This window comes from Stigmatopora nigra, chromosome 15 (genome assembly GCF_051989575.1).
Source record: "Stigmatopora nigra isolate UIUO_SnigA chromosome 15, RoL_Snig_1.1, whole genome shotgun sequence".
NCBI classification, from domain to species: domain Eukaryota; kingdom Metazoa; phylum Chordata; class Actinopteri; order Syngnathiformes; family Syngnathidae; genus Stigmatopora; species Stigmatopora nigra.
The window spans coordinates 807,160-918,839 of record NC_135522.1 but is presented as its reverse complement, the minus strand read 5'-3'; the positions used below and the strand labels follow the sequence as shown (position 1 = coordinate 918,839).

The 111,680-nt window shown below is 39.8% G+C and overlaps 7 protein-coding genes across 14 annotated transcripts; 3 read left to right on the top strand and 4 right to left on the bottom strand.

The window, feature by feature from the left end:
* Window positions 1-824: 824 nt before the first annotated feature.
* Window positions 825-7,908, bottom strand: hs3st3b1a (heparan sulfate (glucosamine) 3-O-sulfotransferase 3B1a). The gene is made up of 2 exons (XM_077735149.1): window positions 7,300-7,908; window positions 825-2,327 (listed from the first exon to the last, which is right to left on the bottom strand). Exons 1-2 carry the CDS (start codon window positions 7,725-7,727, stop codon window positions 1,709-1,711), a joined length of 1,047 nt encoding a protein of 348 aa, XP_077591275.1. The 5' UTR covers window positions 7,728-7,908; the 3' UTR covers window positions 825-1,708.
* A 6,742-nt stretch (window positions 7,909-14,650) lies between these two features.
* arhgap44a (Rho GTPase activating protein 44a) lies at window positions 14,651-33,573 on the top strand. 6 transcript variants are annotated; one of them, XM_077734271.1, is made up of 22 exons: window positions 14,651-14,964; window positions 20,076-20,115; window positions 20,179-20,298; window positions 20,390-20,469; window positions 21,188-21,299; window positions 21,373-21,449; window positions 21,615-21,729; window positions 21,803-21,871; window positions 21,946-22,027; window positions 22,802-22,929; window positions 23,390-23,501; window positions 23,994-24,075; window positions 24,144-24,224; window positions 24,299-24,412; window positions 24,486-24,577; window positions 24,971-25,157; window positions 26,010-26,027; window positions 26,132-26,317; window positions 27,055-27,561; window positions 28,068-28,222; window positions 28,747-29,109; window positions 33,438-33,573. In XM_077734271.1, the coding sequence occupies exons 1-22, from the start codon at window positions 14,912-14,914 to the stop codon at window positions 33,518-33,520; spliced, it is 2,856 nt and encodes a 951-aa protein (XP_077590397.1). In that variant the 5' UTR covers window positions 14,651-14,911; the 3' UTR covers window positions 33,521-33,573. The 6 variants fall into 6 exon arrangements, with proteins under 6 accessions (XP_077590397.1, XP_077590394.1, XP_077590393.1 ...); XM_077734268.1 differs by lacking the exon at window positions 33,438-33,573 and adding an exon at window positions 29,925-30,808 and having other exon boundaries at window positions 20,393-20,469; XM_077734267.1 differs by lacking the exon at window positions 33,438-33,573 and adding an exon at window positions 29,925-30,808.
* Window positions 33,574-34,459: 886 nt separating this feature from the next.
* Window positions 34,460-35,531, bottom strand: LOC144208435 (RING finger protein 222). Its single transcript, XM_077734274.1, has one exon. It carries the CDS (start codon window positions 35,446-35,448, stop codon window positions 34,801-34,803), a length of 648 nt encoding a protein of 215 aa, XP_077590400.1. The 5' UTR covers window positions 35,449-35,531; the 3' UTR covers window positions 34,460-34,800.
* A 464-nt stretch (window positions 35,532-35,995) lies between these two features.
* On the top strand, window positions 35,996-42,525 carry LOC144208449 (nuclear distribution protein nudE-like 1-B). Of its 2 annotated transcripts, none has more exons than XM_077734301.1 (9): window positions 35,996-36,159; window positions 37,061-37,157; window positions 38,683-38,836; window positions 39,547-39,695; window positions 39,777-39,913; window positions 39,987-40,154; window positions 41,389-41,480; window positions 41,544-41,665; window positions 41,740-42,525. In XM_077734301.1, exons 2-9 carry the CDS (start codon window positions 37,072-37,074, stop codon window positions 41,819-41,821), a joined length of 990 nt encoding a protein of 329 aa, XP_077590427.1. In that variant the 5' UTR covers window positions 35,996-36,159; window positions 37,061-37,071; the 3' UTR covers window positions 41,822-42,525. The 2 variants fall into 2 exon arrangements, with proteins under 2 accessions (XP_077590427.1, XP_077590426.1); XM_077734300.1 differs by having other exon boundaries at window positions 41,386-41,480.
* Window positions 41,340-57,329, bottom strand: LOC144208448 (medium-chain acyl-CoA ligase ACSF2, mitochondrial-like). Its single transcript, XM_077734299.1, has 16 exons — window positions 57,037-57,329; window positions 46,308-46,503; window positions 46,121-46,249; window positions 45,973-46,026; window positions 45,778-45,896; window positions 45,280-45,442; window positions 45,117-45,212; window positions 44,891-45,042; window positions 44,254-44,345; window positions 44,111-44,187; window positions 43,949-44,056; window positions 43,735-43,886; window positions 43,045-43,186; window positions 42,878-42,988; window positions 42,738-42,806; window positions 41,340-42,619 (listed from the first exon to the last, which is right to left on the bottom strand). Exons 1-16 carry the CDS (start codon window positions 57,141-57,143, stop codon window positions 42,569-42,571), a joined length of 1,818 nt encoding a protein of 605 aa, XP_077590425.1. The 5' UTR covers window positions 57,144-57,329; the 3' UTR covers window positions 41,340-42,568.
* A 751-nt stretch (window positions 57,330-58,080) lies between these two features.
* On the bottom strand, window positions 58,081-71,248 carry dnaaf5 (dynein axonemal assembly factor 5). Its single transcript, XM_077734298.1, has 13 exons — window positions 70,681-71,248; window positions 70,194-70,378; window positions 69,905-70,029; window positions 69,340-69,458; window positions 69,033-69,265; window positions 68,241-68,465; window positions 64,597-64,740; window positions 62,757-62,925; window positions 62,476-62,623; window positions 60,573-60,723; window positions 59,356-59,512; window positions 59,102-59,293; window positions 58,081-58,357 (listed from the first exon to the last, which is right to left on the bottom strand). Exons 1-13 carry the CDS (start codon window positions 71,216-71,218, stop codon window positions 58,224-58,226), a joined length of 2,520 nt encoding a protein of 839 aa, XP_077590424.1. The 5' UTR covers window positions 71,219-71,248; the 3' UTR covers window positions 58,081-58,223.
* Window positions 71,249-71,746: 498 nt separating this feature from the next.
* prkar1b (protein kinase, cAMP-dependent, regulatory, type I, beta) lies at window positions 71,747-103,061 on the top strand. 2 transcript variants are annotated; one of them, XM_077734969.1, is made up of 11 exons: window positions 71,747-71,929; window positions 72,795-72,991; window positions 77,294-77,464; window positions 78,350-78,441; window positions 91,460-91,521; window positions 92,334-92,380; window positions 93,501-93,659; window positions 95,603-95,663; window positions 97,506-97,627; window positions 100,338-100,419; window positions 101,616-103,061. In XM_077734969.1, exons 2-11 carry the CDS (start codon window positions 72,812-72,814, stop codon window positions 101,786-101,788), a joined length of 1,149 nt encoding a protein of 382 aa, XP_077591095.1. In that variant the 5' UTR covers window positions 71,747-71,929; window positions 72,795-72,811; the 3' UTR covers window positions 101,789-103,061. The 2 variants fall into 2 exon arrangements, with proteins under 2 accessions (XP_077591095.1, XP_077591096.1); XM_077734970.1 differs by lacking the exons at window positions 71,747-71,929; window positions 72,795-72,991 and adding an exon at window positions 75,883-76,184.
* Window positions 103,062-111,680: the final 8,619 nt, after the last annotated feature.

Here is a 111,680-nt window from a genome sequence, read left to right as displayed (position 1 = left end):
TTGTTTACATTTTTAAAACGAGAATTCTCTTGCACGTTTTATTGGAATTTGGAAACGGAATGGGGGTGACGGAGCACTAAGTAGCCCCCTGTCTTCCCCGAGAGGATTTGCCGTGGCTCTGTCAGCACATATACGTCAAGTCGGATTAATAGACAGATTAGGATTAGCGTTGGCACAATGCGGAACAAAAGACTAATAGAGGGGAATTGTTTCATCACTTGACCTGATTGTTCTCATTTTCCCTTTTTTTCGCAGGTGGAAATCTTGTGGAAACGCCAGCCAATCACAGTAGAGAATGATGGCTCCAGTTGTTCACTGATTGGTCAGAAGTTCAACATTTTGGAAGGTAAATTTCACTCTTGCTTTGATTGTGAGTTTTAAAGGTTCAATTTGAAGGACACAAATAAATAGTCAATAAATAATGATAATGAAAAAAGTAGTCAACAACACTGTAAAAAGTAGTCGACAACACTGTAAAAAGTAGTCGACAACACTGTAAAATGTAGTCAACAACACTGTAAAAAGTAGTCAACAACACTGTAAAAAGTAGTCAACAACACTGTAAAAAGTAGTCGACAACACTGTAAAATGTAGTCAACAACACTGTAAAATGTAGTCAACAACACTGTAAAAAGTAGTCAACAACACTGTAAAAAGTAGTCAACAACACTGTAAAAAGTAGTCAACAGTTCCCAAAATTGGGAATCTGGGGGCGGTTTATACGAGAGAAATTGTAAAATTCAACCAATTTTAAGGTTATGGCGCAAAAGAAATTGGTCAAATCAATCTCAAGTTTCTTTAACACAAAGACGAGATAGCAATGCTTCCACTTTTTGCAAAACATTTATTTTTTCATTAAAAAAAAAAAAAAACAACAACATCTGACCTGCTTCAATTCAGCATTCAAACAACAATTCGGAAATTGCGATTCTTTGACTCCATTTGTAGGCGTTGACTAAAACTCAACCATTTAATCACTGTCTTGTGCTCTTCCAAAACTTTATTTAAAAAAACGTTCACGTCCACTGATGTAAAATTAGCATAGGAGTGGCGCTTCAAAAATTATTTTTTTCTTTCCACACAAATGTGTTGTCTGGCCCTTTAAATCAATCCATTTTGCACTTTTCTGCCAATTTTAGAAGGCATTTCCTAACACCAAGTTCATTAAAAAGCAAAACATCCGACAAAATGAGTCAGATAATCGATCTCTTACAAAATAAGTGCCTAAAGTTAAAAAAAAAAACGAAAAGTCTGAGGTATATTAGCCAACAATTTTAAAGATTTTAGCAGACACAAACGACGACGACAGTGTGGGAATCCCTGATCTGGAGTAAACCTGCTTACACAACGTAGGACTTTCATATCATAGCAATAAATTATCATAAAATAGACATCTGTACTCTGTACACATACCTGACAAATATACTCTCCACAATTCAGGGATGTCAAACTTACACATTTGACCACGGGTGTCAAAGTGGCGGCCCGCGGGCCAAATCTGGCCTGCCGGATTATTTTGTGCGGCCCAAAAAAATTTAAAAAATTCAAATGAAGATTATAGATGTTTGTTTTTCCCCCATTTTTTAATCAATAATTGCTTCTATGCGAGTAAATCCGATCCAAAAAGTGGCCCGCGACAAAAAAATCTGAGTTGACACCCCTGGCCGGATAAACCGATATCTATAAAAAACATCTGACCATATTTTTCTCAGTCCCAGCCGAAATTCTGTCCAGTCATCTGGTAAAACTTTCTGTTAAAGGGTTGGTAGAACTCCCGGAGTCTCTGGACCACTTCCGGGTCAATGTTGGGGTGCGTTCGACCTTTAGTCTTGCCCAGGCAGTGCGGTTTTCCGTTGCCATCCGGTCTTTTTAGACAAGGGAAGCCCTTGGCCGGGTTGAAGTGGAAATGTTCACGGGTGACAACTCTCCTGAGCCCCAGGAAGTCCTGAACCCGCCCCATTTCCCCGGCGGGGTCGGAGATTAGCCGTTCGCCGCTAACGAACAACAGCTGATCCAAGGGGAAGTAGCGGAGCCAACGTTCAAGGTGTTTGGCGTACATCCCGATCTGTAAGGCGCTCCATGTTGTGTCGATGGCGCCCGACGTGGCGTTCTTGAAGGTCAGGTTCTCGAAGGGCGGGATGTCCGGTTTCTTGGAACGGGTTTGGGTGTAGTCCGAGATGGCTCGGGTCACTGGGTCTCGGACTACCACGATTAGTTTGGTGGTTTTGGACATGGCGTGGATGCGAGCTGGGACTTCCTTGGTGATGTAGTAACTGGGGGTCTTCTCCATGGTCACCTGACCTTCTGAGGATGTTGGCATCAGGTCCCTGAGAATAAGAAAAAGGGAAGGAAAGTTGATCTTTTGTCATTTTTTGAGGCAATATGTTGTATGATAAAGTATATGTGGTATTATTGGACCCAAAAAAAGCCAATTTACTCAGTAGTTGTCATATATTTTAGAGAATACGCTTTAAAATGTTTAAAAAAGGTTAAATTGGGCAAATTTGTCATTAAAAAAGTAATTATGAATAGATTTTCTTTTTTAAATGACAATACATAAGGTAATATTTCAAAGATAGTTTAGTTTAATGTGGAATCTGTAAGCAAACGGACGCCATTTTGGCTCTGTGCCCATCAAAAATGAGCTCATTTCAATGCTAATTATTGCATTTTTGCATTATTCCATTATTAGACTCAACATAGCATTGTACACAATGTACAATGTGTACTGTAAATGTTTTTTTTAATCTTATATGTCTGAACTTTAGTTCTCCAGTGTGCTAATGACCAATAAACATTTGTAAAAGGAACATATGCAATCAATAGATACGTTTTAACGAGCACATTTGCCTCTTTTTTTTATTTAAAGAAGAAAGACGGAGTGGGATGGGCCGACGAGCGGTAGCGTGCGAGCCTAAAATAAGACATTTGAGTTAGCGCCGCTGTCTTTTATCATCTTCCAGATCTCCTTTAGAAATAGCGTGCACCTTCATTACGCCGCACAATAGACAGTTTAGCTTTGAATAGCTGACATTACGCTCCTTAATGTCACGCCAAGACGGCTGACTTTTCATCTCCCGTTTCTTCGCCATTGTCCAGATTTGCCTTTCCAGACGTTTACCAACGCCGCCAAGGCGTGTTCTTCTCCACCTCGGATGACCCTCGTTGATTAGAATTGGCGTATCGGCACGGAAATAAGACGGCGTTTATTGCATTTGAAAAAGTGGGGGTCGTCTTATATTCGGGGTCAACATGTCAGACCCATTTGTTGTTTTATCACAATGGATTGGTTCATTTGGATTGGATTAGATTGGATAACTTTATTCATCGAGTATTTTAGATTATTTAAGATATTTTAGATGTAAATAGATAGTTAATAAATAAGTAAATAAATAAATACATAAATAATATCTAAACAAGTGAATAAATAAAAATAAATAAGTTAATTAATAAATGAATACATATATAAATACATTTTTAAATACAAATATAAATAAATAATCATGTTGCTGAAATATATACATATATACATATATACACACATATACATCTATACATATATAGATCTATACATATATAGATCTATACATATCTACATATCTACATATATACATATATACATATATACATATATACATATATACATATATACATATATACATATATACATATATACATATATTCACATATACCTATGTACATATATACATATAAATATACATACATTGCATTTTACACTTACAAATGTGATTTCATTTGACTTATTTAAATGTTTATATATGTGATAGACAGTTTTTTGCATTATTCGATTGAGGAAAAATAAGTTTCTGTCGGATAAAAAGTACTTTTACAAAGTTTTAAACTAGATTGATTTTACATTCCTCTTTTGTGGCCTGAAATGTGTGTACCTCGCCTTCGTTTTCGCCGTAAATCAGAGCGTTTGAAAATGTAGTGCGCCATTCCATTCCATTCCATTCCATAATGACTTTAATTGTGGCTTCTTTTGATGTTAAGTTAACGGCAAAGAAATCAAGGAGTGGGCCTGCACCATTATGGTGATTACCTGTCATTTCTGACTTTATAATTGTTTATAATGTGTCGCTACACGCTCAAGCAAAGTTCATCTCCACTCTGAAAACAACATTTTTATATCGTCTTAACTTAACGCCATCTTGGCGGTCAGTAAAAAACAAACTGACCATTTGTCAGGCCAGACGCCATAACACATTTTCAGAGGCGATATGTTGTCCGATAAAGTATATGTGGTATTATTGTCCCCTAAAAAAAGTGCATATCAGTAATAAAGTCGTGATGTATTTTAAACAACAGGCTTTTAAACGTAAAAAAAAATTGTTCCTAAGTAAATTGGGCAAATTGTCGTTAAAAAAAACTAATTTTGAATTGATTTTCTATTTCACATAACGATACATAAGGTAACATATACGTAAGCTAGTTTACGGACGCCATTTTGGCTCCTTGCCCATCGAAAATGAGCTCATTTCAATGCTATTTATTCCATTTTTGCATTATTCCACTATTAGACTCAACATAGCAATGCACACAATGTACAATGTGTACTGTAAATATGTATTCTTATCTTATATGTCTGAACTTTAGTTAACTAGTGCACTAATGACCAATAAACATCCATAAAAGGAACATATGCAATCAATAAATACATTTTAACAAGCATATTTACCTCTTTTTTTATCATACCTTGCGATAAACTGCCATTTTGATTCAGGCTTACGATTCGTTACACATCAATTTCATTTAAAAAAATAACTTTGACTACTATTTCCAGAAGGTGACATTGTATTGTAGTAGTACTTGTTAATAAGTACACTGTGATGTCTTGAGACTGGCGCATAAACATCCTCTTAACCTCTTAACGGCCTTTTAAAAGACTCGGAGATAACGGGCAGTCCAGACCACTCGTGGAATTCCAACGGGCGAGGAGTGGCTTTTGTTACGTGCCCCTGGTTGTTTAGTCTAGTGGCAGTCGGGAACGCGGGTTCAAAGGTAGGCCCGTAAAGGATCAAACGTCAGGTGGGCCTCGTGAGGAGGTCCGGGTCCACTTGGCCAATTGGGATCTCCGCACTGTAAAGTGCTTAGAACTTGAGTCTTGCAGTGTTCAGAGCCAGAGTTCAATCCCTGGTGGGTTTAGACTGTCCTGGGTGGAGTTTGTATGTTTGTGTGGGTTTTCTCAGGGTACTGCAGTTTTCTCCCACATCCATGCTAGGCTAATTATATGCTATATTGTCTTTAGGTATGAATGAATGCGAATGGTTGTCCAGCTCTGCCAAGTGATTGGCTGAATGGAGTTTGCATGGTCTTCGTTGCTTTTCTCAGGGTACTCCAGGTTCCTTCCAGATACGAAAACATTAATGCTAGGCTAGCTGATGGAATGCTAAATTGTCCCAAGCTAGATGAATGGTTGTCCATCTCTTCGAGCCATGTGATTGGCTGAATGTTTTTTTGTGGCTTTTCTCAGGGTATTCCAGTTTCTTTCCAGATACGAAAAAAGGCATGCTAGGCTAGCTGGTAGAACGCTAAATTTTTCCTAGCTAAGAATGTGAGCATGAATGGTTGTCTATCTATTTGTGGCCTGTGATTGGCTGGTCATTGATTCGGGGTGTCCCCCATCTAGTGTCTCTAGTTGGCTCCAGCCCCCTCCGCGATCTTTGTGGGGATAAATGAATGGATGAGAGAAGACACCTGAGCCCAAGTGTGTTGTTAAAGTATTTGTTTTGCGAGAGCGCAATAGCATCCCTTTCCAGCCAAAGCAAACAACGCCATCAAAGCGGACGAACAAAAAAGACGTCTGGCTTCTTAAAGTTGTTCCGATTTGCCGTCGGGAATCCCGAGAGGGCGCCAAGGAGAGAGAAAACCCGCCGCAGGAAGCGGACCGTTTGCTCTGAACAAACTACAAAAGGAGAGCGATGCGGGAATTGGTAAACAACGGCGCTTGGAGCCCACTCAACTTTGCCCAAAACGACAAAACGGCATCAAGAAGAAGAAAAAAACTGTTTTTGACAGAAGAAAGAAGCGGCGCGGGTCTTATCGTCATTGACGATCCGCCGCGTTGGATTCTGGGAAATGACAGCTCACCCACTGTCTGTTTTTGGAGGCTCCTCGGAGAAGATTCCATCCGTCAAATTGCCCCCCGTCGACCCCCCGCCGACTCTTCTCAAAGGACACTTTCGCTCCCCTGAGTCCGTGTGGAGGCCGCTAATTGTCTTCTCCCTTTATTGGGGGGGTTAATGGAGACCCCAGGGGTTCCCTGGACTTCCATTCAGCTCCTTAATGCCCTGGTGCTAAATGTACCGCCCTCTATCTGCCACTGGCTGCCAGTGAGCTTACCCCAGGGGGGGGCCAACGGGAGGATTAGCATGTCCTGCGCGAAGGACGCTTATTGTTCAACGTGTGCGTCCTCCAGGGATAAAACGCTATTGAGGGAGGAGATATCGTCGCTTGGGATTACACTGAAATGGAACTAGTTTGGAACCAGTTTTATGTGACCTGATGATGCCCAGTTTTTAATGGCCAGCAGACCGTGAGGAAAATGTAGATGAATGTGGACAATGACGGAGGTGGCGTGGTGGCGAAGTGGTTGGGGTGTTGGTGAAGTGGTTGGGGTGTGGGTGAAGTGGTTGGGGTGTGGGTGAAGTGGTTGGGGTGTGGGTGAAGTGGTTGGGGTGTGGTTATCGGCGAAGTGGTTGGAGTGTGGGTGAAGTGGTTGGGGGATATTGTTGAAGTGGTTGGGGTGGTATCGGCGAAGTGGTTGGGGGGTATCGGCGAAGTGGTTGGGGTGTGGGTGAATTTTTTGGGGTGTGGGTGAAGTGGTTGGAGTGTGGGTGAAGTGGTTGGGGTCTGGATGAAGTAGTTGGGGTATCCACTACTTCCATTTTAGCAAAAAAAAATGGAAAAATATATGTGATGGGGACCTGGCTATAAGATATTGTTAATGAATACTCTGATTTCTGGGATGGGACCGCTTGAAATGGAACACGGGTGAAGGTTGTCCAAATAGGCATGCTATCACTTTGTAAATAACCCGGATAAAGACCAGAAACATTTCAAGGGGGGTCGCGTGTTGACGCAAAAGTTGCGTACACAACTAACTACAAAGTTCTTTAGGGCAAAAAAAGGTCCCTAACATAATCCCAACTATTTCTCAACATTCCAACAACTTTTTTCCCCATTTCAAGTATCACACTAAAAACCTGAATGTTACTTTCTTAAACCAAGTGACCCCTTGACCCTGGTGATCCTGAAAATCTGTCATGACGTACATACCTGTACCAGTCGAGCCCCTTGTCGTAGTTCCGATCAAAAAAGTGCGGCTCGGCCCCCGCCGCGCTGACATCCGGATGCAGCCTCAAAAACTCCAGTAGCGCCCGCGTGCCCCCTTTCTTCACCCCGATAATGATGGCCTGGGGCAACTTTTTACTCTCCGACTCATTGAGGACATTCCAAGCGCCATCCTCGACCCCCTGGTTGTCATTGAGCAAGTCCCGGGACGAACGCGAGCCCCTCGCAGACTCCACGTCCCCTCCGCGCTCGAACCCCCGTCCGGGCAGGGTGGAGCCGTCCCCTAAACAGCAGTAGATCATGTAGACCCAGAGGGACAACATGATGCAGAAAACGAATAACTTGTTCTTCACGTGGGGTGGTGATGATGATGATGATGGTGGCACGACATGGAGAACCGGACTATATTCCATAAGAGTCGATCCGGATCCTGGTGATGATGGGCATCTTGGCAAAGTCCACTAAGGTGGGCTCGGCGGTTAAACTTGTGTGGTCATGGTGGTCTCCAACCCAATAAAGTATGGAAAGAAATGGGTGAGGAGCTGGTCAGGTGAGCGCGCGTCAATGCCAGCGCGGCTTGTGAGCGCACGCCGGCTTCGCTCTGACAAGTGACCGGCTAGTCAAGTTTGCGTTTGGGAGGGCGGGGGGGAGCTTCTTGTTTGGTCCTTTCAGAGTAAAAGCAAAGTGGAAAAGGTAGGAATGTAGTGTACTGTTAGTGAGAGTAGATGGATGGTTAAAAGAGGGAAATAAGGGGAGGTCTTATAGTCAATTTTATGTTGTTGTAGGTCATAGGTTAAAACAGAAAATGATGTAAACAAATGACATGGTTACAATTTAAGTGAATTTAATGCTTTTTAATTGCCATTGTACAAGTAGATTTAAAGCTTAGAATAACAAACAGACAAATAGATCATCGATAAACAAATTATATTTAATGATCACTAAATTATGATAATGGATAAATAAGTAGTCAACACAACAAACAAAAGACAAATAATTTAAAAATATTATAATAGATGAATAATCAAGAAATAAGTAGTCAACACAACAAACAATAGACAAAAAATTAAAAAATATATTATAATAGATAAATAATCAAGGAATAAGTAGTCAACACAACAAACAAAATACTAATAATTAAAAAAAATTATAATAGGTAAATCATCAATAAATAAGTAGTCAGTATAATGAAAAAGTAGGAGTCAACATAAGAAATACATCATCAACATGGGTAAGTAGTCAATATGAATAAGTGGTCATGTTAATAAGTACTTAAAAAGTGACTAAAGTGTTTTTTTGTTTTGTTTGTAAAACTAGTACTTAACTTTTTGAACGCCCTTTTGGCTTTGCCCTTCAATCGTTGCGCCTTCAATTATCATAATAAACATTTTATTTTGATGTCTGTTTACATGTTCCCCTCAAAACTAATAAATGTGTACTTTTGCTTTGTTATTGCAACTATATCTCACGGCCCGCCTCTCTTTTGTTTTTACACTTTCAGACATGGCGCCTTTCCCATTTTCTTCTCCGTGTTGTCTTCCGAGTCTTCCAATGAGTCAGAGGTAAGTGGCCTCATAATCGACCTCCATTACCCGTCAAAACACGTTGCAAAGGCACGCTCAAAGGCGCATATTAGCCATTCTCACGGAACCGTAAATGTTAATAGCTTATTGTGGAAGGAGGGCGTGGCCTGGCGCGGCGAGACAGGTCGGTCACGTGACTTTGGGGGTCTGAGGCGAGGGCTAGGCCAGGAAGGGGGTCCGTTGCACCCCTGAGTTTGCAGAGGATTAGCAGGATTACCCCCTAAACTGACATGTCAATCAGTGTTTTGACAAGCTCCGCCTACTTCTAAGCCCTTTATCTCATCTCTCAGACCAGTATGAGATATGAGGGTCACTATATTAGGTACGTTTGCGTAATTTAAAGAACCGGGAAGACGTGCTTTGGGATTTTAGGGTTGAATTATGCAGGGTAAGCCGTAAATATGTTTTAAGAATAAGTTGTAAGTGAATGAAAATTAAGGGGAATGGTTTTTGATAGTACATTTGTGAGGAATTTTGACATTTTGTTTATTTAAAGTAGTGTTGAACTTAGTATTTGAGTGCGCCTTATAGTCCGGAAAATACGGTACTTTGACCATCTTTAAAATGATGTTGTCGTAGTTGGAATAAGTCATTTTTATTGTAGTTTATCATTATATAAAACAAAAAAATCTGACAAATTTAAGAGATTTCTGTTAAAAAATATGTTATGCTATATTGTTTTATGACCAAAATGGGTTGATTTTTCGCCGTCTGTCACTGAAAAAATCCGTCTTCGTTTTAAATGAACTGATCGTCTTTAAAAAAATGTCACTCAAAGATCACTTTAAAATGAGGTGACTAAAAGTAAAGACGTATTATCAGTTTGTCAATAATGAAAGTCCGCCATTTATGGATTATCACCACAAAGTACGTTTGTTTTGGGCAGATACGCAAGGTCGCCACCACCTTTCCCTCAAAACCAGGAAACTAAATGAACTGTAATAACTCTTATTCGTCACCATAATTAATGAAGAGCTCCTGAATGAAATCTTTAAAAAAGGCCACACGAGTATATTTTTTGATGATGAATGCGCCCATTCGTCCTTCTTTTATCGTCAAATAGACACACGGTAACAGATCAATGCCAAAATGTCAACAAACCGTATTGTTAGCATAAAAAATAACAAAATTCAAACTTTTCAAAAGAAGAGAGGCCTGATGATCAATTAGAGACTATTCACGGCACCCCGCAGCTCCATGAGATAAACACATTAGCTTTTGTTTTTACACCCAAGAAGGACGTGGCGGCTTCCCACGCAAACGTCGCGCGGTTAATAGCGTTGTCACCTTGTTATGTTGACATGCCGGCGCTAGGCAACCGCCACGTGAATAACACGCCAATTAAATGCAAATGTAGGACGTGTTGAGGCGGTGTCGTTGAGGCTGTCGTTGAGGTTGTGTCGTTGAGGAGGTGTCTTTGAGGCGGTGTCTTTGAGGCGGTGTCTTTGAGGCGGTGTCTTTGAGGCGGTGTCTTTGAGGCGGTGTCTTTGAGGCAGTGTCTTTGAGGAGAGGTGTTTGAGGTGGGGTGTTTGAGGCAGTGTCTTTGAAGTGGTGCCGTTGAGGCGGGGTCTTTGAGGTGGCGTCTTTGAGGAGGGGTCTTTGAGGCGGGGTCTTTGAGGCGGGGTCTTTGAGGTGGGGTCTTTGAGACGGAGTCTTTGAGGCGGGGTCTTTGAGGCGGGGTCTTTGAGGCGGGGTCTTTGAGGTGGGGTCTTTGAGGCGGGGTCCTTGAGGGGGGGTCGTTGAGGCTCATTGATTAGAACAGGGCTGGAAAACATTTTATTTGAATTTAATGTGGCTTGATGAATTGTATATATTATATTTTAGTATATTTTAAGAAAGACTAAAAATAAGAGAAAAATAAAACGAGGCCAAAAAAATCCAAATTCTGATAAGAAGCAAAAAGCTGCATTCATTTTGACCAGGAGCCATACGCGGCTCGAGAGCGACGTCTTCACCATCCCTTGACATGAAAAATGTCGACACTTATTAGTAAATACAATCAAAAATGTTGACAGCTCTCTCAGTCCAAATAGTTCCCGACCCGATTCCTGAGATCTTAAAATCACGAATCGGCTTGGACCGGATGAGCTCATCTAGCTACCGAATCCTAACCAGGGCGGCCAGACCAGACCTGACCTGGTCACCTGACGACGGGTCGATCCGAGCCGAGCCAAGACGCCGCTCGGACTCTCTTAAGGTCTTTAACTGCGGCTAAGGCCCTTTCCAACATCTATAAATTCCCCATCTATCCTCTATTGAGAAGAAGCGGCGTGCATCCTGAGAGGATTTCCTCCCTTCATCCCGCACAAATGCTTTTATCCCCGAGCCGCCTCTCCTCCTGGACACGGAGGCAGGAAACCCGGTGGCAGGTTGTGAGGCTCAAAAGGAGCTTAGCGGGCCGCCATTGCTGCCAAAATCTAACGTGAGAAACCCAGGTGGGCCACAAACTGGCGTTTGGTCGTCACGGCGATGACTTTGGGAAGGTTTTCGGGGGCGACGGCGGCTTTTCTTCCCTCCGTTAAATTGCCGTGGCTAATCCAGATGAGGCACTTTAAAGGCACAAATCCATTTAGGCCAAGAGAAGCTGTAACGTGTCGTTTGATTGGCTTGAGAGGCTTTCCAATGACCTTATGTGGGCTTGGCCTATTTTAATGACCTTTCTTGTAAATAGGACTTGAGTTCGATGCCGGTTTTTGGGGTTTTGGGCTTCTATCGACGGCGATAGACGGGAATTCCATGTGTTTATAGGCAAATTGTTCTACTTGCGTGGCATTTTGATGGGTGGAAATTGTTTTTAATTGGGTATAATGGAGTTATATTCGTTTTCATGACGTGGAATTTGATTGTAGTATTTCATAATGGAACTAAATGGTTATAATGGAACTGGTTTGTATCATTTTAATGTCATTGGCGTGTACAGTGGAAGTGGCTGTTAGATTTCTCACCTGGAAATCACCTTTTGTGCTGATACTTGACGCCGTTTTTATGACTCGGAACATCTGTTTTTTTGTCAATTCAGCATTTTTGGAACAAAAATAGTGAGCGTTCTTTGTTCTAACGATATCCATGTTGCGATAGGTCTTGCTGTTTCTTTATTGGAGCATTTATGGGTAAAAGCAGACCCTAAAAACACAGTTAAGATAGAATTAAATAGGTAATAAAGGTATAAAAAAAAATCTTCCGTCACATTGCCCCTTTTCCACTACAAGATTCTGTACCAAAACATTCTAGGACATCAACAAAGGCTGCTGGCTCTAGAGGTGACTGTGTAATTCCCCTTTAAAAACAATGCTAAATTAGCAATAGCATCTTCTCTGTTCATACCAATGATAAAAAATAACAATTTTTTGGAAATACTTGATGTTACAGACCCTTTTCTATCCCAGAAAAGTACATTTTAAATTATTACGGACAATTCCGGTAGGGTAAAAATGGAAAACAAAATAACCACTTAATTCCATCGCCGTCGGCAACCACTCCGTTTTGGTTTCCTGACTGAGAGGCTTAACATCCTGGAGATAAATACTGTTTGCCGTTTTCTGCATCGACTGTAAAGTGCGTCGTCGTGTTCGCGGTGGCGTCGAAGCAGAGCCGCTTTTTTTTTTTTTTTACAAGGAGGAGACCAGAAGAAGACGGTAGACAAACACCGTAAGAGGCACCTTGCTAAAATGACAGACTGTCGTCAGCTCTTAATGGAGTTCAGCTCGGGGTTGAGCTGGGATGTCGGATCACTCAGATATCCACTTCACACATTCCTCTTCCGGGACCAGTCCGTGATTATCGCGTTGAGTTTCAACTTTAAAATAATAATTACAAGTCAGATGATAATTTGGAGGCATTTGGTAGAATGCGGCGCTATGTCAAAGTGGCGGCTCGGGGGCCAAATCTGGTCCGCCGCATCATTTTGTGTGGCCAGGGAAAGTCAATCATGAGGGCAACTTTCTGTTTTAGGATCAAATTCAAACTGATTTCCCCCTTTTAAATCAACAATTGTCATTTTTTTAATCCATTTTTTTTCTGTTTTTAGCTCAAAAATCATTATGTGAAATCTAAAAGTATGTAAAAAAAAGCTCAAATAAACATTGTTTTATATTATCATGGGCAAACTACGGCTCGCGGGCCACATGCGGCCCGATAGGCTTTTTAATCCGGCCCGCCGACGTAGTTTTTTTTAATCCCCAAGATGGCGCTCTCACGCGGAAGCCAGTAGTAGTAGCTCTGTCCACTCTTATTTGTTTTTGCATTTTACAGTCCCTCTATCATTTAATATTTCTTAATACATTCCTTTTGATTTGACTTTGTACTTAATACTTTAATGATGAGTGATGAGTATGTTAATACTTTAGTTCTTTTTTCTGTTTATGTTTCATATGTACTGTTAACGGATGCACTTTTCTATATGTATCGTATCTTGTTCTGACCCCGCCCATCTGTCACATTTTTAAAGTCAATGTGGCCTCCCCCCCGGGCCCAAAAAGTGTGCCCACCCCTGGCCTAAAGGCAACCTTTTGAGGTGAGGTCTCGTGTCAGCCTGGAGCCAGACCGCCCCTCTTAGCTAAGACTTTAAAAGGTTATCTTTGGGCATAATGAGCCTCCCACCCCAGACAGACGCGCCTAATGAAAACGCAAACTTCTGACGATTGGCGGCATTACAGGTCGGCTCCCTTTGACGCACATCAAATGACGAAGCAAATTGGACGCTAAACACAGAGCGGGCGCCAAAGTCTTTTTGTCGGGCTAAAAGGTTTCAAATTGTGGATGAGCACAATAAGCAGGCACCAGCAGACTTTTGCATCTGGACCGGATCGGCTAATGATAACAAATGTTTTGGGGAGAGGTCAAAGGGCTCAGACGGGGGTGCCGTAGGGAGATGAATTGGGGGAATAGACAACATGTCCTCTGGATGGCTTTGTCCCTAAGGTCTCCTTGGCCTTGTGGAAGTGGCCTCAAGACCACCTGTTGGTATATTACACACCACTATGTACTACTACTACTACTGTTTTCTTAAAAACGTCATGTGTGACAGATTTAAATTAAAAAAATCATCATAATCATTCTAAATTGGTATTTGAAGCTAAATTGATTCTTCAAATAATAATTCTATTCTTTTTGCAGCTCATCTCTACCCAAATAAAAAAAAAGACAATTTTCCTCGACAACACTGCCCCCGTCTGGACAGAATACTCAAGGCAGCTCTAAGTGATGTCAATCAGAGATGATCATAAGATTATGATTATTGTGTTAAGATACTGTCATCAGCAGCACGTCAAAGGTAAGCAATTGTTTTAATGTGTTATTTTTAGTACTGATTTTTAGTGGGCAATGTGAGTGTGGGTGTAATATGCGACTGAATTCAATAGGGGGCGATATTAGCCTTAGTATCACCATGAACTCTACTTGGTGTTAAAACTTTTAATTTAAAAGTAGATGTTGTTTATAATTTTTCTGAGAAAAAAATTATTCTTTATTGAACAGTTTAAAAATATATTAATTAAAATGTATAAAAATTATATTGAATGATGAGCAGCTTTTAAAATGTTCAATGAGGACCATAGATTTCATTTATGTTTATTTTAATTCCCAAACCCGGGCTTGCAATATTATAAACAAATCTAATTTACACAATAATAGAAAATTTTTTAACGATTTAAAAGGTACTCAAAGTCCAAATTTTTCAAAACACGCCCCTTTTTTTAAGTAGAAACTGATTAGCCTACTCGCTCATTCTCAGACTACATTTCCCACAATGCACTGGCTCTCGCTCGCTCCTTGGCTGTCTCGCTCTTTCTTTCTCTGTGCGGCGGTCGCTGCAGCTTCGGCATCCTCTGCATGCCTGCCTCTTGCACGGCTCCGATATGTCACCCTCGAGCGCGAGTTTAGAGCGGCGATGAGGACGCCTAACGACGTCTTTGGATTTGCGTGCCTACGCCGCCACCGTTTTTCCCCCCCGCATCCCTTTTGACGGGCTGCACTCATGCGGACTAGTGGGCGTTGACCGGGGGGGACGATTCAAGATGAAGAAGCAGTTCAATCGGATGAGGCAGCTCGCCAACCAAACGGTGGGAAGGTAAGAAGCCAGCAGGGGCGTGCGCACCTCGTCAACGCCATCCTGCAGGGGCTCCCCGCACCCCCAGCCCCCCATAAAAAAAAATCTTCCCCATCTTTGGAGAAAATGCATAGTTGTTTTTTGTTTAAATGCATTTTTTGCACGTGCTCCACCAGAATTAAACGTGCTACTGCAGCGTGTGGGAGGCGGGTTAGTCCACCCCTGCGCATCTTACCCGCGTTGAACGCCGCCTGCGTCTTATACGTTAAGGCCAATTCATGTTTTCGTGAGGCCGTCAGCTGTTTGAGAAGGGGAAACGCCGCCATCTCGCCGCCACCCCCGCGTGCGTGCGTGGGCGGGACGGCAGCGTTCCTGAAGGTCGACTTCTCCTGCGTCAGTCCAGCGCCGGTGTTCAATCGAACGCTAAAGTGGAGAACCCATAGCGACCGCTAAAAACCATAAACGCCATTCTGGGCCCCTCATTAAGATTTTTTTTAATTAGCAAGTGTGGCGCACTGTTTATGACGGTGACTTGCGCCTTTTGAAGTCATAACTCAAGGAATATACATATAGGAATAACTTAACCCTTTAATGACCTGGCATTCTCATACTTGGGTGCCCCATTTGGCATCTAGTAGGGCGCAAGATTCAAACATTTCGTCGAATAGACATTTCGTCCCCGGACATTTCGTCGACTGGACATTTCGTCGAATGGACATTTCGTCGAATGGACATTTCGTCGAATGGACATTTCGTCGAATGGACATTTCGTCCCCCGGACATTTCGTCCCTCGGACATTTCATCCCCGGACAGTTCGTCCCCGGACAGTTCGTCCCCGGACATTTCGTCCCCAGACCTAAACCCTAACCTTAACCACTATCCCTTAGTACGAGTTTACGCAGCTTTCGGTAGCACCCCCAATTGCGCTCAGTGCGCGGTCCACGATAAATTGCAAGACTCTTTCCACCAAAATGGTGCCATAGTTTAAAAAAGCTAACCAAAAAAGTCCACATAGAATAATTGAAGCCATTGAATTTTCCTTTGGAATGGCGAGTCAGTGATATGGAAGGCCCTTTTAGCGTGCCCGTCAGAAGGCATCAGGTGTGCTTCGTCAGCATCTCCGAGGCCCCAGGCAACATCCGCCGCGTCACGTGACCCTGGCTCCACGCCACGGGAGGCGCATCCACGTGTGAGAGTCGGTCCATTTCCAGCTTCTCTCCGTCTTGGCTTCCTGTCGTTAACTTTCACCAAGCTTAATTACACGTGTACCCCCATTGATCAAGTTGAATGGTTCTTGTCACCTGCCGATGAACCGTTGAGCAGAACGGGTTCTCGTCGGTTTGTCTCCCGTGGCTCCTCCTCACGCCGAGTTATTTTTGCCCTCCAACTAGGCTAGCCTAAGAGTTGACACCATTTCTGCAGTTCCAACTCGCCGCCCTACTTAAGTCTCCCATGGTATCCTCCAACCACGTCGTTAGATTGGATTTTTGCGCAGTTAAACTAACATTTGCCATGATTTGCTTCTGCATAGTTGAAACCAATAGTGCAAATTCTTGACTAAATTTGGTAACTTAGACTTTTCTTTGTAACATAAAACCCCCAAAAACCACAAAACGCAGTTTTAATTCCATTTCGTTTTGGCAAGGGAAAACCTTGACTTTTTTTGTCTTATTTTTTTTTAATCGGGAAAATTATGCAGTTACCCGAGTATTGGTCATTTATTTTTTTAATACTCTGACATGTTTCTATCTTTTAATTAGTATTTAAAATTTCCCATAGTCCAACTTTAGATCCATGTTTTGGTAGCAACATTGTGACAATTCTAGCATCTAATCTATTTTTTTACACTAAAAAGAGCCATTGAGGCCCTTCTATAAACGTTTTCAATGTCGTTTTTCCCAAGACTGATACACAAGGGGGGCCACAAAAAAGATAAAACAGATGCATTTTAAAATTCCCAGACCGTCTGTATGTGCACTCTGGGCTATTTTAATAGCATCCACAATGCGCTGTTATGTAAACTGTCCTTGCCTGCCCGCCTTCCTTCCTTCCTTCTTTCCCACCTCTCGCCATGCAAGTGTGTCACACTCCGACGAAGCATACGCTCGCCGACAGCTAACGTGAGCGTTGCTTGCATCCGCTGAGGTAGCACATATGCTGCATTGTTCTACTTTGCTTTAAAAATTTAGATATATTCCTCCTATTACTGTATTTCCTTGCATATACGCCATATTTGTTGCTAAAAAAACAATGACTGGATGGAGTGTACGGCTTATATGTGCATAAATTAGACTGGCAAATTGAGAAGAGCAGGGCAGATGGCGCCTCTCGTCGGAGCTTCTGATTTGGTCTCGGCACACAATTTAAGCCGCGCTCAAACCATGCGAGTCGCAGGTGTCGGGGCTGACTTGTTGGCGCCGAAAAACAATCCAAAGGAAGAACTTTGGCTTCAGAGTCCAATCTTTTTGGCACAGTTGTCCAATGAACGCCCACTGCCTGCTTTTAATTGGCATGGCATGACATTATCGTTCAATCTGGCCCAAGAAAGAAGCTTAAATGCAGCATGTAATTCTCGGCGTGACCACAAGAGGGAGTTAGTCACTTAAACAGTGCCTTTCTGTTATTGGAGGAAAATTTTACCATCTGCTAACTTGTCATTTTAAATAATATTTCGCGCGAGAGTGGTTAGCATGTCCGCCTTACACTTTTGAGATCGAGGGTTCAATCCCCAGCTGCAGTTTGCATGTTGCCTGTGTGGGTTTTCTCCGGGTACTCTGGTTTCCCAAAAACATTTATGCTAGGCTAATTTAGCAACGTGTCCCGGAAATAACCCAATCCACAAATGTATTTTAATGAAGTATCTTTTGTAAACACAATTTGTAATCAATTGAAAGACGACGCTAGCATGAAATTTAGCATTTAGCAGCCGAGAATGCTTGTTTTTTTTTGTTAGCATGTAGGGTTTCTATCTGGAGATCTTAATTCTGTGTAGAAAAAGAACCGTGACCTATTTTTGTAGGACAGATACGGTTAAAGTATATTTTCCTGTTTCGTGGGTGGCGAATCCTTTCTCCGTTTTTTGCATTTTTTGTTGGCGTTTCTGGCGTTCCCATCTCACGCCATTCGTCGCCCGAGGGGCTGTGGAACCCTGCTGAGGCCCAAGGCCGTCATTCTGCTCCACTGCCCCCCACTCCTCCCCTCCCCTCGAAGCCGAGGAGTAAATTGGTGGCCGCTTGGAGCCCGAACGCAAAAAAAAAAAGCGCTGACCTACATTGACAAGCTAAATTTTTTATATACTTCTTAGATAGGATTGTATTCAAAATGGCTGTATTGTCATTTCATTCCTAGTTGACAAAGAAAAGCCCGGTGGGACTATGATTGGAAAGTATTTTGAGGAAACTGGGACGCCCATTGCATTTTGACCAAAAAAAATAAAATAGGAAAAAATTTCCATGTAAAAAAAATATGACACTTTTTACAGCGTGATTGGACATTAACTCCCTATTTAAATTCGTATAAGAAATAAACATGAGTGGAAAATGTGTTCTGTAAAGCTTTATTTAAAATAAAGAATGGACGCTGAATAAAATTAACTATATATTTTACTATTAAATCTAAAAAAAATCTCATAAATCTAAAAAAAAACTTACCCATTTTAAATATTATTTATTTTCCCATCAGTGGCAATCAATGAATGAGTGGATTTATAAAATAAAATTAAAGACATTATAGCTGTTAAAATGATGTTTCTTGCCCAAGTCATTGTGCGCTTAATTTAATTTTTTCAAATGTACTAAAGCTGCATTTTTAGAGCCATTTGGGTTCATCAAGAAGTTAAAACGGGAACATAGTCGCTAGCTAACAAGCATCACTGCATGTGAATTATTATGCGCATTTTTCCAAAGTGTGAACACCCCTGCGGGGGCTGAGCACGCAGCTGACCAACTGTAATTTATAGAGAGACATTTTCTTACATAAGTGTTATAAAGCTCTGATGCTCCCTGGAGATTTCTTACAGTGACTCGGAATGCTCACACTCATAACCATAGCAACGATTTAGCATATGATTAGCCTAGCATGCCCCATTTTGGCAATGTCTGAGTAAACCGGGGTACCCTGGAAAATAACCCATGCATCCCCAGGTAGAAAAATGCTAATTTTCCTCAATTATGGCCAAAACTGGCATCGAACACTCGGCCCTAGAACTGTGAGGCCGGCGTAGTAACCACTAGCACACCGTGTCGACTGAGTGAAAATCATGCCGGGTAATTTGTTCGCGGATTTTTCGTTTATCAAGCTCGGAATTGTAATGTACGAACATGGATAGGGTGGTGTTGGCGAAGGAAGGGGGCGTCGGCTAAGTGGCAGATGGTCGGCGCTAATAATGAGCACACACGCTGCTCCCACATGTTTGCTTTCCTCGCAGGACTCGTTGCGCTTCTTGGACCCAAGACAAACCAATAACCAAAGACAAATACTCTCCCGGAACGTTAATTGTCGGAATGGGATACTTTATCCGTTTCTTAATTGGAATCAGCACGCCGAGATTGAAAGTGGCGCTCATTAAACGGACCCGAAGCGTCTTTGGGAAAGTCCGGGTTGGGATTGTGAGACAACCAGACCTCACCCAAGTATATTTGTCATGTATAGTCTCATATTTTTTGGATTAAATTCTCCATTTTTTTTATTTTTTGTTCCTGGATGATGGTCCCAGTTTTTTGAGGGGCTTTTGGAACATTCCCCCTTAATCAGGCTGCCAAATTTTTGTTGTTTATTTCCGTCTCACTTTGTCGAAGCAATCTGCCGTCATTTTGTGTTCTAACGCATTTCCCGCAGTGACCAAAGCGGTCTTTCTATGGGTTGAGTCACTCATTTTGGAGCTAGCTATGCGCTGTAAAAAATAGAGCTCCTATCAGTCATGCTAACTTAGCTATAGCTCAAATTAAAGTTCATTTTATTATTTTTGGAATCGGAGTACTCGTGGAGGACTTGGGTACTCTACGCACTTAGGGCGGAACACACCGGGGATCGAACCCTCGACCTCAGAGCTGTGAAGCAGTCGGACAAGCCAAGTTAATTGACCAATACATTCAAGTAAAACTAGTTAAATGTTTTGCTTTTGTGTTTTCAGGGCTGAGAAAACAGAAGTGTTGAGCGAAGACCTCCTGCAGGTAAGAAACTCTGCGTCGACACCCCCGTCTGCGCCATTTTTTTTGAAAACACGCACTTTGCAGGTGGAGAAACGGCTGGACCTGGTCAAGCAAGTGACGCACAGCACGCACAAGAAGCTGACGGCGTGCCTGCAAGGTCAGCAGGGGGCAGAGGTGGAGAAGAAATCTGTCAAGTCGCCTTCTGTAAGTACACCGCAACAGACTATATAATCCCAAATCCTGAATTTGTCAGCCAATGGAAACTCATGTTTTTGTTGTTTTTCTTTGTCCTTAGCAGAAAAAGCTACCGCTTAGCATCCTAGCACAATGCATGGTGGAGGGAGCGGCCATACTGGGAGACGACTCCCTCTTGGGGTAAGCTCACCAAAGTCCTTATCGCATGATTATTATTCCAGGGAGTCCATATTTATCATATACAGTAGTACCTTGACATATGAGAAGTTTGGGAAACGAGACAAATTTGAGATATGAGCATACCAGATGGTTCCCGATCGTTTCACAATTTTAATCTTGAAATAATATCATCTGTAATTTTACGGTCATCATATTTAGATTTTAACTTTGTAATAGTTCTATTTTAATCTTGTTATATTCATATTTATTTTCTACTCATTTTTATACTCATTTATTTTTGATTTCACTCTTTCAATGGAGGATGCTGACTGTATTTTGCCAATCGTGGTCGTCTGTTCCCGGGTTTCGGCACCAAAATATTTTGGATGGCAAAAAAATGACTTTCACAATTTTAATCTTTCAATAGTATCATCTATAATTTACATCCATCATATTTTTATTTTACCTTTGTAATAGTTCTATTTTAATCTCCTAATATTCATATTTATTTTTCTCTCCCTGAATAGTACATTGTATGATTGAAAATTGAAGGAATTGAAGACAAAATTCAATGATACAATACTTATTTTATATAGGAAAAATTGATTTGTGATACGAGTGAATTGACATACGAGCTCAGGTCCGGGAATGCATTAAGCTCATAAGTCAAGGTATTTCTGTTTTAGTCAATCTTTTTAAGGCGTACTGTTGTTTGATTCGACTCGATTGGTCTCCACAGAAAAATGCTGAAAATGTGCGGTGAGACGGAGGAGAAGTTGGCCCAGGAACTCATCGATTTTGAGTTCCAGATCGAGCGAGACGTGGTGGAACCGCTTTACGTGCTAGCTGAGGTGCGCTACAGAATTGCCTGCATTTGACCCACTGGACTTTCCATTCTAACCAGCACATCTTTTTCCCCCCCAGGTGGACATTCCCAATATACAGAAGCAAAGAAAGCACTTAGCCAAACTGGTTTTGGACATGGACTCATCTCGGACAAGGTAAAGTCCAAAAAGTGACCCGTAATTGTGTTCGGAGCAAACATTTTTGCACGGCAACGTGCTCGTAACATAACATAAACACATTTAAATGAACTTGGATTACCATGAAGACACACTGAAATATAAATTGAATCTAAGCTTCCACTTAACTTCAACTTCTTGCAGATACCAGCAGTCGTCCAAATCGTCCAGCCACCCGAGCAGCCTTCAACCCGGCACCAAGTCGGATTCCCTCCGAGAAGAAATGGAGGAGGCGGCCACCCGGATGGAGATCTGCAGGGTTGGGACTCGCTATCACCCCCGTTTCTTCCATAGGACCTTTTTTTAACCCACGTTTTTTGTTGTTGTCTCAGGACCAGCTGTCTGCAGACATGTACAGCTTTGTGGCCAAAGAATTAGACTATGCAAATTACTTCCAGACGGTGAGTCGAGTGTGGCGCGTTGCCTCCGCTCGGATGATAATGGTTGTCTTTGTTTTGGTTGAATGTCTTTGCAGCTCATAGAAACGCAAGCGGAATATCATAGGAAATCTTTGGAGATTCTTAATGGCGTCCTGCCGCAAATTAAAGCACATCAAGGTGAGCATTGAGTACGCTTATGTCAAACAAATGTGTCATTAAAATGGAATTTCACCCCTGCCGATTTAAATAGACCAAGTAGGATTCAGGTAGTTCTGGAAATCAGGACGTCAAGATTTGGTCAAAATCACCAAAAAAATGAAAGTGACCTCAAGTGTCATATTAGAATTTCACCCAAATCACTTTTTGACCCTATTTTTCCTTTTTCAGTGACCCAAATGTAGTGTTTGATTTAGTTAATAAGGCACTACAAATATGAATGAACATATTAGAGTTAGATTAGATTAAACTTTATTCAAATTCACTTTGTTGCAGTAGCAAGATAATGAAAACATAGACACATAACAATACATTGTAACCTCAAATAAAATAAAGGATACAAAAAAACATAAATAAATGTGTTACACGAAATATGCATCTATAATATATTGTTAATGAACATATACATGTAAGATTGTGGTCTCCCATACTTTTATAGCCAGGAAGCATTTTGCTGGTACATAATCTTACTTTCAATTTTTTAAATGACCAATTTTACTCTTCTACACAACTTGTTTAACATCTCTGTTGACAAAAAGTACTTTGATTCGGTTAACTGACACAAAACAATGGCCACGTTTAACATTTTTTTCCCTCCATCCATCCTGACACAGCATTTCTTTAAAAAATGTATGTTATAAAAGTGAGGAATGGCTAATTTCCCCAGTGGTTAGAAAGTCACAGGATTTGTGAAGGAGGTAAGCAAGCGTTGACGCGTCTGTGTGCGCATTGCAGAGGCGTGGGTGGAGAAACCGTCCTACGGGAAGTCCCTGGAGGAGCACCTGAACATTAGCGGCAGGGAGATCGCCTTCCCCATCGAAGCCTGTGTCACTATGCTGCTGGAGTGCGGCATGCAAGAGGAGGTACCCCCACCAAGCAAACAAGCTCCGCCCACTCTCACATTACATTACCCTCATCATTGGAATCATCTCCAATACTCTAGTTTGAGGTCAAAGTGCAACAAAATATCCCCTCCTGAGCCAATTTATTGATTATTGTGATTATTGTTATTATTTGTGGAAAAACTTTAAATCTCATTATACTTTATTATTATTATTATTAATGACAATAAAAGCATTAGATTAATTGTTGGCCCTTTTTGGAAGTCTACCCATGACAAAATTTAAATTGTTAATTTTTCATTTTGATTTTAGCATTTATTTTTGAAATTTTCTTTTGTATTTTTAAATTAAAATGTTTATTTTAACTGTCATTTTTAATTACAGGTAATTCCTGCAATATGAGAGCATTTCTACATGATGTCATGTGACTTTAGTGAGAAAGAATTGTGATTTATTTATTCTTTTTATTTTATTTGTGCAGGGCCTGTTCCGAGTGGCGCCGTCGGCCTCCAAACTGAAAAAACTGAAAGCCTCCCTGGACTGCGGCGTTCTGGACGTGCAAGAGTATTCGTCCGACCCGCACGCCATCGCAGGTTAACGCCCACGCCGACACCGACCGTCATCTCCATAGTGATGAAAACCACTCTGCAATCTTTTGGAATAGGCTTTCTTTCCCCTCCTCCGCAATTTAAAATCTATTCTGGGAAAGATACAGCATTTGAAATAAGTAAATGATAGACATTTTACTTAGCAAAATGGCTTATTTATAATTATTATGTTTGGCTTTTTGATCAATTTTAGATTTAAGCCAGATTTTAAAACAAAACAAAAGGGGAATAATTGTTTATATCTGGGTATTCCTGATTTTCAAGACTTTTTTTCGTAACTTGAACATTTCGTAAGTAGAAGTGTACTTTATATGTAAATTCTGTAATTGCAGTAAATTTTCTAATTCATATTTTAGCATCCTATCAAAAATCAACTACAGTCGTACCTCTACTTACAAAATTAATTGATTCCAAGACTTTTTTCGTAACTTGAAAATTTTGTAAGTAGAACTTTATATGTAAATTCTCTAATTGCAGGTGCTCTGAAATCGTACCTCCGCGAACTCCCCGAACCGCTAATGACGACGGAGCTCTACGACGAGTGGATCCAGGCGTCCAAGTGAGTGCCCGACCGCCATCTTTTCCCGGCAGCTAACGGCTAAAATCCCAAATGGCAACTTTTTACAGCGTTCCAGATATGGACAAGAGGCTTCAAGCATTAATGGCGGCATGTGAGAAACTGCCCATGGACAATTTAAACAACTTCAGGTAAGTCGTCTCCCGGATTTAATTTTGGGGGGGTTAGCTAGCTAGCGCTAACCTTAACCCTTTGAACGCCGCAGATACCTGGTCAAGTTCTTAGCCAAGCTGAGCGAGTACCAGGACGCCAACAAGATGTCACCCGGGAACATGGCCATCGTCCTCGGACCCAATTTGCTGTGGACGCACACCGAGCCGTACGTAGCGGGTTAGCCACGGCTAGCGGGGAATCGGACGCCGGAGCGCTGACCTTGCGACCCTTCTCGCCAGGGACATAACGGAGATGATGACCACGTTGTCGCTGCAGATCGTTGGAATCATCGAACCCATCATCCAACATGCCGATTGGTTCTTTCCTGGAGGTGTGTTCACCGTTCTTGCAAAATAACGATTCTGTATTTTTTGGCTTTGAAAGTGCGTTTAACATCGGTTATTATGAATTTGTGACTGTGAATTTCCAGTTTGTAAACAAATTCACTGACATACAAAGACCAGCAGATGGCAGTGATGTGCCATTTTTTATAAAACAAGAATAGCTTATGTTTTTTATTTCCAAATATAACAAAATACTATAAAGTACTGCTTCTACAGGCAGGAATAAATAATAAATTAGAAAAAATTGACATTTTAAAAAAAATTCCGTGGCAAAAATGACTAAAAAATCCAATTCCTTGCAAGTGAACTCACTTGAGATAATTTTCGCCTATCTGACCTAACATGGCCGCCCCCTTCTTCGCCTTCCCTCACCCATTTAGAGATGGAATTCAACCTAACCGGCAGCTACGGCAGCCCCGTCCACAGCAACCACAATTCCAACTACAGCTCCATGCCTTCCCCCGACGTGGAACAGTCGGAACGCAAGCCGCCGCATCACGACCAGAGTCGACGCCCCCTCAGCGTTGCCACGGACAACATGATGCTGGAGTTTTACAAGAAAGATGGGTAATGACAACGATTCACACACGTTCCAAAAAAAAAAAAACAACCACCCAGATCACTCCAGGTGTCTCATTTACACCACCTTGCTTCTGTCACCTGTTCTACCCGTTTGGGTACACGGCATCCCACCCCATTCCCAAACACCCACATTTTAACAGCACCCATCTGGCCGGGATGCACGCATGAATGACACCCTCCGTCTCCATGGCAACAAAGCCCCGTCGAGGTGGCCGCTCGTTGCCTGGTTCGCTCATTAAATATTTCTCTCCTCCTCCTTGGCAGTCTAGCGACACCACGTAGAGTGGAAAATAAAAAATGGCCGCCGTTGACGGCAATGGACGTCCCATCCATTTCGAACGGGAGGGTTGGCTGTAATCGGTCAAAATGCGGTCCCAAAAAAATAGTTTTTTTTACATTTTTGTGAATTTTTCAACAAAAAATGGCCTTTTGATGCAGATTTTGTAGCAATATTGTTTTTTTTTTTTTAATCAATTCAGCTGGACCACCAATCATTATTGAATTCATTCATTTTCTGAACTGCTTCATCCATTGAAGGAGGTGCTGGAGCCTATCCCAGCTGATTTTCGGTCGCCAGCCAATCACAAGGCAGGAGGAGACAAACAAACAATCACTTATAGCTAGGGGCAATTTAACAGCTAGCCTGTTGAAATGTGGGAGGAAACCGGAATACCCGGAGAAAACCCAGGACCCTGGAGCTGTGAGGCCAACATTATCATGCTAATTTAACTCGTGGAAGTAACATGTCATTTGCATGGGTCCAATTGTCGATTCATGTATGTAAATGAAGCAAGTGACTGACATCATCTCCCTGTTGTTCCCCCCTTACTAACGCAGCATTAGGAAAATTCAAAGGTATCGTACCGTGGTTAAAAGCCCCTCCCTCACCCGCATTTCCATTCCGCCCCAAATCGACTTTTCCCATTTTACTCATCTTTTCCCACCGCATGTGTTTCCAGTATGGGCGTCCGGGTGATGGACACGTCCTGGGTGTCCCGCAAGGGTTCGTCCACCTTGGCCCGGAAGACCTGCTCCACCCCGCCAGGCGTCTGCTCGGCGCCCGCCGAGTCGTTGGTCGCCGCCGAGCAGGCCGGGGAGTTCGCCGCCGAGCCGGTTGCCACACCGCCACCTGTGGAGAGGACGAGGTAAGACGCACGCCATTGCCGCTTTGACATTTTTCTTCATCATCATCTTCGCCGAGTGATCCGTAGGCGGGGTCAAGTCACGGGATTTTGCACGCATGCTAACGGTGGTGCTTTGACTTAAGAGCTGGTGATGTTTGAGTTAAACATTTCTGTAATTATGGTACCCAGACACTTCGTCCCCGGGACGGTTCGTCCCCATGACTCTTTGACACGTGCTCTAACCCAAATTCTAACCACTAACTTAACAAAATGTCTGTCCATTCACAGTAATTATTTTAATTTAGCAATTTTTGGGGGGAAATTTTATTTGAAATCATTCGGATTTAAAGTGCTGCTTGTTTTGTGTTATGAGTGCCTGTGGGATTCATGTCACTCTTAAGTCAAGGCGCCACCGTATTCACATCAACGCAGCTTTGCTCTCACAGCTAGCTTTTTTTCCGTTGGCTAATATCAGCCCGCTCATGTTTGTGCGGCACTCTGGCAGGCTAGCGTGGGTTTTTTGAGGGTGCTTGAGTGACGTTGTCCACCAACCAAGGAACGAATGAATGAGTTTTGGCACTTTCTTTGCGCTTGTGTGTCTAATTTTGCTGTCGGCGCCGCCCCTCCCCGGTTTTGTCCTTTTTTGCCCACTTCCCGGCCCGCTTCGCCCGCTCACCCGCACTGCTCACGGCGCCATCTCCTGGCTACAGTCACGAGCGGCGTATCTTTTGTGCTGTCTATTCTCTCGATGTCCCCAGCTCGGCGGTCTGGCCCAATCGGGCGGACGGCTGTCACGTCCCGCCTCCTCCCCCGGGGGAGGAGCGTCCGCCCCCTCCTTACCCGGCCGGCTCCGCCCTCCACCACCATCTCTTTTACCCCAAACCTTTTACCCCCTGCGCCCGTCCGGTGGCGCCGGGTCCGGAGTCGCAGCCGCCGTCCTCGCCGCCTGCCCCCCAGCGGCGCTCGTGTTTCGGCCCCCCGGCCCCGCTGGCGCTGGCGGCGCCTCCGCCCGCCTCCTCCTCCTCTTCCTCATCCTCCTCCTCCTCTTCCTCGCTCGACATCAATTCCAACCCCAAGCCCAGCTGCCTGCACTTCCCCAAGCCTAGTCCGCCCGGCGACACGTCGCACGCTCTCCCGCTCGACGCAAACGCTTCGGCGCCGTACGTGAAAACGCCGAGCCACCCCCCTAGCCTCCCTTCTTCGGCGCCCCCGCCCTGGGGCGCCTGCCCGTGCGCCAGAGACAGAGGACTCCCCAGGCTGACTAGGTAAGTATGACACACCTGACGGCGAGTGGCGTCCTTGCCTTCCTCCCTGACCTTCCTTCCCTGACCTCCCTATAAACTTTGGCTTGTTGGTGGCGGACCATGAATCAAAAAGTGGGCGTCGACAACTGTATCAGTCAAAACAGAATTTATTCGGGATAATAATGAGTGTGTCTGAGGTGGGTGCTTACTCAATGGCGGTGTGAGTACCAATGGTTGTCTTTCTGACCATTTTAGGGTATATTAGAGATAGGCTCCAGCACCCCGTGACCTTCACAGGGCTAAGTGGTGTGGAAAATGAATGAATGAATGAATTAATACTAAGCATTATTTATCTTTTTGCCGAAACCGATTGATGTTTTTCATGGGAGACTTTTTATTTTGGAATTTTGAACAGCTCCTACATATTATATTTTATATAATATATTCTCCTGCTGATGTAAAAAATCCACCTCCACAGATCATAAAATGAAAACGCTGATCTCCTTCTCTTCTGTCTTTTTTTTTAGTTCTTTGAGGAATAGTAAAGAGCTTTCTCCCATCATGGGCCATAAAGGCATCCAAGTGGCAAGTCCAACAGTGCCCCCTACCTGCAGTCCGCAGGGCAGCAACAGCAGCCAGTGCCCTCATTCCGCAGAGCACAGCCCACACGCGTTGCGGAAAGGTCAGTTTCTACATTTTCATTCATTTTTGGCATTTAATCGGGGGTGCCGGAGTCTTTGACTTTGTTATTTTCTATCAATCGTTCTGATAAGACGTTGTAAACCAGGGGTGTCGGACCACATTCATGGTAATTAGTTCTAATGTGGGTTGGGCCATTTTAGATATAATATTTAGATTTTTTTTTATCAATGGATTAAAAGAACTGGATTAAAATCTCTGAATATTCAGTTTTTTTATAGATCTAAAACAATGTTGATTTGAGCTTTTTTTAAATATATTTTTAGATTTTATAAAATGATTTTTGAAGTAAAACACAGAAAAAATGATTAAAAATGACAATTATTGATTTAAAAGGGGGAAATCAAAAAAATTAATATACATCTATACTCTTTACTTTAATTTCATCCTAAAACAGACAATTGGCACTCATGATTGACTTTCCCGGGCCACACAAAATGATGCGGCGGCCCAGATTTGGCCCCCGAGCCGCCACTTTGACACATTTTGTGTAAACTTTGTTCCCAGGTTCCAAAAAACTGGCCCCGGGACCCCCCAAAGTCCCATACTGTCAATCCGAGCACTCCGGCGGCCAGCCGTCGCCGGTCAGCCTATCCCCGACCCCGCCCAGCACGCCCTCTCCTTACGGACTGATGTGCGGCCCCCCGCCGTCCCCCGGGCAGACCCCCCTGGGGGCCCCCCACGGGCTTTCGTCGCCACCCTCGCTGACGGGCACCTTGGGCAAGTCCAGGCCGGCGCCCAAGCCCAGGCAGAGGCCCAGCCTGCCGCCTCCTCAGCCGCCCAGCGTCCCCCTGGTCCAGGTCCCCGCGTCCCGGATCCCGGAGCAAGGCCTCGCCGACGGACCTCCCCTGGGGGAGAATGCGTCTACAGGTAAACAGCAGACACAGGTGGCGCTACAGCGACCGTCGCTCAGACTGGCCGTGGCGCTCTCTGGCGATGCCGGCCGAGTTTAGCACACGCACACACACAAATATCTTGAATGTGACATCCTTAAACGAATGTAATATTTGTGTCAAAGTGGCGGCCCGGGGGCCAAATCTGGCCCGTCGCATCATTTTGTGCGGCCCGAGATAGTAAATTATTTTCTGTTTTAGGATCAAATTCAAATGATGACTATAGATGGATAGTAGATTTACTGATTTCCCCCTTATAAATCAATAATTATAAATTTTTAATCATTTTTTCTCAGTTTTAGTTCAAAATTCATTTTCTAAAATCTAAAAAGATAGAAAAAGCTCAAATAAACTAAAAAATATGAAAACAACAGGATAAAGAGCCATATTTGTTAACAATAGTTTAACTATAGCCTAAAAAAAACTATCAGAAAGCGAAGAAAAAAAACAAGATGCACTTTAGTATTCACAAACTCAACCAAAGATTTTGAAAAAAAAGCGCCTTATAGTCCGGAAAATACCTCGATTTTTAACCACAAGTCTTAAAAACAAAAAAATATCAATCAATTGTTGTTTAGTTTAATGCCCAATTTGTAATAATTCCGATGCTCAAATTACATTTTTGGGGGATTTTAATCTACCGGAACAAACATTTTTAAGTCTAAAATTTCTTTATGTCCGATAGTTGTTTCATTTTCTGTGCCTTTGTTTTTTTGTGTGCACTTCCCGGCCATCTTTGTTGTCCTATTTGTCGTTCATTGGCCCGCCATCCACCCGTCACTCACGTTTTAGATATCTTCAATTACGAAATCCCCTCGATCAATGTCAATCTGGACAGCCTCATCGACGAGTTCAGTGGCGCCCCCTGCAGGAGGTCCGATTCGCCGCCACCCCAGGGCGAGGAGGAGCGGCTGGCGACCACTCTATGATGTCGCCAATCGCCGCCATAGGCCGACCGACCCTAGACGTCCAATCCGGTTGAGCGATTGAGTCGAAATGATGATAATAATTAATAATTATTATTATTTTAAGAAAACTGAAAGAACACCAAAATGCCACACAGGACAAACCAATGCCTTTAGAATGAAAGATTCGATTATTGATCACTTCTTATTTATTGATCTTGTTTGCGCTTTGCGATGATTTTTCTTTTGTTTAATTTGCCTTAAATGCGATATTAATGGATGATTATGATTATGATATCGCTTTCAATAAGCCTAACACGGATTTACTTTTGCAGGGTTTCCTCAAATAGTCGCTGTAAAAAATGTGGGGAAATATGGAAGAATGTATATTTACGTTTTGGGTTAAAAAATGGGTGGAAGCCAGTCTAATATTTTTTTAATTATATTTTAAACATTAGCTTTATGGATATTAAGTCATTTTTAGCAGAAAGTCAAGTTTTAGGGGAGAAAATTGAATTTGACAAGGGCTTTTTTTCTTAACTTGATCACATTTTACAGCTAATGCGGTATTTATTTTGCTTCAATTTTAGCATTATTATATTTATTTTCATATTTTTCAATTTCGCCACTATTTGAGGAATTTGAATTCAGGGGTGTCCAAACTGAGGGCCAAATTGAAAAAAAATATATAAAATATAAAATTCTATTCATTTTTTGACATTTGCTTCAAAATTCAGTCAAATTTGACATTGATTTATTTAATAATTACATATTACAGCAGATATTAATGAACATATACATTTTCATGTTAAAAAACATTGTATTTTTGACTCTTAAGCTAATGGAAAAGCACCATTTAAGTGACTAACCCTACTGGCAAAGTCGAGAATTGCAACTTACTCTTGACTGAACTTAAGCTTTTTGTGCGGGCCATATTTTATAATATTTTCCTCGTTTATTTGGACACCCCTGCACGAAATACTCTGTCCCATTTTCTACTTTTTTGACGTCCGGAAAGTGTCTACAAGTCCAATTTTTGGGGGTCAATTTCCTTAAAAAAATGCTTTTCTTGTTCGAGTAACCTCGTTCAAGCGCTTCAGCCTTAGTTTTATGAGTTCCCCGGCACCCCCGCCCGCGTGTAAATACTCCGAGCGAGAGTGTACATAAATAGATGTGTAAAAATCGGAGAGGAAAAATCTATACGTTTAAGCTGTATCTCACCATATGTATATAATGTATACGTGCTGGTATTTATCACTTGTCCAAAAAGTGAGCTTATTTTTGTTCAAATTGGAACAAAAATGATTTATTTATTTATGTATTCATGATAAGTTGAGTGCGGATTTGACAAATGGGCTCTGAAAGCGGCAAGAAAAAAAAAGTTATTTTAATTAACTTATTGGCTGGTACAATTTTTTTGGTCAAAATTTAAAATTTTAGTATTTTTTTCGCAGTGACTTGTAACTTGAGATTTTTTGGGGGGCTCAAAAGTTCTTAAGTGGAATTACAGTTGTAAATTTTCCACTTTTGTCTAAAAGTGGAGAGTTTTCAATTAATTTTAAGTTTTTTTGGTCAATTTTGTGTCCCAGTGGAAAAAAAAAGTATATTTTTTGGGTGATTTTTGCGCCAAAAAATTCCCAAATTTATTTTTCAAACTAATTAATGGTCAGGAAATTCTCTTTAAAACCTGATTATTTCATATCAGCCTTTTGGAAATTATAGAATTATAGAAAATCATAAATTTGCCGTAACAATAGAACTTTTGGTAAACTAGCCTATAATAACTTAATGCACCAAAAAAATGCCAGCCACGCCCAATCAGGATAAGGAAATGCTGCTTTCATTTTTATTTATTAATTAATTTATTTATTAACTGGGGCGTGTGTGTAAAAGTGATGTTTTTGTGTCTTTATGAAAAATTTTGCTGATCATATTTATCCTCTAAGTGGTTGTGGGTGATAATATGCAACATTGCAAGTGCACTCATTTTTCTTTAGTTGGTTTTTGGCTAAAAAAACGGGCATTGTATGATTCATTTGAATTTTTTGGGACCTGCTAGGCTGATTGAATGTGACCCATTTGGAAATATGATTTATGATAATATGACAGGCCAACTGTCGACATTTTTGAAGAATATCAGGAAGTGGTTATTGTTTTGGCGCGTCTTTTGCATGCAATCATATTTGTCACAAACGGGCTGCTCTTCTTACACAACGTGGCACAAATAATGTTGTTTTGCAGAGATTTATTCCTCCCTTAAACTTGTTCGATTTTTTTAGTGGAACTTTTTGACGCTGCTGGGCTGTGTTGGGTTTTTATTTGAGGGCGGGGTTTCAGTTTTTGGTGGAAAATAGGTGGAAAAGCAGATTTGTTGATGGTTTTTTGGAAGGTTTTCTGACTTTTGTGGGCATGTTTGGGAATGGCGAAGTCAATTGGGGTCACCTTTAAGAACAGGGGGTCCATTTTTTGACCAAAAAGTTTTTTTCGATGAACTTATTAGCTGCAATTGACTGTAAAAAAACCGTTAAAAAAACAACTCTAAAAATGGTTAATATTCTTTTTTGTAATGGATATTTTGGTTTATAGTAACTCTTAATGGCAGAAAATGAAGGCTATAAACTAATTGAAGTATAACAATTTTGTTCAAAAAAATATTTTTTAAATATTTTGTTCAAAAAAATATTTTTTGAACAAAATACTGAGACTTAGGTTACCTTTGCAAAAAAATGTAATTTCCAATTTTGGTAAGTAATTTACTTAGCATCTCCTATTCAAGCTAAGATCCACAACAATCAACTCAAGCTTCTTGTGAGGGACATTTTCAAAATTTTACCAAATTTTTAGCAGCCCCATTTTGGACACCCCTGTTTTGGAAGGGCCTATGTGGGAGTGATGTGAGGAGGAGTGACCTATGTGGATATGCAGCCTCTTCATACTAGACAAAATGAGCCCCTTCATTCCGTGCTTAGCATATGAAGTGAAACATACACACATGTACACACAAATACACACATATACACATACATGTACACACACAGTGTGTACTGTGAAGCCGAACTGCAATCCTAACCAGAATGTCAGAAATAAATAGATCTATATATTAAACTCTACATTTTTCATAATGGTAAGTTTATGGTGTTTTTATTGAAAACTGACTTTTGTACATGAATGTCATTGGAAAAACTTAAAGTTATGAAATATGGATTTGCCTTCCAGGTACAAAGTGATATTTCCTAGTTTGTCTAGTCACGTTGACCTTTGAAAATGACCTTTTCCCTAATTATATGTTTTAATTATTTATAATTATCCTCCAAAACATAATTGTAATTCAACACACTGTAATTTTTGAGTCTGTATTTTTCAACTGTATTTTTCAATACTTTACTACTTGTCCTCCTAGATTACCGTATTTTCCGGACTACAAGTTCCACTTTTTTCATAGTTTGCCTGGACCCGCGACTTATACTCAGGTATGACTTATAAATGTCTTTTTTCCTCACTTTTTGACCACCAATATCTTATGTTGTCTATTTTAAACCATTAAAAAAAGTTAATTCTACAAGAACAACTACCAATTTTATCTTTAGTTCCCTATTTTACTTTTTAATCTATCATGTTTGTTCTTGGCTCCTGATTAATCGAAAAACTGCCCCCCAAAAACATAATATAGTCCTGACAGTCAGAAAAATACGGTAAATTGGACATCAGCTGCTGTGAAGAGCACTGAAATAGTTTCCCTTCCCAAAAAATGACCAAAACAATGAACGTTTACTAGACTACCAAACGCATTCCTTCGAATCATCCTGTCTTACCGGTTGACCCATGAAGTAAAAAGTTCAGTTTCGACGTAACGTACCTGTAAGACTGGCCCGGCTGGATGACACACCAGGAAAACTTAACTTTATCACCCCATTGTGCACTTACCTAATGGTGGAGGGTGAAGACCAAAGGCATTTGTGACATGCCTTTTGCACTTTATTATCGTCACGCCTTCGTTTTATTTTATTTTTATCATATAATTGATGACCCATTTGGCCCGCAAGATGTTCACCATTGCATTCTGACAAGGTTTATCCGGGTTATTGTGTAACCCAACACTTGTGTATCTGTTGACATGGTAACTAGTCTCCTGGTGCATCAATAATTTAATGCGGCTATTTTCAACGGAAAGTCGTCAAAGCTGCCAATGTACGCATGTTTTTGATTGATTGTGCTGTCTCTTATGGTTTTATAGTCTGTTTTTCTAAATAATGGGACTTTTTGTGGGTTTTTGGGGGTTCATGTGATCTGCCATTAGATGGTGAACAGTCTGATTTGTTTTGTTCCTAGTTTGAAAAGTAATTGACAATACAATAAAAGCATATTATTCAATTTTTTTACACCATTTCAATGTTACTGGGAGACTTGGCAGTGAAATCGTCATTACCAGTCCACCCAGTTCAAATTTATTGATAATCAATAACCTTGAATGAGTTCAGATCAAGAATTTTCTTGTTTATCAAATATAAAGCATTTTCCCCATACTTCACCCATCTAAAAACTCTACATATTACAATACAAAATAGATTTATTCTTCATTTTTGTGCAAGTTGATCAAAAATAAGTAAAAAAATCCCTTTCTCCATCATAGCAAAGTACATCCCTATAATACAGGAGTTGCATTTTTGTACCAATAGGATTTTCATTGTCCCTTTTTTTTAACCTAATCTTATTACCTGGAATAAAAGTACTTTTTTGCAGCAGAGCATAGTCACAAAAGTGGATTAGGCCAGAAGAATCCAAGGCAAAACTGCAGCCACAAGTGCAATCATGGTGAAGATGGAGAGTAGAACTACCAGACATCGCGACGTGCTGCACGACCGTCGACGTCGCCTCCTCTGCGGCGGCCGCACCACCGTCAAAACCACGCTGAACGTGTCCTCCTCTGTCATGGGTCTCCCCCGGGCGCTGATGACAAAGATCTGCGAGTGTCCGCACGGGTCTCCCCGGACGAAACCCTGCCGTCGACGGCCCCGACAGAAGAAGCGTCGCAACCCCGAGAAGGCATCCGATGCGGATGGAGAACCGGCTTCAGCGTCGGTGTCCTCCAGGCGGACCAGCGGCGTCCCTACGGGTACCTCCAAAGTCTGCCCGGGTATCCCACTTTCCCCATCCTCCTTAGTCTCCTCGGTGGAGTCGAGCGTCTCGCCGTGGCGTTTCCTGATGAAGGTAAGGTGTCTGCAAACTGGACATGCGATAGTGTCGCGGATCTGGCCTTCAGTGTGGATGCTGATCAGCATCTTGACCAGGCAGTCGTGGCAGAAGACGTGGCCACAGCTTAGGGTTCTTTCTGTTCCAGGCAGGACCTCGTAGCACACCGGGCACTCGTTGGGGTCCTCTTGGGGGACCGGGTCCTCCTCGCATGAAGACATGGTGTAGTTGTGAGGAGCAATTGAACGCAGGTACGACACTGCATTCGTCCGGGCGTTTTTCCTGCTTCTCAACCGGAGGGGCGGAGCACTCACTATTTTACCTTGCAGGACCAGCCACCCGGCGCCCACAAACCCTCGATTGCTCGGGGTGTAGCCGACGAAATGCCTTGGAAGTCTGCCTAATTAGCAGGTTGAACAAAATAAATAGGTCATGTTCCAAACAAGTGTACGTAAGCATATTCGACTTTTTTATTTGGCAAAATGTCATTTATAACATGTTTAACCCTTTAGGGACTTTATCCCTTTATATATGGCAGTCATTGAACTCGTTGGATGTTTTCAGGCAATTCATTGGTTGTCAATAGTGGGTAATCAATTGAGTTTTTTATGAATCTTTTAAGTGTAAAGACTATTTTTTTACTTTATCAATAAGGATTGTTTTTATTTGCTTACACTCCCACCTAGCGGTACTACGTAGGCAGCAGGGCGTGGCCCCATCCGTATGACGCTTGTGTTTCGGTGACGTAATGACGTGTGGTCATCACGTACGCTTCCGGCTGGAATGACGTCGATTCCGGGGGACGCGTTGGCAATTTCCTAAACACTAGAAGCAAGCGGCAGGAGAAACAGCAGCAACTCGCAAGGCCGCAGAAGAAAACGTTCGGATGTTACAATCAAGCCTACAATTTGACAGCCATTTGTCATGAGCAGGTATTTATGCTCACTTATTTTTGATTTTTTAATAACAATTGCGTTGTCCAAACAATTCAACCTCGTGGATTCTGTCGCTCTCGATCGCCGTTTTGCTAGCTACGCTTAACCATCAATATCAAATTTCTGCGTTTTCGCCTTCAAAACAATAACCCGATTTATGTTATAACGCTGACAATGTTATTTTAAAGGTGTTTCCTAAAAAAATACGCCCTGGCTAGCGGCATTGGGGCTAAATTTAGCCGCCGTGTGACGCCTGTCTCGTCACTCCTGACGAATGTTAAAATTAGCTAGAAAGCTATAAATGTCTACTTATTGACAAACACGAGTTTGGATCTCGAGTCTGTACAGTGAAATATTATCTTTTTACTCTCAGATTGTTTTAAAAAGTACCACTCCCTTCCTAAATCACTGTCTGAATATGTTGACTCATGAGTCTTGCCTATGACGGCGATTTAGGACCTGTCAACCTTTTGGGAATTAGTGTTGCGATATGTCGCGATATATCCACGTCATCAATTTGTGTGAAAGGCGTTGTTTTGTAAATATTTGGCTTCCATTTAAATAAACCTGAATATTTAATAGGAAAAATGTAGTTACGCTGGCTAAAAGATGTCTTTCCGGGGAGTGGTACCTTACTTTCATCTGGGTTTCTATGGAAACAGCAGCTATGGTTTTCTTTTTTAAAAAAAATAATATTTAGGGCATAACCCTTTAAGCCTCGATGAATTGACTTTTATTTATTTTGGTGGTCTGTTATTTTGGCCTCTCGCTTTCCTGGCAGTTTCCAGGAAATGTGTATGACGACTTTTCCGAGGAATGTTTAGACGGGAGACTTTGGGTTAGGACTTTTTTGTTGTTACAATCCACGTTTTTTAACATCTGCATTTTTTTTGTGCAGGAAATCCTGACATGGACGCAGAGATAATTCCCAAATTTTCCACAAAGGACGAAGAAGTCGATTACTGGAAATCGCAAGCGCTCAAGTATAAGAAAAGGTAAGAACTAAACATGTCCCACATATTGCAAAAAAAATAGATATACTGTATGTATTATGTAAGATATTTAAAGAGAGCTCAATTTATTGCATTTAAAGAACCTTTGTTGACGTATGCTAATTGCTATTGAGTTTCAGATATGAAGGCGCTTTGGCTAATTTAGCATTGTTTTTGAAGGGAACTACACAGTCACCTCCAGAGCCAGCCCTTGTTGATATGTTGACATTTTTTGGTGGAAAATCTTGTAGTGGAGGAGGAGCTTAGTGTTGGAAGATTTTGTAAACTAGGGTGGCTTCGGTATTGTCCCAGTTCAAGTGTTAGTATTTTTTAAATATCTGACAGTGGTGTAGTTTTTGCTTGTTTACAATTATTTTAGCGCTTGCTTATAAATAGTTACAATTGGTTTTAGATGTCATAACTTTGTTAAAATTGGGTAGGAAAGACTGTCCAATCTTTAATACAATTCCACAGTAGCCTTCGTCATAGTGACTCGTTTATTGGTAATTATTAATTAAATCGTACGCACGTGTGTAGACATGAAAAGCTTTTTGTGTGAAAATGAATGTCGTAATCCCGGCAGTTTTTTCCGGGAGGGGAAAACCCATTGAATTCCTTGACGACTGCCTTTGTTTTGAAAGGAAAACGTTCCAACTGAGCCCCAAGCAAATTTGCTGATGACGCCGTTTTCCATCATTGCGCTACGACTTTAAATATACTCCCTTTTAAGGCAAACCACTAAGCTAGCATTTTGAAACGGTGTTTGTGAGGAAAAGTTGGTCCAAATTTGACATTTTCTTGAAAGCTTGTTTTTTTGGGGGGGTCATTTTTGAAGATTCTTTACTATGATAGTTTTTGACACTTGTGGTAGGCCCCCAAAATGCTTTTTTTGTGTATAATGTGTGGCGTGCTGACCTGGCAGCCTCGATGACGCTGGTATGCGGGAGCGCTTTTCCCCACCGCTGACTCATTTGTGTGTGTGTCAGCTGACGGCACAACAACAACAAGAGCCACTGTTACTGCGCTTGCACATTCACGGCGCGTTTCGTCTCCGCTCGGGGGACGTTTCGTCCTTCCAGCCAACTTGGACTTGATCTTTTTTTAGCACCTTTTAATGGAGGGGGTGGAGCTAAACTTGTTTGGAACACACTTGACTTTAGTATATTTGTTTCAGGGGGATCTTTAGATGTTGTATTCCTCAATATGTGTTGGTGTTTTATAAGCCTGGTGGGCCACTAGGCTTATTTACCTTAAAAGGGTTTTTAAAAGTATACAAATTTGAATCTGTCTTGGGTTTTGGTTGAAAGTGGTTGGTTTCTAGTCCAATCAAAAATCAGACTATACTTTTTTTTCCTCCCTTGTTTTTTATTTAAAAAAAAAATGGTGGTTTAACTTAACTTATATTCTGAAAAAATGTGGAATACTTTCCCCAGCCCTGTTTTAGACAATGAAATGATATATGGATTCTATATCACTGTTTAGATATATTTATAATTTTTATAATTTTTTTCCTCCTCTACATGGGTAGCTGCCTCGACGCCCGCGAGGAGCTACAGGAGTTCCAAGAGGGCAGTCAAGAACTGGAGGCCGAGCTGGAGGCGCAACTTAGCCAGGCCGAACGCCGCCTCCGCGAACTGCAGAGCGAAAACGAGCGACTTAGAAACGAGGCCGACAACCTCAAGGTAATGACCGACACCACCGCGAGCGACCACAACTTGGCTTAATTGGGGATTTGGACTCGCTGGGGATTACGGCAAAGCCACGCGCCGTTATGTCACACATGGTCCCAAATTAGAGTCGGGCATGTTGACGGTCAAAACATCTTGACTTGCAGGTCCTGTAGGTTCGACCCGATTGGACGTCTATTACCGTCTATCGATGAGTAAAGATGCTTCTGGTCAGAAATCGGGTCTGATAGTATATTTTCAGAGTCTCGGAATTAAGTTTAACAAATCGGATGCTTTTTATTATATGCATTGGTTTTACAAAATTATTTTTGAACTAAAAACATAAAAATGGATTGAAAAATTACAACGATCGATTTAAAAGGGGGAAAACCAGTACATTTAATAGACATATATACTCTTCATATAATTTGATCCTAAAACAGAATTGACAAACATGATTGACTTTTTTGGGCCGCACAAAATGATTCGACGGGCCAAGTTTGGCCCCCGGGCCTCTACTTTGACACCAGTGGTTTACTTTTTTTTTTTAGGTCTTAACTCATTGGCTTCAATTGACTGTACGAGACGTCCAATCCATTTTGACTGGCTTAAATTCGATTGGGCTCATCGGCAGATTGTAAAAAAATCAGCAGACTTGCAGTCAAGGCCAAAAATCCATGATGTATTTTATTAAAAACATTTTTCTCCCATATTTTTTCCCCAAGGAAAAACTGGAGAAGCAGTACGCCCAAAGCTACGAGCAAATCTCCACTCTGGAGGACGACCTGGGCCGGACGCAAAACGTCAAGGATCAGCTCAATAAGTCGGTGCGCAAACTGGAGCAAGCCAACGACGACCTGGAGAGATCCAAGAGGTAAGGCCGCCCGTCTCGGAAGCTGCAGATCGAGACCAAGCCTCCAGCGCTGACGCCATTTTTATTTTTTCCTCCACGCAGGGCCACCATCGTGTCCCTGGAAGACTTTGAGGGCCGCCTGAACCAGGCCATCGAGAGAAACGCCTTCCTGGAGAGCGAGCTGGACGAGAAGGAGTCGCTTCTGGTGTCGGTGCAACGTCTCAAAGACGAGGCGCGAGGTATGAACGCGCCCCGCACCAAAAAACGGATGCCAGAGCTTGACTTGACTGACTGTCCCACTCTCGTCCGCAGACCTCCGACAGGAACTGGCGGTCCGCGACAGGACCACGGAGCGGATGTCCGCGCCCAGCTCGCCTACGCCCGATCCGGACAAGGCCGACTCGGCCGTGCAAGCGTCGCTTTCGCTACCCGCCACGCCGGTGGGACAAAACGGACAGCATCCTTTCGGGGCACCCAAAGGTCAGTTGGCACTTGCTTTTTATGCATATACATATATATAACATATGTATATATGTGTATGTGTATACGTATATACATGTATATATGAATATGTGTATATATGTATATGTGTATATGTGTATATATGTATATGTATATATGTATATGTATATATGTATATGTATATATGTATATGTATATATGTATATGTATATATGTATATGTATATATGTATATGTATATATGTATATGTGTATATGTATGTGTATATGTATATGTGTATATGTATACATGTATACGTGTATATGTATATATATATACATGTATATGTATATATATACATGTGTATGTATGTATGTACATGTATATGTATGTATGTACATGTATATGTATGTATATACATGTATATGTATGTATATACATGTATATGTATGTATATACATGTATATGTATGTATATACATGTATATGTATGTATATACATGTATATGTATGTATATACATGTATATGTATGTATATACATGTATATGTATGTATATACATGTATATGTGTGTATATATATGTATATGTGTGTATATACATACATATATCCACATATACATATTAGCAATTACATGTGTTTGCAGACCAAACTCAATGAAAAATGTGCACTTAACAGGTAAAAGTTTGGCTGTTATTCTAGGTGCTGATCAGAAGATGGAATCCCATGTCCTAGTTGGGTTTATGGCGTACGACACTGAAGATGCCCAATCACCTCTGATCTCTGAAGGTTAGCAGAGTTGGACCTGGTACTAGTACTTGGATGGGAGACTGTCTGGGAATACCAGGTGCTGTAAGCTCTTATGTTACCAAGGGAGATTAGCTCAAGTGGTAGAGTGCTCACTTAGCAGTGGATCTAACAGAGATCTGAGATCTACCACTTGAGCTAATTGCCCTTGGTAAAGGTATAAGAGCTTACAGCACCTGTTATCCCCAGACCATCTTCCATCCTAGCACTAACCAAGCCCGACTCTGCTTACCTTCCAAGATCTGACGTGAATGGGCATCTTCAGTGTAGTACGCCATAAACCCAACTAGGACATAAGATCCAATCTTTTGAGTAGCACCTAGAATGTTAGCAAACAAACATTTACCTGTTTAGCGCATTGTTCAATGACTTTGGCCTGCAAATATTCATTTAAAAAATACTTGAATAGGAATATAGCGAGTGTTAAAGTTACTTTATTTAACGTGGTCAATGTCTCCCACCACCAGCGCTGCTCAACGGTTGCGGCAACTCATCCCTGACGCCTTCGGCCCGAATGTCGGCACTCAACATCGTGGGAGATCTTCTCCGCAAAGTCGGGGTAAGTCTCCACCTCCAAATCTACTCCAGCGACGTTCCATTCATCTTGTTCTCCCACCGCTAGGCTCTGGAGTCCAAACTGGCCGCCTGTCGAAGTATCGCCAAAGACCAGACGGCCAGAAAAGCTGAAAACGGTAACGCCACCAAGTTCTCGCACGCCATCCACGCCACCTACTTTGACAAAAGGTAAACATTCTTTCTTCTTATCGTCGGCTCTACTCACAAAACAGGGAGATAACTCTGACGTCTTCTTCCCGCAGCGGCGTCGTCAATGGACTAGACTCCGGCACCCTAACGTCTAGGACCGTCTCTCCGCCGGGTCTCCTACCCTTACGGGTGTGATGGCCAATCGTGTGCTTGCACAAAGGACTTTACGAGATGGTATGTCTCGAAATTTTTTCTTTCTTCTTCTTGTCGTCGAGGTGAGACTCCGCCTCTTCGGTCAACGACAAAAGGTCCATTCGGACCTGGCAACCCACCATTTGCACACTTGGACAACGTCTTCTCCTGTTCAGAATGTAATCTATTTAAAGAAAAGGGACGTGTTAACTTATCTCAACAATGCAGTATTTTTTTCCTCCCTCCCCCCCAAGTGTGGCGATGTCTTTTCGTAGTTTTTCTTCGGGTTACTCCACGTCCGTCGCAATCGAGACTGAAGCGAATGTTGATCGTTCCAAGCCAAAAGTGCGCCCAAGTGTGGAGTGAGTCTTTTTTATACCTGCAAGTGTGAGTGTGTGTGTGTGAAGAAACTGGAAAATTTACCTCAGTGATGTAGCCGGCTCTTTAAATCCAACACCAATTGGCCAAAAGTGTTCTTTACTTAGTTTAATTTGTTCAAATTGTCCGCCAGAGTTCATTTTTTTCAAGGCTAGGCAAAATCTGTCCAGTATTGATGAAGAAAGGTCATGGAATATATTCTGTCGACGGTTTCTTCACCTTCGTCCACGTGGAAACTTCTTTTTATTTATTGGTTCCTCTTCTGGATGGCACGTGTTGTGGAAGTTGGATCACTTTAACTTTGTGGAAATAAATAAAGATTGACATCATCACGGCGTTGATGCGTCTTTTCTTTGCCGGCTGGCGGTCATCTTAAAGGCCCAAATGTTTCTCCATGTCCACCTTTAGGGCGTTTTTCTTGATCTGTAACACATGAAGTCCAATTTAGTCCAAGTCAACTACTACTACAGTCAATTAGCCTGCACAAGAAGCTTAATATAGCCTAAATTACACTTATCTTTAATGTTAGAAATTGTCTTACCTTCCTGGATGCTGTCATAGGAAAGCTGTCCACGAAAACCACGTAATGAGGAATTTTGAAGTGGGAAATCTGCAAAAGAAAACAAAATTAACTCAGTTATATCATTGGTAGCCATGATGAGTAAGATGGCAATTGGTCACCTGTCCTTTGCAGAAGCTTTTAACTTCCTCAGCCGTGCACGTTTGTCCTTCCTTGAGTTTGATGCAGGCGCAGACTTGCTCCCCCAGACGTTCATCTTTCACGCCGACCACCTTGAACGCAGCTTGGTCAAGAGCTGTCTGATGTTGGCGTCCAGCAACGACTGTACCTGCACGTCGAGCACTTTGTTGTAGGTGTAGAGGAAACGCTCGATTTCAGCCGGGTAGATGTTTTCGCCCCCGCGGATGATCATGTCCTTGATGCGACCCTCGATGGAGCAGTAGCCCAGCGCATTCAAGCTCGCCACGTCGCTGTGAACACAACAAAGTATTACAAAAGCCAGCAAATACAGTAATGTATATGTATGTATACATAGGTAAGTATGTATACATATATGTATGTATACATAGGTAAGTATACACATATGTATGTATACATAGGTAAGTATATACATATATGTATGTATACATAGGTAAGTATATACATATATGTATGTATACATAGGTAAGTATATACATATATGTATGTATACATAGGTAAGTATATACATATATGTATGTATACATAGGTAAGTATGTATACATGTATGTATGTATACATGTATGTATGTATACATGTATGTATGTATACATGTATGTATGTATACATATGTATGTATAGATATGTATACAAGCGTATGTATGTATATATTTATGTATACATATATGTATACAAGCGTATGTATGTATATATTTATGTATACATATATGTATACATGCTTATGTATGTATACATACATATGTATGTATACATACATTATTTTTCAGTGCTGAGTTCCAGTAGAACGTTTTGACCATGGGATCCGTGTCGGCGGACTTACCCAGTCCTGTACCAGCGGTCCGGTCCCATCACCTCCTGGGTCTTGCCGGGCTCGTCCCAGTAGCCTTGCATGACGCAGCTTCCCCGGATCAGCAGCTCCCCCGTGGCTCCCAGCTGCACCGTCTCGCCCGTGTCCACGTCCACCACCTTGGCCTTCGGCATAGGGAAAACGTCACGCGAGTAAAAAATAACATTGTGCCTGCCGACCTTCCTACCTCCACGTGGTGCATGACGCATCCCACCGTATGCAGCTTGAGGTTGTCGTTGTCCAGCGGGAAACCCAAGAAGGTCACCGGGCTGTTCTCCGTGGTGCCGTAGCCGATCTGATGGAGGGTGCCGTGTCAGCGGGACGCCACGCCAAGGACGCCAGGACTCACCATGAACTCCTTGGCGTGCAGCTTGTCCCTGACTTGGGCCACCAACTCGGGTGCACAAGGGGACGCCGCCATGATGCCTGCCAGGTCAGAGATGTCAAATTTATTTAAACTGGGAAAACTGGGCGATTGTCATTTGGTCTCACCTCCTTCCATTGATGACAAATCGTACTTTTCCAGATCACTCAAGCCCAGCAGGTCCGCGAACATGGTGGGGGTGCCGTAGATGAAAGTGCACCTATGGAAACAAATGAGTGACACTTTGTTTAACCCTTTCGGAGAAGGCCGTCATCACAATGGTCAAAGTAAAATGTGAGTATCAAGTGAAAATGTTTGGTATGTAAACAAATGCGTACTTCGATATTAAACAGTACTTAGATGTTAAACAGTACTTAAATATTAAACAGTACTTAGATGTTAAACAGTACTTCGATGTTAAACAGTACTTCGATGTTAAGCAGTACTTTGATGTGAAGCAGTACTTTGATGATAAACAGTACTTCGGTGTTAAACAGTACTTCAATGTTAAACAGTACTTTGATGTTAAACAGTACTTCAATGTTAAACAGTACTTTGATGTTAAACAGTACTTCAATGTTAAACAGTACTTCGATGTTAAACAGTACTTCGATGTTAAACAGTACTTAGATATTAACTCTCTGTCGGCATTTGACCAGCGACCAAACGTCCAAGCACCTTAATTTTGCTTTATCAATTCATAATTGTCCACTTATTTTACAATTCCACATACATTAACGTCACAGATACGAATGTAAATCCTACTTTTCCTTGTGCAGGGCTTCCAGGTTGGCCCGACTGTCGTAGGCGGCGGAAGGGAAGACCAACGTGACGCCGTGCGAAGCCATGCACATGCCGCCCACCACCGACCCGAAGCAGTGGTACAGCGGGACCGGCATGCAGACTCGAACCCCCGGCTGAGGGAGCGCCGACGTGGGCGGGCCTTCAGAAAAGGTCGGTCGTCGACGCCGGCGTTTCGACTCCAGCTCACCCTCCAGTCGTATCCGGCTCGTAGACCCAGGAAGTGGGCGTTGTTGACCACGTTGTGGTGGGACAGCGTCACGCCCTTGGGGTCGCCGGTGGTACCCTGGAAAAAGCAGGAGGGCGGGGCTTGTGTCATGTTTCAGGCACTTCCGAAATGAAGGCGGACTCACCGAGGTGAATTGAATGTTAATGGCGTCGTCGCAGGACAGCTTGGCGTGAAGTTCACTCAGCTGGCGGTGGTGCCGACTCTCCGCCGCTTGGAAGACGTCGTCCACGTGTAGCGTCCCCGCCTGGCGGCCGTCCGTCAAGATCACCGAGCGAAGGTGGGGTAACCTGCGATACGTTAAAGTTGACCTTTGACCCGCCGCTCATTTTCATCTCTTAATAATTCATTTTTTACTTGACTTTGTACTTTATACTTTAAGGATGAGTGACGAGTATGTTAATACTTTAGTCCTTCTTTTTGTTTACGTTTCATAGGTACTGTTAACGGATGCACTTTTTTATATGTATCCTATCTTGTGCTGACCCATCTGTCAATGTGCCCCCCTGGGCCTAAAAAGTTTACCCACCCCTGGTCTACAATTATCTCCTAATGACCAAAACTTTATATTTTAAATCATGAAAAAATGAAATCTAAATGATGAATATTAATGTGCGTACTCCACCTAGCACTGCGGATGTCACCCGGCGTAGCATCGTCCATCTCCGGGCAGATCTGTCGCAGCATTTCTCCAAATTTTTGCGTCTTGAAATTGGTCGGACACAGCACGGCTTTGCATTGGACCTGCGGCTCAAGCACCCCCTTGGCGTCACTCAAAAAATCATCTCCAAAACCAAAGAAGAAGAAAAGTTAGGAGCACCTTTCTTAACGTGAACTCCACTTCCTTCGTCTGGTAAGCCGGGTTTAAAGACACCTACAAAAAACAACGGAATCATCTAAAAATTCTCTAAAAAAATAACTTTTCTCATGTTTATCCTACAAAATAAAAGCAGCTCAAGTTGGCCCACCTGTACGATTCCCGCCTTGGCTGTGGCGTACTGGAAGAGGATCCAATGGTAGGTGTTGGGACCCCAAAGGCCCAGACGGTCGCCCCGTTTCAGGCCCAGAGCCAGCAGACCCGCCGCCGCCTCGTCCACCTGCAAAAACTTGTTTTTAATAAAAGAATAGACCAATGGATGAGAGGATGTGACTCACGTCCCGCTGAAATTCTGCAAAGGTTTTCCTGATGCCGTCTTGGAGGAAGACCACGGCCTCGCGCTCGGGCCATCGGTGCACGGCCTTCTCCAGGGTCTGGCCCACCGTGGCGGAGAGCAGAGACACGGTGGATGCGCCGTGGACGTAGCTGTTCGTCAAGGAGGGGCGGCACGGAGGGTGGTCCACGTGAAGACATCTGTAGACATTTTGAACATAAAAAATGCCTTACTATACTATGTTGTTTTTTGAACATAATAAAGCCTTACTAAACTATGTGGTTTTTGAACATAAAAATGCCTTACTATACTATGTCGTTTTTGGCCATAAAAAGCCTTACTATACTATGTTGTTTTTTGAACATAATAAAGCCTTACTATACTATGTCGTTTTTGAAGATAAAAATGCCTTACTATACTATGTCGTTTTTGAAGATAAAAATATCTTACTATACTATGTCGTTTTTGAAGATAAAAATGCCTTACTATACTATGTCGTTTTTTGCCATAAAAAGCCTTACTATACTATGTCGTTTTTTTCCGATAAAAAGCCTTACTATACTATGTCGTTTTTTTCCGATAAAAAGCCTTACTATACTATGTCGTTTTTTGACGAAAAAAAGCCTTACTATACTATGTCGTTTTTTTCCGATAAAAAGCCTTACTATACTATGTCGTTTTTTTGCGATAAAAAGCCTTACTATACTATGTCGTTTTTTTGCGATAAAAAGCCTTACTATACTATGTCGTTTTTTGCCATAAAAAGCCTTACTATACTATGTCGTTTTTTTCCGATAAAAAGCCTTACTATACTATGTCGTTTTTTTGCGATAAAAAGCCTTACTATACTATGTCGTTTTTTTGCGATAAAAAGCCTTACTATACTATGTCGTTTTTTGCCATAAAAAGCCTTACTATACTATGTTGTTTTTTGAACATAATAAAGCCTTACTATACTATGTCGTTTTTTTCCGATAAAAAGCCTTACTATACTATGTCGTTTTTTGACGAAAAAAAGCCTTACTATACTATGTCGTTTTTTTTGCGATAAAAAGCCTTACTATACTATGTCGTTTTTTGCGATAAAAAGCCTTACTATACTATGTCGTTTTTTGACGAAAAAAAGACTTACTATACTATGTCGTTTTTTGACGAAAAAAAGCCTTACTATACTATGTCGTTTTTTGCGATAAAAAGCCTTACTATACTATGTCGTTTTTTTGCGATAAAAAGCCTTACTATACTATGTCGTTTTTTGCCATAAAAAGCCTTACTATACTATGTCGTTTTTTTCCGATAAAAAGCCTTACTATACTATGTCGTTTTTTTCCGATAAAAAGCCTTACTATACTATGTCGTTTTTTGACGAAAAAAAGCCTTACTATACTATGTCGTTTTTTTCCGATAAAAAGCCTTACTATACTATGTCGTTTTTTTGCGATAAAAAGCCTTACTATACTATGTCGTTTTTTTGCGATAAAAAGCCTTACTATACTATGTCGTTTTTTGCCATAAAAAGCCTTACTATACTATGTCGTTTTTTTCCGATAAAAAGCCTTACTATACTATGTCGTTTTTTTCCGATAAAAAGCCTTACTATACTATGTCGTTTTTTTGCGATAAAAAGCCTTACTATACTATGTCGTTTTTTGCCATAAAAAGCCTTACTATACTATGTTGTTTTTTGAACATAATAAAGCCTTACTATACTATGTCGTTTTTTTCCGATAAAAAGCCTTACTATACTATGTCGTTTTTTGACGAAAAAAAGCCTTACTATACTATGTCGTTTTTTTTGCGATAAAAAGCCTTACTATACTATGTCGTTTTTTGCGATAAAAAGCCTTACTATACTATGTCGTTTTTTGACGAAAAAAAGACTTACTATACTATGTCGTTTTTTGACGAAAAAAAGCCTTACTATACTATGTCGTTTTTTGCGATAAAAAGCCTTACTATACTATGTCGTTTTTTTGCGATAAAAAGCCTTACTATACTATGTCGTTTTTTGCCATAAAAAGCCTTACTATACTATGTCGTTTTTTTCCGATAAAAAGCCTTACTATACTATGTCGTTTTTTTCCGATAAAAAGCCTTACTATACTATGTCGTTTTTTGACGAAAAAAAGCCTTACTATACTATGTCGTTTTTTTCCGATAAAAAGCCTTACTATACTATGTCGTTTTTTTGCGATAAAAAGCCTTACTATACTATGTCGTTTTTTTGCGATAAAAAGCCTTACTATACTATGTCGTTTTTTGCCATAAAAAGCCTTACTATACTATGTCGTTTTTTTCCGATAAAAAGCCTTACTATACTATGTCGTTTTTTTCCGATAAAAAGCCTTACTATACTATGTCGTTTTTTGCCATAAAAAGCCTTACTATACTATGTTGTTTTTTGAACATAATAAAGCCTTACTATACTATGTCGTTTTTTTCCGATAAAAAGCCTTACTATACTATGTCGTTTTTTGACGAAAAAAAGCCTTACTATACTATGTCGTTTTTTTTGCGATAAAAAGCCTTACTATACTATGTCGTTTTTTGCGATAAAAAGCCTTACTATACTATGTCGTTTTTTGACGAAAAAAAGACTTACTATACTATGTCGTTTTTTGACGAAAAAAAGCCTTACTATACTATGTCGTTTTTTGCGATAAAAAGCCTTACTATACTATGTCGTTTTTTTGCGATAAAAAGCCTTACTATACTATGTCGTTTTTTGCCATAAAAAGCCTTACTATACTATGTCGTTTTTTTCCGATAAAAAGCCTTACTATACTATGTCGTTTTTTTCCGATAAAAAGCCTTACTATACTATGTCGTTTTTTGACGAAAAAAAGCCTTACTATACTATGTCGTTTTTTTCCGATAAAAAGCCTTACTATACTATGTCGTTTTTTTGCGATAAAAAGCCTTACTATACTATGTCGTTTTTTTGCGATAAAAAGCCTTACTATACTATGTCGTTTTTTGCCATAAAAAGCCTTACTATACTATGTCGTTTTTTTCCGATAAAAAGCCTTACTATACTATGTCGTTTTTTTCCGATAAAAAGCCTTACTATACTATGTCGTTTTTTTGCGATAAAAAGCCTTACTATACTATGTCGTTTTTTGCCATAAAAAGCCTTACTATACTATGTTGTTTTTTGAACATAATAAAGCCTTACTATACTATGTCGTTTTTTTCCGATAAAAAGCCTTACTATACTATGTCGTTTTTTGACGAAAAAAAGCCTTACTATACTATGTCGTTTTTTTTGCGATAAAAAGCCTTACTATACTATGTCGTTTTTTGCGATAAAAAGCCTTACTATACTATGTCGTTTTTTGACGAAAAAAAGACTTACTATACTATGTCGTTTTTTGACGAAAAAAAGCCTTACTATACTATGTCGTTTTTTGCGATAAAAAGCCTTACTATACTATGTCGTTTTTTTGCGATAAAAAGCCTTACTATACTATGTCGTTTTTTGCCATAAAAAGCCTTACTATACTATGTCGTTTTTTTCCGATAAAAAGCCTTACTATACTATGTCGTTTTTTTCCGATAAAAAGCCTTACTATACTATGTCGTTTTTTGACGAAAAAAAGCCTTACTATACTATGTCGTTTTTTTCCGATAAAAAGCCTTACTATACTATGTCGTTTTTTTGCGATAAAAAGCCTTACTATACTATGTCGTTTTTTTGCGATAAAAAGCCTTACTATACTATGTCGTTTTTTGCCATAAAAAGCCTTACTATACTATGTCGTTTTTTTCCGATAAAAAGCCTTACTATACTATGTCGTTTTTTTCCGATAAAAAGCCTTACTATACTATGTCGTTTTTTGCCATAAAAAGCCTTACTATACTATGTTGTTTTTTGAACATAATAAAGCCTTACTATACTATGTCGTTTTTTTCCGATAAAAAGCCTTACTATACTATGTCGTTTTTTGACGAAAAAAAGCCTTACTATACTATGTCGTTTTTTTTGCGATAAAAAGCCTTACTATACTATGTCGTTTTTTGCGATAAAAAGCCTTACTATACTATGTCGTTTTTTGACGAAAAAAAGACTTACTATACTATGTCGTTTTTTGACGAAAAAAAGCCTTACTATACTATGTCGTTTTTTGCGATAAAAAGCCTTACTATACTATGTCGTTTTTTTGCGATAAAAAGCCTTACTATACTATGTCGTTTTTTGCCATAAAAAGCCTTACTATACTATGTCGTTTTTTTCCGATAAAAAGCCTTACTATACTATGTCGTTTTTTTGCGATAAAAAGCCTTACTATACTATGTCGTTTTTTTGCGATAAAAAGCCTTACTATACTATGTCGTTTTTTGCCATAAAAAGCCTTACTATACTATGTTGTTTTTTGAACATAATAAAGCCTTACTATACTATGTCGTTTTTTTCCGATAAAAAGCCTTACTATACTATGTCGTTTTTTGACGAAAAAAAGCCTTACTATACTATGTCGTTTTTTTTGCGATAAAAAGCCTTACTATACTATGTCGTTTTTTGCGATAAAAAGCCTTACTATACTATGTCGTTTTTTGACGAAAAAAAGACTTACTATACTATGTCGTTTTTTGACGAAAAAAAGCCTTACTATACTATGTCGTTTTTTGCGATAAAAAGCCTTACTATACTATGTCGTTTTTTTGCGATAAAAAGCCTTACTATACTATGTCGTTTTTTGCCATAAAAAGCCTTACTATACTATGTCGTTTTTTTCCGATAAAAAGCCTTACTATACTATGTCGTTTTTTTCCGATAAAAAGCCTTACTATACTATGTCGTTTTTTGACGAAAAAAAGCCTTACTATACTATGTCGTTTTTTTCCGATAAAAAGCCTTACTATACTATGTCGTTTTTTTGCGATAAAAAGCCTTACTATACTATGTCGTTTTTTTGCGATAAAAAGCCTTACTATACTATGTCGTTTTTTGCCATAAAAAGCCTTACTATACTATGTCGTTTTTTTCCGATAAAAAGCCTTACTATACTATGTCGTTTTTTTCCGATAAAAAGCCTTACTATACTATGTCGTTTTTTTGCGATAAAAAGCCTTACTATACTATGTCGTTTTTTGCCATAAAAAGCCTTACTATACTATGTTGTTTTTTGAACATAATAAAGCCTTACTATACTATGTCGTTTTTTTCCGATAAAAAGCCTTACTATACTATGTCGTTTTTTGACGAAAAAAAGCCTTACTATACTATGTCGTTTTTTTTGCGATAAAAAGCCTTACTATACTATGTCGTTTTTTGCGATAAAAAGCCTTACTATACTATGTCGTTTTTTGACGAAAAAAAGACTTACTATACTATGTCGTTTTTTGACGAAAAAAAGCCTTACTATACTATGTCGTTTTTTGCGATAAAAAGCCTTACTATACTATGTCGTTTTTTTGCGATAAAAAGCCTTACTATACTATGTCGTTTTTTGCCATAAAAAGCCTTACTATACTATGTCGTTTTTTTCCGATAAAAAGCCTTACTATACTATGTCGTTTTTTTCCGATAAAAAGCCTTACTATACTATGTCGTTTTTTGACGAAAAAAAGCCTTACTATACTATGTCGTTTTTTTCCGATAAAAAGCCTTACTATACTATGTCGTTTTTTTGCGATAAAAAGCCTTACTATACTATGTCGTTTTTTTGCGATAAAAAGCCTTACTATACTATGTCGTTTTTTGCCATAAAAAGCCTTACTATACTATGTCGTTTTTTTCCGATAAAAAGCCTTACTATACTATGTCGTTTTTTTCCGATAAAAAGCCTTACTATACTATGTCGTTTTTTGCCATAAAAAGCCTTACTATACTATGTTGTTTTTTGAACATAATAAAGCCTTACTATACTATGTCGTTTTTTTCCGATAAAAAGCCTTACTATACTATGTCGTTTTTTGACGAAAAAAAGCCTTACTATACTATGTCGTTTTTTTTGCGATAAAAAGCCTTACTATACTATGTCGTTTTTTGCGATAAAAAGCCTTACTATACTATGTCGTTTTTTGACGAAAAAAAGACTTACTATACTATGTCGTTTTTTGACGAAAAAAAGCCTTACTATACTATGTCGTTTTTTGCGATAAAAAGCCTTACTATACTATGTCGTTTTTTTGCGATAAAAAGCCTTACTATACTATGTCGTTTTTTGCCATAAAAAGCCTTACTATACTATGTCGTTTTTTTCCGATAAAAAGCCTTACTATACTATGTCGTTTTTTTCCGATAAAAAGCCTTACTATACTATGTCGTTTTTTGACGAAAAAAAGCCTTACTATACTATGTCGTTTTTTTCCGATAAAAAGCCTTACTATACTATGTCGTTTTTTTGCGATAAAAAGCCTTACTATACTATGTCGTTTTTTTGCGATAAAAAGCCTTACTATACTATGTCGTTTTTTGCCATAAAAAGCCTTACTATACTATGTCGTTTTTTTCCGATAAAAAGCCTTACTATACTATGTCGTTTTTTTCCGATAAAAAGCCTTACTATACTATGTCGTTTTTTTGCGATAAAAAGCCTTACTATACTATGTCGTTTTTTGCCATAAAAAGCCTTACTATACTATGTTGTTTTTTGAACATAATAAAGCCTTACTATACTATGTCGTTTTTTTCCGATAAAAAGCCTTACTATACTATGTCGTTTTTTGACGAAAAAAAGCCTTACTATACTATGTCGTTTTTTTTGCGATAAAAAGCCTTACTATACTATGTCGTTTTTTGCGATAAAAAGCCTTACTATACTATGTCGTTTTTTGACGAAAAAAAGACTTACTATACTATGTCGTTTTTTGACGAAAAAAAGCCTTACTATACTATGTCGTTTTTTGCGATAAAAAGCCTTACTATACTATGTCGTTTTTTTGCGATAAAAAGCCTTACTATACTATGTCGTTTTTTGCCATAAAAAGCCTTACTATACTATGTCGTTTTTTTCCGATAAAAAGCCTTACTATACTATGTCGTTTTTTTCCGATAAAAAGCCTTACTATACTATGTCGTTTTTTGACGAAAAAAAGCCTTACTATACTATGTCGTTTTTTTCCGATAAAAAGCCTTACTATACTATGTCGTTTTTTTGCGATAAAAAGCCTTACTATACTATGTCGTTTTTTTGCGATAAAAAGCCTTACTATACTATGTCGTTTTTTGCCATAAAAAGCCTTACTATACTATGTCGTTTTTTTCCGATAAAAAGCCTTACTATACTATGTCGTTTTTTTCCGATAAAAAGCCTTACTATACTATGTCGTTTTTTGCCATAAAAAGCCTTACTATACTATGTTGTTTTTTGAACATAATAAAGCCTTACTATACTATGTCGTTTTTTTCCGATAAAAAGCCTTACTATACTATGTCGTTTTTTGACGAAAAAAAGCCTTACTATACTATGTCGTTTTTTTTGCGATAAAAAGCCTTACTATACTATGTCGTTTTTTGCGATAAAAAGCCTTACTATACTATGTCGTTTTTTGACGAAAAAAAGACTTACTATACTATGTCGTTTTTTGACGAAAAAAAGCCTTACTATACTATGTCGTTTTTTGCGATAAAAAGCCTTACTATACTATGTCGTTTTTTTGCGATAAAAAGCCTTACTATACTATGTCGTTTTTTGCCATAAAAAGCCTTACTATACTATGTCGTTTTTTTCCGATAAAAAGCCTTACTATACTATGTCGTTTTTTGACGAAAAAAAGCCTTACTATACTATGTCGTTTTTTTTGCGATAAAAAGCCTTACTATACTATGTCGTTTTTTGCGCTAAAAAGCCTATGTCGTTTTTGGCGAATAAAAAGCCTTACTATACTATGTCGTTTTTTGACGAAAAAAAGACTTACTATACTATGTCGTTTTTTTGCGATAAAAAGCCTTACTATACTATGTCGTTTTTTGCCATAAAAAGCCTTACTATACTATGTCGTTTTTTTCCGATAAAAAGCCTTACTATACTATGTCGTTTTTTGACGAAAAAAAGCCTTACTATACTATGTCGTTTTTTGACGAAAAAAAGCCTTACTATACTATGTCGTTTTTTGACGAAAAAAGCCTTACTATACTATGTCGTTTTTTGACGAAAAAAGCCTTACTATACTATGTCGTTTTTTGACGAAAAAAAGCCTTACTATACTATGTCGTTTTTTGCCATAAAAAGTCTTACTATACTATGTCGTTTTTTTGTGATAAAAAGCCTTACTATACTATGTCGTTTTTTGCCATAAAAAGTCTTACTATACTATGTCGTTTTTTTGCGATAAAAAGCCTTACTATACTATGTCGTTTTTTGCCATAAAAAGCCTTACTATACTATGTTGTTTTTTGCGATAAAAAGCCTTAGTATACTATGTCGTTTTTTAAAGAAAAAAAGCCTTACTATACTATGTCGTTTTTTGCGATAAAAAGCCTTACTATACTATGTCGTTTTTTGACGAAAAAAGCCTTACTATACTATGTCGTTTTTTGACGAAAAAAAGCCTTACTATACTATGTCGTTTTTTGCCATAAAAAGCCTTACTATACTATGTCGTTTTTTTGCGATAAAAAGCCTTACTATACTTTGTCGTTTTTTTGCGATAAAAAGCCTTACTATACTATGTCGTTTTTTGACGAAAAAAAGCCTTACTATACTATGTAGTTTTTTGCGATAAAAAGCCTTACTATACTATGTCGTTTTTTTGCGATAAAAAGCCTTACTATACTATGTCGTTTTTTTGCGAATAAAAAGCCTTACTATACTATGTCGTTTTTTGACGAAAAAAAGCCATACTATACTATGTCGTTTTTTTTGCGATAAAAAGCCTTACTATACTATGTCGTTTTTTTGCGAAAAAAAGCCTTACTATACTATGTCGTTTTTTTGCGATAAAAAGCCTTACTATACTATGTCGTTTTTTTGCGATAAAAAGCCTTACTATACTATGTCGTTTTTTTGCGATAAAAAGCCTTACTATACTATGTCGTTTTTTTGCGATAAAAAGCCTTACTATACTATGTCGTTTTTGGCCATAAAAAGCCTTACTATACTATGTTGTTTTTTTGCGATAAAAAGCCTTACTATACTATGTCATTTTTTTGCGATAAAAAGCCTTACTATACTATGTCGTTTTTTTGCGATAAAAAGCCTTACTATACTATGTCATTTTTTTGCGATAAAAAGCCTTACTATACTAGGTCGTTTTTTGCGATAAAAAGCCTTACTATACTATATCGTTTTTTGCGATAAAAAGCCTTACTATACTATGTCGTTTTTGAACATAAAAATGCCTTACTATACTATGTCGCTTTTGGCGATAAAAAGCCTGACTATATTATGTCGTTTTTTAACATAAACAAGCCTTACTATACTATGTCGTTTGGTTAGGGTTAGGCTTGGGTTAGGGTTAGGTTAGGGCAGTGCTTCTCAATTATTTTCTGTTAGGCCCCTCCTGGGTTAGGGTTTTTTTTATTGGGTGTGGTCATCGTGGTCATTTTTAAAGAAAAAAAGCCTTACAACTGATGGTCATTTTAAAAAAGAAATAAAGTCTTACTATATGTGGTCAATTGCCCAGCGGGGTGCCAGCCGTAGCAGGAAGCATGCAAACCAGTGCTGGTGCACAAATTAAGATTTAAATAACGCTAGAAGTGCATCATAACAATACAGATGCAATATGCAAACTTACCTGGGTAGGCTTACATCAACGATCAGGAAACAACAACTTAGACGGAAACAATCCTCCCGCAAAAACGTACAAAAACAACGTGTCAAACGCGTTCGATGACAATCCAAACATTTGGGTGACTTCCGAAAGGGGAGGAGCCAAACGAGACGCAGCTGGGGAGACTCGAACAATCACGCGGACAAGACACGCCCATCCACAAGAACGTGACGAGACATCTTTACATTCTATTCATTGTTTTTCTTTTAAGGAAAAGGCCTTTCTATGAACATGTTTTTTTAAAGACTAGAAGCCTTGCTATACATGGTTAATTTATAAAAGACTTGCTTGGGTATAGATGGACATTTTTAATGGAAAAAAGACTTAGAATATAGTATACTTAGTATACATGGTTATTATTTTTTCTTTAAGAATAAAATACTTCTTAAACATGGTCATTTTTATGGGAAAATAGCCTTATTATACCATGGTTATTTTTTTATATACATGTTATTTTTTAAAGCCGTACTATGTGGTTAATCTTTAATAAAATTCTTACTATATATGGTCCTATTCAGAAAAAAAGCCTTGCAATACATAGCTATTATTTTATATACATTTTTTTCATAGCCTTGCTATACATAGTAATTTTTTTATTGGAAAAAAGCCCTAGTGTACATGGTTATGTATTTTAGAGAATAAAAGCCTTGCTTTACATTCATTTTTATTGTAAATAGAGCCTTAATATATATATGATTGTTATTTTATATAATTTTTAAAGAATAAATGCCTTGCTATACATAGTCGATCATTTTTAATGAAAAAAATAAAACTTAGTATACATGGTTATTTTTTTAAAGAATAAAAGCGTTTCTATACATGGTCGTTTTTATGGGGAAAAAGCCTGACTATACATTTTTAAGGAAAAAACCCATGCTATACATGGTCAATTCTTAAGAAAAAGGTCTTACTACTACATATGGTCTTTTAATTATATGAACTATAGTTGTTGTTGTTTTTTTAAAGAAAACAAGCCTTATTTTCTCAAACGAATAAAGACATAATGAAGAACTTACCGCCTTCCCCGCCGAAGCCAGTCGGAATTCCAACCCACGCCGCGTTCCAGTCCAGGCGTGCATCGGATGCCTGGAGCCATGCGCCCCACAGAAATCAGCCAAAACATTCTTCCAAAAGCCAAACCAACGTCAAGGAAATCTCAGGGGTCTGCTCGCAGTCCAGTTCGGTCGTACCCGTTAAACCACTTTTAAGTGAGTAATCACCAAAGGCGAGTAATCTTTAACCACCAACGGAGCCGCGCCACGGCGACCTCTGCTCCGCCATCCAAAGTGCAGCTCTGGCTTTTAATTAAAAACACGTCCAACAAGTCTGTGAAGAAAAAAAAATACATCTGTAGGAGAAGGAAGGAGTTATGATATTGCACAATGAATGATGCTGCAGAGAAAACAGGGTGCCGTCATTGGTTAGTTCAGGGGGGGGGCAAACTTTTGGGCAAAAAAATGTGACAGATGGGCCGGAGGGTCAGCACAAGATGGGATACGATATAAAAAAGTGCATCCGTTAACAGTATATATGAAAAAGAAACAGAAAAAAGGACTCAATTATTAACATACTCATCACTCATCATTAAATTAAAAAGTATAAAGTACAAAGTAAAAAGGGATGTATTTAAATGTCATTTAAAAAAGATAGAAGGGCTGTAAAACACACACAAAAACAAATAAGAGTGGACACAGCTACTGCCACTGGCTTCCGCGTGACGGCGCCATCTTGGAGAAAAATAAAAATAAAAAAACATCATTTGGTCAACGTCGGCGGGCCGGATTAAAACGCCTAGCGGGCCGGATGTGGCCCGCGGGCCGTAGTTTGCCTATGTCTGGGTTAGTTCAATCCAATCATGTTTTTAAAGGAGGAGCGTCCATTCTTTTCCGTCTGAGGGCCGATAATTATTCTAAAAATGAGATAGGAAGCCAGAGTCGGTCGATTAGACGCCACCGCTTTAAAATGTTAAGCGTCATCTTGTCGTCTATTTGCCCCAAATCATCAAAATAACATTTTTTAATATCATGAGAGGTTGATTTGTATACTTGACCTTGACTTGGTATTGTGAAATTATTTTATTTTCACAGTTTTGCAATTTTTTTTTTTATAACAAAAACAACTACTCCAAATGCTCTCAACAGTTCCATGTTATCTGAGAGAAATAAACCGGCACTGTGGTGAAAGGCACGGACGCCATTTTGGTTCATGGAGCAGAGAGCTTGTCAATGTGTTCCAGCAACCGGTCGCAGAGTTGATGAGTGCGATGTTTGTCCCTCACCGCGTCCACTTCTTCCCGCAAGACATGTGGGAGGACCGAGCTGCCGGACATCAGAACCTCTGAAAACAATCATCATCATCATCAAAATATATTCATACATTAAATGTGTTAATATATTATATTTGTGTATCAATTTATATCATTAAATTTTGTTGCCATGTAGTGGAAAGCTCAAATTAAAGTAGCTAATTGGACTTTTAGACATTTTCCATGCTGATTATCCTTACACGGGGGTGCCGGAGCCTATCTCAGCTAACATTAAGCAGTAGTCGGGTACACACAGAATGTGACGCCAACCAATCGGAAGCCATAACAAGAAAAAAACTAGCATACACACTCAAACTTTTACCTAAAAATGTTTTTTGAGCATCTAATCATTTTTTGGGGACGCGGGGATATCCCGGAAAAAACCCACGTAGGCTCAGGGGCATGCAAGAGGGCGGGATTGAACCCTTGATCTCAGAAATGCGAGGCGGATGTGAAGCAAAAAATGTGTTACTATTGAGCCGAAAAATGTGTTTCTATTGAACCAAAAAATGTGTTTCGAATGAACCAAAAAAATTGTTTTTATTGAACTAAAATATTTTTTTCTATTGAACCAAAAAAAAAAATGTTTTCTATTGAATCAAAAAATGTTTTTCTATTGAACCAAAAGAAAAAGTTTTCTATTGAATCAAAAAATGTTTTTCTATTGAATCAAAAAAAAAATTCTATTGAAAATGATGTCATGGATTCATCATTGCGGTCACTTGAACACAACATCAAAATGACACTGCCATATTTACGTTTGTTTGTGACCTTACCAAGCACGTGTCCTCGCACGCCATCATCAGGGTCGTCCATGTGTAGGAGGAGTTGCTGGAAGAGGAAGCGCAGGTGCGCCACGCATAATTCCACGTTGTAGTTGGCGTCCAGCCCGGACAGCCACCAGTTGAGGGCGCGTAGGGCCTCGCGTCGGACGCCCTCGTTACTGTCATCCAGACGTTTTAACAGCTCTGCGCACATTGCAAATGGCAGCTTTTAATCCATTGGCGCTGGGATTGATGTTTAAACCTACCCGGATAGATTTTGTTGAGCACTTCATCTCTCAGGCCGGGTCCCGCCAGCCTCAAGAGGGCGCACAACGAGCGGCAGGCCAGAAGTCGAGCCATTTGCGAGTCCTCGTCTAAAGATGACAACAGCTGAGGGGTCAGATTCTCCTCCACACGGAGTAACTGAAAAACAGAAAAAAACGAGTTCAGAATATAACAGATTTACATGTTGTTTTTGTTTCCACCTAGCGGACAAAGCTGGTATGCACTCACTTATGTCAAAGCACCCTGTACTAATGCTAACTTTCTGTTTTAGGATGAAATTCAAATGAAGAGTATAGATGCATATTAAATTTCCTGATTTTCCCCCTTTTAAATCAATAATTGTCATTTTTAATCATTTTTTTCAGTTTTTAGTTAAAAAATCATTTTGTAAAATCTAAAAATATATATATATATATATATATAAAAAAGCTCGAATAAACATGGTTTTAGATCTATAAAAAACGGAATATTCAGGTCTTTTAATCCAATGAAAAAATGCCCGCATTTGTAGCGATTAAAAACATGGCCTGACGGGCAGGTGCAGGGACGAGAGCCCAAACGAGGACTCCCGGACAGTGGGAGCATTGTTGGTCAAAAAGCAAAAGGTATGCGAACCCGCTGGCACCCGTGCGTGCACCTGCTCCCCGCTCTTTAACACCAGCCCCACCAGAAGGGAGTACTACTACTTCAGTCCCGGTCTAACGGGCGACGTCACCCAGGAATTTCCGTGTGGCTCAAAGTGGGAATTCATGCAAAAAAAAGTAAAACATAATTAAAGCATCCAGCCTTGGGCTTGGTTTCCAAATTGTTATTTTTTTTGGCTAACAATGCTAACACCCACTTTAATCCTTTGGAGTTTTAATTAGCAAAATGTGGGTAAAAAAATCAGAGATACTCTCGGCCAGCGAGCTAACAAAGATGTACGCTAGCTAACTGAAAATAACAATGCGTCACATGACCCTCAATTATTAGGTTACGTGTTTGACTTGTGTAAGGTTAGATTAGATTTATTTTTGAGTGTATCTGCATCGTAATCCAAGTTAATTTCAACTTGTTGATTTGATGTTACGAGCGCGTTGCCGTGCGAAAAGCGTTGGATTGGATAACTTTATTCATCTTGTATTTGGAAATTTATGTAATTTATTATTATTATCAATTTGTATGAATAGCATTCAAGTAAGAAAGTAAGATTCCATACCTGTTGCGTAGTGATAGCGCCACCATGCAGCAACGCCAGGAGACAGCTAAGGACGGCCGTCCGCAAGGCGGCGGCGCAGCGTCCCGCCCGCCACACCAAGTTGGGAAGCAGAACTTGGTCCAGGAACTTCTCAGACTCCGCCCGGAAACCACTGAGACGAGAAAACCTGGTTAGCGCTATCTTTTTCGTCTCAAATAGGACTTCAAAATGAGACTTAATTTAGTTTAGCTGGTCACAATCCATTTGTTATGACAGTTGGGGACCTGCAGGGGGAGACCGTGTGCCACCCAGGCAGCCCTCGGCCAATTGGCTCTCCACATTGCGGTCTGGTTTTCATCTTTCCAAAGTAAAGCGATTTATGAGCATCATGATTCCATCGCACCTTCTCATGTCAAAAAGTCTCGAACTAGATTAAGTGATGTCTTAGGAGCCATTTTGGCTCCTTAGGAGCCAAAATGGCTCTGTCTTCCCTACAATGAATGAGAGAAAATCAGCGTGTTGCATTTTTCTGGCCAGCGATGTTGACGTTTGCCATTCATCACTTTTCATTGTTCACCTTCTACTTTAGGCAAGCTTCCACTTAAAACAAGGACGGAATAACAACTCCCGACCGACTCTTACTTGCTAGCAGAACAGTTGTCATTATGTCACTTTGGCAAGAGTACAAAGAGGAGCCTCTACTTTTATTGTCCTCTCCCTGACATCAAGTGTGTGAGAGAGAATTCAGTCTCAATATGGAGGTCTAATCTAGACTTATTTAAAAGGCTAAAAAGGCTTTAAAACCTTGTATATTTCCCATCAAAAATCTATTAGGGAAGCAATATGTGGGAAAAATTGAATGCAAGTATTTCTTTCTTTAATAAAAATGGATTTTGTTAAATGCTAAACAAAAGTTACTACTTTTTTCTAAAAATCAAAGAGCAAAAACTATGTTTTGAATTAGATTAGATTAGATTACTTTAATCATCGGGTATTTGGGAAATTTCGTTGTAAGAGTAGCAAGAGGGTGAGAATACAGACACAGCAAAATACATTTTAGACATAAATGGGTCATAAATAAATATAGATATCATAAAAATATATTCTTTATGCATATGTATATGTATATGTATATGTATATGTATATGTATATGTATATGTATATGTATATGTATATGTATATATGTATATGTATAGGTATAGGTATATGCATATGTATATGTATATGAATTCATTAATTAACTTATTTATGACCTATTTATGTCTAAAATGTCTTTTGCTGTGTCTGTATTCTCACCCTCTTGCTACTGTGACATGTGAAATTTCCCAAATACCCAATGAATAAAGTTATCTAATCTAATCTAATCAAATATGAGGAGTCCAAGGTGTTTCCAAAATGTTAACGAGCGTAAAATCCCGGCAAATCTCCGTAAAGCTTTTGGTCCTTGGTCTTAAGCGTCGTTGACGTGACTCTGAGACAACTCCATGAGCACAGTTTGTCTTTCTGATTGACGGAAACAGCTGCGGCATTCCCTCAGATTACAGCCGCCAGCTTCGGGTTTGAGTCCCGCGCAGCTGAGGGCGCTGAGCCGAGGGGGGCCCACCCGTAAACGGAAGCGTCCTCACGCTGAGGAAACGATAAGAGTCCCTTGCACACGTCCTAAAGAAGCTCACGCCATCGTCGTGACCTCATGGAAATACCGTCATGGTGGCAATGTATATGTGTGTGTGTGGGTGAGTGCGTGGGAGTGTTCATTTGAAGTTTGACGTGAGGTGAGGGCTAAAAATATCATGGAAAACAACGGTGGGCGTTCAAAGCTTTCACTAAAATGGTGGACGTCTTAGCCTCGATTTTTAGGTCAGTGTTTGTATTACAACATTAAACCGCTATAAAAAGTGTGTGTGTGTTTGTTGTGTAACTAACCCTTTGGAGTCAAGTGTGTTTTCTCCATCTAGCAACAATTTGGCCAGCATGGTGAAAATGTTCATCCTCATCTCTTGGTCCCTCTCCGGTTGCAGGCAAGTTTGTAGAAGCGGCATCAGGTGGTTCACAAATTCTCCAATGACCGGACCTTAAACACACAAACAAACATTTGACATCTTTTATAGCGCTTGCAAAAGCCCTAATATGCTATTTGGTCATCAAAAATAAACCACAAAACACCCAAACACCCAAAAATGTTATTCAATATTCATCCCTCTCACCTGATTGGACCACTACAATGTTCAATTGGAGGCGGTGAGGGGAAAAACTGGACCAAGTGTGGGTAGAGGCAGAGAGCCAGTCCAGTAGCTGGACCATGTGTTGCCTGTAGAGTTCCGTTACCGAACCCAAGCCCTGGACCTGGGATAGTTTCCGGACACTCTCCAGGGCCTGAAGGATACACGTCCAACAACCTTAGCTTGCAAATCAGATTCAAAAGAAAGAGCCAATAAGATTGCAGGTACTGGAAAAAAAATGGATTGGAAAATTAAGCTCAGGCCGATACCGTTTTTTTTTTTCAGTACTGACATAGAGACTATTTTCAAATGCTTCTACTTAAATCAACTAAGGGTGGCGAACAAATTAGACATAAAGAGCAAAAAAAAAATCCAATCTGCTGAATTATTTTATTTTTATTATGTTTTAAATGGGCCAGGATGAATTGGACTGTTTTAAGAGATAATAAAAATAAGCCACAGCATGTACAAAAATATGATATGAAGCAAAGTTGCATTTGGCTGGGAGCCGCATGTAGCTCGAGAGCCGCATGTTGGCCACCTCCTGAAACTGCTGTTAGGCAGCCAAAACTACTACTGCTATTAGATGTTTTTTTTCTGGCATTTTGCTAACTAAGCAAATAAACACTTTTCCCTTGAAGTGAAAAAAAAACTGAAAAGTGGCTTGTCAAAAACGTCACATTGGCCAGGCCAAATTCTTCTCAGAAAACAAAGGAAGGTGACAGCAAAATCAAAAAAACAAACAAGAGTTAATCTTCCAGGAAGGAGTGCAAATAAGTCCCGTGTCATGGTCCCCCAGGGAGCCCCGGAGACAAAAGTCAGACAACCCCGACCGTCCAGTGATGGGAAAAGCGTGCCCCCCATCTGGGAAATAGCTTCCGCTTTCCTCCAGGGGAAACGCCAACGCTTCCATTTTATTCCTAATTCCTGACTACTGGACATTCTGACTAACAGACAGACTCACTGTGGTGGGTTATGTGGTGTATAGTTTAAAAAAAAAGGGAAAATGCTATCCAATATTAAATCCAATAAGATTTTAGATAAGATGTTTTTAGAGAAAAGAAATATTTTTTTGCAAATTATTTATGCAACACAAAATAAGATTACTAGTCCAATGTAATAAATTACTTTTTACTCTGTTGACTATCATTTTTTAACTTTTATGCTTTTTTTCAAAGGGTAAAGGTCATTAAAGGTCACTGTTGACTGTCATTTTCTTAAAAAACTTTTATGCTCTTTTTGTCTTCCAAAATTTTGTTCACCATTGTAAATGTATAAGATAGAATTATAAATGTATTTTTATCTTAAATACCCCAGGATTATTTTGTTAGATGTTCAATCCAATTAAAAAAAAAAATCACAAAAAAATGCATACAAAAATCCAACACTTTTTACAGTGTTCTGTTCTGAACTAACGAACTTACCAATTATACTCAATGAAAGCCAATACATAAAATAGCCTAAATAATGGTTAAATAAACAACAAATATCAAAGAAGTGGTGATCATGGAAAAAGTGGGCGGAGCGACTTAATAAATAGCATTCTCTAAACTACAATTTTCCCCACAACTAACTTTGACGCACACCTGCTAAGAAAGACATCTGTTTTTTTGGATGCCTGTTTTTGTCAGTCCTTCTCCGCCTTTCACCCAAGACTGATTTAAAAGTTCCATTCCAAAAGGTGCAATTTCAGCGCCCCTTGGCTAAGTGGCTAATTATACCGTTTGGCGTGCCCACTTTGAAGCCGGGCATTCCTCAAATAGCTGCCTGGCGTCATAAAACAAAGCGACTCACCCGCAGAAAAGACCAAGCATGGCGTCCTCACCTCGTGGCTTACGGGAGCCTCCGTGGACAGGGCCTGGACGCTGACCAGCACCTGCAGCAGCTGCAGGCTGACGGCGCCGCAATCCGAATGGCACTGGCGCAGCAGTGCGTCTACGCAGGCCACCAGCTGCTCCAGGTACGCCACCTGGGAAAAGGCCAGAGTGGGTCAATTGAATTCAATGCTTTTGTTGTCATTATACAAGTAGCATAAGATTTAAAGATTCATCACAAAGTGCACAAAAACCCAACAAACTAAACTAATAAATAACCAATACGTAATGATAAATAAGGAGTCAACAACATAAATATGTAGTCAACATGAATAAGTAGTCAACAACATAAATATGTAGTCAACATGAATAAGTAGTCAACATAAATATGTAGTCAACATGAATAAGTAGTCAACATAAATAAGTAGTCAACATAACTAAATAGTCATGAAGTAGTCAACATAATTAAATATTCATCATAAATAAGTAGTCAACATAATGTAGTCAACATAAATGAGTAGTCAACATAATTAAGTAGTCAACATAATTAAGTAGTCAACATAATTAAGTAGTCAACATAATTAAGTAGTCAACGTAATTAAGTAGTCAACGTAATTAAGTAGTCAACATAATTAAGTAGTCAACATAAGTAGTCAACATAAGTAGTCAACATAAGTAGTCAACATAAGTAGTCAACATAAATAGTCATCATAAACAATTAGTCATCATAAATAAGTAGTCAACATAAATGAGTAGTCAACATAATTAAGTAGAAAACATAAATAAGTAGTCAACATAATTAAGTAGTCAACATTATTGAATAATCAACATAATTAAGAAGTCAACATAAATATCCAGTGTAGAAGTGGTTAGCGTGTCTTGCCTCACAGTGTGGGACCTGGGTTCAAATCCCCAAAACAATTAGCATACCATAAGGTCAAAATCCAAACGCATTGCACCGGCCATAAAGCAACTCAAAGGCAGACGTCAAATCGGGCGCCGTGGAATGTGCGGACTTGCACACACTGAGACGGCAAAACAACTCTTAGAAATGATGCAAAGCGGCAAAGGAAAAGAAAATGGACGGCTTTTTAATAACTAGGTGGACACCTGGAGCCCCAGTGGGCCGCACCTGGTTCGGTGGGCCCGGACACGCTTCAACAGGGACCACCTTGCCATGCCGCAATTACTCGCACGAGCGGGCGCCGGGATGGCAAGTCCACCGCGGCCGCGCTGACGGGGAGATAAACACCCTGGCGCTGGCTGGCCTGCCAAAAAGTCAAATGTCACTCAAAAGGTGGACTGAGTGTCCAAGCTGACAAATGTTGCCGTCAATCAGATTTATCAATGTTTGGGTCAATAATCAATAAATGCCCAATAAATGAATAAGTAGTTAGGATATAGTATAATTTTCTTTGTTAAAATGAGCTTTTTTTCAAAATATTTTTGAAGAGAAATAAAATAATTAATATTTTTTAGATATTTATGGTCATAATTGAGTATATTTATGCTTTTATTTATGTTATTTTAGATTCAATGAACATTTTAGTCATTTATAATGTGATGTAAGCATAAAAATACATTAAAAAAATGCTAATACTCTAACTTCATCTCAATGTTATGTCAATGCTTTTTAATTTAATAACTTTAGATGTTCATGTCATAATTGAGAATATCCGTTTTTTCATTTTAGTCATTCAAAACCTAATTTTGGATTAAAATCCATTTAAAAAATAACTAATAGAAATATTTTTGATGCAAAAATGACAGTTTTGATACTTTTTGTCCACATTTGTGGATGCCAGGTTCCATTTTTCTTAAATTTAAGAAAAATAGTCACTTTCCCGATATATAGTACCCTAAAAAAAACACTAAATTTTGGTTAATCCCCATCGGAGTGCCCCCTTGAAAAAGGAAACCCATCCAGGATTGAAAAGCAAACAGCTGGCCTCTCAAAACCGCCATCTCGCCTTTCATTTTACCCCGAAACCCTTAACGCCATCTTCCACTGAGCGAGCTTGTTTTCACAAGCCGTCCCTTTTTCCCCTTTCAGCGAACCTCTGGCGGAAATAAAGAAAAGAAAACAAGGTACATGAAAGAGTCGGTCGGTCGGCCAGGTCAAATTGAGCAGTACAGCCTGGTATATCTGCTCCCAAATTTTCAGCCCGTTCCCCCTTTCGGACATCCTGTGCCATTTTCCCCCCGCCGCGTTGCCAGACTTTGAAGGTTATTTTGATTTGATTTTTCAACAGTTCTACTGTATTTGGATTCCATTGGCTGCAAGTTTCGGATTTCCCGGCCGAAACGTTTTTGAGGCGAGATAACTTCAAATAGGAGAATGGAATTGGGATCTAATTATATACTTGAACGCATACCGAACTATTCTGTCGATGGGGTGGAACAAATTGTTGATGGATCGTGACTTGAGGCATCCCAGGTCAAAAGGAGTTCACCAAAGGGGGGGGGGGACTAATGACTTTTGATTCAGTCTGCAAGTTTTCCATCTCAAGCAGAACACCCGAAATTCAACGACATACTCCACAAAAGTAGCAAAATTCATTTTCTGACCTGAACCCAATCGAGTATGCATATTTCTTCCCCGGAAAAACACCCTAAATTCAATGACACAATGCATAAAGTGAGCAAGAGTCAGTCATTTTCTGACCTGAACCCAAAAGAGTATTTATATTTCCTCTCATTTTCATGTGGGCCGGACCATTTTTAGATATATTTAGAATTTATTTTATAAATGGATTAAAAGCCTTGAATATTCAGTTTTTATAGATCTAAAACAATGTTTATTTTAGTTTTTGTATATATTTTTAGATTTTACCCAATGATTTTTTGAACTAAAAACAGAAAAAAATAATTTAAAAATTACAATGATTGATTTAAAAGGGGGAAAATCATAAACTGTATACATATATACATCTATACTCTGCATTTAAATTTCATCCTAATATAGAAACTCATGATTTCATTTCTCGGGCCGCACAAAATGATGCGGCGGGCCACATTTGGCCCCCAGGCCGCCTATTTGACACCAACCATTTTAGCTCAAGGGTTAGCTCAGAGCCATATGCCTCCCTCAAAATAGCCATATATGGCTCGCGAGCTGACCCCCATTCCTGGACTGTACTGCCTGGTCGAGGAAGGCCAGAAAGAGCATGTTATTTCAAGACGACAACAACAAAGACATCCTTATCTTTCGTATTTTCCCCCCTTGTGGACATGAGCGCAAACATGATGATCACAGCCCTGAAATATTACATTTGACAAACAACATGTGGTCATTCACTGCTTTTGCCAGGTCGGATTTTTTTCCACTCTCTCCTTGATTTCCTCAAAAGCAAACTCGCTGAACCCATCACGCACAAAAAGCGCCATTGACGAACTTACCTTTACCCACATAGTATCTTATCACAAAATATATTTACACTGGTCGAGAGGCAAATTAGCCGAAGACATATTTGGCCTAAAATAAGAAGACTGCTATACACAAGATGGCTTGATCTAAGTATGACACGGCCAAAATCAGTAAAAACGAGAAGAGTTCTAACAGCTGTTTTTTGGGAGGACGAAGCAACTTTTTGTTTTTTTTAGTTGTCATGGCGACGGACAATGAAATGGTTGTTTAAATTGAATTTCCACTGACCTGTTGGTATTCCTGGCAGACGTCAGGTTGGGTGAGGGTGTTGGCAACCTGTTGGAGGTGCGGTCCCAGGAGCGCTTTGGGGCATCCACCCAGCACGGAGGACAACACCATGAGGGCGGACCACGGGTGGGACGCCGAAGGAGGACATGTGATGTGGTCCAGGAGCAATTTGAGGAAGACTTCGGGAGGGACGAAGGTGCCCAGTAGTTTAGCGGCGGCCAGGCACTGCAACATTTTAGATATAATATTTAGAATTTTTAAAAAAATGGATTTAAAGAACTGGATTAAAAGCCCTGAATATTCCGTTTTTTATAGATCTAAAACAATGTTTATTTCAGCTTTTTTTAAATATATTTTTAGATTTTACAAAATGATTTTTGAACTAAAAACAGAAAAAAATGATTAAAAATGACAATTATTGATTAAAAAGGGAGAAAATCAATAAATTTAATATCCATCTATACTCTCCTTTTTAATTTGATCCTAAAAGAGAAAGTCATGATTTATTTTCTCGGGCCGCACAAAATGATACGGCGGGCCAGATTTGGCCCCCGGGCCGCCACTTTGACACACCTGATTCAGAGTGTTTCAACAGTGCATTATGCATGTTTTTGGGATGTGGAAGGAAACTGGAGTACCCAGAGAAAAACCACCCTGCCCCAGGAATTGACCCCTCAATCTAAGAACAGTGAGGCGAACATGCTAACCACCCAAAAATTTATTTCCCTTGTATTTATTGGCTCATATTTTTGGGGGAAATCTGCCGACATTGAAAAACCGGGTCAGACTCACGTTGTGGACCACATCCGTCTCCGAGTCGGTGCAGGCCCGATAGAGGAGCGCCAGGAGAGGCTGGAGGTGCTGTGTGTTGTGATCCTCTGCATGGAGCAACAGTACCGACAAAAGCTGGGAGGTTCTGACCCGAGTTGGAACCAGCCAATCGCTCAGGTCGTGGCTAATGGCAGGCACCAGCCTGTACAGGTTTCGAACCACCAACTCTCTACAGCCCAGACCCGGACGCTCCACTGCGGAAAAAAACGAGGTCGAATACAGAAAAACCTTGACACCTTTCGGTGTTTATGGGTACTTTGATACTGACCTCCCTGTGGGTAAAAGGAAGGGGGTGTGAGGAGAAAGTCCATCTTGTCCTTGAGGTCTTCTTCGTTCTCCTTCTCCCATTGGGCGCCGACCCGGCGCCATAAATCTGCCGCCAAGAGTCTGCGGAAGAAATTCACTTATTTTATTCTAGGAAAAAATGTCCAACTATGCAATAGACTTTGTTGTAAAAATGTTGGGAGCTTTTCAAACAAGAGTTGTACATTTCAGGCCGAGACTTCAAAATAAAAGGCAAAAATATTTCCCAAGATGAAAATTTAAAGCCGCTGATTTAACGTTCATTTTTAAAAAGGTACTATTTTAAATATACTTTTATTGAAAACCAAATAGGCAAACATCATTACTGTATTATCCGGACTATAATATGTTTGCAACCTTATTTTTGTGCAGCCCAATTGATTTTTTTGTGCTAATAACAGTATAATATGGCTTTAATGTTGGACAGCTTTGTTCAAATTGGAAAAAAAATTATATAAATATTTTTAACTCCTAATTGCCAAGGTTTTAGATTTATATTGCAGAAAATCAGCCAACCCGCCAAAAAAAACCTTATTTCGGGAATCTCGTCAGTTACACCACTTAGCAGGAGTGGCGTAAGCTTGTGGAAGTAGGAATATCTGTCCCTCAAGTTCAGTAGCCAATCACCCACAACCACCGTCACAGCTTTTCTGACCTGCACCCACCAAAAACACAATGTTATTTAATATTGGATTCAAATAACAAGCAGTTACCATATTTTCACGACTATACGGCGCATGGTATTTTTAGCCGCAGTGCCGTTTTTATAGACACAGCCTTGTAGTCGTGAAAATACGGTATTTTGGTCAAAATAACAACCTGCGGTGCGTCATCAAAGAGCCTCTGAGCCAGGTGAGAGAGGACGTCGTCCACGTTTTTTCCCGTGCCGTGTTGAATGACCGCCCCGGTGGCTTGGATGACGGAAACCCGCACTTTGGAGTGCTGGTGAGCGATGGTTTGCATTAAAGGCTTGACCAGACTCTCAGCCTGCATGTGGAAATGCTCTGGAGAGGCAAACATATAATATTGACTTAAAAAATGTGACAGATGGGCCGGGTCAGCACAATGTACGATACATATAAAAAACTGCATCCGTTAACAGTACATATGAACATACTGCTCTAGCCTCACATAAACGGCCTTACTTTTCATAGATATCGACATGAGTTTTTTTGTTGTTTTGACGAATCTGCGAGCGGTGTAATTTCGAGGTGAGGCAGCTTTGACAGGCTACCGTTGTCTTGGCAACGAATGCCAAACTCAACAGTGGAGGCTAAACTAGCAATCTAGGCAAAGTTTCACTCACCTGGAACACAGTTGGCAAATTGAACTGTGCATTTACAGCTTTCTCTTTTAACCTCCGGGTAAGGATCGACCACTGTTCTCTGTAAAATGTTCATCATTTCGTTCAAATAAGGCACCAGGTGTTTACCACACACTTCAACCGTCAGTGTCAACATTTCCGTCGCTGACAAACGAAGCTCCTCCGAGGGCTCCAGGATCTCCTTTTCACCGAAGCGATGAGCCAAACACGGCATGAGGTAAGGCAACGACTCCTCCGGTTTGGGGATGCAGCGAATAAAGTCGCTAATTAATAAAATGGCAATTTCTCGGCATCTTTCCATTGGATCTGACAGGCACTTTAGGAGATGCTTGAGGAGGGCGGAGAAAAGCTCCTGCAAGACATCGCCGGAGAGTTTTTTATCCACCGTTTCTTTCTTGATGGACTCCAAAGCTCTCTTTCTCGTCGATTTGTTTTCTTCGCCGAGACAGTTTAAATGCCGGGCGAGGCCTCGTAAAACCTCAGCGGAAACATGCTGGTCGCCGGACGCCGTCGACGCCATCTTTGTTATGGTTGCTACGGGAATCGAGATAACAGTTTTTCTTGTGAGAGTTTCCGCTTCCTGTTGATTCAAACTTTATTGACTACAGCCTTTCTGTCAGCACAGTATATTTATTAGCATTATTACTTTTGCAATTCACTTTAAGTCATACTTTACGAAATAATAAGCACACAAAACTTTCATTTATATGATGCAATTAATCTATCATTTGTTGCACGTTTAATTTAAAAAAAAATGCACAAAATAGAAAAACTAGTTTTCGTAATAAAAAACATTGAAAATACAAATCTCAATTCATCACACACTATTTTAATTCACTTTTGAGAATCTTATATTTACACGTCATTTTGCAAACTTATTTCTGCTGCACAAAAAAACAACTTTTAAAAAAATCACGTGACTTTTACTCCACTCGCATGCAAAACTATCCTTAATATATTTATTCTTGACTTTTAAAAAACGACAGTGATGAAAAATGAAGAACGGGACGTTCCCTTTAATCGGTCTGAGCACCGATGCGGCTGCGATGACAGATTGACGTCATCGCCATTGGCGCAGCGCACATTTGCAGCAGCAACAGCAGCAGCCGCAACAACATCCGAGCTAACAACAGCTGTGATCCCCTCTCCTGCCGCCCTGCCCTGTCCTGCCCACTGACACCTCAGCACATTTCCCCATCCAAGCATCCTTCCTCCCCCCGGGCGATCCAAGGTGAGAAAGGCAGTTTCAATCGCGTCGATCCCCGTACATCTTCGCGTCTGAGCCGAAATGGCGTAGGCCTCCATTTTTTTTTTGGCTTGCGGTCGTGTTTTGGTTGCTCAACGATCGCCTTGGATCGGACAGTCTCGTGCCAAAAACGCTTTTGTGAAGGCATCAGGGATGAATAGTGAGGTATTTTGCAGTGTTTTTGCGTGAAAACAGTTTTTTAGGATGTCCCGATGGACTATTTTTGCATGTTATTAGAGCCACTCGATTTAGTGGATTTCCCTATTCTAAGTCCAGATCCGATATCGAAGAAATATACACATCCGATTTGAACAGTATTACTATATATATATGTTGTTGTTTTTTTCCAATATACTCGTGGAATAAATTAATTCATGAGAAATTGTCACATACAGACATCAAATTCATTCCAATTCGTTTGCTGTCAAACCTCCCAGTCAACATGGATTGGACGTCTCTCGTCGTCAATTACAGCCAATGAGTTGTATACATATTCCCTAAATAGTATGTTCTGGTCACTACAATATATAAAGAATTAACATCATATTTCTCCAGAATTTCTTTTAAACTTCCCAGATTAGCCATTATGAAAAGTAGTTTCACAAAATTGTTGTTTACATGTGGTTGGTAAAGTACCATATTTTCACAGCTATAAGGTGCACCACATTTAAAGGCGCACTGTCAATGAATGACACATTTGATTTTTTTTCCAAATATAAAGCACACTGGATATAAGAAGCCCTGTCTAGCTCTCCTCCCACCCATTTGGATTCTGCTTTATTATTATTATTGTTATTAACCGCCACCTCCTCCTCTCATGGACCACCCTGATTTTTTTTTTTTAAACCAGGGAGATAAAAGCTAAGGATGGCCACCTCCTCCTCCTCCTCCACACTGGACGAAGACGAGAGTTTGAAGGGTTGCGAGATCTTTGTGCAGAAGCACAACATCCAGCAGATCCTCAAAGAGTGCATCGTCAACTTGTGCATCGCCAAGCCTGAGCGTCCTATGAAGTTCCTGCGGGAACATTTTGAAAAGCTGGAGAAGGTTGGTGACGACGTGGATTTTTAGGGGAAATTACGCTAATATTCTCATCTGAAATTGGTCATGGTGCAGTTAAATTACATTAGATTAACTTTATTGTGTGTAATATCTCATCATAACTCTTAATTTTGCTCTTTTGACATTATCTTAGCATCAATTATCATCAAAAGAGATGATAAATATAAACAAATCCTGTTTAAGTGTAATAATATAGAAAAATAATGGGAAAAAAGTCATACTTAACAACCCCCAGTATAGTAAAAACTTAAACTAAACTATAAATACCAAGTTAAATTTGTCTAAAAAGAGGTATTTTTTTCAAATATGAGTTAAAATGGAAAAATAGTACAAATAATGCTAAGTTTAAAAGCATTAAATGTTATCATCAAAGTTCAATGATCATTTAGAAAGTGAATTAAAGCAAAAAGATCATTACTATTTACTTCTAGGAAAGAATATAATAAGTACTACTCTTACTATGAATACCGCGTTTCTAATATTATTTTATCACCCATTCAGCAGTTTAAAAAAAAAAGTTGCTGGCGGTGTTTTTATTGCGATTTTTCTCGGTTTTGCACGTGAACGCATCATCAGATGATAATAATGGCACAAAAGGCGCCACTGTTGTGTTTCTCGTGGCTCACAATAGCTTGCGGCCTTGTGTGAGTGTCAGATGACTTCAAACTCATCCAATGATATTTTTAACTTGACACAAAATGGTTGCATTGTATGAAATATAGCATAAAGGCTAGCCAATATCACATTTTATGCCCCCAAGTTGAAGTCCGAGTCACCTGCTTTTGAGAATTCAGCTGATAAAAAGTGCCCATCTCATACCAATTGCAATTTATTATTTCATATTTCAATATTTCATATTTTGACAAAAACAGCCAGACTGACCCGGGTTCGAACCCTCGACGCTAGAACCGTGAAGCCAATGCGCTAACCTCCCGGTATAATAAGTCATATTGCAAAAAAAATAATAATAATGGATTGGGCTATTTCCTGGATGTGTGTTGTCTTTTTGCATATGAATCAATTCATATTTATTTATTATTTACCTTGGGGGCGGAACACAAACTCCACACAGCCAAAACCGACATGGATTCGAACCCTCAACCCCAGACCGTTAGGCCAATACGCTAACCTGCCGGTATATTAAGTCATATTGCAAGAAAAAAAAACGAGAAAAAAATGGTTCAGGCTATTTCCTGGATCCTGCTGTGTTTTTGAATGTGAAGAATGTACAGGAGCTTTTTCAAAAGGGTAGAATATCGTTTACGGGCGGACGGTCGCTTGGCATCCACAATGTGAGCGTTTGTGTCGAGTCAATAGAGAGAGTTCATTGCCAGAAATGCACCCCCCACCCCCCAACCAAAAAAAAGTGAAGCGGTCTTTGCGTCCATTGTGGCGCTGTAATGGACTGGAACAGAGTGATGAGTGGACTAGTCTCCATGCTTCATTACCTGGGCGCTTTTGTGTATTGTTGTTTCCGCGGACCTGGGCCAAGGTAAAAAGCTACTTTTTTCCATCCCTCTATCTTTGGGGACACGTATTTTTGTCGAGATGAGAGTTTTGTCGGAACTTTGGATTGCCGAGCGAATGCCCGGTCGTGCGTAAGTGGGTCTAAACCGGGCCGGACGGTGCTTTTAATAATGGCGACGTTAGCCGGCAGATTTGGGGCAGTCGTTTGAAGTGGTGGCGCTGGGACTATTGTTGTTTCGGATTATAATAATCGGGTTTGATTTGGCGTCAGTCGCTGTAGAGGAGGACTCGTTTGTGACGTCTCGCTTCGTTTGATGGCTTTCGTCCTGGTTGGCACGTAAATGTATGTACATCATTAAATGCTTTTATAATATAATATTTTTTGATGTTATTGCTACGTTTCTTATATGGAATCAGATTAGGCAACATTGTCACTGTCATGGCGTCTTCAATGAAAGCCAATGAGTTCATAGGGAACCTTGAAAACCCTGGAAATGCTCAAGAACAACAGGAGGCCACATGGAAATAGCAAAAACCAATAGAAGGTCACCTGGAAATACCCAAAAACCAACACAAGGACCCTGGAAATGTCCAAAACCAACAGAAAGTCAACTGGAAATGACAAAAACAAAAATGAGGCCACCTGGAAATGCCCAAAACCATCAGGAGGTCACCTGGAAATGACAAAAACAAAAATGAGGTCACCTGGAAATTCCTAGAAATCAACAGCAAGCAACAAACGAACAAACAACCCCTCAAAATCAATAGCCAATAATCCCCCAAAAACCCATTGTAATTGAACCAATTACAATCATTTCACAAAACCATTTAAAGTCCACCCTGGCATCCTTTTGATTTCCCCGAAAAGGTCCCTCGGCGAAAGAAGGTCAGGACGACACGTGACATTTTTCAAGCACGAAAAAAAAATCATACCCAGCAATGCAATTTTTTTTTCCATTTTCCAACAAAAAAAAACACCCCGATACACACTCCTTTATCAAATGTGGACTTTTTACAAGGACTTATTGTGGCTTCCACAAAGTCCTCATTCACACTAGCTTGGCTGACGTCAATGTGTGGGCGTGGCTTTGCCATCAGCGCAAATTGGCGTCCAGAGGGACTAGAGATGCCGTCCCTCCCTCCCCCCCAGTTATCGCACTTCCCGCTGCGTCCCCTTCTGTTCTGGGTAACATTCCATTTGGTCTGAGCAGAAGTGGACTTGAACATCTCAATCTGTTGACGTGGGTTGAAAGTTAGCTCTGATTGGTCCGTTAGCCAGCGCTAGCTATCGTAGTGTTGTTACCGCGGGAGTAACGGTGTGTTTCTGTGGGTACGTGAGTGACTTTTCTTCTCAGACTCAGCATCATCCACGCAGGATGCTCAGCCAGATCCCGTTGCCGTGGCGACGGAAGGGAAGCGAGACCGCTCGGCAGATTGCGACGCCCGATTGTGTCGTTTCGCGGGAGAGAGAAAAAGAGAGAGAGAAAGTGGGCAGGTTGTTGTTGTTGTTGATTTTTTTTCTGAGATCGGCGTTTTCGCCAGTTGTCCCGAGCGAACCGCCGTGCCTGAGGGAATTTGTCGCATCGGGCATGGCGATAAGGACTCGCCGCCGCCGCCGCCGTGTGTGTGATGCCCATCGATTTGTTCGGAGGATGCGGGATAGTTTTTGAAAGGGCTGAAGTGGATACGTTTGGGGAGGCTTGGTGCCATGGTAAATGCATTTTTTCTTTACTTCGTGGAGTTAATTTGTCAAATTTGTATTGTTATACACAATGTAGTATTAGATCACCTGTAGATGTACGATTAAAGTACATTTCGTGTCTGTTGGTTTTACTTCCCGTTTGATTATTTGGCTACTCACTGCATTTAATCCCAGTGCCATTGAAGAAGAGTGTACAGAGTGCAAATAAGTAGTAGTAGTTGACATATAGAGGACAATCAGATCTTTTTAATCATACCAGATTTCGTTTGCAGTATTCCAATGACTTCACTTAGATTGAGGAATTTCAAAATAAAAGTGATTGGACACTTTTTTTTCCTGGTAGTCAGGGAATTTTAAGACACAGTAGTAGTAGTAGTAGTAGTAGTAGTGGTGGTGGTGGTGGTGGTGGTGGTAGTAGTAGTGGTAGTGGTAGTAATAGTGGTAGTAGTAGGAGGAGTAGCAGTGGGAGTAGTGGTGGTGGTGGTAGTAGGAGTAGTAGTAGTAGTGGTGGTAGTAATAGGAGTAGTAGTGGGAGTAGTATTGATACTACTAATATCCACTAGATGGCGCTGTAGTAATAGTAGTAGTGGATAAGAGTTATGTAATGAATCAATAAGATGTAGCTGGACTGAAGGGAATATCATACAATAATTCAGCAATATTGAAAATAAATCAAGTTTTGTTTTGTTGCGCTTTATAGTGCAGCAAATACGGTAAAAGAAGCATGGAAATTTTCCTCACGGTAATCTCTAAATGAAGGCTATCCGACCCGAGATAGCGGACATTTTATTCCGGACACAACAATTTATACGCAGAGCAGACGCGCAAATGATGATCCAATCGGCGGCCTGCTCCGGCGCCCTCCCGTTTTGCCGCGCGCCTGCATGCTGATGCCTTATTCAAGTTTGACATTAATAATTCAACACCACCCGCAGAACGTTGGACATTTGTCAACAACATCCGGTCATAGGCAAGTGAGCGGCTCTTTTGTGACCCGCATTAAAATGGTTCGAGTTCGATTCCGTATTATTTTTTTTTCGTATTATTTTTCCCAGCACGATGCACATTGCTAATATTTCTCCCTCACCAAAACGCCACCTGTGTTTGTCTCTTAACAGGAAGAATGCAAACAGATCATGGCGAGGCAGAAGTCTAACAGCCAATCGGATTCGCACGATGACGAAGTCTCTCCGCCTCCGCCCAATCCGGTGGTCAAGGCCCGTCGGCGCCGTGGAGGGGTGAGCGCCGAGGTCTACACCGAAGAGGACGCCGTCAGCTACGTCCGCAAGGTCAGACTTCATTTTTTTGACCGCTTTACCCTCACAACGGGGGTGCTGGAGCCTATCCCAGCCAACTCCGGCTCTGAATTGGTGGCCAGCCAATGGCAGGGCACCAGGGGACAAAGGACAACCAATCATATGATCACATATCAACCAGCTAGCCTAGCATCCATGTCTTTGCTATGTGGTTGGAAAGCGGTGTACCCGGAGAAAACCCACACAAGCTATGCTGACTACTACTGATTTATTATGTTTACTACTTATTGATTAGCTATTTATTATCATTTATTGGTTATTTTTATGTTGGTTTGTTTACTTGTTGTTTATATTGTAATACTACTTATTTAATTATTTATTTTTAGTTTTAATTTATTTAATAAGGAAGAGCACATACTAATGAACATATTATTGATTAGTTATTCATTATTATTTATTGATTATTTATCTGTTGGTTTGTTTACTTGTTGTTTATATTGTAATACTACTTATTTAATTATTTTTTTTTAGTTTTAATTTATTTAATAAGGAAGAGCACATACTAATGAACATATTGATTAGTTATTCATTATTATTTATTGATTATTTATCTGTTGGTTTGTTTACTTGTTGTTTATATTGTAATACTACTTATTTAATTATTTTTTTTTAGTTTTAATTTATTTAATAAGGAAGAGCACATACTAATGAACATATATATGTTAATAAGCATATTTATGTTAATGAACACATTTATGTTAATGAACATATTTATGTTAATGAACATATATATATGTAATTATGTAAGATTGTAGCTGAGGCTTAATTTCCCTGTATTCCTTATCTTTAATTACCTCGCAGCGTCCACTTTTGAAGGCATGCCGGCCTGCCGTTGACGTTGTGGCTTTGCCTCCGCAGGTGATCCCAAAAGACTACAAGACCATGACCGCTTTGGCCAAGGCCATCTCCAAGAATGTGCTTTTTGCTCACCTGGATGACAACGAGAGAAGGTACTGTCAAAACACATTCTTTCCCTTCTATTATTATTACAAAAAGTGTAGTAGAGCACATGTGTCAAAGTAGCGGCCTGGGGGCCAAATCTGGCCCACCACATCATTTCCCACACGGCCACCGTGTGCCAGTGTTGCCCGCTTAAGATCATTTGTCGCGCAACACGTGCAGGGGGTGACGGGGTCTCGGATTAGACACGGACAGATGTGCTTGGGGGGGACGTAGCCGGGTGTATCTGTTGTGTTATTGCTCGCCATGGCAACAAGCCGGGTTTGATACGCAGCTCTTTATTGGCCTTCTCGCCCTTTAATCCACTTTCCTGTTATTTTTCCCAGATATCCCTCTGGGTTCTGGCTCACGCTAGGACAAGAGGGGTGCTGGGAAAAACAAAAAAACAAAATCTAAAGTCGGCCGACGGGCGAGACGGCCGGCCGGAATTGGGTTTCATTGACTGGGATAATCCATTACGCCCCTGAGAGAGGAAAACGCGGGTGAATACGCCGTTGGCTAAAGCTTCCGCCGAGAAAACCCCCCAAACGCAATCTTTCCACTCTTTCATCAGATTGCAATTTACGGGTCCCACTTGGCAAGGGCGTGCGCGGGGGGGCTCTGACAAATCTGACCTCAATGACCATATCTGCAAGTATTAAAGTAGTTTAGGCTTATTTTTCCAAAGTAAAGTTTTGGAGAATGTGAAACAGTTATAAAAATGGGAAAGATGTTGGTCGTGTTAAGTAGGCTATTTTAGTTCTGGTTCAGTATTCAGATTATAACATGATGTGAGCTAAATTTTTGGCGTGACATTTAAATTTGAGCTTTCAAATCTCTTATTTTGAAATATCGGGCACTGTAATGTATTACTCGGACTATAAGTCGCAGCCTAAATATAATTAGCCTAAGAATGCACAATGAAAGGAAAAAATATATATATTTAAGCTTTAGGAAGTAAAAATCACATTTTTAATGGCAAACAAACATTACATGTTAAATTTATTAAGTATCAACATACAAAATAGGCACCTGTTACTGTCATATATGAACATTTTTATAATACTAATTTCTCAAGATATGACAAGCTGTTTGTGGCAGAGTGTAAAATATATATAAATATATATCAGAAACTTATAGTCCATAAAATACAGTCCATTCTGACCCGTTATTTGTCAAATTATGAGACTAATAGCAAGAGTTTAGCTAAAAGCGCTTTTGCTTTCTTTATCTTTGGACCTTGGCGGAGCACGGCGTTACTCCCATCAGGCCGTTGGGCGGAACCCGTCTCCACGGGCCGGCTATTAGCCCACCTAATTACCTCATTACCAAATGCCCACGCGAGTACGACAGATAAGCCTTGAATCACGTCCTAAAAAACAACAAAACAAAACAACTAATCTTTCGCAGTTAGCACATCTGCCTCACAGCTCTAGGGTCCTGGGTTCAAATCCAGATGGGTCCACCTTGTGTGGTGTTCGCGTGTCCTCCCCGGGCCTTTGTGGGTTTTCTCCGGGTACTCCGATTTCCTCCCACATTCCAAAAACATGCTAAGCTAGGCTAATTTTACACTTAATTGTCCCTATCTAGAAGTGTTAGCATGAACTCTTGCCCTGCTGGACACGATATACCCCCGCGTCTGGGTCCGGCACCCCTCGCGACCCTAGTGAGGATAGAGTAGTTCAGAAAATGAATTAATTTAATAATTTGCAACATGAATTTTAGTCTTTTATCCCCCATTTTGACCCTTAACGTAAATACAACAACTTAGGCTAAACTCCAGCTTCTTGTGCGGGCCGTATTCAATGTTTTTCTTATTTATAACTTCATAAATATCTTCAAAACGACGCCACTTGCATTTTTTTTCCTTCCACACGCTTTTAAACAGTTTCCACCAAACGCAACAATAACAAATGCCGATAAAGGAATGGCGGAGGGGGCGGAGCCTCCCCTCATTTTGGTCCACTTAAATCCTCTAATTAACAAGCCGAGTAATGAGTTGATGAAGTGACCGATGAGTTGACCCCTGACCTTTAAAGCCTGACCTCTGCACCTTGTGGGCGGGGGCTCGCTGACGGACGGGGAACATCTTCGGCGCCCTCGCTGTGCGTGCGTGCCGAACGGAGACGGGATAATAAATAAATACGTCATTAAGTGATGGAAAAGTGGCTTAAACAAACAGTAGCCTAAAATCCACTGACAAAAAGAATCTCGTGTTACAGCGGAAGTTTATTTTAGGGATGGCGGAAATAGACAAAACAAACTTTAAAGGTCATATCGGATTAACTAGGTTTTTTTCTTCAGTGTAGTCTCATTTATTTGTTAATATATTTGGACAAATCCACATTTTTTATAGTTTTATGGGATCTGATTGCAAAATTTGACCCAATCAAAAGTGATAAAACACATTTTTTGGCTGATTTTGTGCATTTAACTTGGATTTAGACTAAATATAAACCATAGAATTTCATATTTTAGTTGGTTTTGCCCCCTTTAGTTTTTGTTTGTGATTATTCAAATATATTTTATTCATAAATCCTAAGATAAAACCATAATATAAAAAAAATCCACATAATTGTCCACATTTGGGGCCTCTTTGTGTACCAAAATGTTCACATCGTAAGATATAAAACCCCTAAAAAACGACGTCCACAAATGTTAATAACAGGCAATTTAAAAAAAATATATATACATATTTTCAGAATGACAAAAAATAATCCTTTGTCTTAACCAAAAAACATGATTCTTCTACTTCACCCATTCTAAAAATGTACATCTATCCTTAAAGGCTTAAACCAAAAAAAGTAGTGTGTTGTTACCACTTGTCAGCCCCTAGGGGGAGTTTTTGCCACACACAGATATGATAATACATAATTTCATCTTCAATCATTGTGTCTGCAATGGAATCAATCATCTTGTCGTGATTGTGTGTGGATAATGTAGTGCTTGTGTAGCTATATTTTGTTTTTCCCGTCACTTGAGAGAAACACTTTGGGCGACCAATCGAAAAGTTGATCTTGTTTCCAAGCGCCCGGTGGTCTTCCCTGTCGTTTTTTTTTTTTTTTTTTTTTTTTTAAAGATGTCTGACTCACCATCCATCTTTTCCCTTGCTGTCATTCCGTGGCGGGCCTCCCCCACGGCCGACACGTCGTCCTTTTCTCCGCGCCCGTCCGTCCCCTGCGTGGCTTTGTGCCGGCGCTACAATGCCAGGGGCCAGGCGATGAGGTCACTCTCTGCAGGAGAGCTGCAGGCCTGAGTGAACCCACAGCCCCGGCACCCCCCATCGCCCCCCCCTCCCCCTAGCTCGCCACCTTTACAAACTTTTATTTTAATTCTATATAGCCATTCAACATTAAAGCAATATAAGAAGGTTAGTAGGGAAAAATGATCTTCAGTAAATCAATTATGCTAAAATCCTTTAAAAATATTTTTTACGCAAAAATAAATGCAAAAATGACAATTCAATAAATTGGTAGTCGTTCGCCATACCCAAAAAAAAACTCGCCGAAAACTCGCCGCTTTGAAGGCGTTTGTCTTTCGGCGTGCGATTGAACTAAGTAAGCCAAGACATAAAACTTTTCAATCCACTTGAGCTTTTCGCGGGACTGACTTGTGTGGAAAGAGTGAATCATTCATCTCACCTCACAAAACAATCCTGGCGGACCACCAAAGCAAAAAAAAAAAACGAACAAAAAAAATGCTATTCAGCTCATAGTTGACCTCGGAATAGTCTGCCGTAAAATTACTGTATTTTCTTGCATATGTTGCTCCAAAAACTGATGACTGAATCCAGGGTTCGGCTTATATGCGCAAAAATTAGACTCAAAACGCCATATTGCAAGGTTATTCAACCATTACGGTCATTTATTTCAAAATAGAGAAAAGATAAACAGTTAAAATTACAATTTATTTTGACATTTTTTAAAGAAACTCAACAAAAAAACATCTTACATAAAACGTAAAAAAAAAACCCTCATACTCAGGGTGCCACTATCTTACCTTGGGATAAAAAAACATACCACTTCCTGGTTGTACTGGTCACATGACTTCATTTTTGAATTTGTCCGCATGCACGCTACACTTTTTCGGAATGTCAAATTATAAATTGATTCATACAGTATCTCAAAAATACATTTTTTCTTAAGATTTTCCCTTCAAAGTAACACATTTGTACTCCCTATTAAAACCACGAATATGGTAGTCAAAATTATGAACCAGGGGGCGGCTTATATGCGAGAAATTGTGAAATTCAACCATTTTAAGGCCATTTTAAGGGTAGGGCTTATACACGGAGGCGGCTTATATGCCACAAAATACGGTAATACCTGACATATGTTCGCCTTGTGGCGATAACGTGAACTCCGACGACCACACGCAAACACGTTAGCCACATTAGCGGCGTAGAGTGACCCAGAGAGAGGCGGGATTTATCCGGCGGCCTCTTGATGTATACATCCCGTCCGTTTTGTCTATGCTAGCATGATAAGTTCCAGGACTCCGTCACAGACGACCACCGCGTTACGTTGAAATCCGTTTGTGACGACTTGGCCCAACGGCGACCGCCGCCGTGCTTTGTTTACATTAGCACGTCAACTATTTGGTGCACTCGTTGCACCCGTTAGCTCACGCCGGAGCTTTTGTTGCGCTTGACGAGGCACGTTTGACGAGTCTTTTGATCCTCGGAGTCGTTTGTGGCCATTTGTCGTTTTTTTTTTTTTTTTGGTGAAGTCATTGGCGGCTTTTGTTGTCGGGTGCTTCTTCGCGCCGTGTTTTCTTTGTACGCTATCGTGTCTTGGCTGGAAAGGTTCAGGAGTTGATGGCGTTAGTGATTGTTGGAGTCATGGTGACTCAGTTGTTTTTTGTTAGAAAGTAAGCGCTCTTACACACACACATACACACACATTAAGGTCAAATGCAGTACATTAACTTGCTATAAAAAGATATTACCGTATTTTTTAGACTAGAAGTAGCACTTTTTTAAATAGTTTTTTTTGTTTTATTTATTGTTTTTTCTATTGTATTTTTTTTAAATATTTTTTTATTTTATATATGTTTTTGTTTATTTTTTAATAGTTTTTTAATTGTTCTTTTAATGTTTATTTACTGCACCTGCGACTTATACTCAAATGAGATTCAATTTATTTTTTATTTTATTTTATTTTTTACTGGGACGACCAAAAACTTAAGCCACCGTCTCTTAAAAAATACTTATTCAAAAATTGTTAATATGTTACATGAACAGGTGCTCATATTTTAACGTATAACTTTGTATACCTTATACTCCAGTTATATATATACTCTAAGTTATTATATATATATTTTTTTCCCCTTTGAATGTGCATTCTTTGGCTATTGCGACTTATAGTCCGAAAAATATGGTGCTCAACGTGTTGGGAAAATGTTTATTATGATATATTTCAATTTTATTAAAATCTAAATCACTTTTAGTGGCATAATTGGCGGCCATAGGTATTATACATGAATTTATAATGAGACATTAAAACGGAAGCTTGTCAATATTTCCTTAGTTTGACTTTTACAAGTGATAAAAATAACTCCATAAAAACAGTTGTTAGCATTTGACAGCATTTGTTTATGATTTTCAATTCCAGACAATGTCTTAATATACAAATAATCTTTTAATAAAAGTGCAAATCATAAGCTCCTTCTCTCTATTTTGAGATGAATTACTTATTTGTTTTCATAACTCCCATATACTTTTAAAATGCTATTTGGGTGTTACTAAAAAAAATAAAAAATAATAATAATGTAGGTTTCTATCATAGACAACAAGTATGCGGTATAAAAAAAAACAGTCACCATGATTCAACAGCTCTGCTAATGACAAGTAAGAAATTGCCGAGTGGATACATTTTGTCAAAATTGGCCCGAAGGGCTTGTTTTTTTTTTGCTGATTTTTCATGTAAGGAATGGCCCCCCTTTCTCTTTCCTGAGCAAATATCCTTTTTTGACACTTGCGATTGGCAGAGGCTTAAGTTCTGTCAACACCCGATCCCACCTGACCCCTTTTACTCTTGACTTTTTGTTTTTTGGTGGCTTTCCCCTGGGGAAAAAGGGGCTTTTTTTTTGTCTGGCCCCGGGGACAAAACAACAACAATGAGAGTGGGGTCTTGGAAATCAAAGACGGCTGACTTGGAAAACAAAGGGAGGAGATGTTTGATGGATATGGATGGACTCATCTAGGAATGGAAAAAAAAATGGAAGGTGGAAAGTAGGCAGCAGGGTTGGGCGTGTTTGTCATGCTTTTAGGTTGACATCATCACGGCGTACGTCCCAAGGCACTTATGCTCTGTGTGTGTGTTGTTGGATCAGCAGGTATGCGTGGAAAAAAAGGAGATAAATACATACGTTTTGGAGAAAAAAATCAGACACTTGGAAAAAATACCAAAATTTACAAAAATAAATCAGCCACTTGGAAATAATACCAATGTTTTAAAAGAAATCAGCCACATGGAAAAAATACAAAACATTTTAAACAAAAAATCAGCCACTTGGAAAAAAATACCGACGTTTTAAAAGAAATCCGACAATTGGAAAAAATGCAAAATTTTTAGGCGAAAATCAGCCACTTGGAAAAAATACATTTTGTACAAAAATTAGCCACTCGGGAAAAATACTAAACTTTATGAAATAAATCAGCCACTTGGAAAATATACAAAAATGTCCCAAAAAATTAGCCACTTGGATAAAATACAAAAACTACCCAAAAAATCAGCCACTTGGATAAAATACAAAAATTACCCCCCAAAAAATCAGCCACTGGGATAAAATACAAAAAACACCCAAAATATCAGCCAATTGGAAAAAATACAAACATTTAAACAAAAATCAGCCACTTGGAAAAAGTACAAATTACTCCAAAAAATCAGCCACTTGAAAAAATAAAAAAATTACCCCAAAAGATCTGCCACTTGGATAAAATACCAAAATTCCCCAAACTTGGATAAAATACAAAAATTTAAAAATAATTCAGACACTTGGAATAAAAAAATACAAAACATTTTAAACAAAAAATCAGCCACTTGGAAAAAAATACCGACGTTTTAAAAGAAATCCGACAATTGGAAAAAATGCAAAATTTTTAGGCGAAAATCAGCCACTTGGAAAAAATACATTTTGTACAAAAATTAGCCACTCGGGAAAAATACTAAACTTTATGAAATAAATCAGCCACTTGGAAAATATACAAAAATGTCCCAAAAAATTAGCCACTTGGATAAAATACAAAAACTACCCAAAAAATCAGCCACTTGGATAAAATACAAAAATTACCCCCCAAAAAATCAGCCACTGGGATAAAATACAAAAAACACCCAAAATATCAGCCAATTGGAAAAAATACAAACATTTAAACAAAAATCAGCCACTTGGAAAAAGTACAAATTACTCCAAAAAATCAGCCACTTGAAAAAATAAAAAAATTACCCCAAAAGATCTGCCACTTGGATAAAATACCAAAATTCCCCAAACTTGGATAAAATACAAAAATTTAAAAATAATTCAGACACTTGGAATAAAAAAATACAAAACATTTTAAACAAAAAATCAGCCACTTGGAAAAAAATACCGACGTTTTAAAAGAAATCCGACAATTGGAAAAAATGCAAAATTTTTAGACGAAAATCAGCCACTTGGAAAAAATACATTTTGTACAAAAATTAGCCACTCGGGAAAAATACTAAACTTTATGAAATAAATCAGCCACTTGGAAAATATACAAAAATGTCCCAAAAAATTAGCCACTTGGATAAAATACAAAAACTACCCAAAAAATCAGCCACTTGGATAAAATACAAAAATTACCCCCCAAAAAATCAGCCACTGGGATAAAATACAAAAAACACCCAAAATATCAGCCAATTGGAAAAAATACAAACATTTAAACAAAAATCAGCCACTTGGAAAAAGTACAAATTACTCCAAAAAATCAGCCACTTGAAAAAATAAAAAAATTACCCCAAAAGATCTGCCACTTGGATAAAATACCAAAATTCCCCAAACTTGGATAAAATACAAAAATTTAAAAATAATTCAGACACTTGGGATAAAAAAAATACAAAACATTTTAAACAAAAATCAGCCACTTGGAAAAAATACCAACATGTTCAGATCCGTCTTTTGACACTCGGAAGGAACTGTGTTCCCTTCAAATGAGGTCACGGGAGTTCGTTCCTTCGCCGACTCATGCCTACGGGTTTATAAAAAAGGAAAAAAATGTAAATTGATATTGGAGACGGCCGTCCACGTGGCCTTTCCAGATTGGCCTCTTTTATCTACAGTCGTTCAAAGTCTGCTTTGGTGGAAGATAAAATAGCTGCAGTTTGTCTACAATTATGATGCGTCCGTCCTTCCGTCTGTCCTTCCGTCTGTTGACTCCCTCCGGACTTGTTTGTTCGCCGCTATGTGACACTTCCTCATTTTTCCTCGCATCCTCCTTCCAAGCGGAACGCTTCAATCTGTTGGCGTCACCTTCCAAAATCCAGCAAAATCTTTCCAGTGACAAGACAATGTGAAAAAACAGCAAAACTGGCTTCTGAGACCTTCTTAAATCTGAAAAACGATTCCAATTCAAACCCTTTTAAAAACAACCCTCAAAATCTTAAACACAGTCCATAACTTAAAATTCCCCAAAACCCCAATTTAGTACTTTAAAACAAAAAAACTAGTATGTTAAAGTTGAATTATATCATTTAAAAAACTGACATATTTGACCAAAACTAGGCATTTTCCGTCTTTTGTCTACATGTAAATTCATTTTTTGAACCACAGTTTATTTCAATTCAAAACTGCACTGATTTAGCGGCTTGAAAAATCCATTTAAGCGTCTCCACGGCGACAAAATGGAAACGCAATGAGTCATTTTGTTACTTTTCAACCTTCAGACACCAAGCTGGGCTAACTAACACTTAGTCAAGGCCTTTTCCATAACGCCGTGGCACAACAATATCTGCCTACTGTTGCATAAGCGTGCTTGTAAACACTCCTTTTTAGCCACTATCATCAGTGAAAATATTTGCTTTCCGGCATGCTTCTTCTTGTAAATCCACAATAGCGTGTGACGTTATGCTTAACCATCTTATTTGGCCAAAAAACACGGCCATGAAATCAAATTACGGAGGAATAAAGTTATGAAACTGCTATTGAATAACCGAGCGTGTTTACAATGCGATGAAGCCATTCAACTTGCCAGAATCTCATTTTAAAATAGATTGGATGTCTTATTGTGGTCAATGGCAGACTTGGCGTTTTTTGGGAAATATTTTTGGCATTCATTCCGCCACAGTGGTTAGTATGTCGGACTCGCAGTTTTGGGGTCCTGGGTTCGAATCCAGGTCGGTCTACTTGTGTAAAGTTTGCATGTTCTAACCCAGGTCTGTGTGGGTTTTCCCTGGGTACTCTGGTTTCCTCCCAAAATCCAAAAACATGCTATGCTAGCTGATTGGACATTCTAAATCTCCCCAAGCTATGATTGGTCGCCCGTTTCCTTGCGATTGATTGGCTGGCCACCGATTCAGGTTGTCCCCTGCCTCTGGCCCAAAGTCAGCCGGGATAGGCTCCAGCACCCTTGCGAGCCTAGTGAGGATAAAAGTGGTCCAGAAAATGAGATGAAATTAATTAGCACGTCGGCCTTACACTTCTGAGGTCCTGGGTTCAAATCCAGGTCATGTTCACCTGTCTGGAGTTTGCATGTTCTTCCCGGGCCTACGTGGGTTTTTTCCGGGTACTCCAGTTTCCTCCCACATTCCAAAAATACACTTTGTAGGCTAAATAGACACTCTAAATTGCCACTAGGTATTCATAGTGTCCCCCACTACTAGGCCAAACTCATCTAAGATAAACTCCGGCACCCCCTGCGACCCTAGTGATGATTAAAATGGTCCAGAAAATGAATGAATGAATAATTCCAACACCCAGCAAGATCCATGATACGGAAAACTGAACAATGACATAAAACTGATTTGGGCTTTGACGCAAAAATGGTGGAAACACGTTTTGGCCTTCAAAACAAAGACTATTGTCTTTTCTGCCAAAAACTATCATCGGCGCTCGTGAAAATGAAAGCTTGGAGGACTCACAACATGAACATTGTTCCTTTTACGCTAGCCAGCCATTTGTCGGAATACACCCCCCCCCCCCCCCCCCAGTTGACCGTTTAGTCTTTCCACCCACAAAAAAACGTCCCGTACAGGGATGTTTTTTGTCTATTTTTTTGGTTTTTAGTGCACATGGCTGTGTTTTCCCAAAAATAATCCGATGACTAAATAAAATAGAAAAACAGCTGTTGTAAGCGTGACCGAGCAAAAAAAATCACAAATTGCTGACGCTCTGCCACTGAAACGACCCAAATTGTTGCGTGGGGGCAAAACCAAAAAACGCTCTTCCAAGAACTCTACATTCATTTTTTTTTGGTCTTGTCACATAGCGTGATGGATCAACTTCTTCAATTGGATATCTTGTTTCGTGTCCAAGACTGCACTTGGCCAAGATATATTGCAATTTGTCACAGGCTACCATTTTTTATGATTTTTTTTGGTGCAACCCGGACAGGCAGTAAAGAAAATAATTGAGGAATAATGCTGATTTTGCAGTAAATCGCTTCATGGAGTGCAAATGGGGTGGCTCGACCATTTTAGATAGAATATTTAGATATATTTTTTTGAATAAATGGATTAAATAAACTGGATTAAAAGCCCTGGATATTCAATTTTTTATAGATCTGAAACAATGTTTATTTTAGCTTTTTTTGAATATATTTTTATATTTAAAAAAAATGATTTTTGAACTAAAAACACAGAAAAAATTGATTAAAAATGACATTTATTGATTTAAAATGGGGGAAAATCAGGAAATCTAATATACATCTAAATTTAATATATTATAAAAGCCAGGTGCTTAGATCACTGCTATTTAAATGTATAATGTTGTATACCTAATTCTCCAATGCAAGTTATACATATATCTATATATTTTTGTAATGGGATATTTTGTAAACTAACCCGGCAACAGCATATTTAACAGTATTATTATTTTCTTTGCCCCACCTTAAAAAAAGCTAAATTAGCCTCTGTATTAAGGTTATTTTTTTGCGTAAAAGATGAATATGATGTCCTTTGGCTTCTTTACAACTTATCTCAGATTTGACAGGACGTATATTGTCCTCCTTCCTGGCTTGGACATGAACTTCAGAGTCTTCTTTTGGTTTTTCTGTCTGCTCTCTGTCAGAACAACATATCCATTGTTGGGGGGGGGGGGGGGTCCATAAGGTCAAGGGGGGGGCTACAGATAACCCAAGAAGAAGAAGACGAATCACTCCATCTGCGACGAGGCGGGAAGGGGGCGATGGAGCCAACCGTGGGGAGGAATAGGGCGTCTTGGCCAGAGAATCGGAAGGGAGGGAAATGGGGGAGGACCTGATGGAGAACAGACCCATGAGAGGAAGTCGGAGGGTAGCGATAGACAGGTAAAAATGAGCCGAGTAATTACCTGCGACCATTCTTCATTGATGCGGCTCGGGAAGAGAGCAGGAGTGGTCAAGGATAGTTAGCCAAAGCGTAGCTCCACTTACTTTTGATCCGCCCCAAGCAGACTATTAGCCGCGTAATACGTCACCAAATGATGAGTGCGGTCATCCTCGCTTGGTTGGAAATGCTCTCTCTTGACGTTTATTGATTGACAAGTCTTTTATTTAGCCGTGACCGGTCGCCAGGTGGTCGTTTGATGGTTGTTGGGGGGGGGAATGAGATACTGCAGATGTTTTAGGAATTGAGATGAAGTGGGTGATTTTTTTTAGGGTATGATTGAGGGTTGCTATTTGGGTTTGTGTGTTGGTTCTGTGACTGTGTGGGTTTTGTGTGGGTGGCAAAAACGTGAATGCTAGGCTAGTTAATCGAACACTAACTCAAGGGTGTCAGACTCGGATTGGTTTAACGTCAACTCGATTTCATGTGGGTCGGACTATTTTTGATAGAATATTTAGATTTTTTTTTAATAAATGGATTAAAAGAACTGGATTAAAAACCCTGAAGATTACATTTTACTATAGATCTAATACAATGTTTATTTTAGTATTTTTTAATGTATTTTTTGATTTTACAACATGATTTTTGAACTAAAAACTGAAAAAAATGATTAAAAAATGACAATGATTGATTTAAAAGGGGGAAAATCAGGAAATGTCATATACATCTATACTCTTCATTTGAATTTGATCCTAAAACAGAAAGTCGCCACTCTTTTTTTACGTTCCCGGGCCGTACAAAATGATGCGGCGGGCCAGATTTGGCCCCCTGGCCGCCACTTCTACGCCACAAATATCGCAAAATACGGCCATATTGATTCCCAAAACAGGTTCCAACCTGTTCCAGCTTCACCCGGGCGGGTTTTTGCTCGCCCTGGATGGGCCGCAGCCACTTTTATTGTGTATTTTTTTGTTCTCGTTTTCTCCGTACGCCGAGTGGTATGCGGCCGATTAGCTAGATAAATACGGCCCGAGGGCGAGAGAGAGAGAGAGAGAGAGAGAGCGGAGGAGGAGAGGAAGGATCCCGAGCCTCCCTCCTCGTGCCCGGACACATCCTGGCCGCCGAACTTAAATCCGCGCATTTGAAGCAGCCCGATTAGCTGCGGCGCTTTGGCTGGCGGGCTGAAACAGATATTATTAAGTGCTTTTGCGGCCAAGCCGACATTTTCTTTGTTTTGCCAGCGCCTCCTCCTCACAAAAAAAAAAAAAAGAAAGGGAAGAAAGCTTTGATGGCGCCTTGTGCAAACATGGCGTCGGGTTTAAGGCCCAAGTGTCGTCGGGATAGAATGCCAACAGGCGCCGGATAACCAATGGTCGTCTTGGTGGTTTTCATTTCCAGACTGATTCATCGTTAGCTGTTAGCGTTTAGCTCAATTTTAGGGAATTTATTGTTCAGGTGTCAAAGTGGCGGCCCGGGGGCTAAACCTGATTGCGGCCCAATGTGAGCGTATATTGACATATATATTTTATTTTTCTGTTTCCCCATTCAGCGACATATTCGACGCCATGTTCCCCGTGACGCACATCGCCGGGGAAACCGTGATCCAGCAAGGTACGTTTTTGGAATCTACACACTCTGACACCCTGCCTTCTGATTGGTTGACACCAAAACTCTTTTTAATGACCAAAAATTGTGACTTTGCGCTACTTGTTAAGTTAAGAGTTAAATGGCTAAGTGTACTAAAGCTTTGGGGTCTGAAAGGCAAGTAGTATGAGTCCAAATTTGGTAGTTTTGGTCTGCAGTCCCCCACCCATTGTTATATACAATGTTAGAGCAAAGAAGGTATGCCGTTTTCACAGAAGTGATGTCATTGCTGCGCTCTGGACGACTACTGTCTAACTTCAAGAAGCCACCCGTCCCGTTTGCGTTCCTCGGCCATTTAACACTATTTAGACACGGCCTACAAGTTATCCACCGCCGCCGCGCCAGGCAAGTTTAAACAAAGACAACATTTACTAGAGAGTAAATTCCAATGCGCGTGTCTTCAGACTTTGGGGGAAAATACTTCCTGATCCCTTTTTGAAGAAAATCGAAATAATGACAAAAATGCTAATGATTTTTGTTGGCTAACTTGTGTCAGTTTTCTTCTTTATTATTGTTTTTGATTGTTGGATATATTCAGAACTGATGGTACAGTTAAGTAATCTGTGAGTACAAATGACTAAACCGTGATTACAGTTTAGTAAACTGAGTACAAATGACTAAAGTTTAAGTACAGGTGAGTAAACAGAGTACAAAAGATTAAACTTGGAGTACAAATGACTAAAAATGGGAGTAGATTAAAGTAAAATGTGAGTAGAGTTGAGTAATCTATGAGTACAAATTAGAAATTGTTTTTTTTTTTTGTCTTTCCCCCTCTACAGGTGACGAAGGGGACAACTTTTACGTGATCGACCAAGGCGAAGTGGACGTAAGTGTTTATTTTTTGTTCTTTCGGCGTCCGTCATTTTCGGAGAAAAACAATTATTTGATTTCATATTTTGCCGTTAACGTGTCTTTTTTAGAGATTTTATAACTTTGAATTTCTTCCATATCTTGTAACTACATTTTCCCCATTCAAGTCATTTTGTTACCTGAATCATTCTTATTTAGAGGCATTTGTAAGTAGAGGTAAACCTTTATTATCTCCACACTTTTTTATAAATTGATTAAAATCCCTGAATATTCATTTTTTTATAGATCTAAAACAATGTTTGAGCTTTTTTTTATATATTTTTTAGATTTTACAAAATGATTTTTGAACTAAAAACACTGAAAACTGATTAAAAAATGACAATGATTAATTTAAAAGGGGCAAAATCAGGAAATTTGATATACATCTATACTCTTCATTTTAATTTTAAAACAGAAAGTCAGCACTCATGATTGACTTTCCCGGGCCGCACAAAATGATGCGCCGGGCCAGATTTGGCCCCCGCGCCGCCACTTTGACACCAATGAATGAAGGCAAGCCTCCCTCTTTAAGCTCCTTTTGTGTTAGTTATTAAGTCAACAGGATGGAGTGATAGTGCATTGTGGGCCATCTTGTCCAAAGTGGAAGTCAATCAGAGCGGTAGAATGAGGACATATTGTCCGCACGCGCATGTTTGTCAGCCGCTATTTTCATTGATGTGAATGTGGAGCGTCCAATCAAAGGGAAGGCCCTCACCATAGAAGAAAAGCCGGGGAAGGACAAAGCCATTGATGGGGAGACAAGAGGGCCTTTTAGAGGGCTTTATGGGATGGCTCAGCCAGGATCAAACACTTGGAGAGAAAAAGCCAAGGAAGCGTATCGCATGGCCGGAAACTCCGAGGAATTGACTTTAACCCTTCATGGACCACATATTTTTAGAGAAAAAAAAACAATCAAAATGGGTTAATTTTTTATTTTTTTTAACTTTGGGTGTCTAAAAGTTGAATATCTATGGCCGTCAATAACAATAAAACATAGTCATTCAATGCTAGAATTTGATATTTGTTAATAAACATTGTTTTAGAGCTATAAAAAACTGAATATTCATACATATTTGTGCTCCCGTTTTTATCAACAGGTGTACGTGAACGGGGAATGGGTGACCAACATCGGAGAGGGCGGGAGCTTCGGCGAACTGGCTCTCATCTACGGCACCCCCAGAGCTGCCACCGTCAAAGCCAAGACCGATCTGAAACTCTGGGGCATCGACCGGGACAGCTACCGTCGCATCCTTATGGTAAGTCAGTCAAGTTCAACCAGCTAGCTTAGCTTAGCATAAGTGAAGAAACCGTAATACCCATAGAAAACCCACACAAATCTGTCAGCAACATCTAAACTCCACACAAAGGATCAAACCCACGACCCAACAACTTTAAGGCCTTCACACTATCCACTTACTTATCCACCAGGCCGCCATCTTGTCAGATTATGATTTTTAAAATATATTTATTTATGTATTTATTTTGTTATTGTTTTGAAATGTGGCTTCCTAAAAATATGTATTTTTTGGCAAATGGGCGTCATACATCCTACCTGTTAATTGTCCGAGTAGCTATCTTACATTTAAAGACCACCCTGGGTTCGAACCCATGACCCCAGAACTGCGAGGCAAACACACCCACCACTTACCACCGAACTGCTTTTTTTTTTTTTTTTTTTTAGGTCTGTCTTTTATTATTCATAAAGTTTAGTTTATTCAACTGGAGGGTCCTCTCTCGGTAGCGCGGGGGCTCCCTAAAAGTTAGTTTTTCTGGCCCCGACTGTGGGCAAACTCCACATAAATGACGTGTAAAAATAAGAGCAGCTGGAATGACTTCACTTTTTGCCACCTGGAGGCAGCCAGTACGCGCCGTACACTACTACTACTACACGTACTTTCCCTACTCTCGCCTTTTGTTTCCGGGTGGCCCTGTTAGCCTGAAATAATAAAAGGATCTCAAATGGATCCTCATTTGATAGAATTTAATACAACATAATCACCTTTTATATGGATCTAATTATAAGATCAGGAAAATGACAGCTTCTGTGCAGGGAACTTTATTTTTTCCCCCTTCAAATTTTACCGTAAATCTTCTAAATTACTCTCCTTATCATCAAAATATTTTAAAAAAAATAGGATGCTAACATCTATGCTCAACGCTAAATTAAAAATGCTGCATAATAATGACTATATCAAATATATTTTACATCTAGGAAAGAAATGGATGGGGTGCTTAAAACTGTCAGTTTTATTCATTTTTCCATCAATTTTCATACTTTTTTTCAATTCACGTTGCAATTCTTTGCACACAAAGCAGTTTGATTGACAGCCAGTAAGGGGGAGGTGTCTTTTTTGGGGGGGTTTGGACTTGTCAAGACGTTTGTTCGCAAAAGGGGAAATCCCCCAAAGGTGGGTGGGATGGCCCACACACACACACACACACTTACACACATGAGGATACATATTTCTTTTCATAACCACATAAAAGCACCTGCCCCGACAGTATTATTTAGCGTCAATATTCATTCCAAGGCGCTGATTGTGTGATTGTGCCCCCTTTTTGAACTTCCCAAAGGTTCCATATAAGGTAAGACTTAATGACAAGTGAGATAAAGACGCTTTTAGCTGGTTTTATGGGCGGCGTTCAAATATATATTTTAGAAGGAAATGCTCCTTGTCATTTAAAAATGCTGCAAATTATCACATCAGAGGATCAGAATCGGATAAAAAAAGATGTTTTTTTTCTGTATTATGTCATTGAGTGACATTGGTGGGCTGCCAGGTCTCCCAGTCTAAATAGATTGGACATCTGTTGCCTACAATGGCAGTGAGAGAGTTAATTATAGGTATATGTACTGCATAAAATGTATATACAGTACTATACTATATGAAGTATTTATATTTCTAGCAGTGGAACACACAAAAACAACTAAAATAAATATAAAAATCATGAAAAATCACAATCAAGAGAACCCAATTTAACATTGCATCGTTTTTTATCAAAATTAAAATTATCCAGAGGTCTATCACATATACTACTTTGTTTTATACATTATACATGTACAAGAAATATATTTATTGACATTTCAAGATAGTTTACGACCATTTTTGGTGCTATTCAACAGATTTTGCTTTAAAAAAACTTAAGATTGGATAGCTTTGTTCAAATTTTGGAGGAAAAAAAAGTTTTGTTTTTACAGGGCAGCACTCTGAGGAAGAGGAAGATGTACGAAGAGTTCCTCAGCAAGGTTTCCATCCTCGGTAAGTGTTTGCCAAGCACGCCTTAACGAGTACACTACCCGCACTATATTATGGGATGTAGCCGCGTTACGAGTTTTCCTTGTTTTTTTTTTTTAAAAAGTGTGATTTATAGTCCAGAAAATGTCGAGATTACAATTGAAACTGTTTCGGAGGCGGGGCCAAATTCTAACATTGCAAAATTAATGATAAATCATCATGTTTTTACATTTTCTGCCAAAAAAATAATCACGACTTCCTAGTTTTTCATCCCTAGAAAATATGAACTATCATAATATTGAATTGCATCACTTTAGATTTTTTTGGGGATAAAAATAGTAATAGCTAGTGTTCCAGTCAAATTATGGGATAGAAATGAACACTCAAAAAATAGTTTAGTTTAAAAAAAAAACGTTCACAAAAACTATAGTTTTTTTTTTCGATGGAAATAGCTCGATACAAAAAATGCTAGCTAATGAGCTAACTCATTAATTCTATAATTCTGCATCTTTAGCTTTGGAATTTGGCTAATCAGACCTTTGAAACATCAGCAAATGAGATCCATTCAAGCTATGAAAAGGCGGGGCAATTACAAGCGACATCTAGTGCCCTCCCACCTTCGTACATCGTCGAAAAACCGCACCCCCCGCTTGCCGTTATTAGCCGCCTCACTAAACACATCCACACAATTGGCGTCCTTTCTTCTCCATCCCTCCCACATCCAAGCGCTCGGCCCCTTTAGAATCGGAGGAGGGGCTAATGTTAGCACTTTGATTCTTCCGATAACCACGAAATTGGCGGCGAGCCCCGAGATGGGATGGCGACGACATGCGCTTTGTCACAGGCTAACGCACGGCAACAATGGCGACGTCGTTGTTAGCTTAGCGTGAACGGCTAGGCGCGACCGAGCATGACACGTGGCCCCTTTTAGCCGTGTTGGTGGATCGCGTTACCTGTTAAGGATCACCTACACGCCAGACATTCATGTTGGGGGCCCGTAGACGCCATGGCCCCACTCCGGGGGACATTGGACACCAACCCCAGGCCCACGGATTTACCTCAAATAATCTCACACCGACACAATTTGCAGGGATCAGTCACCAAAATCGAGATTTGGTTCATTTTTTGCACTTTAAAGGCAAAATTAAAAGTTTTTATGTTGCATTTTATGTGTCAAATGTGCAGATTAAGCAGCAATATTTTGCGTTATTGGCTTTTTTTGGTACGGCAAACATTGATTTAGTCTGGACTATTTTGCTAAACTATTCCATTTTGTCCAAATATTGTGCTGTCATTGGACAAAATTGGAAAATTAGTGGGATATTTGGCTATTCTGAGGGTATTTGATGCAACCCAAATATCTACAAGCCATTCACTTCATGTAAGCAATTAACATTTGCTATAATGTCCCTTGGTTACGCATACCTGGCAACATTTTCCTGTATTTTAGACTTTTTTTCCATCATATCAAGTTTGTGTACTCCGTATAACAATTTTTGTCCTGGAATTTTTTTAAGTACATTTATTGTAAAACTGGTCTTTTTTTTTACCTAATTTGACTCTAGTCCAGATCATAAAATAAGTCATTTTTGGCCATAAAATCGATACGATTGCTCACTTGCCATATCTCGGTCAGTTTGGGAGTTGGGTTGCCAAATCCTGGCTAGCTTCCAGGAATTGCAACGTAAAAACGAACCACAACAGAAAATAAGTCCAGACCAAAATGCCTAGCAGACTACAGACTTGCCTGCTCCACAACATTCTTACTCTTCCATTTAATGAAGGCTTTATGGTTAATAAGCGCGATGACGTGAAGGATTATTAAATTCATTGATTGGTCGTTCTGTGTTTTCTTCCCATTGGCAGAATCTTTGGACAAATGGGAGCGTTTGACCGTGGCTGACGCTCTGGAGCCCGTCCAGTTTGAAGATGGGGAGAAGATTGTGGTCCAAGGAGAGCCTGGTGACGACTTCTTCATCATCACAGAGGTCAATTTTAAGGGATCTTTCTTTTATTTTGAAGTTTAAGTCAAATTCGATCAATCTATGCCAGCTTTTACCATTCAAATGGATCCGTTTTGGCATCATTCGCTTTTTTTCTACCATTTGCGCAAATGTGGTTATTTTTGGTTGAATTTCTTCAAACATTCACATTGGCCTTTTTTTAATTTTGTCAATGCGTCACATGATTGATGCGTGTGATCCTTTCCTCCCTTTCTGTCCGTCCGTCCATCCGTCAGTGTGTCTTTTTTAGGCCGTAAGCTCTCCGATTTCCTCCTCTTGACTTTCCGGGCGGCCCACTTCCACTTTCCCAGAGTCCGGCAGACTCGGGGCGGAATGCGTCTGTCTTACTGCCTTTCACACGGGCTCGCCACGGCCTCTTGGGATGGAGGGGGGAAGCAAGAGGGAGAGAGGGAGGGAGGGAGGAAGGGATGACGAGTTTGAGAGACGGAGAGCTTGCTCAATGGCTTTCCTGGACGGCCATCCATGTCCAATCCGTTTTGGACAGAATTGGACCTGGATGAACCATTGTTGGCTCATTTTATTTAGCTAGAAACCCTCCCAATTCCAAAAAGTTCCACATTTTGTAAAATCAACTTTCTGAAGGCCTTGAACTCCATTTTTTCATTATTTAAATCACTAAAATTGTCCAAATTAGAAGCATTTTTGGGGGCTTTTTAACCATCAATTTAGCTGTGAGATTAATCAAGATGAATCAATTATAAATCCTCTTATCAATGAGCAATTTTTAATATAAAATTTAAAAAATAAATTCCACTTATTTAACCATTGAAATCACTAAAAAAGTCCAAAATTTAAAAACATATTTTTAGCATTTTACCATCAATTTCACTGCCAAATTTATCAAAACAAATCAATTACAAATCCTCTTATCATTTTTTTTAGCTTTTAAAAATCACCTAATAAATTCCTATTGATCTCCTTTTGACTTCACTATTTAACTCACAAAAAAACCAAAAAATCTCCTCCATTTTCCTGTACAATCAATCAATTACAAGCCCTCAATTTTTGCAATTGGCCTTCCCCAAAAACCTAGTAAAATCACCTTCCCGTATGACCTCATAAATTCCAATGGAACTCCATTTTTTGCCCTCCTAAATGCCAGATTTTTTTTCGATTGACACCATATCTCTGCAATCACCATTTTGGTTCAAAACCGCTTTCTAATATTAGTTGTAATCCCCAAACAAAGCACTTTTCAATTTGTCCCTTCAAGCTGACATCTCATATTTCCTCTGAACGCCGCTTAAAAAGTCCGGGTGAGCGATTGAAGACGTGCTTGGAATGTTTGAAAACGGTGTTACACGCTCCCTCCTTTGTTTGCGCCCCAGGCTTTTAAACAGCCATTTTGTGTGTGTCTTTTGTAACTAAATTACTTCAAGTTTATGACTTTAAATAAACTTCCGAGCAAACTGTCAACACTAAAAGCATTAGTTAGATACAGTGCAGAACGCAGGTTAATATTTTCTAGAGGCCAACTTACCACTTTATTTAAAAATGAGGTGGCTCAGGCAGAAATTTGCGATAAAAATGCTGAAAAAACATCCAGAAATTAGCGATAAAAATGCTGGAAAATAAAATTCCGAACGTATCCGCCCACTTTAGAGATTAAAGTAGCTGAACTGTACTAGCTGTGCTGACTTGGATTGGAAAATATAATTTTTTAGAGCCGTTGGTGTACGTTTTTAAGAAATTTAATGTTAAATTTTGATTATACACAAAAAATGCCACATTAATTTGCAATTTTTAAATATTTTTAGCCACTATTAGAGGGATGAGCTGTTGGCTATTTATTCGAATTTCTCCATTCTCAATTCCAAGTGCACTACTGCGTTTGTCCACTGGTGTCGCCAAATCCCAGAAAATTAAAAACTACTTCTGTGTCGATTTTAAATCCCGCCCACATCAAAAAACAATCACCAATTGACATTTTCAACTTCATTTACCAAAATTTGAATAAAGCCTCACTACTTTTACCCAGAAATGTTTCTTAAATTACCCTCATTTTCCGCACCACAGGCCCATTCAATCCAATGATTAGCATTAGCATAGCATAACAGAACACAACAATCCAGCTTGTTTTCTAACCCGCCCTAACATTTCATCATTTCGCAATACCCACATTCTAACATGGCAAAATCCATATCTCATAGATTTTATCCATCACGAGCTAAACGACAGCTGCCGTCCAACTTAGGGCCACGGAAAACAACGTCCCCCCCCCTTTTAAAGACCTTGGACTTGGGCCGAGGTGGGGCGCACGGGGGTCCCCCCCCCTCACCCCACCCCGCCTGGCTCGGACTCGTCGGCCCGTGAGTCATGGCCTTTAGATGTTTGTGTTTAGAACACTCTGGAGAGAATTGGGAAAAAACTGTCGGGCTTTTTGGCCGCCTCCCACGGAACAGGTGTCCAACAAAAAGAAAAAAGTAGGCGGAGTCAAAAAAGGGGTGAAAAAAAAAGTAAAAGTCCCAAATCCCATGCACCTGTGTCTTATGAAGCAAAGGAATTTCTGCTGGGCTTAATCCTCCCTCCTGATGATGTTCAGCTCTATTCACTAACTCCGCCCCCTCCCCATTCCTCTCGTCTTTCTTTCTGTCCTCAACCACACTTTTTTTTTTTCACTCCACTTGACAATTGTCCCCCTTGTCCCCCCCCCCCCCCCCCCTCTTGTCTCCAGGGAATTGCCTCCGTTCTGCAGCGCAGGTCCGACAATGAGGAGTACGTGGAGGTGGGAAGACTCGGACCCTCAGACTATTTTGGTGAGTGACTCACTAAAAAGGACAAGAAGGGCAAAATATGTATTTTTAAATCAAATCAAAAGCCTTTTTTTTTTGTCAAAATTGGTGTTGGTACTCCACAAAGTGTGTTTTGACAGTTAAAAAAACATGAATAAGTCATGTTAAAATGATAAAAAGTCGCATAAAGGCAAGGTAAGTTCTAAAATATTGCACAAATATTTTGTTGTTTTTGTTGAATTTCTCCCCAAAAAATTATACTAGATTGTGTGATTAAAAAAAACAGGTTTGAATTAAAAAAAAAAGCAAAATGAAGGTCTGGGTATCATCACCCTGTCAACCCATTCACTGAACTCATTGAAGAAAAATGTATTCGCGCACATATCATCTCATTTATTTATTTATTTTAAAGAATGAGATTAGATATTACAGTGTCGTCACGTTTTATGGTCTTGTAACTCATTTTCTGAACTGCTTATCCTCACAAGGGTGGGGGGTGCCCTGAATCGGTAGCTAGCCAATCGCAGGGCACCATAAGACAGACAACCAATCAAAGCTAGGGTTAGGCAATTTAGCTAAATTAGCCTAGCGTGCATATTTATGGATTGTGTGAGGAAACCGGGGATCAAACCCACAACTCCAGAACTGTGAGGTTAACCACTCATCCACCGACCCAAATTCACACAAGAAGACAGACAACCAATCAAAGCTAGGGTTAGGTAATTTAGCTAAATTAGCCTAGCATGCATGTTTATGCAATATGTGAGGAAACCGGGGATCAAACCCACAACCCCAGAACTGTGAGGCTAACCACTCAACCACCGACCCAAATTCACACAAGAAGACAGACAACCAATCATAGCCAGGGTTAGACAATTAAGAGTGCAAAATTAGCCTAGCATCCATGTTTATGGAATGTGTGAGGAAACCGGGGATCAAACCCACAACCCCAGAACTGTGAGGCTAACCACTTATCCACCGAGCTGAACTCATTGAAAAAAAATATATTTGTGCTTTATTTTAAGCATTTTTTTTATATTGTAGATGAATGAGGTAAGATATTAATGTTGCCATGTTTTATGGTCTGTCAGGAAGTGAAAACTGAATGAGGAATATTCTTAATATTTGCTCACTGACCAATTTAGAAAGTGGTCTATTTTTATTTAGTTTTCTGGGGGGGTGAAGAGCATGGTCACCAGGTTTTGTGGTCCCGCCCACAGGTGAAATCGCCCTGCTGCTGAACCGCCCCCGCGCCGCCACGGTGGTGGCTCGCGGACCCCTCAAGTGCGTCAAGTTGGACCGGCCCCGCTTTGAGCGCGTTTTGGGTCCCTGTTCCGAGATCCTCAAAAGAAACATCCAGAGATACAACAGCTTCATTTCCCTTACCGTCTAATCGCCAATCCCCCAATGCGCGTATGGGGATGGGAGGGCGGAGTCTGGGAAGGCAGGGTTTTAGGAGGTTTAGCAAATTTGAATCATTTTCAATGACAGGGTGCTCATTTCCTGTTTTTTTTTCGTGCCTCTCGTTTTTTTTGTTCGCTCTTGTGCACTTTGACCTGTAGCTTTACGTAAAAAAAAATCTTACAAATTGTGATAATATGCTTTTTGTTTAAAATAGAGATGAATTTATTGCGTGTTATTGTCATATAGTTAAAAATGGAGAAATCCAAGAACTTTATTTAAAGAAAACACAATCAAAAATGGTGATTAGAACCAGGTTTATTAAACTTGGGTAATTACCTTAATACTGCAACAAAAAGCGCACATTTAAAATCAATACATGAACGTGTTTTTGTTTATTCTTAAATGGGATTGCGGCACACTATTTTAGCAATATATTGTAAAATATAGTTAAATTAGATTTCATATATATCTACAAAATTTACTATTCTCTATTTACTACTTAAAAAATCATTTGGGAAACAAAAAACTAAAAAACTGAAATTTTTGAGGCTGGCAACAGTAAGTGCTCCGTTTTACATGATGTCCCTGAATGCACCGCGTAACGGTTTTGAAGAGAAACAAGCGAGAGTGAAAGCTCTTATTTTCTTTTCTTTTTAACTTTTACACCGCGTGAAAATAGAAACAAAACAAAATTGGAATCTATAAATTGTTTTTTTTTTCTGTTTAAAAAAAAGTTTGAAAATCCCGTAAAAAAAAACCGGAAAAAACGTACAGGTATGAAAATATGGTGGCCTGTCTATGGTATGTTGACTTTTTTGCACTTTTCACTTTTGTCAAGCATGTGGACGAAATAGGTCAACGTTTATGTGCATTTCACTTTTATTGGCTTGCTAATTTACCATCTTATTATGTTAAAATTGTGGCCCAAATAATCTTTCAAAAAGATCTTTTTTTGGCTTCTATTATGAGTGGTTGCCAATGACAACGATAGACATCCATTAGATTTTCGCCAGCCAAATTTTGATATCTTATTCCAAATCTCCAATTTTCTATCCTGAATGGCATATTAAAATTTAGCACTAAGATTTTCAACAAGCTTGTTATGGTTCTGGTCGGCCATTTTTGTCCACACGTCTTCTGTAGATCTTGAAAAAGTTTGTTTCTGTGTTCTCATTCCATGTTCAAGAAGAAACGATGGCTTTTGTGCAGCCATTTCTTTCAACTCTTAAAGCAAATAAAGAGAAAGTCAACCAAAAAAAAAACAATTTCCTCTCAAATTATGACCCTCCCCAGGACCACCCGGCCCACCATAAACGTCCCTCGTCTTGCTCACTCTAAGCAAAGTGTCGATCATCGGTGGTTGGCGAGCCGTCAGAGGGCGTCGGGGCGTTCCTCCCGGACGCTTTTCAGCAGCGCCACACAGCTTTGACACATTCCTCCCCATCTTAATGCCCACTAAATCAAGCCAGGAATGCAAAATCCCCCCACACCCCCACCCCGGACTCCCAACCAGCCCTCCCTCCTTCCCTCAAACCCACCCGCTCCCTCACCACGCTCGCCGACATTGAGTTCAGTAAGTGCCCACCCACTCCCTCCCTGTACATGGCCTATAATTTTTATTTATTTATCTTGTATTTAGATTTTTTATATGTAATTTCATGTTATATTACATTACCTTACATTGCATTACATTGCATTACATTGCATTACATTGCATTACATTGCATTACATTGCATTACATTGCATTACATTGCATTACATTGCATTACATTGCATTACATTGCATTACATTGCATTACATTGCATTACATTGCATTACATTGCATTACATTGCTTTACATTGCATTACATTACTAATAATTATTATTGTCATCCTGAAACATTCATTCATTCATTTTCTAAACCGACAGAGTTCCTGGGGGTGCTGGAGCCTATCCCAGCTGACTTCGAAGACCACGAGGAGACAAAGGTCAACCAATCATGGTAAGGGGAAATTTAGACTGTCCAATCAGTCTTTTTTGGAATATAGAAGGAAAGTGGAGTACCCAGAGAAAACCCACGCAAGCCCAGGGAGAACATGTAAACCCCCTACAGGTGGACAGACATGGATTTGAACCCACGACCCCAGCTAAAATGGGTTTTGATTGTCCAGATGTCAATCTAAGCCCGGTAACAGTTTCGTTGCCATGGCGACTTGTAAATAGGAATATGTTCATTAAAATGTACTGTCCCTTATAATATAAATCTAACTCAAAATTGATCTAAAAATCAAACAGGAGAAAAATTATGACAAGATAAAATACATCTTAGATGAAAATCTAACTGCAATCTTACATATTTACATATATTTTTTTCATTAATATGTGCTGCCACTTAATAAATAAATATAACTCAAAATCCATCTAAAAATCAGACAAGCCTGTAAAGTCCATTTTTCCTAATGCCCCCAAAAAAGATCCACCTGATCTCTCCCTACTTCCCAAACTTGTAAGTCTAAAGGGTGACCTATCGGGTCAAAGGTGGCCACCCGGCCTGCTCGCAGGTGATTGGACAACATTGAAGCTGATGGGATTGAAAGGTTAGAGATGAAGAGGGGTTAACAGGCGGGGCTCCCCCCCAAAACGGGTCAGGAGATCATCACAAGGTTCAGCTCAGGGGACTCAAGACATTACCCTGTTAAGAAAAAAGTGATTAAAACAAAGAAAACAAGCCCTCACTATTGACCAAATTTGTTTAAACTTTTATATTTGGATGCCACTCATTATTATCCAATATCTTGGCCATATTTTTGTCAAAAAAATCTACATATATTCATGATAATGATTGTTTATATTGTTTTTTCCCCCCTGTATAATGGACCGGTCCTGGTGATTGCCCATGGATGCACCTGTTGTGGCTCCGCCCCCTCTGATGCCAGCCAGGTGTTGACGCTTGCCTCGTCAAGCCATGGAAAAAATGGCAGAGGTTCACATAGCATCTGTTGTTTGTTATTTAGCTTTTTTCTTCCCAGGCTTTGTTATTCTCCCTCATTTCCTGCTTCATAACTGGAATATGTACACGCAAGGGATACCATAGAGGCTCGCCGACCCTCCCTCCACAAACAAATCGGACCGGGATAAATAACTCGGCGGTGATGTCAGGATTATGAAGCCTTCTCAAGTTGATGGTATGTGATAAATCACTTTTTTTTCCCATTCATTGATTTTGCTAGACATTTATCTTCTGGGGAGGGCTGCGGGGGGTGCTTGAGTGGACGCGGGGGACACCATCAATGAGTTGCCAGCCAATCATTTTTACATACATATAAATATATACATATACACAAATCCACATGTGCACGTGTACATTTGCACATGCACATTTACACATATACACATATACATATACACATGTACACATACATATACACATGTACACACATATATACATGTACACATACATATACACATGTACACAATTATTAACATGTACACAATTATACACATGTACACAATTATACACATGTACACATACTTATACACATGTACACATACATATACACATGTACACATACATATATACACATGTACACATGTACACATACATATACACATGCACACATACGTATACACATGTACACATACATATATACACATGTACACATCCATATACACATGTACACATACATATATACATGTACACATACTTATACACATGTACACATGTACACACATTCACACGCACATATATTAGGGGTGAGTTATTTTTTTTTTAAATCCTGTTAGATCACATGTTTATATTTTTTGTAACATTTTCATAACACTTGCATAAAACTGGGAAACTCCCTTCTGTCAAGCCAGAAAAGACTTATAGGTTGACCTCTTTTAGGTTCAAATGCCATTCTTAAAATTAAGAAAATACACATCTAATCTTTATAATCATCAAAAGAAAACAACAGTTAAAATAATATATCTCTTGATAATAGCTGCTTATTCATTCAATACAAATCCCTTTAGACTTTTCTACATTTTGATGACTCCAGACAGGATTTTATCCCGACTTGAATAGACTGATCTTATCTCATTTTTTTTTTTTTTTTTGAGAAAAAGAGCAAATTGTCTTGGGGATCCCCAATTTTGCAACACTACTGTTATTTTCTATTTTTTTAAGGGAGGGTAAGAGCCATGTAATGAAGCGAATTTCCCCGTCAGACTCTTTAGGGAAAAGGCCTCAGATAAAAAAAAAAAATACTTTAACTCATTCCTTGCCATCCATCTTCAACCACTAAGGATTGGATGTCCATCCCCGTCTGTCCCTATCCGTCCCCCGAGACCAGTCACAGGTGCGTCCAGGCGCCAGTCTGGTCCGTTTTCCGCAAAAACAACAACAACAACAACCCTTTGCGACGTCCACTTTCTCCCTAAACCCCGCAGGAATGTACGGATTTGAAAGAAGGCCCGTAACTGGAGATCACTCTCTCCTATCTTTAAGCCCATAATGGAGGCACTTCCTGTTGACGCTCGCCGCGTTGGGATCTCGGGGATTTTGACACTTCATTTGAAGTCCGCCCCCCACCCCCCGAGACCCTTTAGACCATGTTTCGGTCCATGAGCTAGCTCCGTCCCCCCCCCCCCCGTTTAGCAAGAGAATTTGTCCGCCATGTCATTGTTGGTACAATGATGATATTGTGCGACCGGAAAAAAAGGAAAAAGTAGGCCGTTTGGGGGGTCTTTTGGAGGGCTTGTAAAGCTTCGGTTTGTTATTTAGATTAGCTAGTTGACGGAGAGATACATAAGTAGATCCTTTTTTTCTAATGTTATTTTTTGAGAGACTTGTTGGGAATTTGAAAGTTAAAATACATGAAAATGAGATCATTTTTTGGTCATTTTAAAGATTTTAAGGGTCAGAAAGTGTTTGAATTTTTTTTTGGTAAATAATGAGGATTAATAAGTGCATGCAGAAAAGTCTGATGAAAAAAATTATGATTTATGAATTATGATGTTTTGTTCTGGATTGGAAATGGGCAGTTTGTTTTAGAACCAAAATCAAATGAAGATTTTAGATATTATTTTCGCCCTTTTAAAATCAATAATTCCCATTTTTTAATCTTTTTTTTCCTCTAAAATATCTAAAAATATTTTCAGTTTTCCACTTTAATATAGAAAATAATTTAAAACTATATCTAGTTTCCTTTTGAAATGAAAAACAAATGATTAAAAGACATTCTCCCTTCCTAGAACATAAAACCTCAAATAAATCTATCAAAAACTGAATATTTAGGACTTTTCATCTATTTTTTATGTCTATCTTAATATTATATCTAAAATAATCCGGCCCAGATAAAATTACTTTAATGTTAACGCGGCCCGCCGACCAATTGAAACCAAAACAATTAATCATGCTGCAAAAACTTAATTATCAAAGATTTACAAGGTATCTTTAAGATAAATTAAGCCCTTCCCTCATTGGCTAGCAAACTTGGTTTAGAATTACTCTCCAATTTAGGCACTTTTAGCACTTAAAGTTAAGTAGAGTGCCACTACTTTTTCCATCTATGACCAGTTGAGCGTTAAAGTGTAACGACGTGATGCGGTTGCCATGGAAATGCGGCCACGTCGTGTAAAAGCTCAACGGCCCGTTCCATGTCGTAGCATAATTTGAGCCCGAGGCTAAACCAGCACAGAAACGCTTGACTAGATTTTGAAATAAATCGCTTACACTCGCCATTAGGTTGCTTAGTTGGTTTTGGTCTTGGGTTTGATTCCCCAAAATCGTGTTCGTCGTTTTGATCGCCAAATAAGGTTGTGAACAAATTAGCTTAAAATATTTGGTCAAAAATAGTCCATTTGAAGCCCCTTGATTGTTATTTTCTGGACTTTTATGCTTTGTTTGTACAAAAAAAGTCTTGCGCTAGTGCAGATATAAATATTTAGGATAAAATGTATTTGAATTGTCAGCAGAAATATTCAAATGTGATAAAATTAGGTCTCTTGGGTGTCATTTTCTGGACATTTTCTCTTTCTTCTGCTAAATTTATCGGAGGAGTGTAAATAGAATAAAAGCTACTACAAGTGTATTTTTTGCAGTATTCCTCAGGGTTATTTTCATTTATATAAGAAATCATGCAATTTGCTAAACTAAGCTCTTGACCTGATTTGGACATTTCTTCGGTTTTCAGCAATATTTCTTTACTAGTGTAAATTGAATGTCTAATACACGGGTGTCAAAGTGGCGGCCCGGGGGCCAAATCTGGTCCACCGCATCATTTTGTGCGGCCCGAAAAAGTAAATCATGAGTTTCTTTTTTAGGATGAAATTAAAATGGAGAGTATAGATGTATATTACATTTCTTGATTTTATTCCCCCTTTTAAATCAATAATTGTCGTTTTTTAATCATTTTTCTGTGTTTTTAGTTTAAAAAATCATTTTGTAAAATCTAAAAATATATTTAAAAAAAATCTAAAATAAACATAGTTTTAGATCTACAAAAAAACGGAATATTCAGGGCTTTTAATCCAGTTCTTTTAATCCATTTATATAAAAAAAAAACATCTAAATATTATATCTTGACATATAAGTCGCCACTCAGTCTCTATTCCCATTGGCTCAGAAAAAGAACGTTCCTATTTGCGGCGTTTTGCACAACGTGGGGGAGTAGTGGGAGCTCCCGTGATTTTTTTTTAGTTTTTGGGAGGAGTAGTGGGACCACCACAGAGTCGAGGAGCCCCGACCGAATAAGTTTTCCCAGCGTTAGCAAGATGGCGCGCACATGTTGAAAAGGTCACGTCTTGATAGACAACAGAGCACCGGCAATTACTGGCCTATTTCTTTTAGTCCCTGGAAGTCCCCTGTTTTCCACACACGTTTTTTTTTTCATTCATAAAGAATAAAGAAGCAGTGTTTAAGAGGGGGGGGGCGAAGGTAAGTGGAGGAGGGGAGGGGGGGGGCACGTGTAAAGACTTGAAGCAGGATTGTAGATTGCCGTTCGTTTGTCCCATTGTGGAAATCGGAGAATACAAGTGAGGGGGGGGTGCAGGTGTCAGGGTGTGGAGACTTATTATTTATATTATTATATATTGTTATATTTGGGCTATGGTGTGTATTCAAAACAGGTTGACTTTTTAAGAGTTTTGGTCCTGACTTTTACCGTTGCAGTTTTTTTGTAGAATTTGGCAACCAACCGGAAAATTCGGAATTGACCAATGACGGAGCTTCATTTATTAGCACTCTTATCCGCTTTATTCAATATTTTATTCCATAATGATCGTCTGCAGTACATCAGACGGTATTCAGACAACCCTACTTAATTATTGCAATTTCCTTTATTAAGCAATTTAAAAAAACTACATATGCAACTGCCTGTATACATGATCTGATCTGAAACTGATCTTGTTTCACCCATTTCGGCTCTAATCCAGATCATCTTGGTGACAGTTATGGATATTTATTGGCGCATTGTGGATTTTCTGTGTAGATTTCTAGAAGACAATCCGTCTCCTCGTCTTTCCGTGTCTAATCCGACTCTTGTTAGCCGACTCTTGCTAGCCAAAACACATTTCTGACAATCCCCATGTCTGCAGAAGCTCCCGAATCGAACCAAAACCCCCTCACTTGCCAGGTCACGGAGCGACAACGAGACTTTGCATCCTTTTCAGTATTTTCCAGATCAAACAGAGCAGGTGTGCCTGACTACGCCTTATGTGCGAGCCAATGACAGAATGCATGAGTGCGTCTCTTCATACCTGAGCAACAAGTCTGATTTTGCTGGCTTCCTTTAGAAATGAACTCATTCACGTCCTGCAGGCGGGAACATCTGGAGGAAAGTATCAAATGTCTCACTTCTTTTGACACTGTCAACCAAAAAATAAACGTCTACAGGACAACCATGGACGGCTCGGAGACGAAGATTAGCAGTGGCCATCTTGGATCAGGGTTAGAAATGAAGCAATAAGAGGGACAGATGTTGTGGAAGTCAAGGTCAGTAGTAGTCCGTGATCTTTCTTTGACCCCAAGAAGCTTTAGAAGCTACCTGAGGCGTTTTTTTGCAAAAATCTGCGGAGCTGGAGCAAACATTGCCCACGCTCTGGCTGCCTCTAACGACTTCCCAGTCATTTCTAGCCTGGGTGCCATTTCTGCTTCACACCAGGCGCCCATTTCCAGTTCCCCCGTGGATGACCTTTACCACGTCGGGGCTGGACTTGAGCAGATATTTACAGAGCTTCTCCATGAATTTTCTACAAGACCTTGACCATATATAGGGATTCAGAGTCTGGTTTCTGCTTTTTAACCCTTCAAAATAGTTTTTTTGTCAAATCTGGGCTACCAAGAAGTTTTGGCAAATCAGGTCTTTGTGTACATAACCATCAGCGATCATTGTGTTCATGATCACAACCAAAAAAAAACTGTTCCGAGACCAAAAACTCAGACAAAAAACTCCTCTGAGACCAAAAACTCAGACAAAAAACTCCTGAGACCAAAAACTCAAACAAAAAACTCTTCCGAGACCAAAAACTCAAACAAAAAACTCTTCCAAGACCAAAAACACCAACAAAAAAACTCTCCCAAGACCAAAAACTCAAACAAAAAAACTCTTCCGAGACCAAAAACTCAAACAAAAAACTCTCCCAAGACCAAAAACTCAAACCAAAAACTCACCTCGCCAATTCCCGTTAAAAAAAATCTTCAAACGCAGATCTTGCAATAAAACATGGACTCCAAATTCCCATGACATTTATCAAAGTCACTGAGTTCTACCCTCACAAGCTATTCGTAGAACTTTCTCATTCTCCCGCGGTATCATTTTTTGTGCATGTAAGCAAAAAAAATCCCCAAAAAGAAAGGTGAATGTTGTGTTTGGCTTCTCCCGACTCCTTCACGTCGAGGTGAGAGTCCCATCATGTATATGCAACGCTTGTTTGGTTGCCCGGGATATGCCCTCTGCTCTGGATCCCTTCCAGCTCGTTTTTTTTTTTTTTCTCTGTCGCAATGTCACAATCATCCACCTTTGCTCCTGGAAAGTCTCACCTGAACAACGTCGGCCGGTACGTATGAGTGAGCCGGTCATAAAAAGAAAGCGGCGCTTCTCAAAGGGCCCGTCGGCAGACGCCAGCTACTCTTTGAAAGACGCTAATGGGCCAGACTTTGTGATTGACTTGCGGTTGAAGCCTGAGGAGAAGGAGGAGGAACGCGGGTTGCCGTCACCGTGACCCGCACTTACCGATTTGCAAGGTAGCGAGGCAATCTGTACACTTCCCGGCTTCAATTTTCTGCCCTTTGGCAGGTGCTATAGGACCATAACAGCCAAGACAAAGAGACTCGAGGACGGTTCCTTGCAAAGAACTCTCACCAAGTTCTGTACCTAGGAAGACTTGATCTAGACTTGTTTCTTATCTTGTACTTGGACTAAAACTCCATAGGCTGCTAACCACTTTAGTCACTTTTTCAACCCGACTACTTTTGTTGACTACTTAATTATATTTACTACTTATGATTACTACTTAATTATCTTTACTACTTATGATGACTACTTAATTATCTTTACTACTTATGTTTACTACTTATGTTGACTACTTATGTTGACTACTTAGTTATCTTTACTACTTATGTTGACTACTCATGTTGACTACTTATGTTGACTACTTATGTTGACTACTTATGTTGACTACTTATGTTGACTACTTACTTATAATGACTATTTACTTATAATGACTATTTACTTATAATGACTATTTACTTATAATGACTACTTACTTATAATGACTACTTACTTATAACGACTACTTACTTATAATGACTACTTGCTTATAATGACTACTTACTTATGACTACTTACTTATAATGACCACTTATTTATGATTACTTACGTATGATGACTAACTTATGATAAATACTTATGTTGACT

Coding starts and splice junctions, on each gene's coding strand:
- LOC144208449 (XM_077734300.1), top strand. CDS start 37,072: ATGGACGCAGAGATAATTCCCAAATTTTCCACAAAGGACGAAGAAGTC. Junction 40,155..41,385: donor TCCTTTCGGGGCACCCAAAG/GTCAGTTGGCAC, acceptor GTCTCCCACCAC/CAGCGCTGCTCAACGGTTGC. Junction 41,666..41,739: donor GCCACCTACTTTGACAAAAG/GTAAACATTCTT, acceptor TTCTTCCCGCAG/CGGCGTCGTCAATGGACTAG.
- hs3st3b1a (XM_077735149.1), bottom strand. CDS start 7,727: ATGGAATATAGTCCGGTTCTCCATGTCGTGCCACCATCATCATCATCA. Junction 2,328..7,299: donor AAGGGGCTCGACTGGTACAG/GTATGTACGTCA, acceptor TCTTATTCTCAG/GGACCTGATGCCAACATCCT.
- arhgap44a (XM_077734267.1), top strand. CDS start 14,912: ATGAAGAAGCAGTTCAATCGGATGAGGCAGCTCGCCAACCAAACGGTG. Junction 20,470..21,187: donor GGAGACGACTCCCTCTTGGG/GTAAGCTCACCA, acceptor TGGTCTCCACAG/AAAAATGCTGAAAATGTGCG. Junction 24,578..24,970: donor CGATTGGTTCTTTCCTGGAG/GTGTGTTCACCG, acceptor TCACCCATTTAG/AGATGGAATTCAACCTAACC.
- LOC144208448 (XM_077734299.1), bottom strand. CDS start 57,143: ATGTTTTGGCTGATTTCTGTGGGGCGCATGGCTCCAGGCATCCGATGC. Junction 46,250..46,307: donor TTGCAGAATTTCAGCGGGAC/GTGAGTCACATC, acceptor AAGTTTTTGCAG/GTGGACGAGGCGGCGGCGGG. Junction 45,043..45,116: donor GAGCCGGATACGACTGGAGG/GTGAGCTGGAGT, acceptor GCGCTCCCTCAG/CCGGGGGTTCGAGTCTGCAT.
- LOC144208435 (XM_077734274.1), bottom strand. CDS start 35,448: ATGTCTTCATGCGAGGAGGACCCGGTCCCCCAAGAGGACCCCAACGAG.
- dnaaf5 (XM_077734298.1), bottom strand. CDS start 71,218: ATGGCGTCGACGGCGTCCGGCGACCAGCATGTTTCCGCTGAGGTTTTA. Junction 64,741..68,240: donor TCTGCCAGGAATACCAACAG/GTCAGTGGAAAT, acceptor GCCTTTTCCCAG/GTGGCGTACCTGGAGCAGCT. Junction 62,926..64,596: donor AGGCTCCCGTAAGCCACGAG/GTGAGGACGCCA, acceptor TGTATCCTTCAG/GCCCTGGAGAGTGTCCGGAA.
- prkar1b (XM_077734969.1), top strand. CDS start 72,812: ATGGCCACCTCCTCCTCCTCCTCCACACTGGACGAAGACGAGAGTTTG. Junction 77,465..78,349: donor CCGTCAGCTACGTCCGCAAG/GTCAGACTTCAT, acceptor TTGCCTCCGCAG/GTGATCCCAAAAGACTACAA. Junction 92,381..93,500: donor TCGACCAAGGCGAAGTGGAC/GTAAGTGTTTAT, acceptor TTTTATCAACAG/GTGTACGTGAACGGGGAATG.